The following is a 126,911-nucleotide window of genomic DNA, read 5'->3' as shown; positions in this document are numbered from 1 at the left end:
ACGGTTTTCCCCCATCATCCAAACCCATCAATTTGAGTAAATATTGTCCCCTTGAAAACCGTTACTGAACTGATTTTGGATATTTGTACTTTGATAACCATTAATCTGCCCTTCAATGTTGACCATTTTCTGGATCTTCTCGGGGATTCTTCAAGTCCCGCCAAATTATGTGTGACGTCATTGCGGGCACAGCGCTCCAGCTGCACCGTCCAGGATCCCAGCTTCTGCATGTAAACCTTTATATATATACAGTCAGATGTGATCATATGCTGCTGCTGCTGCTGATAGCCACCTGTCGGTCTCCTGTCCTTTCTGAAAGCCATAAAGATGACATTAGTCATTTAGATAACTTGTGTCCTCAATTACCAGGGGATTACTGAAACTACCATGAATTTAAGAAAATGGTAGAAATGAATCTGAATTTTAAAGCATTACTTTAGATCCCCTCCCTCTAAATGTATCAATAAACATTAGAAAGTGATGCTCCTGACTACCATACAAGTTTAAGAAGATAATATTGGTTTGAAAGAATTCAAAGCTATAAATAAACAGCAACAGGCTCTTTAACCAAGGCACTGTTAGTAACATGTAAACTAGTTGTTCACACTAATCCTAATATTATTACTTAATAATAGCAAATTCGATTTTATTTTTTAAAACATATTGATGTAAATACATACACATATCGATTTGTTGTATAAATATTCAAATCAAAACCTTTATTCACTAATGATTACCAAAAATCGTAGTTCTATCTCCTGTTATCAATGCATTCACATTGCCCGCCATGAACTTCCGGGGAACGATCCTCTTCTACATGAACCACGTGACGATAACCGTTTTTGGACTTGCGTTGTCGTAACTCTTCTATTATATGGCTCTGGACGTAACTATCGCTTTTTACTGACTGACAAAAGGATCCAAAGAGAAGAGGAATTTTAAGTAACTTTAAGTAACTTGTATTATTTACTCATGCAGCTTAAATAGACATGCAATAAAGTATAATGTGCCATATGAATCTAAATTCTTTATGTTAACATCTAAGGCATTGCATATTTAAATGATAGGATCATGCTGTGGAATGTGTAAGACATTTAGATTAAATATTACGGTTTTAGTTAAAGGTGTAGGTAATTTTGGAGAAACCAGCTCGAGTGCGCTAGGATTTGAAAATACACAGCCAGAAGAAATCTGCCACTTCCTTACAAAGCCCCTCCTCCAACATACACGAACGCGCACATGGCCAAGAGAGAACCGCAGTGACGCGTCGTAAAACCCGGAAGTAAACTTCTTCCGGTTCCTTCGTGAAAAACCAATGCAAATTCTCCATAGGATTTTGGAAAATAGCTCGAAATAAAGTCTGTGGTTGACACACATTTAAGAGATGGATCACGTTTTGTTCAGCCGGATAATCTCCACATGTCTATCCTACTTTTATAATTTTTGAATAAAAAATCTAGTCGCCAAAAGCGAAATGCTAACGTTATGCTATAAACGAACTACAAGCCAGTACAGCAGCAGGGTCGAACGACTTCAACGTCACGCCAACTTAAGATCGTTTCAACTGACTTGCACTGAAACTACACTTTGAACATATTAACATTTTAAACTGTATACCCCGTTTATCTAGGCCCTTTTTGTTTTTGTTTTATGTATACCAAGTGTATCAAGGCCCTTTTTGTTGTATGTATACATGTCACACTGTGGGAAACGATATTTCTGGATGTATAACACATGTAGAATTTTTGACAATAAAGCTGACTTTGACTTTCGCGCGCTTGCATATTTTAACAAAGCTTTTCATTTGAGCCACACAGAATTTCACTAGAAGTCATGGCTGTGTCAATGACCAGTCTGATATCGTTTTACAAATATGACAAGAAGAGTGTAGATAGAGGAGAGAACCACTACAAGTCAGGACACGTACAACAGTGCAGCCTCGATGAAGGTGTGCTTACCGGTGTTGTCAGGGCTAGCATGAGGGACACGGTTTATAGAGTGTCGGTGAGTAGTGATAGCAAGAGTACCGTTAACCTAGAGTTAATTTATTCACATTAGTTCCCATCAACAAATCCATTTTATGTGTCACATGAAAACTTTATTAGGCAAGTTTATTTATATAGCACTTTTCAACACAAGGCAATTCAAAGTGCTTTACAAAAAATGAAAGACATTAAGAAAATGGCATTTAAAATCAGTCATTAAAAAGAAAAGCTAATCAAATAAACATTAAAAGAAAAAATACATGGATAAAAGTTACAGTGCAGTTTAAGATGTGAATAGTTCAATTAAAAGCAGCGACAAAAAGAAAAGTCTTTAGTCTGGATTTAAAAGTAGTCAGAGTTGCAGCGGACCTGCAGGTTTCTGGGAGTTTGTTCCAGATATCTGGAGCATAATAACTGAACGCTGCTTCTCCATGTTTAGTTCTGACTCTGGGGACAGAAAGCTGACCAGTCCCTGAAGACCTGAGAGTTCTGGATGGTTCATAATGTAGCAGGCGGTCAGAAATTTATTTTGGGCCTAAACCATTCAAAGCTTTATAAACCAGCAGCAGTATTTAGAAATCTATTCTTTGACACACAGGAAGCCAGTGTAAAGACTTCAGAACAGGAGTGATGTGATCCACTTTCTTAGTGTTAGTGAGGACTCGAGCAGCGGCGTTCTGAATCAGCTGCAGCTTCCTAATAGATGTTTTAGTGAGACCTGTGAAGACACCATTACAGTAGTCGAGTCTACTGAAGATAAAGGCATGGACACGTTTCTCCAAATCCTGCTGTGACATTAGTCTTTTAATCCTAGATATATTCTTTAGGTGATAGTAGGCTGATTTAGTAACTGTTTTAATGTGACTGTTGAAACTCAGGTCAGAGTCCATGACGACACCTAGATTTCTGGCTTTATCTGTTGGTTTGAACATTGCAGACTGAAGCTCAGCGCTAACTTTTATACGTTCCACCTTGGCTCCAAAAACCATTACCTCAGTTTTATCTTTGTTTAATTGGAGAAAGTTCTGACACATCCAGTCATTGATTTGTTCAATGCACTTACTCAGTGTTTGAATTGGAGCATAGTCTCCTGGTGAAATTGTTACGTACATTTGTGTGTCATCCGCATAGCTATGGTAACCTATTTTGTTGTTTTTCATTATCTGAGCCAGTGGTAGCATGTAGATGTTAAAGAGAAGAGGCCCCAAGATTACAAATATTACACACCAGAAAACACAGAAATATATCTATGAAATAAACATACAGTAGGCTATAAACAATTAAAGGGATAATTGGGAAGGCATTACAAATGTAAATATATTTTAAATAATAAAACATTCCCACCACCACAGGTATCTACAGGAGAAGAGGGAATTCTCTCCACAGAATGTGAATGCCCACGTGGAGAATGGAAATGCAGTCATGCGAATGCATTAGAAATCTTTGCCATCCACAATTTCAGCTGCACTGACGTGACACCCCCCGTCAGTGGAAGAAGCCAAAGGCAGCTAAACGTACGCATTCAGTGGAGGGGCTATTTCCTCCAACCAATAACTCACTCAACCCGCTGAAGAGAGCCCACCTCCGAAGATCGTGACTGGCTGAGGGACAGACTCGGGGCAGGTTCTCAGGAATGTCTTGGCTTCTCTCCCCCGAGCCAGAAGAGGAACACTACAGCTTGGAAACACGTACTGTTCCTGAAATGATCAAACCTGTTGGGCATCAGGGACCTGAGGCAATTGTGGCAAGCATGGCATTGTCTGAGGAGCAACAGAGGGCAATGCAGGTGGCTGCCACTGGTCAGTGAACCAACCCAAACTGGCATTTGTTCAGGAAAGGAAGGTTGACTGCCAGCAACTTTGGAGCTGTCCTGAGGTCAAAGCGTGTGACTGCTGCCCTTAGTGCCAGGGTGCTAGGGCAACAACAGGCCCTTGATGGTGTTTTGTCTGTACAGTGGGGGACTATGAATGAATGTGAGGGCGTCAGGGCATTCACCACTGCATCCCAGATGCAGGTCCATGAGTCAGGTTTGTGGCTCTCCCAATCAGGAGTGTTGGGGGCATCTCCAGATGGTCTGGTAGGGTCTCCCGCTGTGCTGGAGGTAAAGTGTCCCTACGGAGCCAGGGACATGACAATTAGTGAAGCATTGCAAATCAAGGGCTTCTGTGTCAGTAAGGAGGGAGACACATTCAGCCTGCGTGAGGAGCATCCTTACTGGCACCAAGCGCAAGGTCAGCTTCACCTCACTGCAAGAAAGAAGAAGAAATTAAAAAATTGTGAATAATTTTTAATTTACATTTACTCGCCTTTGCAATGTTGTGGTTGTTAGAGTGTTAGGTTTCCTGTCAGCTCGTCTGTTGGGAAGTTATAACATATTAGTTTCATGGAAGTCACACCGTCACATATAAGAGCATTAACCCTTGTGTTATGTTCACATTTCGCACCCTTTGGTAATGTTCGGGTCAAATTGACCCGGGACATATTTCAGGGTTTAAAAAATAATACAGAATTAAATTCAACATGCACAATTCCTTATATATATTGTCTTTAACTCATTCCCCAACAATATAAATGAAATATATGATTAGTTTTTGAAAATTGTCTTTGCTAGATCAAATTTAACAATGGAAGTGTCCATCGTTTTTTGTGATACAAATGTAATTTATGTTAACAAAAATACACTGTAATAAAAACTAAGTTTACATTTTGCTCATGCTTTTCTAGGACACATGTAAATGAAACATTTTTTCATTAATGTTTATTATTTTTAATCTGTCACATAATAATCAAAGCCCTGAAGGAAATAAAGCAATTTATCAGCAATTGGAACACAAGAACCACACATCCAAAAGTATTTGGCTGTGAAATATAGAGGTAATGAAACATCCATATAAAATATAGAACATATATAAACACAAAGCAAATAAAAACAATTAACAGTCACTATTCATAAAATACAGTATATCCGAAAAATATATTGATGAAGTGACGCTGCAGAACATCATGTGAGTCAATGGACAAGTCCATTTCGGAAACACATGATGTACAGAACGTCTTCGTGTGTATAGCACAGATGTACTTGTTGCAGTTGCTGCATGTAGTCTTGGAGTCCTTTGAGGGTCCACAGACCTCACAGCTGGCTGTGGGGGTCTTCCTGAAGCTGACTGTGGGGGTCTTCTTGCGGCTGGCTGTGGGGGTCTTCCAGCAGCTGGCTCTGAGTCAAGTTCATCTTCCAATTTGCTGTCAAATTCTGAGTTTACCTCCACATTATCCTCATCTTCAGAAATGTCTTCCTGTTCCACATCACCGTGTTCTTCTTCCACTCACTCTCATCCATTATTAGCTCCAAGGCTCTCTGAGCAGAATATATTTTGGCCATTTTGTTGGTAGATAATTGTAGTTCTGCACTATAATAATAATAATAATAATAATGCATTACATTTTTTATTAGAGCGCTTTTACAGGTGCTCAAAGCGCTTTACAAGTACACATTACACATATTAGACATGTAAGAGTCATTACTGCGGACATTACCCACAGGAGCAAATGCGGGTAAAGTGTCTTGCCCAAGGACACAGTGGCGGCCGAGGCGGGATTCAAACTGGAGTTCACCAACACCGCTTGATCTGATGAGCCTAAACCGCCCCGCTACACTGTTACTACACTGAGGTTATGTCTCTGTTTAGTTCCTCCTCCGGCATGCAGGTGCGAGGGGGGGAAGGGCGAGAAAATGTAAAATGTTTATACATTTCTGGAAGATCTAAAATGTTTATAATGTTCTAGGATAGTTTTGTGTACACACTACAAAGGGTAAAGATCAAGGGAAAACAGGATCAAACAGCTTCACAAAATGTCCTTCACAATAAAGACATACAGTACATAGGCTAAAACAAAACATCTAAAGATATAACCTTGCACTTTGTCTCGTGAACATTTTCACATTTTATTGACATTTTTATAGATGAAAATTGAACTAAAGAAATAAATGGTAGATTAATCCATATTTAAAATAGGTGTCAGCTGCTACACTAATTATAATAGTTATATTTCTTAATTAATTAAGATAAGATATTACTGTATTGATCCCAATTTGGGAAATGTTTGTGTTGCAGCAGCATAACAAGAAAAACAAAATATAAGTTATTATATATACAAAAGTATGTGAGGGATGGAATATTAAATTGAATATAAATGTAAAACGTACATGTGATGTTACGTCCAAGATAAGCGATGGAGCAGAGCGTTCTCTGCCAGCCAGAGGTGATTTGTTATTAGTTCAATATGTCAAACCGATTTCCCTGACTACAATCTTTAGTCACACGGTGAAACGTTATGCTGCTTGTACTAATTAGACTTATCATATAAGCCACACAGGTTTTAATAGGATGTATTCATTATCTTTACTTATGTTGCGGTCTTTTCAGCAGCGCCATCTCTAAAACGGCGATACAGTCACTACCCATCATTTACATTTCACCGTGACATGGACAACAATGTAACGTCAGCTTACCTCATGGCACGAATCCAGACTCTCCTTTGGAAAACATTGGCCGGGAAACGATAGAACGAACACGTTTCATGCAAAGACCTGTGGCTGCAACCCGGAGCAAAGCAACAAACCATTGCGTAGCTAACTAGTAGCGCTAGCTTTAGCTAACGTTAGCTAACGAATCAAACTGCCGAGTAAAATTGGAAAACACTGGTAATTAATTATTCTATCATTTGTAAAACTACGGTGTTAAAAACAAATACAGATTCTAATGGTCAGATATATAGATATACAGATACTAGAGATACTACAGATACTAAAGATAGGCAGGTACTTGCTTTCAAGCAGAACACGGGGGAAAACAAACTTAGCGGGAGTGTTTACGTGTTCGGCGTAATGACGTACAACGGCCTCAACAATTTCTGTAGTCCTATTCAGCCACTCGGTAACAACCATCGTTTTTCAGACACGTAAACTCTTCAAAAATCACCAGTGGGGTCACTGCTGATGTATTTAATGTCTTAGAACAAAACGTGATTTATCTCTTAAATGTGTGTCCACCACGGACCTTATTTCGAGCTATTTTCCAAAACCCTATGGAGAAAATGCATTGCTTTTTGACGAAGGAACCGGAAGTGCTAAAAATGCTAACTTACTTCCGAGTTTTACGACGCGTCACTGCGGTTCGCTATGAGGGCACGAGATAAGTTTGTGCACAGATGGAAGGCTGACAGGCAGGAAGGCCAAAAACATACAAAAAATGGCGAAGCAAATTAAGTTGTTTGACTGTGGGGTAAAAAGTTCGTCCAACCTGTCAACATCTCAAACGAATGTTCAAAGTGATTCAACTGATAAAGTGCAAGATGAACCCGAACGAAAGGCAAAGAGGAAATGTGTAAAGTCTTGGGAGGCAAAATATATATTATGTACATTCTGCTCAGTTTTCCATTCACTTCTGGTAAAAGTTCCTTCAAAATAAGAGTCCCAATGTTATTACTATCAAAATAAAAGTGTAAAATGAAACTTTACCATAGGAAAATATTGGCATACAACGATTATGACTTATATCAAAAGGTAACACATTTTAAATATAGTTGGACATATTAAAGGTAATTTACAGCATTAATAATTAATATCTAATTTTGAACTGTGAATGATTTTCATTTATTTAACATTAGGAATGTATTAGTCTGGCCAATCCAAGACTGCAATGCTGAAGGGCCAATGGATCTATGGTGGGGTCAGCACAAAGGTCAAGAAAACCCACATTTGAAAGGGAGACAACGGATTACCAAGAAACTAGTGACTTGCTCAATTCATTTGTGGATCTGTGAAGAACATGACAACAGCTGCACTACTGGTATTTTGTATACCAGCAATTGAGGGTGGACAAGTTTACTACCACTTAAGTTTCAAATAATTGTGTTAATTACTTATTGTAAAGCATTTGAACATTATTTTGTGCCACATGTTCATTATTAAGTTGATGTATAACTGTATAGTATCTTAATTATTTAAAATATAAGGTGACTAAAAATGGCAACCGTATTTTTACAGTTTTGGCAGCCAAAAGCTGCCAGCCTGGCAACCACTTTTAAAAGTTAGCGTTGAGGCCTGCTACCCCACCTTTAAAGCTGTTTTATTCTGAAAAACCGGAAGTTCACACTCACTCTTAATTTAAAACTTTTATTCTGAAAATTCTTCATCTCCGGTTAGCATTAGTATGTGGCTAATCTTACATTTTTGAGAAAAAGTTAATTTAAGGTGAAAATGACACGTAGTGTTGCACACTAAAACACACTGACTTTAACACTACATTTATTGACGCCGATATGTTATTATTGCTGAATATTAAATGAATGTACATGAATGAGAAGAATATGAGGAGAAAAAAGGCGTGTGGAGTTATACAATAAACACACAACGTCTAAATATTTTTATTTACGCAATATCAGACACAGAAGAACGAGTGAGAGGAATACCCCCCCATCGTCGAAGCAGCCAATGAGAAGAGGAGCCAGGAATCACATATACAGACGCTCCACGGAGAATTGGCCTCTCTCCTTCCTCCTCCCGACACCGCGCCTTGTTTTGACTTCCTCTGTCTGATTCAAAACCACGTTACTTCAATAAATTACCCATTTGAACTTTTCCGGGACTGCATTGTCTCCTTTTAACTTCCTCCTGGGTTCGAGAACAACGATCACGATCTACAAATTGGTGAACTCGAAGATCCAGGAGAGAAAACTGCAGCTTCGAAGGAATTTCTACGAATCCATCAGACACACTGGGCCCAAATAAGACAGAGCCACTTAAATCAAAAATCTTCAATAGTTTACGTAGGAAATATTAGATGTGTGTTTGATGGTGAGTAAACCTCCTGAGAAGAACTGCTTAATTAATGTTAAAAAACTAATTTTGCAACAGATCTAAAACGTTGCGTTGTTTTGAAGCGGACAAGGTGAGTCTGTTTTGTCTCTTTGTTCTTTCATCGGCGCCCGACATTTTTTGTGTGTGTTTTTAAGCCGGAATATATATATTAATGTGTGTTTTTAATTAAGAGTGTTTAAAAGACAGTGAGAGACTGCTTCCTCTGTCTGATTCAAAACCACGTTATTTCAATAAATTACCCATTTCAACTTTTCCGGGACTACATTGTCTCTTTTTAACATCCTCCTGGGTTCGAGAACAATGTGAGAACAATCTACAAATGTTAAGTGTAAAAGCCTTAACTGAATAAGGTTTGTTTCTTTGGGAACACCAGTGTACCTGCAGTGAAGCTGAACGGCAGCTCTGCCAGCCGGGCTCCCTGCTTCATGTGACGGCTCAGTTTGGCACACCAGTGTTTGGCATCTGAGAGGAAACACTCACCACAGAAAAACACTGCCTTACAGCGGGGGCTGCGGAGAGATCAGCAAAGCAGGCAGTTAAAGAAAGAGGGGGAAGAACATAAGGTTCCAGAGCAGAGAAGCGAGCACCATAGGAAGAACCCAGATAACAGAGAGAAGGAGGGGAGAGGATATGAAAACACTGCAAAGCACACTGTAGACTTGTTATCAACACAAAGCATGTGGTAGAAGGCAATATGTAACACTGAGAGGGAAACAATGTGTGGCAGCATAAGAAGAACTTGTCCTGTTCACATGATTCATATGGTATACCCCAAAATGTATATTTTAAAGATAACATTTAACCCTTACTGTAAATGGTTTCTGTATCTTGTAGTCACAGTCATTTGACAGCCTGTGTCAATGTGTAACATGGGTCTAAACTAATTGTAATATCAATGTAATAAAAGTGTAATATTGGTGTAATATGGATGTTATATGTGCGTAATATGGGTGTAATAATGTTGTAATATGGGTGTAATATTGGTGTCATACTGTATGCATGTAATTTGGGTGTAACAATGGTGTAAAAACATTTTAATAACATTCATATAGATGTAATATGGGTTTGATAATAGATCAAATGTATACCCTACATTGGGAATGTATCTTAAGAGTGCTTATATGTGCTTATATGTGCTTGCCCATCTAAGGGTTACGTTAAACTACAGGTAAATCTTATGTCATGCACCTGTTAGGTAAGAACACAGAACTGTACCTGAAATCCTAAAACCACATCTGTACATAGTTATGGGTTATATAATTATAATATTGATCTTAGAACATGAAGTAAAATTCCAGACTTCAAAATGACATTTAAAAATGGCAATAAGTTAACTTAACTGGACTTTCTACTGAATTAATTCCTGCTGAATTTGAAGACAGTATGTGTGGGTAATGAAGTGTATTCCAGATATTCTGACATTCAGCTGGGTAACTGACTCTTTCATTGGCCGGCTGCAGTTCCAGGTTGCCAGGTGACACAGGAATGCTGTTAGCTGCTCCACATGCTGAGCGCCTGCTGAGGGTTAGAAGAAGTCTGAGCACAGAACAGAGGACAGAGCCTCAGGCAGAGTGAGTCTGTACAGGCAGGCAATGACTGACCTGCAGTCAGTGTTGGTGACCTGAGGCTCTGTTCTGATGTAAAGCCTCTGACAGGGGGGAGAAGCAGGACCCCAAGTCTGCTGATAGCTTCACTGTTTCATGGTGGACTCGAATGTTCTACTTTAATTTGCGCAATACAAAATGTCTTGCAATGTTATCCAAAAAACTGATGTTAATGTCATCAGCATTGAACGACTATTGATTCAGTCTGACATGGCTATACCAAGCCTGGGGAAATAGCTGTATTATATGGTAAGTGGTTTAAGATATTAACCCTGATGCTGTCATTGCCAGGGAGAGCAGAGGTTAATATATACACTCAGTATATCTAGACTTTTGGTGCTACAAATTAATTGAAATGGAACAATTGGAAGCCATATCATTGTTTTTTTAAATCTTAAGAGAAAAATGATCTTGCTTAAAGGTGGGGTAGGTAAGTTTGAGAAACCGACTCGAGATACACTTTTTGTTATATTCCATGGAATGCTCTTAACATCCCGATAGCAATGAATATCTGAAGTGCTTTGACAAAAAATCCATAAAAAAATGTCATCTGTGGAAGCCGTACTGTAAAAAGTACAACCTACCTGCCTGTCAGCCTTCCATCTGGGCACAAACTTATCTCGTGCCCTCATTGGTCATGTGCGCGTTCGTGTGTGTTGGAGGAAACTGCTCTGTAAGGAAGTGGCAGATTTGTTCCGGCTGTGTATTTTCAAATTCTAGCGCACTCGAGCTGGTTTCTCCAAAATTACCTACCCCACCTTTAACATACAGTATTTGTGGAGCTAATGTCGAAATCGTTTTGACATTATTGTCAAATTAGGCGCTCTCACCACTCCTGCAGCCGGCTAGGGAAGGAGCGTCTCTTGTAGTTCTGACAGTAGTTTATCTGGGGCCAGCGCAGGCTGACCGCTGAAGGGCCCATCTGGTCTGGGGGCTCACAGATGCGGCTTTCACACCAGCGCTTTTCAGTTTCTAGCTCCGAGCGGGAGCTTTTCTGGTTCAGCTCCGGTTTCCCTTTTCAGCTCCCGCTCTGTGCACACCGCCCACTGGCGCCCCAGAGCTGCCCCTGCTGCGTCATGACGTCACCGTTTACATCTCTGATTTGCTCCCCAACGGCAGCCATTACGGCGCTCTCAACAACAACAACAACTGCGTCGGGTCGATGATCGTGTTGCTTTTAATCACACGAAGCCAGAATAAATTGAATAACGACTTCTCCAACCTTATGCTTTGCTCCAGAGTGCCGTGGTTCATTGTTTATTAATGTGTTTCTGCAGCATTTACCGACCGCTGCAGGGCTGCTCTTCCACGGGAGTTCATTCTCCCGTTAGCTCCCGTTAGCTCACACTGCAGCGGCCGCTCTAAAGTATTCACTGTCCGACTCACACAAGCAGCTGATGCATATCCCCAGTTCCCCTTAGCCTAAGTGAATGTGTGTCAGTCTGAATTGACACTGTTTGGTATCACAACGCTGTTATGAAAGTTTCTCTGGTATAAAACGGGTGATGTTGGCATAGCAACCGAAGCTAAACTGACTACTTGCATCCGATAGCTGCAATAATACAAAACAACACGTCTGCCTCTCTCCACAATGATCGATAACAGTGAACGGATGGTCAAAGTAAGGCACAAATAAACAGAATCACACGAAGCCTGGTTAGTGTTGCCTGACTTTATAAAGTGTGTTTATAGGCACTACTGCTTGTAGGCAGGCATAACAGTGTTCAGGGGAGGTGGGTTTAGTTTCCTGCACGCCTCGACGTAAGAGAGACGTAAGCGACATCACCTCTTAGCTCCAAAGCTCTTGCCTCTGGACCGACAATTTTTTGGAGCTGGAAATGAAGCGGATTCCGGAGCTAAGAGCCGGCGCCGCTGCGGTGTGAACAGGAAAACCCGGCGCTTTTCAGGCTCTAGCTCTGAGCTGGAGCTGAAAAGGCGCTGGTGTGAAAGGGGCATGAGTCTGAGGGCCCGGGGACACAGCTCCTCATCCAGCATCTCCTCTCCCTTTTTGAGCATGTGATCGCGCAGCAGCCTGCAAGTAAACAGAAAGAGTGGGACTCCCAGACAGCTTCTACTGAAGCCTTCCGAGTAAATCGCCAGAACGCCGACACCTCCTCATCTCCATCGCTCCCATGTTTTCTTTTGTGTTGTCATATGTTAGTATCTCTGCGTTTGTGCGCTGGGCTAATGCTAATGCTAATAATGCTAATTCGAGGATAATAAAATGGCGGCTTCACAAAACGTTTGGGAGTTTTACGGGGCGTGGTTTGCAATCCGCCCACCCAATCAGAAATATAGCTCTTTTCTCACAAAAGAGCCGCTCGAACAAGGAGGCGGATCCTATAGGGGCGTTTCCTATAGGGGCGTTTCCTATAGTGAACGACGGGAGCCGGCTCTCGCCCGCGAACGAGCCGTTTTTTGTTTTGTTTTTGCGGAGGGATCTAGACATGAAGGCACATTATGCAATGTGCAATGTGGACATTATCCCGCTTATTACACATGGCCACATTCTCAACAATGTAACGACATGACTCCCAATAATAATTGAAATGCTTTTATGGATTTAGAAAAATATTTTATTGATTTAAAAAATAGTTTTATGTATTGATTTAAATTGACATGCATCCGCTAAGAAAAGTAGTCCGTTGTTACTGTTTGAACTAACGTAACAACGGCAGGAACTGCTTCTATAGTGTTTTTGAGGAGCTTTTTGATTACAGATTTGAAAACATCGTTGCTTGCTTTAAAAGTAGCACAATTCATTATGTCAAACCTTGAAAGATATCCCTGCCCTAATGCCAAAAGTAACTGGCAACTGCATATGTGTCGTCTTAGCTCATTGGTTACTCAACGTAATAACACCAGACGGACCACTAGAAGCTCCACACGTGGCGACCTATCAGTCCCATTTAGGAAGAGTACTTTTGGTCAGTCATCATTCTCGGTCACAGCAATACAAAACTGGAACTCTCTACCCACTCAAATCAAAGACATTACATACACATACCACCTTCACAGCTCACTTAAAAACATGGTTCACTGAGAACTACACCTGCACACACTAGTCTGTGTTAAGTATGGCGTGAGTGTTACATGTTGTGTTACATGTTGTGATCATGGATGTTGCCCCTCGTTTCTGTGATGTGATTGTGATGTGCTATATGTGACATGTACTGTATATAGTAACGTGTGTTGTTTATTGTTCTCTTTTATCCTCTTTCCTCCTTTTTATTTTATTTGATATATTTTCTTATAACTAATGCTGTTGATATATTGTAATTTTAAGGGTGTCTATTACCATCTGGCCGGGGACAACGGCTGGAAATTAGCCATGTCGGCTAAAGCTGCTCCATTTACTGTTTTTGTGACAGTTCATCGATGGGGACTGTCCACGACACTATAAATAAATAAACTAAACTAAACTAAACTATGATGTCTATGTCTGGACCGCTGCGTAAAAAGGAGGGTTTCTGCCCCATTACTTCTCTTCTTACTTCTATAAGAATAATACACGGAGGACGGAGATCTCTTTTTGTCCCCCTCTTCTCCCCGCTGCAGCCTAGCAGCTGATCTCAAAGCACGCTCCCCTCTCCTGCAGGGAGAAAAACTATATTTATATACTTTATATAGGTGGATACAGTAGCCCCTTTTTAAAAATAGTTTTTATAGGTGTTGCCATCTGTTTTGTGTAGCGTGGTTCTACAAGCAAGTCAATGCATTCATTGGGTGGTATCAGAGAGTTACACGGGTCTGTAAATGCAATGAAAACAATTGGCCACAGCAAATAATTTATATTAAACATGTAATTTTTACTTTTGAATACTTCAGTACAAAGGATGTATTGAATCATTTAAGTGATATATGTGTACACATATAAATCATTAGTCAAAACAGGGCTACATTTGATTTAATTAAAAGGTATAATATGTGGTAAACTGAAGAGCCCTTTGGGAGCCGACTCTTCATTTGGCTCTTCTTGGTGAGCCGAGCCAAATGATCCGGCTCAGCAAGAAGAGCCGGAATTCCCATCACTAGAACAATGACTTCTTCTGGGAGGATTTATAAAAGCAGCTGTGTTACATGTTGTGATCATTTTTTAAGTTGCTATTGGATAAAAAAAGTTAGGAAACGCCCCTATAGGATCCGCCCCTATAGGATCCGCCTCCTTGCTGCGGTCTGCAGCCAGACCCATCTCCTCGAAAGTCCCTGCTCTCTAGCGAGGGGGTAAAAAGGTTCGCATGAACTAATTTTAGTACCGGCTCTTTTTGGTGTGAACGCAATCATGAACTAAGTTCGCGTGAACCTTTGTGGGAAAAGTACCGCAGTGTGTATGCGCCTAAGGTTCCACAGTTGTTATTCGGGGTGTATTTGTGATAAATTAGACTTTAAGAAATTCTTAATGCTTTAGTGCATTTCTCATTGTGTTTTGTATTTGTAATTCCTTTTGACCTTGTTTATTTCACTTTGTTCAAATAAAGCATTTTGTGTGCCTATACTTTACCTGGAAGTCCTGTACGTAGATTGTGGCTTGTCATTCTTGTTAGGTACAACAATATCTAGCCCCAGTGGTGCTCTGTGTCTGACTGTGGCTCCAGCAGGAGTTGTGATGCAGTTCTATTTCCCCTATCTACCGGGGGAACTGAGAAAAATGGGATAAAACAAAGCAAAACTCCTCTAATACATTTGATCAGATGTTACAGTTTTTGTGGTTTAATCTTCTGTGTCTTGGAAGAGGGTTCCCACCTCAGTCGTTCTCACTGAGGGTCCTACTATTCTAACATTTCTTACTTGTGATATTGGGCAATATATATTATGTAATATTAATATATGTGGATGAATACAATTGTGCCTGTTGCAGCTTTAACTTTGTCAACACCCTGGGTCGGCGTCATGGGGGTTCATTCGCGGGCCTTGCCCCCCCCAAATGAGTCACTGTGCCCCCCCAACGCAGGGCGGGTAAGCCTTGCCACTTTGTCGTTTTTTTTTTTAATCATATAAGTGAAAACGTTTCCACTAAAAGTTTTTTGTGTGAAATAAATCAGAAATAAAGAATACAAATATAAAACACAGCCTGAGGTGTGCTCACTGCTGCTCTCTGATTGGTGTGTTGCTTGACCAATGACCCCCGACCTTTGTTTTGTTATCATTACGTGGCTGTGTGTTTAGATGAAAGCCCAGTGGCGATCTGTTAATCTGTTACACTGATTTGGATAAAAGCGTCAGCTAAATGCAATGTAATGTAATGTAATGTAGTACAGTAAAGCCATCGAAAATAATATGATATACAAGTAGCCTACTTCTGGGTCTCTGTGTTTCATTCAAGCTCGGCTCTGTGTGTGTGTGGCACGAACGCATTGTGTGAGTGCTCGAGTGGTAACGTGGAATGTTGTTGTTAGCATCTGGTTAGCTAGCTATGCTTTTGCTAACGGATATAAAAAGCTGTTTCTACACAAGGGCCCTTTCTCATTTCATCAAATCCCCCTCCTCGGTCCTCCGGTAGTGACCCGGAAATGAATTTTAGCGCGCCATGTTGTAGGACATCTCATTTCTCTATGGGTCCTCCCCCTCTTTCTTCTATGTCCGATATCGCGTAAAACAGAGGATTTAGACAGGGGCCCTTTCTCATTTCATCAAATCCCCCTCCTCGACTCCTCGACTCCTCGGTCCTCCGGTAGTGACCCGGAAATGAATTTCAGCTCGCCATGTTGAAGGACATCTCATTTCTCTAAATGCACTTCGAGGAGGCTCTCTGGATGAGCTATAACCGAGGATACACTGATGGGTCCTCCACGGTCCTCCACGGCTACTTGGATGCATTTCCGGCAACAGAGATGTTTCAAAGAGTCGTGACCATAGACTGTATATATAAAGGTCGTGACGCACGGCCGGACTTATCTCAGCCAATGACAGCTCTGCATGCATCCCCTGGATATTATTTTAATAACTGCTTTCATCGCAACACGATGTTTACAGAGAGAACAGCTGTGAGGTGCGTGCAGAAAGCAGAGCAGTGTATATATATCACTCAGTATAACAGGCCTCTACAAAGAGTCGATATTTTTCGAAAACCATTTAGTGCTTCACATAATAAAATACACAACGGCTGTAGCCTGTTTTAGGATCTGTATGTGCGTGTGTGTGGTGTAGGTGTGTGTGGTACAGTGTCTAGGTGTGTGTTGTACAGTGTGTGCGTAGATGCAGCGGACAGACAGGTCTCAGTTGGTTTGGTGTCCTCTGCTTACATGTAATACTTTTGGCCCATAATTTATATTCCTCATTGTAGCGACTGTTATGGAAATCTAGGACCCAAACACGGCTGGAGAGTACAAGTCAAAGTGATCAAAATAAATAAATGGTGAATCGAGAAAAGCTGTCTTTTGGTTATTTATTTGAAGCTTCAAATACACGATACAATAATATAATTATGTCACAAGTCGAACAGAGTGTAAGATAGTCTGCGTGAGAGTGAGCAGTACAATGAAAAAGCAGAGGTTATATATGAAAAGAGTGGGAATGTTATAACTCTTGTGTTCACACGGCGAAATTGTTATGAGACACCTTCTGGCCTTGAGCAGATAGCATAACGGTTCTTGTGTGACTGTGTATGAGTCTCCCAGTCGGCCAAAACAGCTGTGACCTTGCAGCACCTGGGAATAAACCTATAAGAGAATATAATAGAATGATAATAGTAAAAGCACAACAAGAAATAAGAAGCATTTGGTTTAAGCATATGAAGGATATAATAAGAACGATATAATAAAAATTTCCACTACACTAATTTCCGTGACTATTTACACTGACTCACGCTATGCTTTCGGGGTAGTACACGATTTTGGGGCTATTTGGAAGTGTAGACAATTTCTTAAATCTGATGGCAAACCAGTACTTAACCATGTGCTGGTTGCAGGCTTACTAGACGCCATTCTGCGCCCATCTGAGGTTGCAGTCTGTAAATGTGCCGCACACGCAAGCAGTACAGACCCAGTTTCCCTAGGAAATGCGTCTGCTGACTCAGCCGCAAAGGCAGCTGCCCTGATTCCTCTCGCACCTCACGCACACTCATTTGTTAAAATCCCTGTCTCCTCCTTCACTGACAAAATGTCATCACTGACTTCCATGCAGCAGCTAGCTACGCCAGTTGAGAAGGCTCAATGGAAGGCTGCTGGGGCTGTTTTTGACCCAAAATCCAGCACCTGGGTTGGCCCAAATTCCAATCCATGTCTTCCCAGACATTTTTTCCCTCATTTCGCTAAGTTGACACATGGGTGGGATCATGTGTCAAAAGGGGGGATGTTAGAGTCTATCAATCAGGAGTGGTTCACAAGGGGGTTCACAGTAACAGCTCAAAAGCACTGTGAAGCATGCTAATCTGCATTATGCAAAATTCTGGTAGACCAGTAAAGGTTACAGGACCCGGAGCACATCCACCTCCTACCAGGCCATTTGAGCACCTAATGCTGGATTTCATTGAGCTTAGCCCATCAGAGGGTAAGAAGCACTGTCTGGTGGTGGTCGACATGTGGTCCAAATGGGTTGAAGCTTTCCCAGTAAAAGCACAGACAGCAAATGCTGTGGCAAAGGCACTACTGAGGGAAATCATTCCTAGATGGGGACTACCAGACAACATGTCTAGTGACAACGGTTCACATTTTGCTAATGAGGCCATTACGCAGATAGGAGAATACATGGGCATGGACATCAGAAAGCATTGTGCTTATCATCCACAGAGTGGGGGTGGGGTGGAAAGAGAGAACGGCACAATCAAAAACAAACTAGCAAAATGCTGTGCAGACACAGGTCTGTCATGGACACAAGCTCTGCCCATTGTGCTGATGTACATGAGGATGCGGAAAAGAACACGGAGTCAACTCAGCCCATTTGAAATCCTTTTTGGGGCTCCTCCACAGATTGGACTCAAGGCTCCAGGATGTCCTCTTCCCTCCACAACTTTGTGTGAGGATGCTATGTTGTCATATTGTGTTAACCTATCATCCACTTTAGCGACTGCCACTGGTCCACTTCACCATCTCCAACCCGGCGACTTCGTGCTGATCAAGGATTTCCGGAGAAAGAGCTGGAAATCCAATCGTTGGCAAGGTCCCTACCAGGTGCTTCTCGTCACCCAGACAGCGGTCAAGGTCGCCGAGAGAGCTACATGGGTCCACGCCAGCCACTGCAAGGTCGTAGTCACAGGAAAGGAGAAACGGTAGAAGGAGATGACAACAAGTGACATGTCCAAGTCACCAACAGCAACAGATGACAACAAGTGACATGTCCAAGTCACCAACAGCAACAGATGACAACAAGTGACGTGTCCGAGTCACCAACAGATGACAACAAGTGACGTGTCCAAGTCACCAACAGAAACAGATGACAACAAGTGACGTGTCCGAGTCACCAACAGATGACAACAAGTGACATGTCCGAGTCACCAACAGAGATGACAACAAGTGACGTGTCCTAGTCACCAACAGAGATGACAACAAGTGACGTGTCCTAGTCACCACCAGCACCACACTTGCACTACATACACCAAAACACACTACACACAAGGTGTCACGAGCGAGTGCCAGCTGAGCGGTTTCATATGCTCTCTGGTTCCTCGTTTGTGTTATCAGTGTGCGGAGTCTGACGGTCCGTGTCACGAAATCGACCGAGAGAATACACTCACACACACCATGGAACATTTCCCCCTCGTGATGAGGGCTCGGCTGGAGAGACGACAACGCAACCGTGAGCAATGTGAATACTACTGGAGAGCCTGGACAATCATAGAATGGTTCCTCTGCATACTTGCCATGATAGTTGTGTTAGGACTAGTCCTATATTTTATGTATCCAGGGTCAGCATACAGCATGTCAGCCAAAATCGAGGTATCTAAGAGGTTCATGGGGAAAGGAGGGCGAACCATAAGGGTCGAGGGGCTGGGGAAAGCAGGGCGAACCACATGGGTCGAGGGGCTGGTCAAGACAGGGATTGGTAACATTACTCTAAGGGATGGGGAAGATAGCACAGTGCAGTTAGACCCGTGCAACTACATGCATTGCCCCGACCCTAAGAAACTGGGGGGGGCAGACGCCTACATTTGCTATGTCGAGAGTGACAGTCACACCGCCACTCACTGCTCGGGGGGCTGGACTTTTGTTTTATGGACCACCGCGCACACCGATTGGGGTTATACCTTATGGGACGACAAAACAAACATCAAAGGGAGATTGTCTATCTCCAAGGTCAATTCATCGAGACCCGTTATCCTGTTGCAACTACAGGCTGCCCAGATATCAGACAAGGGTTATTTTGTTGTCTGTATGTATGTATCCGGCGCCGACCCGTGTGGCACATTTTACATAGACATCGCGCCCAAAACTCAGACCCCGGAAAAGCGTAAGCAACCTTTGACGCCACTGTTGACATCCATAGGTACATCTACATTTAATCTATACATAGGCGACCATAGCAACATTGATGTGGGTCAGACCAGTAATGGGATCACCGGTAACGTCTGGTGGCACACTCTGAGATCATTCTTGCAGGCCGCAGGACAAAATGGGTCATGTTATGCATGCACTCTTTTCCCCCACGACTCATCAATGTCCGTGCCAGTTCGTCCGCGCTCTCTGACCCAGGTTGAACACCTCTGCGCGTTTATGGCTCTGACAAAGCCCATCAAGGGTGAAGACAGCGTAACCGAGTGGCCTTATGCTAGGCAGCTTCCCCCACCATGCAGCAATCGGTCTAACTCCTCTTTGCGTGCATCCACGCTTGACACCACATACGCAAAGTACCAACCCGTCAGCCATGTGCACCCCAGCCATTTGAGAGGGATGAAACACAGCCTATGCATCCAGAGAGTGTACCACAAAACGTCTCTTACACCACCTTATTTTTTCCTAGGCACTACTACTGGTTGTACCCGTATCCTACGGAACACATGCGGTGACGGTGCTTACAAAATCTTGTATTGTCACATATCTGGTGCCCCTGAAAGAATCCTTTCTAACGTAGCATTCCCTGATGTTAAACATATTTCCCTGCAACTGGCCTGGCCCAGTGATGCTGGGTTTAGCGCACCACAAGATTACGTTTGGTTGTGCGGCGACAAGCTCTATCAAGTTCTGGCTCCCCTTTGGATAGGGACATGCACTCTAGTGGATTTGAATCCAGCAGTCACTGTACTCACGTCCTTAATGCACACGACACATCATTACCCAGAGTTCCAACACCCCGACCACCACAAGGTAAAAAGAAATCTGACGTCCGCTGGAGCTAAATTCATGGGTGGCCTGTTCCCATGGTGGGGTACAGTAAACAATGCCCATAAAATAGATACCTTACACGTCCGGCTAGAGAATTTCACTTAGGAGACGACGCAAGGCTTCCAGGCATTGCCCCCATTCATAATAGCCTCTAGGAACATGCTCATGCAGCACCAATTTGCTCTTGACCTTTTGTTCGCCTCAAAGGGTGGCCTGTGTCATGTGATCGGTGACTCCTGTTGCACTTACATTCCCGACGCCACCAAGAACATCACTGACACCGTGCTGCATCTTAACAACCTGTTAGCTGACATGAAAGCTGATGACATATCCAACGCAGGTGGCTGGGACTGGTGGTCCTGGCTTACATCAGGCGGGTGGGAAGCATGGCTGGCTAGGATAGTTACACCCCTGGCGATCATTTTTGGCCTATTAATCAGTTGTACCTGTTTGATTATCCCAATACTGAAGAAGTGCGTTTCCAGCATGGTGTCCTCAGCTTTCGTTCAATATACTACTATTCCATTACACGACAATCCTTTGCGCCACAGTGAGATAGACCAGCTAGAATCAGAAGAGTCTGATTCCGATTTATCAATATAATCATGTGTGTATCTCCTCTCTTATGCTTACATTATATTGGAGTCTGTCCTCCACAAAAACAGCCAGTTTCTATGATATATTTGTGATGTGTTTACTTAAACCAGCGATGGAGTGTATTCATTGATGTGTTATATCAGTCTATCCTGTCATTTGTTTTTTTTATTGATCAAGTATGATCAAAAGGGGAGAATGTAGTGGACATTTTTATTATATCATTCTTATTATATCCTTCATATGCTTAAACCAAATGCTTCTTATTTCTTGTTGTGCTTTTACTATTATCATTCTATTATATTCTCTTATAGGTTTATTCCCAGGCGCTGCAAGGTCACAGCTGTTTTGGCCGACTGGGAGACTCATACACAGTCACACAAGAACCGTTATGCTATCTGCTCAAGGCCAGAAGGTGTCTCATAACAATTTCGCCGTGTGAACACAAGAGTTATAACATTCCCACTCTTTTCATATATAACCTCTGCTTTTTCATTGTACTGCTCACTCTCACGCAGACTATCGTATACTCTATTCGACTTGTGACATAATTATATTATTGTATCGTGTATTTGAAGCTTCAAATAAATAACCAAAAGACAGCTTTTCTCGATTCACCATTTATTTGTTTTGATCACTTTGACTTGTACTCTCCAGCCGTGTTTGGGTCCTAGATTTCCATAACACGACCAGAGGGGAGGGGGAGATATATCCAGTCTCTGATAGTGTTACGTTATTATGAGAGTGCTCTGTTTGATTCTGAAATTGTATATATTTATATATATATATATATATATGTGTGTGTGTGTGTGTGTGTGTGTGTGTGTGTGTGTGTGTGTGTGTCCCCGCATCTGTAGCCTGTTATTGTCTCATTATACCGCACTGTGAATGAATTAAAACTAAATATAGAAGTGGTCATGAACACATGTGTCCATCAGACAGAGGCTGCTGCCTCCTGTCATCATTAATGGACGTCTCATTAAAATGACCGCTCAGAGGAGAGGAGTTCTCATTTCTCTAACCGCCTGCTGCTTCCCCTCCTCTCTCCTCGGTTCCCCTCCTCGGCTCCTCCGCTCGCATCTCCTGTGGGCGGGACTAAGTATCGAGGATAGGAGTCGAGGAGGGGAGTTAGAGAAATGAGAAAGGGCCATAGTGTGTTCAATTTTAGTGTGGTCATTGTTGACAACGGCAACGCCTTTCAATACAGCATTTCAAAGTAAATTTAACCGGAAACTTTTTCAGAATAAAACAGTTTTAAGCTTACTGTGTGTTTAAGCTAGATTACATCATTCAATATTGATTTTAATTTCTTACACAATTCACGACATGAAGAAGGCAGTCTCTGCATAGCATATAGGCTAATGGAGATGCAGTTATTTCCAGCATTCTTTATTTAACATTCATTCAAGTATGTTATGCCTTTTATCTGCTAACGTACAGGAGGAGGAGTGATAAACTGTCTGTCTAGTTGGCTTACATAACAGTTCAAGTTTACAGCCTAAAAAACATGGAGCATTTTTCCCCCTTTTATTCATTTTTATGTCAATTTGCACATTTCATGGTGAAGCTCAGCCTCTCCCCTTAACTCCTAACAGTCATCATCATGTCAACCACAACACAGAGAAATACTGATAGAAATGTGTGTGTAGTTGTTGATACATTGCTGACAGAGGGAACTATATTTGAATACAGATTTAAGAAATATCAGTTTTTGAGCATGTCATAAGCATGTTTTATCTTGACTATATTACAACTAGGGTTGCAAAGGGGCGAAACATTTCCGGTACATTTCCGGAAAGTTTCCATTGGAAGTTAAGCTGGGGAATTTTGGAAATATTCGATGCAAAATTAAATAAAAAAACATGACATTTCAACAGATATTTTTGTAATTTATTTTTTAATTTATTTTAAGTGGAACAGAACAAGTTTCAATTATGTCATTGACTTTGGAGCTCCCCGGAAAGGGAGGGACTGTCGCCTCTCTAGAGTCCAGTAGAGGGCGGAGCCTGTGTAATATATAACTGTTCCTGAGTCTGGTGGTTTTAGTCCTGATGCTGCGGTACCGCCTGCCAGACGGCAGCAGACAGAACAGTATCAGAAAAAGCAGCTTTAACCAGATAATGCCAATATTTGTACTCTCTGTGGGCTGATTTAGATTAATTTAGGTCGATTTGGAAGATTTAAGGTACTCTGGATCATTTGGATTGGACAGATTGCTTGTTTATTTGATAAAGAATTGTCCAGAGTAATAACTTCATCTTGTGCTCTCTATATACAATAGACTAGTCTACTCAAAGAAGTCAAAATCAGCCCAGAGAGATATTGCCACTTTCTGCTTAAAACGGCCCTTTTTGACTGGAAAATCATCAGAAATGGTTTCAGCAGCCACAATACCCACAAAACCACTCCAAAACGCTCCAAATCGAAAATCCACATTTAGGCCATTATGGTAATAATTGGTAATTGACGCAATTTATGCTAATTGTGCCAATTGCCCAACTTATGCACGTTAGCATGCAGCAGTTTCTATTTGCTGGGGACCCTACTATACAGTACATCTCTAGCATAAAATGTTGGGGTACTCCACATTTCCGGGTTCACTATGCTGTAACTAGACATAAGGTGTGGAAAATGATTAATAATATATTACTATTTATATTTTTACTTTTATAACTCTTCTATATAGAACATGGTGCATGGATTTTAATATTTACCTCAGCATAAAAATCCTGTAGCTTTACATATTTGTTGAAACTAGCAGATACAAAACATACAATGTGTAATATAACAAACATAAAATGGTTGATAAAAACACATGATATCCTATGTCATATGACAGTATTTGACTTTTTGAGCATGTGTGTGTGTTTCCTTGACTCGTCCTTCCTCCTCCGGCTGCTGTGGCTCTGCTGCAGCCGGTACGTCCTCCTGGCCTGGACCCGCTCCTGCTCCAGGACCTCGGTGTCGTCCAGGAACTCCAGGCCGGGCAGCTGACTGACCACATACTGCCTGAGGGAGGAGGAGACAACAGTCTGCTATTTAGGTCAATCACAAGTTTAAAAATGAGCTCAGATTACAACGCACGTGCTTGACAGATAAAGAGCAGAACATCCTGCTGCTACGGTTGTGATGTGATTACACTGTAGCATTATCCCTGTAGATATTGAGGGATGATGTGTTTTAAAAACCTATAATGTATTCTTAGTGTGCACATAACATCATGTCCATTACTTTGTTAAATTAGAGTGGACATTATACATTTTGAAATTGAAGATGACAGTGGCTAGTGCTGACGAACTGTTAACTTTAAGGACTGGTTAAAGGACTTAATAGACATGTCAGTAAGAGGGCTGTAAACGTCTTCAGTCCTCTCAGACCTGATTTATGGACCCTGCGACTTAAAGGCTCATTTAGAAAATAGGCATTCTAAATCACGGTGTCAGACATGATATTGATGGATTGTTGTTGCCCTGAGGAATTTTCTTCACAGTGTTATGTTCCCCTCTGTTGGATCAATTTGTTGGTTTAATATTTTCTTGAACTGTATGTTGAAAGGGGGACACTATGGGAGATTGGGACTTTCTATAACTTGATTTCTTTCACACCGAAAATATATAAAAATACCCGTTTAGGAACTTATTTACACACTGTCTATTTGCGTCTCTACGATGTTGCTACATTTGGCGAACGTTAGCATTGGAGCACATTTCATTACATTCCAGAAAACTTTAAAACTAAATCATGATTTCTTATTTATTTTCTTATTCTAAGTGTTCAAAGTTATCTGATGAGATTGATCAATGTGTTGGAAAATGTGTAGAATTTTAAAGTACATATATTTAAAAGCTATATTGTAAAAATGAGTTTAATGTAAGAATAATAAGATTCATTGTGATATCTATTAGCGTAAAGACTTTCCATATTCTCCTGAAGCTCAGCCTGTATTATACTCATGTTGGGCTGTAGTCTTACAGTATATCTTATATTTGGCTTAAGTTGTAAATAAAACAAATGAGACTAAATGTCCAAGTTGATATCAGCTAGATATCTTTTCTTAGACTCCTCGAGCACACTTTTGACAAAACACATCTCTCTCACTGATTAACCACACGGGGGCGCTATAGAACATGTCGGCATGTGACACTTTTGCCCCTTTCACACCAGCGCCTTTTCAGCTCCGGCTCGGAGCTAGAGCCTGAAAAGCGCCAGGTTTTCCAGTTCACACCGGAGCTGTGCCGGCTCTTAGCTCCGGAATCCGCTTCATTTCCAGCTCCAAAAAATTGTCGGTCCAGACGCAAGAGCTTTGGAGCTAAGAGGTGACGTCGCTTACGTCTCTCTTACGTCGAGGCGTGCAGGAAACTAAACCCACCTCCCATGGGTCGACTGTTATGCCTGCCTACAAGCAGTAGTGCTTATAAACACACTTTATAAAGTCAGGCAACACTAACCAGGCTTCGTGTGATTCTGTTTATTTGTGCCTTACTTTGACCATCCGTTCGCTGTTATCGATCATTGTGGAGAGAGGCAGACGTGTTGTTTTGTATTATTGCAGCTATCGGATGCAAGTAGTCAGTTTAGCTTCGGTTGCTATGCTAACATCACCCGTTTTATACCAGAGACACTTTCATAACAGCGTTGTGATACCAAACAGTGTCAATTCAGACTGACACACATTCACTTAGGCTAAGGGGAACTGGGGATATGCATCAGCTGCTTGTGTGAGTCGGACAGTGAATACTTTAGAGCGGCCGCTGCAGTGTGAGCTAACCGGGAGCTAACGGGAGAATAAACTCCCGTGGAAGAGCAGCACTGCAGCGGTCGGTAAATGCTGCAGAAACACATTAATAAACAATGAACCACGGCACTCTGGAGCAAAGCATAAGGTTGGAGAAGTCGTTATTCAATTTATTCTGGCTTCGTGTGATTAAAAGCAACACGATCATCGACCCGACGCTGTTGTTGTTGTTGTGAGCTTCCGTTGGGGAGCAAATCAGCGATGTAAACGGTCACGTCATGACGCAGCAAGGGCAGCTCTGGGGCGCCAGTGGGCGGTGTGCACAGAGCGGGAGCTGAAAAGGGAAACCGGAGCTGAATCAGAAAAGCTCCCGCTCGGAGCTAGAAACTGAAAAGCGCTGGTGTGAAAGCCGCATTTGAAATGCTTTCTGCAGCAGTGCTCTATGTTTGATAGATCTTTTAAAATGAACATGTTAACTGGAGTTGTCTTCCAGCTCCAGAGAAACATCTGTACAGGGCTGGAAGAAGTACCCAGATCCTTTACTTGAGTAAAAGTAAAAATACCATGGTCTTAAAATACTCCACTACAAGTAAAAGTCAACATTTGAGACTTCAAAATGTAATTTCACATCAAAATATATTTAAAGTACTCTTCCTGTTTTAATTCATGTAAGATCATTCCAGTATTGTAGTTTGTAAATGTGGACCAAATGTAGAAAATGCTGTGTAGATTAGTACTACAGTACTGCATTATTACACATCAGCATTTCATGTATTTTTATATGTACAAAGTTACCAGTAAAAAGTATGATATTCTCCTCTTGAAAGAAGTGGAGTGGAAGTATAAACAACCACCGGCCGATCTCAAACCTTCCATTCCTCATTAAAATCTTGGAAAGAGCAGTTGCCGCACAACTGCAACACCACATGTCATACCATGAGCTCTACGAACCCCTTCAGTCTGGCTTCAGACCCCACCACAGCACAGAGACTACCCTCATTAAAATCACAAACGACCTCCTCATCGCATCTGATTCTGGCCTCATCATTCTCATCCTCCTGGACCTCTCTGCAGCCTTCGATACCATATCCCATACCATCCTCCTCAGCCGCCTGTCTGACTACCTTGGCCTCAGTGACACAGCTCTTGCCTGGTTCGAGTCATACATCTCTAACAGGAAACACTTTGTCACCATCAGTGACTGCAGCTCCCCTCCGGCCCCAGTTAACCAAGGTGTACCTCAAGGCTCTGTGCTTGGACCCCTCCTATTCACCATCTACATGCTCCCACTTGGTCAAATCATCCGCCAACATGGTCTCAGCTTTCACTCTTATGCTGATGACACAGAGCTCTATCTCTGCACCAAACCGTCCACTCAGCTCCCCCCTCTATCTCTTGTCAACTGCCTACAGGACATACAAAACTGGATGTCATCAAACATGCTCAGAATCAACAGAAATAAAACAGAGCTCATGATTGTGGCTCCCAAGACGGCCATTGACGGCAGCTCCATCTCCACGTCCACTGAAGTCCGCAACCTGGGAGTCATCCTGGACACCACCCTCTCTTTCCAGGCGCACATCAAATCTGTTACCAAATCCGCCTTCTACCATCTCAAAAACATTGCCAGACTCCGGCCTTCACTCTCCGACTCTGTGGCAGAAACACTTGTACATGCCTTCATCACATCATCACGGCAGCATTGAGCTCCCACCCCTTTTTTTTGTTTTTTAAAGCTACGGACCCAGAATCAGCACTTTAGTAACACGGCTGAAATAGAGGGGTATGAGGCAGGCTACAATGGGAGATCTGTTTGGTATTTTGAGCAAAACACTTCATAGACATGTTTTATATATTTTTATATATATATATCTGAGACCCATAATATATGCCTAAAAACAGCATGAGAGGAAACCTTTAAGTATCATTTTGAATGCAGGACCTTTACTTGTAACAGTATTTCTACACTGTGGTATGTGTACTTTTACTAGAGTATAAGATGTAGGTACTTCTTACAACACTGGTAAAAAAGGGCCTATGCTCACCTGTAGTCTGTGTACTGGGTCAGACTTCCTCCATTGAAATAGCTCGGTGCTGCCTCGTTGTTCATCATGCTGAGGATCCTGTTGGAGAGAGATATGGAATCAGAATGCGACGAGGAATGAAACCTCCCGGTATTGAAACAGGGTTCCACGCTCACTTGATGTTGGGGAACTTCCTCCAGATTTCCTCCACGAATACGGGCAGGTTGTTGATGTTGTTCTTGTTGATGCACACGGTGGTGACGCTGGCCATGAAGGGGAACTTGATGTGGGAGGTGTAGTTGTTGCCGTCCAGGATCAGAGTGCTCAGCTTCTCCAGCTGCCCCAGCAGAGCCGGGTTCCAATACACACTGAATGAAGGACAACACACTCACACTGCGCAGGTTACTACCGTTTAACACAGAGCTGAGCTTGGATGGAGAAAATGGATTACTCCAAAAACTCAAATTGAATTTTTTTAAAGAATATATAAGCCACTGCAAGACATAGCTGGTAGTAGTTCCCACCAGCTATGTCAGTTTGTTCTTACATGGCAAGATTTCATAAATGTGTCTTTAGCCATGGTAGCAGTGTGGCTTTCCATATAAAGTAGCTAGTAACTAAATAAGTGGAAACAATTGAGTAAAATCTAGCCTCTAAATTAAATGTAGTAAGGTAAAAGTATAGAGTAGCATAACATGAAAATACTCAAGTATCTCAAAATTATTAATAATTAATAATTGAGTAAATGTACCTAGTAATATTCCACTACTGTCTTGTGTAAAACTTGTTTTTCTACAAATGATTCCCAGTGAAGCATGATTTCCTGTTAAGCAGAGCGGTGCAGTGACCATTGGTGAGGTCGCAGACAGAGGAGGAACAAAGGAACAGGGAGGGGCTCTCTGGTCTTACAGCCTCTGCTTGTTATAAAAGGATACTCATCCAGCAGGTTGTTGCTCAGGTCCAGCACCTCCAGGGTGTCTGTCTGTGGGAGGATGGCTTCATATGGGATCTCTGTCAGTGCCTGGTAAGCAAAGGAAAGCCACTGGAAGCTGGAGGGGCTGCTCTGGCCTGAGGCGTTAGGATCCATGACAAGAACCCTCAGCAGGGAACCCTCTCCAGTTCCTCTCCTCTCGCTTTGATAGAGATTAGGAGAGTCAGATGATTATGTCACGATAAGACCTAACAACATAACAACATAACAACATAACAATGGATGTTAGTAGAGAGGAATGACTCACAGTCTGATGATACAGAAAGTGAAGATATGTTGGTTTGATGTCATTATTAGATGAGTAGAATAAATGTGAGTAGAACAAATGACAAATGACATATTTTAGTCTAAAGGCTTACAGCATGGTGCATTTACAAATACACTGAACAAAGGGTTAACATAACAATATTACAACATATTCAATGCACTCACATACAATAACACAGCACAGCATTTCATGTGGAATTATCCACATTATCGTACTCCTTACAATATTAAAGGGTCCCCTCCTGCTGATGTTCAGGTGTATATCAGTATGTAGTGTCTCTACTTTAAAGAGTCCTCTCCTGCTGATGTTCAGGTGTATATCAGTATGTAGTGTCTCTACTTTAAAGAGTCCTCTCCTGCTGATGTTCAGGTGTATATCAGTATGTAGTGTCTCTACTTTAAAGAGTCCTCTCCTGCTGATGTTCAGGTGTATATCAGGATGTAGTGTCTCTACTTTAAAGAGTCCTCTCCTGCTGATGTTCAGGTGTATATCAGTATGTAGTGTCTCTACTTTAAAGAGTCCTCTCCTGCTCATGTTCAGGTGTATATCAGTATGTAGTGTCTCTACTTTAAAGAGTCCTCTCCTGCTGATGTTCAGGTGTATATCAGTATGTAGTGTCTCTACTTTAAAGAGTCCTCTCCTGCTAATGTTCAGGTGTATATCAGTATGTAGTGTCTCTACTTTAAAGAGTCCTCTCCTGCTAATGTTCAGGTGTATATCAGTATGTAGTGTCTCTACTTTAAAGAGTCCTCTCCTGCTGATGTTCAGGTGTATATCAGTATGTAGTGTCTCTACTTTAAAGAGTCCTCTCCTGCTGATGCTCAGGTGTATATCAGTATGTAGTGTCTCTACTTTAAAGAGTCCTCTCCTGCTGATGTTCAGGTGTATATCAGTATGTAGTGTCTCTACTTTAAAGAGTCCTCTCCTGCTGATGCTCAGGTGTATATCAGTATGTAGTGTCTCTACTTTAAAGAGTCCTCTCCTGCTGATGTTCAGGTGTATATCAGTATGTAGTGTCTCTACTTTAAAGAGTCCTGAAGGGAAAGAGAATACACCGAAAAGCAAAATAGGGTCATTTTAAGAGATCAGTTAGAAACTATTGGGGGGATTGGCTTGTAAAGAAAATGTTAACATTATATTCCGATCTGAAAAATACTTCTATAGTATTTTTAAAACCGCTTCAGTAATGAAATTTAAAACAAAATGTTTCTTAATTACTTTAATATATTACACATTACATTTACATAATACATTACATGATATATTATAGATGAGTCGTGGGTTTTTCTGAAATAAAATGAATTCTATAACATTTTTTGTGAAAATACTTTTTTACAACAGTAACATAGAATACACTGTAGATACACAGCTGGATTCTGAGCTGTGTATTAGAAGACTGGAAGGGGGGGGGGGGAGACACCAAGCATTCGACGGAGCGGTGACCTCTTAAACTGCAGCCACAGGGTGTGCTACGTCACCTGAAGGCCTCTTTCATCTAAAATGTACTAAGGATTTTACTATGGAGTAAATGCTGGGACTGACATTTAGGTGAATATAAATTAAACTAGGGTTGCACTTTGTATAAAGTAGAGGGTTCACATAACAATATTAAAACATAATAAATGCACTCACACACAATAACACAGCAAAAGATTTCCAAGCAAATAACTGCTGCATGGCATTCAAGAGATGTGGAACCATGTTACAGCTTTCCTTAAAATATTAAAGGGCCCTATTCTGCTCATTTTCAGGTTCATATTAGTATTTTGAGCTTCTTCTGTGACATGTCTCCATGCTTAAAAAAGCTCTTCATTTTTCAATTCAGTATAGTAAAAGTATACATTATTTTAGCCACGGCCCATGCCTTCGACACTGTAGAGTAAGTGAGCTTGCAACTATATTGTTTCTTAACAGCAAACTAATGCATTCCATAAAAAGGTGGTGAATCCTAAAAGTTTCAAAGACTTTCCTCTAACTGGCGTACAAAATGCATCTGTTAGGAACACATTTTGATCAATTACTCAACCATAACATGTTGCCATTATCATAAAATCATAAAATACACAAATATTTCAGTTTGTCCGGGTAGTCTATAAAACACTAACGTTTAAATCTATCCTCAGCATGCACATTCATCACGTACTTTATAAATCTGTTAAGTTGAAGCTTGACTTACCGAGCTGAAGAGGCTGTGCATGCAACCCTCTGAGAGCTGCTCAGAGCACAGATAAAAGGCCCTCTTTCATACTGCCGTGGTAGATCACATGATGGGGATAATCACATTGCTGCTTGTGGTTCACAGGACCAAGTCCACCGGCTCTAAAGAGCATGTTGAATTCTCAAAAAGGGAAAATGCTTTCAACCGTGAAGACATGTCAACATTTAATATTGTTTCACTGTACTTAATGATGGAAGAATTATCATAAACAATGACATACTGTTTGACTGAGAAGTAGCATGGTCTATAATTAAGATATTTTTGGAGTAATGTTCACAATGACACTTACAGATCCGAACAAAGAATTGAGAAAGAAAATGTTACAACACAGATTTTATTTTTCCTGTTAATACTGTAGGGATTGTTTTCAACTGTTTTAAACTGTAACATTAGACCCCTTTTAAAACACATTAATTCAAACGAAAGAAAAATAGAAAATCCACTATAGCTTAATTTATAGAATCAACTATGATTTCATTTTGACATTTATTCAGAGGTTTTTGTCTGGTCACACAATTCAGTAAACACATCTCTGAATAAAATAATGAGGTTTGACATGATCTTTAGAGAAATTAAGAGCTAAAGCTAATCTTCATACTGTCAAATAATATTGAAACAAAGACAGAATTTCACAAAGTGGATGTTTTGTCCATGTCTGTATTCTGTTTTTCTCTGTTCCCACAGCACAAACTTATATTTTGGAGTCAGCAAGTCTGGAAAATAGACTGAATACATTTTAAAAAACGTCTCGTGAGCTTTTCATACGGTTTATAACAATACGTTCAGTGGTTAATTTGAATAGATGCCGTGTAAACAATGTCTCTTAGTGTAGCACTTTACTCATTAAACAGTTATGTCATTAATAATAAAATGATATGAACATTTCCAGGAAAGTTCCCTCCGGTATTGCAGTTTAAATGTCCCGAGGATCAGTCCTTCCCCTTCTGAAACACCACAGTGGCTCATGGCTGTGATGCTGCACACACTGTCGGATCAAGTTCTTTTGGAGCACACGAAGCGATGACCTCTGCCCGTCTTGCAGTCCCTGATCTGCCACTTTGCCCTTCTCCCCACCAGGATGCACTTTTTCTTTCCCTTCATTTTGGACCGAGGAGGGGTCTTTCTCCAGCTGGTGTAGCTGAGCGGCTCTCCCCCCGCCCACTCCCAGCGCCCTCGGCCTTCCCTGTCATTCAGGCCTGAAACAGAAGGACAGAAACAGCCAGTTAGAGGGTTTCAATTATGCTGTGAAAAACTTGAACGTTGACTTTAATTAAATGTATTATGTCAACAGATTCCAAAAATAATACATGTATGTGGAATCTGTTGACATAATATATTTAATTAAAGTCAGCGTTTCAGTTTTTTCAGTGTGCTCTAAAATGAAAAAAACTAGGAGAACGAAAGATTTATGTGTAGCATAGGACTAATCAATATGGAGTATTTCAAATTTCAAAAAACATAATATGTTTGACCAAATACCTCAATAGACAAATGCAGCCTTTAAAACCAGGAAAGTACAACACTTCATTCCACATAATGATATCAGGAACCTATGACAAGTCTTATATCAGGATATATATATATTATTGATATATCGCCCAGCTCTAGTGTAGCATCAAGTGATCGAAAGATACCCACCAATCCAAAATGGTTTCCTTCCTCCAAAGTCCCAAAGCCAGTCCATGTCCAATTTAGAGATAACGCTTGCTAGAGTGCTTTTATATCTGTAATAAAAAATACAAGTGGGAGAGTTGTGTATTCTAAAGGATAGTGCATACAATTCAAATTATATCGTTTTTATGTGTGACAGACAACTTATCGGAAGCATGTATATGCACGCTCTAGGCCTAATTTTCCCTGTGTGTTTTCCATTAGCACACTGATCATACCTCTCCCTGCAGGCCTTGTTGGCTGCGCCCCATGTGACCTTGTGCTCAGTGCTGAGGCTGTAGCAGTGGCCACTGTGAAAGGTCCAGCCCTGAGGACACTTCTGACCACTCATCATCTGTGTGAAAGGGGCAAATATGTTGTCATTTGTAGATAAACATTTAATTCACTTAATTAGGAAATCATTTTTGCGGTCCATCAACATTTTTCAAGCAAAATTGTCAAATGATTCACAAAATGATTTACAAACATTTCATATGGAAAACGGAGATCCACAGGGTTCTATCCTAGATCCACTAGTTTTCAGACATTGACATCATTCATTTGGAGAATTCTTTTTGGATTTTCATCGCTATGCTGACAACACTGAATGATATACTTCTCTATTTCCAAAAGGTTCAAGCAATACTTTAATTGTGATCAAACTTTGCAACTTTATATAAGGAACATAAGTAGAACATAATTGTATAATTTGAAAATATTGTCACGGTCAGACATCTTCTCACCAGAGATACAAAGAAGTGCATTAAAGTGTGTTTCTTCGTTGTGGAGTTTTATTACCTGATCATTTGGTGCCCAGGGTTTCCAGGAGACACCATTGCAGTGAAACAGCTGATTGGTGGTCTGGTTGAAATGCAGGAGTCCAATCAGTTCTGGTACACAGGGCTTGGGTACAGAGTTATCAGCCTGTGAGCCGTACAAAAGTACAGGAACATATGTTTAGTTCTGCTTTGCAATATGTTTTACCACAATCATCAATCCTAAAACTGTGGAAGTACTGAGTAGGACATAGAAAGTATCAAACGAGTTAAGGTCATTATATAGCATATCCCTACATCAATACCAAAGTACATCCAGGAAAAGTGACAAGAAATGACCAAAAATAACAGTGACAATTATGGATGAGACTGAAGCAGTTCTGAAGTTGAGGTAAGGGATTGTAGCTGTTCCTAACATCTGCCTCTTCGTCACAAACAAAATAAGTCATTCAATACTCGTTGCTAAGGGGAAAAAAATCCCTTTCTTTCGAATACTAGAACAGAAATAAGCAACCATGAACACAATATCAAACCAAAGGAATGCAGTGAAACAAACGGCAATTTTAGGATTAAGCAACTCCATGTGGCTTCAAGGCAATTGCTGATTTAAAATGACACATTACCCAAGAGGCAGAAGAAGGGTTATACAAGGCTTGTACTCACTGGTCCTTCAGCTGCTGTTTTTTGAGGTGTAGAGATCTTTGTTTGAGGATCTGATTTGGACTTAGTAAACACAGCTGGCCCCTGCTGCTGTGCTCCTCTGCTAACCACACGGATGTTTGCCGTTCTTCCCTTCCTTGACGGGGTGGTGTCGTCCTCTACTTGCATTTGCATGATGCCATGATACTGTAATAAAAGAGACAGCAGGAATAAAGAAGCCCTATCATTTTTCTCTTTCCTGTAGTCTGTTCTATAGGCTTGTGTGCATGCCCCCTGCCTGAAACCCCTCCATTCGATTCCTTTATTTACTTCAATAACATAGGGACATCACTAAGTAACAATTGCTCTTCTATTGCACTCTGCTAGTGCTCTTAGCTCTCTTAGCAATTGACCAATCACAACAGAGCCGGCCAGCTAACCAAACAGAGCAGACTGGGCTCTGGTTTCAGACAGAGGGTGAAAAGAGGTGCTGCCAGAACCTGAGAATTAGCATTGTATGGTATCTTTAAGACTTTTCTGACTTATACTGTCCGTTATGATGATGTGCTGCTGCGTACCGTGTACACAGTGTCTGTCCCGTTGTGGAACACTGACGATGGGGTAATCTGAAAATGAAACAGTAACAGTTTTAAGCTGGAAAAATTGTGCTGCAACAAAAAGTGAAATGTCTACTTGATACAGTTCCATATAGTTCTGATCTTTAAGAACAGGGGCTTACAGATTTTGGATTGTCCAGAACTTTGAGTTTCTTTCTTGGCCGATCTGCAGCAGGCCTGGATAAACTGTCTCCACGGCCCCAGATGATTGATTCTGTTCCCAGGGGCAGTTTCTCCAGATGAATGGATCCATGCTGGGGGTAGGTGTCTGATCCAATCTCTTTTCCTACCAGAACAGGAGCCTTTGGATGCTGGTTCAGCCAGGTCTGTCCTGTGGCGTTTTAAGTTTTGACAGAGTTTTGTAAGTGTCTTTGGGAAATCCTCAACTCCCTAAGTAGTTATGTTATACAGGACATGAAAAACAGATGAATTCATTTAAATGTGTAATCTAGAATGTTTGTTTGGTAAGAAAGCATGTACAAATTGATAATATCAATTAATGAAATGTCAAAAAGTATCTTGTAAAATCTTGAAAACTAGGTATATTTATTTACCTCTTCCCGAGTCTCTGATTTGGACCTGAGCCTTGTTGATGCTGCCGACCACCGAGCCTTCAGGGGACACCAGCAGCACTTCAAATATCTCCACCGCCTCCTCCAGGTGGTCCTGGATAATCTCAGTTTGCCAGCTCCTCTTTGATACTCCTATAGAGACAGAAACATCACACGTATTGTGCCTGTTGTGTAGTTTTCATTTTGAAGAAGACTTTGAATAACTGACATGAATTATAGTTTTATTTGTAGAAGTAACAGTCTTACATTTGTACACGCATTTTTGCTTATTTGGGCTTTTTCATCCACATCTAGTGCTCTAGTACTAAACATGTCACCTGCTTTGTTAGCTTACTTCTCAAAAGTTGTGATCAGAAGTGATCTTAAGAGGCAAAGAGAGCTTTGTGTACAATGTCGTCATAACGCTACAGTCAGTATTTAAAAACAAAATACATGTCTAGGAATTAAATCTAACCATTCTCCTTCTGTTTACCATGGATGGATACGAGGAGTGTATTGCTATCTGGCTCTCTATGGTATCATATAAAGATCAATATGACATATCATCTCTTCCCATATAGAGTATGACCATCTGTTGTTACAAAAACATTAACATTGATTAAAGCTGCATTATTTCCATTGTAACTGATCAAGTTGCTAGTGTGGGTCAAGCACTATAACACTGGATCCCACACTTCCCACAATGCACATCTGTAGTATCTTTAGCTAGACCCTGCCGGAAAATTCCTGACATATTTCGAGATCAACCCCCCTTGGTGGAAACAAAGGCTTTTGGTTGAAATGTTGTCATCTCCTGAATAACCCTGATGACATCATGAAGTTACATTTCTTAGACTAGTGAGCACTGGTCCGAGGCCACAGAGGGCTTTCTAAAGGATGGCTAGAAGAACTGACCATGTTAAGTCAAATTACTTTATGCATAAATAATAAATCGGGACAAACCTGGATCAAACTGAATGAGGGAAGAGGGGCTTATGAGGAAATCTGTTCCAGCTGTTGCACTCACTTCCTTCACCTACGATAAAGAAACATAACACAGAAAGCGCTCTTAAAGTTTGTAAGAAAAGGACAAGCATCAGTGAGTTAAGAGCAGTGGCTTTCACACCTCGACAGTGATATATGAAGACTCTGCCAGGTTTCCTTTTCGGATGATGTCCAGCGAAAGAGTTCTGTGCTCCTCACTGACAGAGTACTCAGGCTGAGACAGCTCCACCGTGGACCAGCTGAACTTCAGTCTGCAAGGCAATTTCAAGACCAAACAATCAACTGTGAACTCAAGCTCTGGGTAAGAATCAGTGTCACAATGTATTTCTTACATGTGAGGGGGCCCAGTGTTCCCTAGAGGATCGGACACTGTGAACTCCAGGCTGTCTGTGAGGGACTCCCTGTGGGGGTTGATGATGTAGACGATCGTCCTTTTATTCAGCTCCGTCTGAGTGAAGCGATGTGGTACAAAACCACCTGCAAGAGCACAAACAAATACATGTGTTTGTCATTCTAAGCTAAGACGTGGAAATAAGGTATATTTGGCTTCATAAATATAATATTTATTATTGGCTCCTTTCCCTTAGTTAGACAACTCAACTTGTGTTATAAATCGGTCAATATACTTCCACCTTTAATACTATCACCTGGCTTCTATCTCACAACTGTTACTGGTATTTTGTAAATCGTAAATTGTTTCTACTTTTATCTTTAATAGTTTATACATGCTTCGTAATGAATATTAAGCTGTCTTTGGCTCTTTTCTTGCTGTTACAATGTAAATGTCCCCTCTGTGGGACAAATAAAGGTATTCTGATTTGTGTTCTGATTCCTGACCTGTAGTCATGTTTTCTAGGTATCCAAAGTACGGCTGGCGCACGATGCTGACTATCAGCTCGTCGTCTCTGCTGTCTCTGTCCTGGGCCTTCAGCTCACGAGACGACACAAAGATCCCGTGTCGTCCGTCGCCAAGAGGCTCTGCTTTCCAAAGAGGGATCAGCTTCACAACCTCAGGATAGGTATTGTCCAAAGGCTTGATCTGAAATGATATATGGTTTGTCGATGAAATAAAGATTGGTTAACATAAACAGCATAGAAAATAGAGAAGTTTGGACCTAAAATAATGTGTCATAACCTATACGGAAACACAAATTGAACTATGTTTTTTTTTTTAATTGCACCACATCACAACCAACATCACACCTTCTGTCTACTTTTTTCAGATTTACTATCATAGTGTTTTAAATCAAACTTAGAAGTGACAAGGTGCTATTTACAGCATATAAGTATAATGAAAAAGAAAGCTGGCGAACACTTCTCTGACACATGACTTTATAGTCCTAGACAGAACATTAATATAACCTTGTTCAGGTTAACACACCCACTTCACCTTTACGTCACACATTTAGCCTATTTTGGTATTTCTTCCACTTTACTCCAACAAACAATGTACTCTTACTCCACTTCATTTATTTTACAGATTTATTTACCAGTTACTTTGCAGATTTAGCTTATTAAGACACAATGTAATTCAATAAATATATCATCATATACAGTATTGTTATAGGGTAGTGCAACAATGAAGTGATGGATATATTAATGCATCAATAATTATAATACAATAATGAGATATGGTGTTTAACCTGTTAAGCCCTGAGCCTGTTTTTCAGGTCTCAGGCTCGAAAATGACATTCCCAGAACAAATGACCATATCTTCTAAAAGGGTTAAATTAATAATCTTTTTTCTCAAAGTAATGATAAACCTGTGAGTTGGATGTAGAAAAGTCAGAATCAATATAGATGTTTTTTATTTTAAAGAAAATTCAGATTGAACATGGTAAAAAACTGTAAATTATAGTGTCCTTCCAAAACATATTTTGTACTTATAGTGAAAACTAACCTTGGATGATGGGTTAGTAGACTCAAAGCTTTAGGAATCCAAAGTACAACATATAATAAGAACCCTGTATCAAGATTGATGCAAAACAAGTGATATTTGACCTTTTTAGACAGATTTAGAAAAAACACCCTCTTCTGGGGTCATTTGGGTGGATTTTCCTTATCTCTGGCCCCCCTTCTTCGATTTTGACATGTGACACCTCTTTCTGACCGTTAGAGCCAATAGAATCGAAGGGGGATCTCCCCACACACACACATGGCAAAACGAAAAGGTGGGGGCTTCGCGCACAAGTTTTGCTCCAGAGTGAAGCTGTATCTAGGTCTGACATCTCAAAACCGAAAAGCAGATTTATTGCTCATGGATTATCAGAAATCATTCAAAGGGACACAGACACATTGGATTAACCTATGGATTAACTTCAGCATCGTTTTTTATCGTTTTAATGCCATTGAAGACCACTTTTGACCAGACTACCACACAGGTGAGCCATTTTGCCGTCTTTAGCTAACTAGCTCCATATGTTTTGATGTGTGTTCTTGTTATTATCTCCGAGAGTTCGTATAATTGAGTGATAATGAGGGTACCCATCAATTCTGTGTCCCCTCACGATGTGAAACGATGGGTTGGATGTGCAGCAAAGATAAATAATAAGGTTTTGTGAGTGAATTTCGGTGCAGTCATCTGTTAGCATTTTTCACTCGTTGCCAATTCAGAGGCTCAGCATTAGCATTGTGGGTTTTTAAAAAAAATTAAAATGATCAGTTAGATGAGTTTCTTTCCGTTACATGGATATAAAACATTCATAGTTTATTAAATGAACATGTCATCAGACACTGTTTTCTGCAAGATATTGCAGGAGACCCCCGGAACCGGGGTCTTTCGGGTTTAACAGGTTAAATGGACCATTCTGCATAAGAATTACTTTTACTTTTGGTACTTAAATGTATATTTTGATACTAATACTTGTTTTACTTTTGCTTAAAGGGGACCTATCATGCAAAATGCATTTTGTGATGTCTTTTATACGTAAATATGTGTCCCTGTGTGTTCCCTTGCGTTGGGAACTCACGCAGCGTCAGAAAATAAAACCCTCTCTCTTTTCCTCAGTCCCCAAATCTTTTAAAAACGGGTGTACAACTAGCGGATACAGATTCCATCCGAACTGAGGCGTTTCTCTAACAGGCTAAGTATGAGGCATGGCTACAATGGGTGATCTGTTTGGTATTTTGAAAAAAAAACTTCACAGACATGTTTTGTACATGTATGGCCCTACAATATATTTTTCAAATATAGCATGATAGGGCCACTTTAAGTTAGATTTGGAATGCAGGACTTTTACTTGTAAGTCAGTATTCTTACACTGTAGTATCGCTACTTATACTTAAGTAAATGACCTGGGTACATGTTCCATCCCCCTCTGCAATCAGGAATGCAGACTCTCTGGACACCTTCAAAAAACACCATCTGTTCACTCAGGCCTTTGGCCTCAACTAATATGCAGTACCCAGCAACCTGTTCCTGTTTTGTTTTCTTCAGCCTATGTATCTGTATGATTATTATTACTCTTTTTTGTTTTGTTTTGTTACTTCCCATTGTAAAGCGTCCTTGGGTTTCGTGAAAGGCGCTATAGAAATTGAAATTATTATTATTACCTGAATAGTGAAGAACACAGGTTCAGTGTGTAGCCTCCCCCCCAGCAGGAAGCCCCGCCTGGTGGTGTCAGAGGCAGTGAAGGCGAAGCGGTCGATCTGCGATGGCCCCCCGTCGTGTCTATAGGTCACCTCCAGCTCCTGGATGTCCCTCTGGGTGAAGTTTGAACCTGCAGTCAGCGTGGAACCAGCTAGAAGCAGCCTGCCGTACTGTGGAGCCTGAACCAGTTCAAAGGTCAGGGCGTGCGGGGGAGTGTCGGGGTCGGACAGGATCAGGCAGTCTGGACCCAGGATCATGGAGGAGCCTTGTGGAGCGGAGAGGCCTTTGTTTGAGGACAGAGAGGGCAGGATGCGATCCACCATCTCCACCAACATCTCAAATATTCCATTCCGGCTGGTTCTACCGTTACTCACAACGAACCTGCCAAACACACCGCAGACTGACGTTAAATGTGATCACAGTAAGGAATGTTCTCACAGGAAAGCTTTACTAAACAGTTATGTCTGTCTTATAGCTAGTGCAATACTTCAACAAATCTTAGAATCAATGTGCTGCTAATTATTTAGCATATTATTTTATTTTTATTTCAGATTTTTGTCATGAAAGTATACATGACATGTCCATCCACAGCATTGATTACATGATTACTGCAGATGAAAAGACAGTTTGAGTTGTTCATCTTAGGAGCTCTACTAAAGGCTAAGCTGCTCTGTGAATAACTTTTATCTTTACCAGGATTTAGTCTTCAATTCTTAGAAAAGACCAACATTCCAGGAATGTCCCTAGAACCTGGAGCAACTCTTTAACAAGGAAGCTTTGAAATTGGGCCCCTGATGATCTTGTCTGGTGATATGTTCAGTGAAGAATTATGTTAAACTACTTGATTTACTTAGGATTAAATGGTTATGTCTCTTTCCATTTCCATTTTACTCAACTTTCTATTTTAACACGTGTTGTCAGGGGCTCTTCCCAATTATTGGGAGTTGGTAATAAATCCAACTTCTACATACTTTTAGGATTATTTTAAGGGTTTCTTGTGGGACACTGTCAAACAGTGTATTGGAAAATAAAGTATTATATGCAAGCAGTGGTGCAAAGTGGAATATTTCTTGGTGCTACTGCTGCACAGTAGCATTACTGCTAAAATTAAAATAGTAAAATTCCTGCATTTAAAATCTTACTGAAGTAAAAGTACAAAAGTATCAACATTAAAATATACTTAAAGTACCAAAAGTAAAAGTACCCGTCTTTATTCATAATGGCCATTTCAGAATTGTATATAGATTGATTCACTGGGTTACTATTGTGATTTTGAAGTGTTTCTATCACAGCTGGTATATGTAGAGCTAATTTGACTTACATGACATTTGCTGCTGAATATCCTAACCATATGTCAATGTTTATTTAATAATGTATTTATATTTTGTATAAGCTAACAACCTAAATCTAAAAAGTAACTAGTAACAAAAGCTGTCAAATAAATGTAGTGGAGTACAAAGTAAAATATTGGCCTCCAAAATGTAGGGGGTAGAAGTATAAAGCAGCATAAACTGAGAAAACACAGGTAAATTAAAAACTACTACTGTACTTGAGTAAATGTACTTTATTACTATCCACCAATCCATCCAATTATGAATCATAAATGGGAATTCTCAAGCCCAAATAACATCAAATCTATGTTAAATGAGGGAACAATATTGTGAGTTCATAATCTTGTATGTCTTTTCGACTCACTGAAAGCTCTCTCTGGGGGTGGTTGCTCGGTTGTCATGCACGTAAGCCACAAGGTTGGCTGCTACATCCATCTGGCTGAAGGTGGAGATGGCCAGTCCCGGATGTTTGATGTACTCCATGTGTCCGTGAGCAGGAGGGTGGGTGATGATGAACAGAAGCTCCTCTGGCTTCTCTGTGCCGTCTGTGGCTAACAGCACGTCTGTGGTGAGAACCACTCGATCGCCACGGCTCACATTCAAAGGCTTCACAAACATGGCAATATTTCCTGAAATGAAGGTGGAGTTTTATAATGTTACGACTGGAACCCCATCAGTTTTAATTGACAACTTGGCAGAGGACATGGAAACATGATGTGGCCTGGCAGTTTGAAGCTATGGTTGCAGTCGAATTGTCAATTTAGCATAGCAGGGTTCCTAACGGAGTGTCTGCCATGATAATAGCTGTTCGGATTCTCTAGACCAGGGGTCGGCAACCTTTTTGATATGAAGTGCCATTTAAAAAAAAAAGTGTTATCAGCGTGCCAACGATCGAGAATTATCAAGGGGGGGGGGGGGGCGGTTGAGGAGCTTGACGCTCGTCGGGGAGCCTCGCTGCGGGGAAGCAGTGTGTGGACCTGTCAGCGCAACTTACATGATACCGAATTTAACAAACACATTTAAATAATTGGTTTAAACGGCATAATAATAAGGACGATTGTCCGTTCTGTGATTCTCCAGAGCACACATGTTATGATATTAGGGTCATGCAGAGTGAGATGAGATCGCTGTCCCTTTAATGCGACTTTCACACCAGCGCTTTTCCCTTTCTAGCTCCAAGCGGGAGCTTTTTTGGTTCAGCTCCGGTTTCCGCTCCATTTCTGCTCCCGCTCTGTTCACACCGCCCAGAGCTGCCGCTGCTGCGTCATGACGTCAACGTTTACGTGTCTGCTTCATAAAATCCAAACCGCGCGGAAATCCCTCACATCAACAACAACAACAATGGCCGATTGTATTGAAGCGCTGTTCGCTTTGGTTATCCTCTTACGAAACGAAATGGAAGGCATCAGACGACTTTACAAGGGACGACTTTACTTGGAACTTTACAAACATCACATGCCCCTGCCCCCGCCTCAACGTAAGAGAGACGTAAGCGATGCCGCCTCTTAGCTCCGAAGCTCTTGCCTCTAGACCGACAATTTTTTGGAGCTGGAAGTGAACCGGATTCCGGAACTAAGAGGCGGCGCCTCTGCGGTGTGAACAGGAAAAACCGGTACTTTTCAGGCTCCAGCTCCGAGCCGGAGCTGAAAACACGTTGGTGTGAAAAGGGCATAAGAGAGAGAGAGAGGGGTGTGGCTTGTGCATGTGTGTTTGTGGATGGTAGAGCGACAGTGAGTGAACGTGTGTATGTTTCTGGAAGTGAAACGAGGCAGCAGAAAAACCGAGGTCTGTGATGTATTTTGTGAAACAGAAGAACAGCTAAATAAATGCAACGGCCTCCCAAGAAGAGCTCGCCTCTCTCCAGTCATTTAAGCTAAAGTGGGTTTTTGAACCTGAAGCTTGTTGCTTCTGCCCTCCTCCACTACGGTCTGGGAGCCGACATGAAAGTTAAACTCACACATGGCCAGTCCGCCCCTTTGTAGCATATTATTTCGATGAGAGATGAGCAGATCGCCTCTGGGCTTTCACCTAAAGACACAGCCACGCAAAAACTGCGGCATTTGTACAGCTCCGTATGGGTACTGCAGTTTGTGAAGTGCTTTCCTCTGTGGTGAGACGATCAGCACCACGGAGGAAAGCGGCAGAAAGTCACCTGGAGTTACGGCCCCTACACACGGCAGCGTGCGTTGTCGCTTGCCGGTGGGCGTGTCTGAAGCTAGACCAACAACCAATCACATGAATCTCCCACCCCGGACACACAAGCAGCGGTTTGATTGGCTAGAGCTTGTACTGGCATATGATTCGATTGGCTGACTCTTCCGTCGAAGCGTCAAAAGTATAACATTTTTCTACTTTTGCAGCGAGCACCGCGAGAAAAGCTACGCTTTGCTCCCACAATGCAGTTCGGCGAGGCGTGACGTCACCCCATTCAAAGTGAATGGGCTGAAGCGTTGAAGCGGCAACGCATGCCACAACTTGCCGAGGCATCTGCCGCCGCTCAACGGGAGTTTCCACAAGATGCCAGAGTAAGAGAAGGTTTACTGTAGCTGCCACTCGCCTTCCGTGGCAAATGCTGCTATTTAAACTATTTAACGTTTAAAATGTCGCTGTTTTGGCATGACTTTATCGAACTGATCTGCACACAGGACTGATGATCTGTACACAGGGTTGGGTTGTAACGGAATACATGTAACGGCGTTACGTAATCAGAATACAAATACCAAGTAGCCTAACTGTATTCAGCTCGCGTTACATTTGAAAAACAACTAATCCGAATACAGTTACTTTCGTAAACCTGAAGTGAATACATTTTGGAATACATATTGGAATTATTGGTGGAAAAGTTTCCTCACAAAATGTATCCTAATATTCATTACAGGCAGAACTGTGTGCACAGCGCAGCAGCATGTCTGTGAGGCCCCGCCCCCGCACGCAGATGAGAGAGAGATCTCTTTTTAAATATATTGAAAGTTAGAAAGATCAGTCCGATAAAGTCATGCCTAAACAGCGACATTTTACACGATAAATACGGGTTTAAATAGCAGCGTTTGCCACGGAAGGCGAGTGGCAGCTACAGTAAACCTTCTCTTACTCTGGCATCTTGTGGCAACTCCCGTTGAGCAGCGGCAGATGCCTCGGCAAGTTGTGGCATCTGTGGCAAATGCCGGGAGTACTTGCCACAGATACCACAGAGTAGTGGCATCTGTGGCATATGACGGGAGTATTTGCCACTGCCTGCAGATGCCACGAAATGAGCCAGGCCCTTCTGTGCCAGGGGTTGCCGACCCCTGCTCTAGACGATAGGATATTCTAAAGGAGACGCCTTTCCTTTCGCTTAGGAAACACTGAACTCTCCTTTACGAAAGGAACGAATAAAATGCTGCCCCACAATACTTGCAGCAACTTTTACCGTAACAGAACATTTGGCCGTTCACGGAAACAACAGAGAAACGCATCTCATGAAAGTTACGGTGCTTAATAAGCACCGTAACTTGCCAAAGTGCTGTGTTTTGAATGTTCAACACTATGATAATCAAAAGGTAAAATAGAGCGTTACTTTTTTACTGAAATGATCAAATAAAGTCAACATTTCAGTCTTTACTGAGCTGTGTGGGGTTTGTTCAACTTTTTTAAATGTGTTTGAATGGTGATACACACAGTGATAGATGTCAAAGCCTAACAAGTAATACATATATTGCATACATTTGCATTTATTTAAAAATGTAAAACTGTAGTTTCCCCACAGCAGACGCACATTAATAACATCCTCTGGCCGCGGCGCATCATAAATAGCCTACGTCAGATAGTGTCAGTGCAGTTGGATTCTCACAGCACCGCAGTCTCTTTTCCTAAGTGCAGATGAATTCCCCTATCATCCTACCTTAACCCCGTGACGTTCCTCACAGAGGTGAAGGAAAAGTGGTTAGGAACAGATTATTGATAGTTGATAGTTTGACCGCAAGGTATGTCTAATGAAGAATGTAAGGGTGGATTCCTGTACCTTTCTCCAGATCTTTGACAGAGATGTGGAAGTGTTGCAGGGGTGATTGATTCTTCCCATCCAACAAGTAGAAGACAAAGAAGTCCTGTGTGTGAGCGCCGTGCAGGCCGGTGTGCACGTAGCGCAGGAGGTTCATGTCCACCATCTCCTGGCTGCAGTTCCTCACCGCCGTCAGGGTCTCCCAGTCCTCACCTTCCTGAGGCAGGAGCAAACACCTCCCAGGGTCACTACAGAGCAGCATTGTCTAGTAATAAATACTGAAACCTCTCTTGGGAAACTATGACACAAACATAACTTAGAAGTCTGAAGTAGATAATTCCCTGTACAAACATTCTGTGTCCAACTGAACAAAAATTTAAAAATACCAATACAGACCAAACATATTCCACTACAAGTAACATACTTAACAATGTACTTAGAGCAGGGATGGGCAAATGGCGGCCCAGGGGGCGCATTCTCTTTTTGCGGCCCTCTGATTAATTTATAAACAACGTAATTAATAAATGTTGCGGTATTTGGCTGCTATTCGGCAGCGAAATAATCTGTGACGCGGTTGTGTGTATTGTGTTTGTTTCCCAGGAAACACTCACAAGAAACACCGGCTGTTGTTATGCCTGCTGTGACGTTAAGTTACCGCTTTTAATTATGCCGTTACAAGCTTCAAAGTTGTATTTATCATCTGAATTTGGCGAAACAAGTTTAATATTCATGGAATTTGTGTGTGTGTGTGTGTGTGTGTGTGTGTGTGTGTGTTCCAAGTGAATCTGCGGCCCCCTGGTGGCCAGTACATAAATGATGTGGCCCCCACCAGTTGCCCATCTCTGACAGAGTATCAAAAGTAAAAGTACCCATTAAAGGTGGGGTAGGTAAGTTTGAGAAACCAGCTCGAGATCGCTAGAATTTGAAAATCCACAACCGGAGAAAATCTGCCACTTCCTCACAGAGCCCCTCCTCCAACACACACGAACTCGCACATAACCAGTGAGGGCACGAGATAAGTTTGTGCCCCGATGGAAGGCTGACAGGCAGGTAGGCCATCCAGTTATTTTAGCCGGGCCGGCTAAAATTATTGGTCGTGCTTTTTACAGTACTATGGCTTCCACAGATGACATTTTTTTATGGATTTTTTTAAGATATTCATTGCTATCGGGATGTTCAGAGCATTCCATGGAATATAACAAAAAGTGTATCTCGAGCCAGTTTCTGAAACTTACCTACCCCACCTTTAAGCTAAAAAGTTGTTGTGTCTTATATTTATATTGAATAGAGATAAATAATGTTATACAAATAATAAAAAACATAATAATAATGTTAAACGGTTTTTTTTCATTTCTTTAGCTCTTTAGCAGATTTTTACCGATTTATGATACAATTATACACGTGATAATATCATAAATAATCCAGTGCTTCTAAAATGTCACTAGTTATTGCTTCATACTCTTTCTCCAGCTTCTTACACTCAATAGGTCATGTTTGGTTATCACAATAACATTGCAACAAAATGTTAGTTGTGCAATTCTAATATTGTGATAGCCCTAATTCTGACTATAACCTAAACAAATGATGCTACTCTATACTCACCAGCTAGTATAGTCGGTTGCAGTGGGTGGAAAAGATCATTTCCAATAAAGCTAAAATATATATTTGTAATTTTGCTTTAGATTTTAATTTTAATTTTGCTTGTGTAAATTCAATTTCTTTCTCACATTTAACGCGTTATCCTTCAGAGTAAGTGTCAATGTGGAACAATGGCACCAAGGGTTTTACTGGGCACACATGTACATGTTACAGTGTTTCCATGTGTTACGTGCCGTAGTGTGTGTGTGGTCGTGTGTGTGTTTTCCTCTCTCCCTCTGATTGTCCCCAGGTGCAACCTCTCCCCAGGTGATCCTAATCGACAATCAGGACTTCCATATAGGACTGGAGGAGGACGGCAGTGAGGCCCCTTCTTCCTCTCCTTCTCGTCTGGCTGCATGTGTGCAGCGTGTCTCTGTGTGAGACCCAGCCTAGTTGTGTGCTGTCTATTGTAAACTTGTGTTGTAATTTGGCTGGTGAGCCGCCTCACTTATGTTATTATTAAAACCTCACTCCTTCAGCATTGAGTTTCCTCTCCTTTTTCTCTCGTCCAGCTATCTTTTGTGTCGCTACTTCCCTTGGTACCCCTAGATCTACCAGGGAACGTAACATGGGGGCTCGTCCGGGATTTTTGAGACAAAGAGTGAGTATGTGGTTGTTGGTTAGTGTTGATATTGTGTGTGGTGGTGAGCAGTAGTGTATATAGGTGTAGGATTGGCTGTGAAGTGTCTTCCTGTTGAACAGCTTCCTCAGTTTAGACAGGGGAGTGTCTAGCTGGACTGAATCAGTCCTTCCTTCAGGCACTCATTTTTTATTTTGCCTTTTTTATTTTCGGGGTAATCCTGGGTGGGGATTCATTCCCTGTTGGGGGCAGGCGATTCAGGGTTTCGGCCGCTGATGTTTGCCTTTAAAGTCGCCTCGAGCCCGGCACGCTCCAGAAGATAGTTAGGTAAAGTTTGGTAGGCAGGATCTGGGGAAGTTTGTAAATAAATAATAATATTTGTAAGTAGCCGTTGCTATGGGGTCTAAAGTAGATGCCAGGGTAAAAGTACGTATGGCTCGTCTCCAGCTGGAGAGCAGGAAGCAGGAGCTGGAGAGCAGGAAGCAGGAGCTGGAGAGCAGGAAGCAGGAGCTGGAGAGCAGGAAGCAGGAGCTGGAGAGCAGGAAGCAGGAGCTGGAGAGCAGGAAGCAGGAGCTGGAGAGCAGGAAGCAGGAGCTGGAGATCAGGAAGCAGGAGCTGGAGATCAGGAAGCTGGAGGCAGACACTGCTGTCCGGATGCGTCAGCTAGAGCTCCAAGCAGCTGTGGTGGGTGATTCTGCCGTTACACCTTCAGGTTCTGCTGCTGCTTTTGATGCTGGTAGCAACATTCAGCTAGTCCCTGTCTTTCTTGAGTCGGAAGTGGAGATGTTCTTTGGTGCATTTGAGCGCATTGCTGCTGCCCTGCGCTGGCCAGAAGACGTGTGGGCCATACTTGTACAGTGCAAGCTAGTCGGCAAGGCTCAAGCGGCTTGCTCTTCTCTTTCTGTCGAGGATAGTTTGGAGCATGACAAGGTGAAAGGTGCTATTCTCAGGGCATATGAGCTTGTGCCTGAGGCCTACAGGCAGCGTTTTCGCGGCATGAAGAAAGCTGCTGGCCAAACATACGTGGACTTCGCGAGGGAGAAGAAAGTCCTCTTTGACAGGTGGTGTAGAGCGTGTAAAGCGGATGACATCGCTTCAGTATATGAGCTGATGCTGGTAGAGGAGTTTAAAAACTGTGTACCGGAGCGTACGGTAGTCTACCTGAATGAGCAGAGAGTGACTACCCTTCAGCAGGCTGCCACTCTGGCAGACGAGAGTGCGCTGATACACAGGAGAGTTTTTTTCCAGCGGGGCCCTCCTCAGCGGGACCCTCCTCAGTGGGACACTTATCGGAGAGCTCCTGATAATGATGTTCCCTGTGCCAGTGTTCCATTGTTAGGTCCCAGGATAGACAGAGCTTGTTTTTTTTGTCTTGACCCAGGTCACATGATAGCAGCTTGGAAGAGGAAGCAGGCCACCACTATGGCGGATGAGGAAGGGCTTGAGCTATCACACAGTGGTGTTTTGGCTCAGAGCGATTCTCCTCATCGTTTTGGTTTCCGGAAAGCTCGTAACAGGCGTGCCACACATGCTCATTCTGCTTCTCTTCCAGGACCCAAGAAAAAGAAATTGTGTTTATTTTGTCTTGATCCTGGTCATCTAGAGGCAGAGTGTGTAGCTCGGAAGGAGCAGGTGGCAGCTGCTCTGGAAAAGCCAAAAGACCGGCACCCGGTTGCGATGCGACAGAGTGGTGAGTGGCAGTTAAGTTCTGCATCCGTCTCGTCTGGCTGCATGTGTGCAGCCTGTGTGAGACCCAGCCTAGTTGTGTGCTGGCTATTGTAAGCTTGTTTTGTAATTTGGCTGGTGAGCCGCCTCACTTATGTTCTTATTAAAACCTCACTCCTTCAGCATTGAGTTTCCTCTCCTTTTTCTCTCGTCCAGCTATCTTTTGTGCTACTTCCCTTGGTACCCCTAGATCTACCAGGGAACGTAACACCATGACTTCAGTTGGACAGCAATGCACCAACCTTCAGCTGAAGCAGTCCCTGGGTGGGAACACTCTCCAGCATGTACAGGACCTCAGAAGGAGGCGTGTCCTCGTCCTGAGATAACAGAGTGACACTGGAGATGAGCCGGCTCTCTCCTGGCTCAACCTCCAGGCCGTTGTTCCTGAAGGACACATGATGGGATGATTTTCAGTTAATATCAGTGCAGGAAGAAGGACTCAGATTCTTACTTAAGTCAAAGTATTTGTAATACAATGTAGAAATATCCTGTTACAAGTAAAATATATGAGTGCAAAAGTATTAGAACCAAAGTATAGTTAAAGTGCTAAAAGTAAAAGTACTATTATGCAAATTGGCCCTTTTCTTAATAATGTTTATTATGTCACTGGATTATAATTAGTAATGCAAAAATGTGGGTTTTTTCCCGCAGCTAATAAATATGGAGCTAGTTTTGTGACTTATTATTCTTCTATAGGCAACCTAATCCCTAATAGTACATCATAATTCATCAGTTGATTTATATTGTTAATAAATAATATAAACGGGCAAAGTAACTAATGATGTCATATTAAAGTACAATATTTGCCTACAAATTGTAGCTGGCTATCAAGTAGCATAAAAGGGAAATAATCAAGTAAAGTACAGATCATATCAAATGTACTTAAGTTTAGTATAGAGTATATTTACTTAGTAAATGTGCACCACCGGTTAATATTGGTGATTAATAAACAGAAAGTGAAATGATTCTGACCGGACGACGTGAGGCTCCTCATCGTTGAGCGGCAGCACCATCACCACCACTCGTCTCTGGAGCTGGTGCCTGCCATCCGTCAGCTGGAGGGTGAAACTGTCCTCCATGTTCTCTGAGTCGTCGTGCATGTACATCAAATCCATACCTGCATGCAAATGATACAACAGATGTATTTGTCTTTTAGAAATATGCTATAGTATATTTAGAGTTAAATTATAGTATTATCCGACAAGCTTTGTTTAATTTAATTAATTGTATGTGAATGTCCCCTCTGTGTGAAGAAATGTTGACTCTGATTTATTTCCTGCCATTATAGCATGCTATGAATCATAAATAAGTGGAGAATGGTTGATGTAATAAAAAACTAATCAAAGGCACATCTATTATCTTGGTGGTGACACCAGATTCCAGGAACTTGTATAAATTGTTATTCATCACAACTTATTATGTTGCCCTCATCTTTAAGCTGCACAAGGCTTATAAAAAAAGAAGGTTTTGTTTTATTTTTCCAAAATCTCTGATCCTAGTTCGTAGCCCTCCAGAGCCGCATGAGCTAACATGACAGCAAAGCCAAAGAGCCCTTTAATGTTTTCAATATATGCTGTCCCAAGCGATCCATGTGTACATGTACGCTAAGTAGTAATACAGTAGTTCCTAAATGAAACTGCTCACTACAAGGTCAGTGCATTTTCGTGAATAGCTGGGTTATGATTTTTGGAAAAATGTATTGTTTGGCACACATCACAAGACAAGTACTGCCTAGTTCAATTATATTTAAAATAAGGCAGGCATAGCTATGGACACTATCCCAACACTTGGAAACTCACACCACAACAAACTAGAGTGATAAATGGCACTACATGTAAGTCAGAAAAATGTTGTCCCTTAAATGTCTGAGAGCTGAGGTTTCCATTAGGAACTAAAATGCTTTCTTTTCCCACAAGACAAGTATTCAGCATTAGTATTTATTACTTAAACCGAGACCACAACTACACTGAAACAATTTGTAACCCAAAGTCAGAGGTGGAAGAAGCAACACAGAATATTCACTGAAGTAAAAGTATCAATACTGCAGTGTAAAAATACTCAGTTACGAGTAAAGGTTGTGTATTCAAAATTGTACTCAAGTAAAAATGTATTAGCATAGAAAAATACTTCAAGTACCAAAAGTAAAAGTATGCGTTATGCAAAGTGGCTTTTCTAAGCAGCAGATATTTTCTTATTATTTGTATTCATTGTATTATAGTTATTGATGCATTCAAACTGGGATTCTTTTTTACAAATAAGGCCTGCTTCTCCACAAGTGCGAGGAAACGGCTTGTAGCTGCCACATTTTTGCCGCTCTTGGACTACAGGGATGTTGTGTACATGAACGCCTCAGCTCACTCCCTTCATCTGCTGGACGCTGTCTACCATGGCGCTCTGAGGTTCATAGCCAACTGTAAACCCCTCACACACCACTGCACGCTGTACTCTTTAGTCAACTGGACATCATTATCAATGCGCAGATCACTGCACTGGTACAAACTCATCTATACCACTATGCTTGGATTGCTGCCCCTCTACATATCCACTTACATATCACACAACCAGTACAGCTATAGACTACCATTTCAAAATGACATCACTGTCCGTCCCCTCAGTACGCACACGGTGCTTGGGAAAAAAGCCATATCATACTCTGCCCCCTCCACCTGGAACACACTTCAGCAGGAACTTAAGCTGACCAGTTTGATACCCATCACGGATTTTAAACTCATTTTAAAAAAGCTGGAGAAATCGTCTGTGGGTGTTTGCACCTGCTATATCTGACTACTGTATATGGATTTCAATGACTACTTTTTTACGATGTTGTATTTTAGTGTTGCCTCTGTGTTAGGCTAAATAAAATGAGGCTAAATAAAATAAAAATGCCTCTCTGAAGAACCAGCACCTTACCGTGGTAGAGAGGTTTGTGTGCCCTGATGAACCTGGGGGCTGTGTTGTCTGGAACCTTGTGTTCCTGGTAGGGTCTCCCATGGCAAATTGGTCTCAGGCAAGGGGCCAGACTAAGATTGGTTCAAAAGACCTCATGAAAGACGACACAGGAAGTGAGGATACCCGGCCCGGAGGAAGCCCGGGGTCCCCTTCTGGAGCCAGGCCCAGAAGGAGGACTCGTCGGCGAGCGTCTGGTGGCCGGGCTTGCCACGGAGCCCGGCCGGGCCCAGCCCGAAAAGGCAACGTGGGCAACACCTCCGCTTCTCCGTCCCGCGGGCCCACCACCTACGGGAAACATAGATGGGGTCGGGTGCGCTGCCAGACGGGTGGCAGTGAAAGCGGAGGGTCTCGACGGACCAGACCCGGGCGGCAGAAGCTGGCTTTGGGGACGTGGAACGTCACCTCTCTGGGGGGGAAGGAGCCGGAGCTTGTGCGGGAGGTGGAGCGGTACCAGTTGGATCTGGTTGGGCTCACCTCTACGCACAGCGTCGGCTCTGGAACCTTACTTCTGGATAGGGGTTGGACTCTATTCTTCTCCGGAGTTGCTCAAGGTGTGAGGCGCCGGGCGGGTGTGGGGATACTCACAAGTCCCCGGTTAGGTGCTTCGTTGTTGGAGTTTACCCCAGTGGACGAGAGGGTCGCCTCCCTACGCCTGCGGGTTATGGGGGGGAAAACTCTGACTGTTGTGTGTGCTTATGCACCCAACAGCAGTTCAGAGTATTCGGCCTTCTTGGAGACCCTGGAAAGAGTCCTGTATGGGGCTCCTGAAGGGGACTCCTTAGTCTTGCTGGGAGACTTCAACGCACATGTGGGCAATGATGGAGACACTTGGAGGGGCGTGATTGGGAGGAACGGCCCCCCTGATCTGAACCGGAGTGGTGGTTTGTTCCTGGACTTCTGTGCTAGTCATGGATTGGCCATAACAAACACCATGTTCGAACATAAGGATGCTCATAAGTGTACGTGGTACCAGAGCACCCTAGGCAGAAGGTCCATGATCGATTCGTTATCGTATCATCGGACCTGAGGCCGTATGTTTTGGACACTCGGGTAAAGAGAGGGGCGGAGTTGTCAACTGATCACCATCTGGTGGTGAGTTGGGTCGAGTGGCGGGGGAAGCCTCTGGATAGACCTGGTAAGCCCAAACGTGTAGTTCGGGTGAACTGGGAACGTCTGGAGGAGGCCCAAGTTCAGGAGGCCTTCAACTCACACCTCCGGTGGAGCTTTTCGGGCATTCCTGTGGAGGTTGGGGACATTGAACCAGAGTGGTCGGTGTTCAAAGCCTCTATTGCCGAAGCCGCGGCGGGGAGCTGTGGTCTCAAGGTCCTAGGTGCCTCAAGGGGCGGTAACCCTCGAACCTCCTGGTGGACACCGGTGGTCAGGGAAGCCGTCCGACTGAAGAAGGAGGCCTTCAGGGATTTGTTATCCCGGGGGGCTCCCGAGGAAGTTGCAAGGTACCGACAGGCCCGAAGGGCAGCAGCCTCATCCGTGGCCGAGGCAAAGCAGCGGGTGTGGGAGAAGTTCGGAGAAGACATGGAGAAGGACTTTCGGGCGGCACCAAAGTTGTTCTGGAAAACTGTCCGACACCTCAGGAGGGGGAAGCAGGGAACCATCCAAGCTGTGTACAGTAAGGATGGGACGTTGTTGACCTCAACTGATGGAGTGTTGGGGCGTTGGAAGGAACACTTTGAGGAACTCCTGAACCCGACAACTCCGCCCTCTATGTTAGAGGCAGAGCTGGAGTATGACGGGGGATCAACACCAATCTCCCGGGGGGAGGTCACTGAGGTCGTCAAACAACTCCACAGTGGCAAAGCCCCGGGGGTGGATGAGATCCGCCCGGAAATGCTGAAGGCTCTGGGTGTTGAGGGACTGTCATGGTTGACACGTCTCATCAACGTTGCGTGGAAGTCGGAAACAGTACCGAAGGAGTGGCAGACCGGGGTGGTGGTTCCCCTTTTTAAAAAGGGGGATCAGAGGGTGTGTGCCAATTACAGACGCATCACACTACTCAGCCTCCCCGGGAAAGTTTACTCCAAGGTACTCGAAAGGAGGGTCAGGCCGATTGTCGAACCTCAGATTGAGGAGGAACAATGCGGATTCCGTCCTGGTCGTGGAACAATGGCTCAGCAGGATCACACTTTACCGAGTGTGAAGCGGCTGGGATGAGGATCAGCACCTCCAAATCTGAGGCCATGGTTCCCAGCAGGAAACCGATGGACTGTCCACCCCAAGTAGGGAATGAGTCCTTACCCCAAGTGAAGGAGTTCAAGTATCTCGGGGTCTTGTTCTCGAGTGAGGGAACAATGGAGCGTGAGATGGGCCGGAGAATCGGAGCAGCGGGAGCGGTACTGCAGTCGCGGTACTGCAGTCGCTTTACCGCACCGCTGTGACGAAAAGGGAGCTGAGCCAGAAGGCAAAGCTCTCTGTCTACCGGGCCATTTTCGTTCCTACCCTCACCTATGGTCATGAAGGATGGGTCATGACCGAAAGAACGAGATCGCGGATACAAGCGTCCGAGATGGGTTTCCTCCGCCGGGTGGCTGGTGTCTCCCTTAGGGATAAGGTGAGAAGTTCGGTCATCAGGGAGGGACTCGGAGTTGAGCCGCTCCTCCTTCGGGTCGAAAGGAGCCAGTTGAGGTGGTTCGGGCACCTAGTTAGGATGCCACCTGGGCGCCTCCCTAGGGAGGTGTTCCAGGCACGTCCAGCTGGGAAGAGACCAAGGGGTAGACCGAGGACCAGGTGGAGGGATTATATCTCTTCGCTGGCCTGGGAGCGCCTTGGGACCCCCAGTCAGAGCTGGTTGATGTCGCCAGGGAAAAGAAAGTTTGGGGCTCTCTGCTGGAACTGCTACCCCCGCGACCCGACCACGGATAAGCGGGAGAAGATGGATGGATGGTTGGATGGAAAATAAAAATGTGTTCATCACTGTAATGTTGCACTTGGTAAAAGTGGGCCTTATTTGAATTATTTCCAATAAACCCCATTTTATCCTGTATTGCTTTACCTATAATAATATATAGTAATGTGTGTCGATTTGTATTTATAACCTAAGTTAAAAGTAACTAGTAACTAAAGCTGTAAAAGAAATGCAAAGTTACAGAACGTTTCCAAAAATTACAACATTTACTAAATGTAGCTTAAACCTAGACCACATTTAAACTGAAACAATTTGTAACTCATAGCATTTTAATGTCAATGTTAATTTGAGTCTTATGGGTGAGACTAGGCAATAGAATTGACATGTGAAAAGTACCATTAGAGAGATCTGTCATTGAGAAGTCGACCACCGGGGACTGATGAGCGGCCTCTTGTCTCTTGTAGATCTTCCTCTCACTGCTGAGGGTGATGATGCTGCCGTGGTGGGGGGGTTTGACCACACTGAAGAGCAGAATGTCCTGAGGAACGTCCAGATCCAACGCATGTAGAACTGACACGTCCAACTGCTTCATTTCTCCTTCTCGTACCTCAACAGAGAAGGACATAATCAAACACTGGACCACATGCTGAGAACAGATGGGCTTTGTCTTCTGTAACTTACTGTGATGTTCCGAGCCACAAACTGTGGGATCTCATCGTTGGTGGGGTTGATGATGATGTAGAAGGGGACGTGGGCAGAGCTGTGTTTTCCGTCTGATATACAGAGCAGGAACTGGTCGGCTGTGGGCTCCATCCTCTGATGCCTGGACTGGACGTAGTTAATATGGCCGTCCAGGATATCTTGGTAGGAAAAGGAAGCTGGGGAGAAGGAAGTTAGAACTTAGTCAGAAAAAAGTCAAGTCAGAGTCAACTTCTCTCTCATATATATATATATATATATATATATATATATATACAGATATATACATATACACACATTAAGAGGTATACAATTGAAAAAGAAGGCACAACAGTAAATATATAAAAATAGCAGTCAACACACTAAATTGGAACGGATATGGGTGTAAGTCAAGTAGACTTCTAATTGGATGAATATATGACAATAGCACAAATATACAATAAGTTCAGTAGTTCTGTAGTGCAAATAACTGTCCATAGCAGCGTGCTGGATGTGTGTGAAAAACATGTGATACTCAATGTGTTTCACCCATTTGAGGATCATTGACTGTATGATAATGCATACCTATGCTTATGCCTGTGTTGCTTTTCTCAAAGCCAGGACTAGGCAGGACATTTTCAATGTAGCCAAACTGGGGGGGGGAAATCAGACTGAGCACCAGTTGGTCCAGAACAGTGTCCACGTCAGAGGCCTTCAGATGAGAAGCAGTGATAGGGGAAGACCCCCCCTCATCTACAGAAAAGATGTCTCCTGTAAACAAAAAGGACAAATCATGCTAAACCAGGGGTTTCCAAATCTATTTCATCGGGGGCCACATTAGCATTATGACGACGAATTCTGGCTGCCTTCATTGTAAAGTCAGCATACTTGGCTCTGTGTATGGAGCTGATGTGCTGTAATAGATTGTATCCCAGCACACTGCCTGGAGTCTGCATTAAATGATTGGCCATAATTGTAAGCATAATACTTGTGTATTGGTGGTAGGCCAACTACAATTATTTTAAGCTTTAAATAATGTTTCTATCAATGCATTTAAGGCCAAGTAATTCCTGCTTTACAATAGTGAATTGTGCCTTAAAATTGTGGTCTAAAATTATATTTTGTGTGTGTGTTTCAATTTGGTTTAATGCAATTAAAATGACTAAACTAGGCCGATTAACATGTGAACAAAGATTTGACTGCTGAATTGAAGTCTAATATTCAAATATATTTAAGCTCTGTTTTGGCCCTTGCCCATGTTTGAGGAATATTGGGATTTGTTACCAAAACATGGAGCTAAAAGAGGAATCAAAACTGCTTGTCCCCCTTTACAAGCTAGTCATTTTATCCACTGTTAACATGATGGCTCGCCTACATGATTAACATGATGGCTCGCCTACATTATTAACATGATGGCTCGCCTACATGATTAACATGATGGCTCGCCTACATGATTAACATGATGGCTCGCCTACATGATTAACATGATGGCTCGCCTACATTATTAACATGATGGCTCGCCAACATGATTAACATGATGGCTCGCCTACATGATTAACATGATGGCTCGCCTACATGATTAACATGATGGCTCGCCTACATGATTAACATGATGGCTCGCCTACATGATTAACATGATGGCTCGCCAACATGATTAACATGATGGCTCGCCTACATTATTAACATGATGGCTCGCCTACATGATTAACATGATGGCTCGCCAACATGATTAACATGATGGCTCGCCTACATGATTAACATGATGGCTCGCCAACATGATTAACATGATGGCTCGCCTACATTATTAACATGATGGCTCGCCTACATTATTAACATGATGGCTCGCCAACATGATTAACATGATGGCTCGCCAACATGATTAACATGATGGCTCGCCTACATTATTAACATGATGGCTCGCCTACATGATTAACATGATGGCTCGCCTACATGATTAACATGATGGCTCGCCTACATGATTAACATGATGGCTCGCCTACATGATTAACATGATGGCTCGCCTACATGATTAACATGATGGCTCGCCTACATGATTAACATGATGGCTCGCCTACATGATTAACATGATGGCTCGCCTACATGATTAACATGATGGCTCGCCAACATGATTAACATGATGGCTCGCCTACATGATTAACATGATGGCTCGCCAACATGATTAACATGATGGCTCGCCTACATTATTAACATGATGGCTCGCCTACATTATTAACATGATGGCTCGCCAACATGATTAACATGATGGCTCGCCAACATGATTAACATGATGGCTCGCCTACATTATTAACATGATGGCTCGCCTACATTATTAACATGATGGCTCGCCTACATTATTAACATGATGGCTCGCCAACATGATTAACATGATGGCTCGCCAACATTATTAACATGATGGCTCGCCTACATTATTAACATGATGGCTCGCTTACATTATTAACATGATGGCTCGCCTACATGATTAACATGATGGCTCGCTTACATTATTAACATGATGGCTCGCCTACATGATTAACATGATGGCTCGCCTACATGATTAACATGATGGCTCGCCTACATGATTAACATGATGGCTCGCCTACATGATTAACATGATGGCTCGCCTACATTATTAACATGATGGCTCGCCACTGAAACGGCTGACTTTTAGACATTTTGCTGTAGTCGGTTCACATACAGTATGTCACACCAAATATTTGTTCAATGAAATAAACAGCTGTTAACAAATATTCATGGTATTGTTTTTTCAAAACAACTTGCTTAATAACATATTTACCCATTTCACTGAGTTAGAAATAGCCAGTGGTGGATAGTCACAAAGTACATTTACTCAAGTACAGTACTTAAATACAATTTCGAGGTACTTTGGCATTACCTAGGTATTCTCAGTTTTTGCTACTTTATACTTCCACTATACTACATTTTACAAGCTAATATTGCACTTTGTACTCCACTACTATAATTTGACAACTTTAAGATCATTAGCTTATACATATTTTAAATAATTTGTTAAATGAACATTGACATATAATGATAGGTTAAGATATCCAGCAGCAGTATATAAAGTAAATCCAATTTGCTTGACATTTAATAGCTGCGATAGGAACACAGCAATGATCACAATAGTAACCCAGTGACTCTATATATATATACGATTCTGAAATCAGCAGTTACACATAAGGAGTACTTTAAGCCGATACTTTTGTACTTTACTTAAGTTTGATGTTGAATGCAGGACTTTTACTTAACAGAGTACTTCAAATGTAGAGGTAAAAAACCTGAGTATCTTCCACCACTGGAAAAGGCCCACCTGTTGTCAGAGAAGGTGTTTGGCTGTCGACTGGAAACACGGTGACCTTGAGATCGTACACAGGCAGACTGGGTCGCAGCTGAGGCAAGTCTCTGGTCATGGGGGGGGGTTCTGCGGCGCAACATGGATGAGAGGTCTCTGTTTCTCCGTCAGAAACAACAAAGGTGATGGTGTCATGCCGAGGAGTGAGTCCAATCTCCAGTCCTGAAACAACGATCACATCAAGAACATTTAGAGACAGTACCTATTGTTCTGTATGGGGTTATACATGTACATTTATATTTACTGTATTTGTCTCCACATGCTCTTTCAAAAATTATTGTCCAGCTATGAATGTTAAAAATGACCTCAATAATACAGTAAAATGAAATGATACTGAAGAAGAACGAAAAAAAGATACGCTCCTGTTCAGCATAATGAAAAATCACCAGCAGTTTAAAAAACATTTCAGCATTTACTGTAAAGTGATGTTTCCTCTGTGTACTTTATACCAAGAATACAACACAAAAATGACTTCACCCTATAAAGATAGTTAAATAATATAACAGCAAACGTTCTCCTCCATATGAGCTTACTGTAAAAATACTCAATTTCAAGTAAAAGTACTGCATGGAGAATGGTACTTAAGTAAAAGTATTTAAGGACGATTAATCAAATGTACTCAAAAGTATTAGGAGTAAAAGTACTCAATAGGGGATTTCACACTAAGTACTTTTCCCAGGAATAGTTCCCGGAACTTAGTTCCCCGGAAATCTTTAGTTCCGCAACTATCTAGTAGATCGCGTTCACACCGGAATAGAGTGAGAAGAATTTTCTAATCATAAATCTATCGATTTGAACATTATAAAAGTAGGGTAGACATGTGGAGTTTATCCGACTGAACAAAACGTGATCCGTCTCTTAAATGTGTGTCAACCACAGATCTTATTTCGAGCTATTTTCAAAAATCCTATAGAGAAATTGCATTGATTTTTTGTCGAGGGAACCGGAAGAAGCTTACTTCCGGGTTTTAGGACGCCTCACTGCACCACTCTAGGTGTTTCTCAATGTCAAGGAAGGACCCTTCAGAGCCACTATTTCAAGGATTCTACGTGATGCTACGTCATCAAGTCCTTTCGAGGATGCACATGTGTATCCTCCGCGGTCTTAAAAGCCCCACAATGCTTTGCGCACGGACCAATTTCCAAAATCTTTGGCGGAAAATGGCTGAATCCAGGCAGTACACATTTAAATGTAAGTTCAGTGGCCAGTGGTGTAGTGGTCGTTGGACGCGGGGGATTGCCGTACCTCCACTTATTTGGAGCCCCGACTTTTTTGAAGCATGATTTTTTTTGAATAGTCTAATAAATATAAAATCATTGCCAGTGTTATCAGTTGCAAGTGTATTTGTTGTAATAATGACAAAAACATAATACATTTCACAGTAATTATAATAACAAATAAAAGCGATTTCCTTAAAAAAGTTTGATTCGTCATCACGCTCGTGACCCCAGCTCGCCACCCGCCAATTTTTCAGCAGCTCTTTCCCTCAAGAACGCAAACGAAACAGCTCTATAATGGCAGGCAAACATTTTTTACTTGACTTCTTTTCTAAAAAGAATATAATTCACGAGAAGAAAAAAAAGCTGTTAGTAGTACTACATCATCAGAAGAGCCGCCTAAAGACGTAGATAATGCTAGCACTAACGTTAACGTTAGCTGCGCTAGCAACGTTCCCCTAGCTAGCTCAAGCTCACCTTTCCCAGAGGAATGGACGGAGGAGATGTGGCGGAGGAAACAAGATACCCGTGGATAGACTGCAAAGCTGGGAAACTGGGCTGCAAAGTTTGTTCATCCATTACGGATGTATCAGTCTTCAAAACGCAAGGTTCGAGATTGGCAGACGAATGGCGTTCATACACCGTCGCTTACAGTGGAAAAGACAAGAGCGGCATGTTGACGTCCCTCAGAATTTTTTTTTATTAAACATAACGAATCAAATGGACACACTGCTGCACAGCGGATTCAAGACACAAAAAAAGGAAACACTTGAGAAGGTCTGTGACAATATGCAACCCAGTCTCACGGCATTTCGTGTTATAGTCACGATATTTAATCTATTGATTCGTAGGGGTGTTACGGTTCACAAACATTTCGGTTTGGTACGTACCTCGGTTTTTAGGTATGTTGTCGGTATGTTGTCGGTACAGCAGAAAACATTATCACAAAACATAAAATATTTTTTGGGGGGTTTTAATTATTATTAAACTGTGAATAATGTATTGACTCAAATAAATACAAAATATAATAAAATAAACATTAAGGTGCAGCATTTCGATGAACTGAAATAATCTGTGCTTGAACTGTACTGTATAGTACACACCTAAGCAGCCAGCTTGACATCAGGACTTGCTTGTCATTGTCATGTTTTTTTAAAGAAAGATGAACTTGTCCACATTGCTTGCCGAAAGGGCAGATCAGCTGGCACTAACAATGTCTCCTGCTCTGGAGAACTATGGGCTCAGAACAGTCTCATAATACACACATGCACACAGAAGGATTCAAACTTGTATTTCCGGATCCACACTTGTGTTTGTCAATGCACACACAAATGTGTTCCGTTTCATATACATGTAAATAAAATCCAATTACAGAAAAAGGTTTTACATATGTATTTTTGATCCTCACATATTTGTTTTCCGTTTAAAACCTCTGAACCTGCAAACACAAACAGCTTTCTGTGCACGGATCGCTGTGCATTCGTGTGTGGGTTTTTTGAGACTCCCCTGACGGTCAGCCCAGAGCCATTTAATAGAAGAGTTACGACATCTCCGTTCACTCCAATGGACCACCTTTTTACAGCAATGGCGGATCGTGGAGCCTCTCAATCGTTCCCCGGAAGTTAGCGCCAAGGCTGGCAGAGCTGTGGAGTTGCTGCATAATACACCGTTCGTGACGGACTTTTAAAGGTAAGAAGAAGTTTAAAGATTTATATTGCGGATATTATCAGTACATCTGATTCAAATGAACATGTGTATTAAAGGATGTCAGTGGATTATCCCTAAATTAGTAGATTTAAGGAACGTTTACAGATAACAGATTAAGCTAGCATACCGAAGCAAGTTAGCAACACACGTTGAACAGCCTTTTAATTGTAAATTCCGTTCTCTTAATGTCATTTCGTCCAACATGTTGAATTAGAGAAGAGGGGCTTCTAAACGGGATTGCATGCGGGGGTGGAGGGAGTTAAATATTAGATAAATATAACTTTGGTGCGTGTAAGAGTGAGTGTTTTTAGCAGAGCCATATTGTGTCCTTATGATTATGTATAATGTTGCAGCCCAGCTGATTCTGGACTGATGGCAAAGGGAGAGGGACTTAAGTGAGAGTGAAAACACAAGGTACGTTTAATACTACTGTTTTATATAAGTAAACACGTTATCTCCCCAAGGCAATAGGTGTGCTATATAGGTGTGTATAACCCTTTCTCCTGTCTGTTGCTCCCTCTCTCAGCACAAGAACCAGAGGGGGGTTCAATGGAGCCTGAATACCTGCACTGAGACCCTCACCCTGCACCCTGAGTCTCAACTCTCAGTGTTTTTCAAGCCTTTCCCTGTTTTTTTGTATTAAACAAAACATTAAGCTTTCCCAATGGTGTGGTTTTCGTTTTGTGAAAAAGTGCAAATGCAGTGTTTGTATATAAATCACATATTTTGTTGCTGTTGGTCGTGAAATTGCTCCTGCTGACATGAGCCAGCCATTTTTTCCTCCGCTCTGTGTCAGTGGGGAAGCCGTACATTCGTACTCCTTTCTCTGAGCGATTTGAGCATCCCCAGGCAGCACAGCAAACCATGGTGGCGACTAGGAGGCAGCACAACACACCAGGACAACACGGAGGAAAAGGCACCGACAAACTGCATGATATGCTATTCAATGTTTATTGAATTCCATGTATTTGTAATGGATGTTCCTAAAGCAACACATTTAACATCATCATCATCATCATCATCATCATCATCATATCCTGTCGGTCTCCTGTCCTTTCTGAAAGCCATAAAGACGACATTAGTCATTTAGATAACTTGTGTCCTCAATTACCAGGGGATTACTGAAACTACCATGAATTTAAGAAAATGGTAGAAATGAATCCAATCTGAATTTTAAAGCATTACTTTAGATCCCCTCCCTCTAAATGTATCAATAAACATTAGAAAGTGATGCTCCTGACTACCATACAAGTTTAAGAAGATAATATTGGTTTGAAAGAATTCAAAGCTATAAATAAACAGCAACAGGCTCTTTAACCAAGGCACTGTTAGTAACATGTAAACTAGTTGTTCACACTAATCCTAATATTATTACTTAATATTAGCAAATTCGATTTTATTTTTGAAAACATATTGATGTAAATACATACACATATCGATTTGTTGTATAAATATTGCAAATCAAAACCTTTATTCACTAATGATTACCAAAAATCGTAGTTCTATCTCCTGTTATCAATGCATTCACATTGCCCGCCATGAACTTCCGGGGAACGATCCTCGTCTACATGAACCACGTGACGATAACCGTTTTTGGACTTCCGGTGTCGTAACTCTTCTATTAAATAGCTCTGGGTCAGCCGATTCGTACTTGTAATTTTTTCTATCTATAGCCAATCAGATGTCTCCTCCATTCTAAGCCAATCACATGAGCGCGCCCCCACGAGGGTATGATTTCTTGCGTTCATGACGTAGCGCTTCATGTACGCATTTTGCGCAGTCCGGTCAGCTCGCTAAACAGAGGGCGGAGCATCAGGTGATTATGGAGAGCAGCGTGTCTCCGTCAGACTCAGCAGCTGATCTGATCTCTCTCTCGCGTCCGGTTATACTTCACTCGCGTTTATGTCCATATCGATTAGATCCAGGGCTGAAGTCGAATAGTCCATTTAGCTTAGGAACCTTCCTAAAGGAGTGAAATGACCCGGAAGTCCCTCAGTGGCAGCCATGATAAGTGCCGTTCGAATTCTCTCGAGTGATGAGAATGATAGGAAAGGAGGTTTCAAACTTCCTTTATAGCCTCCTTTAGCTTAGGAACCACTGGACCTCCCTAACCGACAGGAGAAGCGAAAATGCTGCCCCACAATGCCTTGCAGCCGCAGCATTTGCCGTCACTCAACAGTCGGCCGTTCACGGAAACAACCGATTATGACCGAGAAATGATATCATGAACTTTACGGTGCTTATTAAGCTTTTTAAAACATATGTGGTAAATTGCCAAAGTGCTTTGTTTTGAACGTTCATCAGTATTATGATCAAAAAGAGAAATATGAACGTTAGTTTTCACTGAAATGATCAAATAAAGTCAACATTTCAGTCTTTACTGAGCTGTGTGGAGTTTGTTCAACTTCTAAAAGATGTTTGAATGGTGATATACACAGTGATAGATGTTAAGGACTAACGTTTATAATAAATACATCTGTATTGATTTAAGATCTTTAGTTCATCAATCATACGTATTGGGATCATTTGTATTAATGTGGACCGGAGGGAGAGGGTGACGAGCAGAAGTTTCACTTTCCTTTTTTATTTCAATTCCAACTTTGGTCCTGAAGAATATGTTTCTCTGTTGTCCACGTTCATAAAGCAAAGCAGCAGCATCAGAGCACGGTGCAGAGTCTCTAGATGAGTCCCTCGTTCTTATTAAACATCCATGTTGTAGTCCGCTGTATAGAAAACTGTGGTTTCCATGGTTTCCCCACAACAGCAGACGCACACAATGACGTCCGCTGGCGCATCATAAACACGTCGGATAGTGAAAGTGCAGTCGATTCTCTAAAGTACCGCAGTCTCTTCTCCTAAGTCCTTTTGAATTCTCCTATCCACTATCCCTTAACCCCGTGACGTTTCACTCAGAGGTCAAGGAATAGACGATAGGGTTAGAACTTAGGAGCTGATTTTTAAACTATCTGACTGCAGCCCAGCTCTCCTAATCGGCCTTTATAGAGAGCACCGATCAAACTATTAAGAGTGAATATCGGCCGATATTGACCGGCGGGGCTCCCCCCCGTTGACAGGTCACTGTCTAGCACTGGCTTCGTAGTGCACTGATCGATTAGGCTAAGCTAACCTGTAGCTGCTCCCTCCACACTCACAACAACTTCATACAGACATATAAAGCAGCTGTATTCGCCACACAGGAAACACACATTTAAAACTGGTTTGCCTGCCGTTTTTGTGTAACAAGCATTCATCAATGGTTCGGAAAGTGGCGCTGTACCTTAATAATATAAAGGCTTGTATTTGCGTGCATTTCCTGTTCGGAAAGTGGCGCTGTACTGAGAGTGGAGGGTGTCCTGAGATTAGCGCCTGCAGGCAGGCTCCATGGAGCTGTCAGCTCCGGACTGCGCAAAATGCGTACATGAAGCGCTACGTCATGAACGCAAGAAATCATACCCTCGTGGGGGCGCGCTCATGTGATTGGCTTAGAATGGAGGAGACATCTGATTGGCTATAGATAGAAAAAATTACAAGTACGAATCGGCTGACCGTCAGGGGAGTCTCAAAAAACCCACACACAAATGCACAGCGATCCGTGCACAGAAAGCTGTTTGTGTTTGCAGGTTCAGAGGATTTAAACGGAAAACAAATATGTGAGGATCAAAAATACACATGTAAAACTTTTTTCTGTATTTGGATTTTATTTACATGTATATGAAACGGAACACATTTGTGTGTGAATTGAAAAACACAAGTGTGGATCCGGAAATACAAGTTTGAATCCTTTTGCGGATCATGAAATACAAGTGTGAATCTTCTGTGCGCATGTGTGTATTATGAGACTGTTCTGAGCCCATAGAGAACACCCTCTCGCTAGGGACAGAGGATGAGTCAACGAGTCTGGGATGTAAAACTACATTGATTGTGTACCTTAAATGTGAAACGGACAAGAGCTGTGGACCACATTTTATGTTTCTGGATTTGATTAAACTTCAAGACCAGAGAGCCGACACAATTACGCAGCACTTGTTGAAATGCCTCCAAGGAAAAGGTTTCGATGACGCTTACTTGAAGAAGCATTTAATTTAATTTGCAAGTGATGGAGCGAGCGTCATGTTGGGACGGAAATCAGGGGTAGCCAAACAGCTTTCTGAACTGTACCCTAATAGTCACCTGGCATTGCCTAAATCATCGTTTGGAGCTGGCTGTGGGGGACACGGTGTCTGACGTGAGTGGTGTGAACCATTTCCAGGCGTTTATGGACCAATGATACACTGTGTACAGCAGATCACCCTTACCTGCTGAGTTGCATCAACAAATAAGAAAAATAGGCCGTGTGTTAAGCACGAGATGGGTGGCCAGTTCTTATCGCACAGTATCCGCTGTTTGGAACAACTTTGAGTGACTGTGTGCACACTTTAGCTTTGTGATGACAGATGAGAAACGATCAGCAAACGTTAGAAAGCTGTATCAAGGTCTGTTAAAGCGGCTGACTTCAAAGCAGTTTCTTTTAGATTTAGCGCTTATGTGTGATACACTGAATGAGTTAGCCCTGTTGTCAGAATGTTTGCAAAAGCGCACAACATCAGTAGCCTACGCCGACAAACTGATCCACCGGAGCATTCGTTTTATCAATGGACTGGGGGAGCGACCTGGGACCAAGGTCCTTGCGAGTGATGTGTCGGTCGCCAACAAGCCGATTCTTTTGAACGGCTCTTTGGTACGAACGAGGGGAACCGAGTCGTACTTGGTGAGAGCCGTTCTTGTTATCGTTCAATTGTTGGTCCGCACTCACTGCCTGCCAAAATTCACTCGCCTTTTAAAAAGCTTCATTTTGTTCCCCAAACGTATTCTGTGAAGACCCGCCCCTACTCTGATTGGTAGGTTTCAGCAGGAGGAGTGAGATGGGGTGGGTCTTAACGGAATACGCAAGAGAGAGAAGTCATATCAAGTGGTACAGGACAGGTGGACGACGTGTTTTTCGGATGGAAAATGAGCCAAACGCGAAAGCGCAGCAGCATTTGGATGCACTTCAACCAAAACCCAGGCAGTGATAAAGCGCACCATTTGTAAAGGTAAAATATCCTTTAAAGCAGGGTCAACCAATAATCTCCGCCAAAAAAAGAGCACCGGGTCATTTGAAAAAACGTGCATTTGCATACCAACATTGAGAGACAGAGAGAGAGAGAGAGAGAGAGAGAGAGAGAGAGAGAGAGAGAGAGAGAGAGAGAGAGAGAGAGAGAGAGAGAGAGAGAGAGAGAGAGAGAGAGAGAGAGAGAGAGAGAGGGCGCCAGATCTGGGGGGGCGCTGCGCTGGCAGTTCTGGGTTAGGGTTGTTATTAGCATCTGGTGCTAGCTGCTCTAACGGATATAAGAAGAAGATGTTTCTACAATGATGTGGAGGGAGAGTCCTCTCCAGTCAGACTGAGAGGCTGATAACTACAGCTCAGTGAGGTAAAGGACTGAGTGTTTAGATAGTTCACTTTAGTCTAAGTTCAAACGGTTTGGTCACAATTTATGTAAACACATATTTCCAAGGCACTCCTTTATAATTATTGGGATAAACAGGTTTGAAATCATTCCAATGTATACTATAGGACAGTAACCAAAAATATCCTTTAAAACTGGAGAGATAAAAAAAAATGCATAAATAAATGTTAAGGTAAAATAAGATATGAATTAACAACACAAATAAAATAAGTTACATTCATTTGTTATTGGCTATGGTAGGTTATTGGTTGTGTTCACATACTTATTTGATTACACCCACTCTCTCTTGTCAAAGATGACAACAGAGACTTTCGACCCAAAACCAACTGTTATTCGCAGCAGCTAATCGCAGACTAAACCAGAGAGAAAGTAGTAGGCCTACATCATCAGCTACCATGTCTGACAGAGAGGAAGACAGTGAGGAGAACAGTCAGGAGGGTAGTGATGACAGCTTGTAGGATTACTGGTCGTGCTAATGTTGTCTTGTGTTCATCTCTGCATGTGTGTTCTGTGTTCACCTCTGTGTGTGTGTTCTGTGTTCACCTCTGTGTGTGTGTTCTGTGTTCACCTCTGTGTGTGTGTTCTGTGTTCACCTCTGTGTGTGTGTTCTGTGTTCACCTCTGTGTGTGTGTTCTGTGTTCACCTCTGTGTGTGTGTTCTGTGTTCACCTCTGTGTGTGTGTTCTGTGTTCACCTCTGTGTGTGTGTTCTGTGTTCACCTCTGTGTGTGTGTTCTGTGTTCACCTCTGCATGTGTGTTCAGTGCCGTGTGTCTGGCAAATAAAGTCAAGACCACCTCAAAAGTTACGGTTTATTTCATTTTAAGGATGAGCACCAAGCAACATCTCCAGGTGCTCCTTTGAGAACCAGGGCAAAAAAGTTATGTGCACCCCTGCCTATAAGTCCCTGAGGGAGGATTAGGCAAATGAAGCCGCTGACGTCACTTCTTCTTCTTCTGCTTTGGGTTTACTGGCAGGCCGCAAACCACTTCACGGCATATACTGCTGCCCGAAGTCCCCGGCCGGAAGTCCCCGGATTTAGAAGCGCCGACACCTCCTCATCACTCCACTGCTCCCATGTTTTATTTTGTGTCGCCATAAGTTAGTTTCTCTCCGTTGGTGCGCTGGGCTAATGCTAATGCAAGCAAATAAAATGGCGGCGTCACCAAAACTTTTCGGAGTTTTACAGGGCGTGGTTTGCAATTCACCCAGCCAATCAGAAATTGGAACCTTTTCCTCTCTAGTAAAAAAAGTACCACCTCTCTAGCAGGGACTGAAAAGGGGTGAAAAGGATCCCGAAAAAAAGTTCTAGTTCCAGATATTTTTGGTGTGAACGCAAAATCCCAGGAACTATCGAAACTATTCCTGGGAAAAGTACTCAAGTGTGAAAGCGCCTAATTGCAAACAAACTCTAAAGTAATTTTTATTTATTTTAAAGCAAATGCAGAAAATCTTCACATTCAAGAAGCAAAATTACTTCCAATTACTTTTCTGCCAAACAACTCAGGATTTAGTGAATTAAATATAATTTTGAATGGTTTCATCTATACCAGATTTTAAGGGATTTGTGTGTAAGAATAAAGCAACTAAAATAAATGTAGTGGAGTAAAAAGTACAACTTTTGACTACAAAATGTAGTGGATTAGAAGTGTAAAGTAGTATAAAATGAAAATACTCAGATAAAGTACAAGTACCTGAAATGTGCGGCAGTAATACTGTAAATTGGTCCAAAGAAAAGCTATAAGCACTTTAGCGTTCACCCACCTGTGTGTCTGTAGCTGATGACCCCTGCAGTGATGTCTGCCTGTAGGAAGCGGTCCACCACCACAGAGCTCCGGAGAACCACACCATGGTACGGCTGTCGGGCGATCAGGAAGGCCAGGCCGCTGTTGTCACTGTCTGCATCAGCAGCGTAGATATACTCAGCTGTGATGACCACTTCCTGTCCCTCTGCACAGCTGAGAACAGGTTTCAAACCAGCAACCAACACTGGGACTTCATCATTGATAGGCATCACCTGCAGATGACATGCAAGGCAGTTTAGTTAATCAATGAATGTTTCAGTTTTCACTGACGTTTTTCTTACTGTAAAGCAGAACACAGAATTTAAGGTCAAAAAGCTTGTCCAGTTCTATTACCTTCACTTGCAGGATAAAACTGACCGAGTTGGTGCCATCTGTTGCAGTGAATTCAATGTTGTCCTCTAACGTTTCTGAGCCATCGTGCTTGTACCTGATTGACATATGAGAGACAACATTAAGACTTGCTAAGTGATTAAATAAACTGAATGCTTGATGTAAGAATTTAAATAGGCAAGGCAAGGCAAAGCAAGTTTATTTATGTAGCACTTTTCTGTACGCGTCAATTCAAAGTGCTTTACAAAACAAATTAAAAGACTTTTTAGGAATACATACAGTAAAAACACATTATATAATGGCATTTTACAACAGGCATTACAAAGCAAAGATAATAAAATAATTAAAATAAACACCACAGGTATACAATACATGTTTAAAAGGCATACTGTAGTTCGAATATGATCATCTCAATTAAAAGCAGCGGCAAAGAGATATGTTTTTAGTCTCGATTTAAAAATAGTAAGCGTTTCTGCGGACGTGCATGATTTGGGTAGTTTGTTCCAGATTGTCGGGGCATAATAGCTAAATGCTGCCTCTCCATGTTTTGTTGTTACTCTCAGAACCGATAGCAGACCCGTCCCAGAAGACCTGAGGCACCTTGATGGCTCGTAATTATGTTCCTACATAATAATTCAACAATATACTTTGGTCCTAAACCATGTAATGATTTAAAAACTAGCAATAGTACTTTAACATCAATTCTTTGGCCGACTGGAAGCCAGTGTAGAGATTTCAGAACCGGACTGATGTGATCCACTCTTTTAGTGTTAGTGAGGACACGTGCAGCAGCGTTCTGGATCAGCTGCAGTTTTCTGATGGATTTGTTTGTGAGCCCTGTGAATACACTATTGCATTAGTCGAGTCTACTGAAAATAACAGCATGGACAAACTTTTCTAAGTCCTGTTGTGACATTAGTTTTTTAATCCTCGATATATTCTTCAGGTGATAATAAGCAGACCTAATGACTGTTGTAATGTGGCTGTTGAAATTCAGGCCTGAGTCCATCACTACACCCAAATGTCTGGCTTTATTAGTGGTTTTGTAGTCTGCCGACTGAAGCTCTGCGATTACTTTTAATCGGTCCTTCTTTGCTCCAAAAACAATAATCTCTGTTTTTTTTTGGTTCAGTTGGAGAAAGTTCTGAGTCATCCAGTCAGTGATGTGCTCAATGCACTTGCTCAGTGTTCTAATCGGAGAATAGTCTCCTGGTGTGATTTTAAAATAAATCTGGGTGTCGTCTGCATAGATGTGATAGCTTAGATCGCTCTTTTTAATCATTTCAGCCAGAGGTAGCATATAAATATTAAAAAGCAAAGGTCCTAAGATGGAGCCTTGAGGAACCCCGCATGACATATTTGTCAAAGTTGATGTGTAGTTGCCTATTAAGAGAAAGTGTGTTCTGTCCTTCAAGTAGGTACTAAACCAATTTAGAGCTGTTGATGAAACTCTCACCCAGTTTTCTAGACGGTCTAGCAATATGTTGTGGTCAACAGTATCAAAGGCAGCGCTGAGATCTAATAATACCAAAACTGATATGCTGCCACTGTCTGTGTTTAAATGAATGTCATTTAAGACCTTTACAAGTGCAGTTTCAGTGCTGTGGTTAGGTCTAAAGTTCGACTGAAACATATCAAAACCATCATTTAAAAACATGAAATAACTCAACTGTTGAAAAACAACTTTTTCAATAAATTTGCTTAAAAAAGGAAGGTTTGATATTGGCCTGTAATTATTCATTACGGTTGTGTCCAAGTTATGCTTTTTTAGGAGCGTTTTAATTACTGCAGTTTTCAGGGCCTGTGGAAATACACCTGATTGAAGAGACTTGTTTACTATGTGTAGTATATCTGAGGCCATGCAGGGAAAAACTGTTTTGAAAAATCCTGTCGGAATAATATCGAGGCTACAGGAGGAGGATTTCATGTTGATGTTGAATAATGTCTTCCAGGTCTTTAGCATTTATCAGACGGAATTGTGTCATGATGTCTGGATTGACTTTAGGTGGACACAGGGACAAAACATTGGCTGTACTTGATGCAGAGGCACTGACTGCCTGTCTAATTTGCATGATTTTGTCAGTGAAGAAGGAGGCAAAATCATTGCAGGCCCTGGTGGATTAGTACGAATGCTATTCCACTATAGTTCTTCGAATCGTCAAATCAACCAACACTTTGGCTCTCAATAACTTCCGCATAATTTCAGCTACAGAAACCATTCAAATATCAAACTATTTAGCATGTTCAGCAATCGATGGGAAACTTTCAACTTTTTCAAAATATGTCATACTTTTTGAAATATTCAGCTTTTTGAACTCTTTTTTTAACATGGAAGTCAATGGGAGGAACCTTCAAATCCTCTTTTACCTACACCTTGCGCCAAATGCTTCTCCTTCCACATACTTTCAGCTAGAGACTTCATTCCAACTTTAAAATGATCACCTTCGCACGCATTTTCTGCAGGAAATGCATTTTCTAGTTAAATGAATGTTCTACACAGCTTTGGTATTTCATTGCTGTTGCATGGGTAACGTATAAGCTAGCAGTTTCCTATTTAACATACTTAAAGTGTTCAATTTAAAAGTACTTTTTTAATTATTTTTGAATAAATTAAAGCAAAAGCAGCAAATGACATAGTGACATATTTTTGAACAAAATACTTCTTAATTTCATAAATGTTCTGTTAACCCACTTATGGTTTTAGTTGTTTAAATATAATGTTGGATCGTTTTATTTATACCAAATAATCATATATTATATGTTGCAAAACAACATATTTACTTTGTAAAAATTTGAAATTCTAAATGTAGTAGAGGAGAAGAATAAAATAGTATACAATGAAAATACTCAAGTACCTCAAATGTAAATTTGAGTACAGTACTTGAGTACATGTAGTTAGTTACTCTTCAACACTGAAGCTGATGAATGGAAGTCCAATATTCACCAGTCTTTTAGTTCTGTCAGTTTGATTGCTAACACATTAGAGATGATAGCCTTTAACTTGAATATACATGAAGGCTCTGTTTGTACTGCCATCTAGGGGTCAGAGCTTTCTCACAATTGATTCTGATGGGGGTGAGATACAACTTGGCAAATGCAATCCATCAGTCATGTGTACATTTTAGTGTTCAGTTTATTTTTGACACAGTGTCAGAGATGTGTTGCAGCCCTGAGAGTCAAGTCACAAAGTCATACCAGTTTTCTCCATGTGTTTAGTAAAAAAAGTGTGTTACTATAATCTTTCTATGTTCCTTTTTCCAGGTTTAATTATATGGCGAAAAATGGTCTGCCCGATTTAGAAATTGAGGTAGTGGAGCTTTTGTGGAGGAAAAACCCTTTATCTATATTTGCTACTTCCCACACTTCTTTGCTAAACTTGGGACAATTCCTTATTAAGAAGATGTGTTGTTAGTTTCACTCTATGTGCACCAACAGTATGACCTTCAACTCAGATGAACTGAGAACATCCTGATACGGCCTCCCTAACTTCCAAAATGCTCCTTTTATTATCACCAAGCTTTACCCCTCCCTTTCTCCTGTGTTTAAATATCCAACCCAAACTCTTCGTCTTTCACTCTGCAGACTGTATGCTCTCTGTATGACTGACTGAGCTTTCTTGCAAGAAATACAAAACGACAAAGACAGCTGAATGGTTTGATTCTCTATCCACATTTGATAAATAAATTCCCGCCACAGTTACCTATGATTTTCCATGTGTAATCTGTTTTTCCCCTATAGGCAAAAAACCCGTTTTTGATCAGTTTGTATAACAAGATTGATTTCCCACTTGAATGTCAGTGCTTCCAAAGAGAGGAGTGTATACAACTCTATGTATGTGTTGTCAAGGTGTTTCCATTGTTGCGTTGTGAATCCCACATGAAATGAACAAACAAATGATGTCTGACCTCACTTTAAGGCTCTTCACATGTTGCACAGTGAAAGCGCTGCCTAGCTTTAGTGGGAGGCCCCCCAGCTGCAGAGCTCCATGCTGCGGGTCCCTCTGAAGCACCACCTGCAGGGCTTCCTCCAAAGAGTCCACGTCTGACAGCCGCAGATGTTCAGGCCCGATCCAGCCACCCCCTCCCTCATCTACTGTCAGAGAGTTGGTAATAACCTACAACAGAACGTATCCACACTTTTTCTAGATATTCAAACATATCGACGTAAGAAATGAGGAACACATACAATACATTGAATATTCGTCCTCACCTGTGGCGGCTGGTTGTCCACTGGCAGCACAGTGATGTTAAAGCAGATCCCAGTGACTGTTTTGCCCAGGTGGTTGGTGACAGAGAGAACAAATTGTACATACTGAGGGTAAGAGCCAATATCCATGACTGGAGGCATGTAGGCCACTTTCATGAAGTTCACTGCATGCTGGAAAAAACATAAAAATAAAGATTTATTTGGATGAGTCTCACTAAATGTACCTATAATGTATTCGTAAACAAATAACTAAAATGTGTACCTGTGTGAAGAGCCTCAGCACTGGTGCGTTGGAGTCTTTGGAGAACTTGGGTATACTGTCGACTAAAAACAACCTCCCAGCATCAGGACTGCTGCTCATGAAGACAACAGAATGTAAATTACATAAAAGGTTTTCACGCTGGTTTCCCTTGTAATTTTCAGAAGGTGAGGACATACTAACCTGTGAGGACCAGTGAAGAAAGGCGGAGTTGTAACCGTAAAAGTGAGCTCACTGTCTGGAGACTCCTGGTCTACAAAGTGCAGCTGTTGCCGTGTTATATGGACCACTTCTGTTTCTTTGATCACAAGACAGCGACTGGAACCAGGAACCTCTTTGGGTGGTTGGTCTGGAACAGGCTCGATGTGCACCATCACCACCTGCACCGCATGAAACCATAATAGATCACTGGATCCGAAATCAATCAATACTGTAATGTAATTTAATAGTAATACTACAAATCCAAGACCAAAGCTGTTTTTTCCAATGGATCTTTTCATTACCTCTTTTTTAGCCATGCTAGTGTTATAATAGTAGGGTCAAGCAAAGTAAGGGCGCCTATCCATTCAAGAGAGAGAGAGGGTGGTACATGTGTGGCGAGAGTATATACAGTATATGGAAGTGAACGGGACTAGCAGAAGCTATCAATCTGTAAATAAAGTTAGCTAAATTGCAAATAAATACATTGCCTCCGAAGATAAAGCTTGACTGTCTGCCTCATTGAGTGTGTTATTGAACCCCTGGACGACTATCCCCACCAGTGTTGTAAGAAGTACTTGATATCTTATACTTAAGTAAAAGTTATACTATATACTAAAAGTACTTGTTATATTGGTTAAAGATAAAATAACTTCAATTACTTATACTGCCAGGTTCCTCCATCAATAATAGTATCATAATGGATTAGTTGATTACATTTTTTTATTAATGATAACTAATCTTGTCAAATAAATGTAAGTGAGTAAAAAATACAATATTTGCTGCTAAAATGTAGTGGTACAAAGTAGCATACATTGAACATACTTAAGTAAAGTACAAGTATCTCATAAATGTACTTAAGTACAGTACTGCAGTATTTGTACTTAGTTACTTTCCAGCACTGTCTGTTACCCACTTGAGGCTCTGACAGGTTGGGGGGGTCATGGAAATCTGACAGCACCACCTCAAAGGAGTCATCAAACACCTCGTTTCCTAGGTGACGATAGTAAACCATGGACTGAGACAGGTCTTTCTGCAGAAAGTGGCTGACAGGATAACCTGGGTTAAAAACAATGAAACATGACCCGGTTAGGAAACAGAAACAAACCCCATGTAGGATAAATAGTGAAACAATCCATCTTCTGACCTGTGAGACCTGTTGGGGGCATCTTCATGACTTCTCCTGCCTGTGGGGGACGGGTGATGTTAAACAGGATGTAGTCGTCACTAGAGTCCATGTCTGAGGCCTGGAGGGTGGAGCCTCTGAGCAGAGCCAGCTGGCCCTCAGACACCTCCAGCAGCATGTTGGTGATGAGGAACGGAGGGCTGTCGTCCTTCGGCAGGATCTTGATCGGGAACTTGTGTCGAGTCTGATGGAGGCCGTCAGTGATGCGGAAGATGATGAAGTCTTTGGTGGAGTCGCTGTCATCGTGGTGATAGCGAACCACGCCCGCTTTGAGGTCATTGACAGTGAACATGAAGCCCTTTCCCCCTGGATTTTAAATGAAACAACCAAATAAAAGTACTTGATGGTTTTCCACTACTTATTTGTACAATCGACTCCCGTCTTTAAACCGTAAACCTTGTCACTTTTGTTGAGCAGTTGAGCACTGAGCAGGATTGTATAAAGTGGAATGTGCAATACAGCTGACTTTTCTGGATCCTTCTGGAGCGGTGGGCACTGTCATAGGTGAATGACATAAACATGTTGGTTTCGCGAAAGTTTAAGTTAAACAGACAAAATATTCTCTCCCCTTTTCTCCTGATCCATCTACACTGAACAAAAATATAAATGCAACACTTTTGTTTTTGCTCCCATTTCTCATGAGATGAACTCAAAGATCTAAAACATTGTATGTGTTGCATTTATATTTTTGTTCAGTGTATATAAAATCCTGTCTGAAAATGAATTAATGTGATTTGGCCACTTTGTGATGTCACTTATGGCGCGTTTCCACTGCAGCGGGTAGCTCGCTTTAAGCGTGCCGAGTCGTGCGGGGCCCGTTTTTGGTTGCGTTTCCACTTGGCCTAGTACCGGCTAGCGGGTCCTAATTCACAGTTTTTCTGGCCCCATAACATCGTGGTTCGTTTCTAAATGATGCCGAAGTAACAACACACTGATACCGGTTAGTGAAAACCATGAATTAATGCTTTGACAAGTCTGCAGACAGACGGCAGGCGAACAACCCTTTTAAAATGCGTGTTTTCTAAATGGAGCTTGGCTAAGCTAACGTTGTATATGCTCCGACCGTCCACACTCACAGCAACGGCCTATACAGACATAAATAAACCAGCGACTGTATTCTCCACGACACAGGCAGTCTGTGGTTTGTACTTGTTTCACTTCTGTCTAGTTTCTGAACAGATATGAGGAGCTGTGAGCTCTGAGTGCTAAGAGCTAACGGCTGTGTTGTTTTTCTGGGGCGCTCATTGAAGATGACGTCACGGCTCCGCCTACACTGCGTTACTATAGTAACTACCCCAGTTCCTAAACTGTAATGGAAGCGCAGCATTAAAGTGAGCCGGGCCTAATAAGGCCTAACCCAACCGAGCGAGGCCTGCAGTGGGAACGCGCCATAAGTGTTTTGGGTTGTGTAACCACCAGCTAATAACCAACCAAGGTAACACTAGAGCACCATTGTGTTATTTGTAACCAAAGATCTCTCAGAGGGGCGTGGCCAGCAGCAGCTCATTAGCATGTCAAGCTGCAGACACAGAATCAGCACTATTGGAACAGAGCTGAAACAAAGGGGTTTATGGCATACTACATTACATTACATATCGTTTAGCTGACGCTGTTTTCCAAAGTGACTTACAATAAGTGAAAAAACAATAAAGAAACAAACACCGAACAACAAGGAAAGTACAGATATAATAATCGAATTGAATCACTTCAAGCAAGATCATACCATATTAAGTGCTGGTGAATCAGTTATGAGACCTGAATAAACTCAACAAGTGCTTCTTCTTTTTTTCTTTCAGCAATAACTTAATTGCCAAGGTGCACTAAATAGATGTGTTTCAGTTTGCAACGGAAGATATGCAGAGTTTCTGCTGTCCTGATGTCAATGGAGAGCTCACTCCAACATGTAGGAGCCAGCATAGCAAACAGGCGTGTTTTTGAGGGTACCTGGGTCCCACTCGCAGTGATGGAGTCGCAAGCCGATTGGCTCACGCAGCTTCATGCTACAAAGCATGATCTGTTGGGTATTTGGTCAAATAAAGGGGCACTCAGAAATGTCCTTGTTGTTCTGACTTTGAATCCTCAAGCTTTATTGCACTTATTGTAAGTTGCTTTGGACAACAGCGTCAGCTAAATGCAATGTTATGTAATGTATTTCAAGCCACACACTTTAGAGATGTTGTGCGTATATCTGAGACCTACAATATAGTGTTGAAAAAGAGTATAATAAGGGACCTTTAAATGCTGTGAAAAGACTGGATATGACTTGGTTCATTAACAATATAATCATGCCATTGTTCAAACCTTGTCAATGTTATCTTATCGTTAAAGGCACCGTGCCTGCTGATGCATCAACTCATATTATATTGACAAATCTGCATCATACACAGACAGATTCTCAGAGGAATGTACTTTAACTTTGATCTGTGTCCACTGGCAGTCGTGTTCATACCTCTGACAGTGAGCCGTCCGTGCTGCAGGCCGTCCACAGTGATGATACGAACAGCATTTATGTTATCGTTGTCCACAATCTGGAACTGCTCCCACATGATTGGTCGAGACTGACCCTCCAACAGACTGAGGCCTATAAAAAAGAAACAACTTAATTTCTTCAAAGCATTTGAAAGACCTTTGTGTGTTTTTAAGGTGACGATGCTAACATACCCATGTTCCAGGACACTCTGGGTGCATTCGTATCTGCATTCCTAACAGACATGTGAACCGTCATTGATAGGCTCTTCTCAAAGAAGAAATCATGAACCTCCAATTCCACCTATATGGGAGGAGTACAACGATTTTCAGAAACCGTTGACTAAACCAAACTACATTTTCTATAAGAAAGGTAAATTCTACCTCGTAATTCCTGCGCTGGGTATGAGAGGAATTGGGAGGTTGATACCCAATGAGCATGTCGTTGAGATCGAGCCATGTGAAGGAGGAGATTGGGCGAGTGTGATCCGACAGATGGGTGATGAAACCGTCCACAGGCGGTTTGGTGATGTTGAAAACTAGAAGCTGTTGGGGAGTTTCCTCGTCCTCAGAGTCGAGAGTAGCAGTGGAGAGCGGAGTGAGGATGAACTGATCCACCTCCAGGATAAACATGGACATGAAGGACGGCTTGGGAGGCTGGTTGGGCGTCGCACCAACAACCCGGACTGGAATCCAGGCCTGTTCAGACTTCACAAAGAAAGCAAAACAACCAGAACTTATAACACATATTTCTTATGCAGGGTCTTTAGTGTCAACAATTGAAAAGCTTCGGCTAAATACTATAAAGCTATGGGCATAAAAAAGATCAAACAGAAAGTTAAAGTTTGTTACAAGTGATTAAAGTAATTTGTGCTGACATTCAACCAGAGATACTCAAAAGTAGCAATACTAAAGTGTAACAAATCTACTTAAGTAGAAGCAAAATAATCAAATAATCAAAATATACTCTAAGTACTCAAAGTAGAAGTACTCGTTATGTAGAAAGGCACATTCAAACATCAGGTATATAATATTAATTATTTTGTTATTAAGTGACTGGTGCAATAATGTGTTAATGATTTTAATGTTGTACTTGAGAAAGGTGGGGATTATTGAGATGAATGTATACACTACCATTATGCTCAATCTAAAATAACATAATGCATGGGTCAATTTATATTTTGTATCAACCTTAATCTGCAAAGTTACTAATAACTAAATATCTCAAATAAATCCAGTGCAGTAGAAAGTACAACATTTGCCAAAAATATTTAGTGAAGAACGGTACTCAAGTAAAGTACAACTACCTCAGTTGTTTTACTTACGTAAAGTGCTTGAGTAAATGTACTTGGTTACATTACACCACTGCATTCAACACATGTTTGAAGCAAAAATGTGACACTGTAAACCCAAAATATTGCTTTTGCCTAATAAGATCTGAAAACATACACTCATGTAAAGTGCAAGTACAGGTAGTAAAGTACAAAATGGTAGTACTAAAGAAAGGAAAGTTGTTTTATCAAAACAAAAAGCCAAACTACCTGATATATGCTGCCGCTCCTGAGGTCCTTCAGGTCCAGCCTGATTGCGATGTAGTCCACGTCTGGAGATGGAGGGTCTGTGTGCTGATACCTCAGCCCCATCATCAGGAAGTCATCACATGGAATTTTTGTGAATTTGACCAGCTTCAGACCCTTCAGGCAGTCCTCAGATTTACACATTGCTCTGGCTTTATTTTCTGAAAACACAATCCAAGAGGATTCTTATTCTTCTTTTATCTTCACTTATCACAGCCAATTCACCAAAGGCTCACTCAACTGATTCCATGCTTACCCAAAGGGATAAACCAAACTTTCCAAACCAAGCTATCTTTTTATCAGTGGCTGCATATCATTACTTTCTTTATTCTATTGCATTTTGTATGCATCTTATTCTTCTCAGACAAACGTCCATACTTGAGCATCTTACTCGCTTTACAGTTTACAAATACAATAGGTGTGTCATCAAATCAAGTTTTATTTATATAGCACATTTTTGGTCGAGCCAAAGTGCTGTACAAGCAATAAAAACACTTTACTACAATAGCAAACAGAAGACAACAAATTACAACAGCAAAAATAAAAATCACACACAGGGAACAACAAGTCCTCCAACTCATACGACCAAATATGCCGATTGTTCAGGCGCTTAATACGTCCTGCTCCCGTTGAATGCAAACGTTACAGATGGTCGTTTATTCACAAATAATCCTCTCTGTAAAATCCTAAATTGTAGGATAGTTTGGCCATTAAAACGCTTTATGATTAGATTTCTAGCGAGAAGTGTATTTTGTACTTTTAGAATCCACGTCCAGTCGATATGTAGGATATATAGTTTGATAGATATTACGAAGATGATTTGAGGTATGCGGCAGCCTCCATGTAAAGTTATGGGTCGAAAACAGTATTTCCGGTCTCGACGTTTTCATAATAAAACCAATAATCAAATGAACATTTGATATTCATTACTAAAGGTACAGCCAACTCATCACAGCGCACACAACCTATTACCGCCGCAGATGGACCAAAAAAGGGAGCGTTTAAAAAAAAAAAAAAAGGCGGGTCCGCTCAGAGAAACGATAACAACGAAACATGGAGGAACAGAAGTCTGCGTTTAAATCGGGCGTGTGTGTGTGCGTGCGTGTGCGCGTGTATGTGCGTGCGTGTAGAAGTGTGTGTGGTGAAAACACATCAGCCTACGGTCGCTCTGCCTTTCTAATGATTCTGAAGGTAAACACAGTGAAGGCGGTGCGTGAAAGGCACCGCACGCTCGTCTTCTCAGAGGCTGAGTCAACCCTCCCGCTGCCTCCTGGTGCTGCAGAGATTTCATGAAGTGAAGGAGGAGGTTTTCCTTCTATAAAACAGCTGTGGGCAGATACTGTGAGAGTCACAGACATGAATACATAGATCAAGGCAGACTGGTGCACACACTCTGCTGTTTTGCCAATGCGGTGGTTAAACAAATATAGCTCTACACCCCTGGCCGAAATGTCCTTAAAATGAAGTCCGAGTTCGACATTTTAATTCATTACCTTTCCAACTCCTCAGGTTCATGGTAGGCAATGCATTAGCTTCAAATCGAGAGACTGAAACTGTATTTTCCTTTACCGTTCTGTTTTAATTTCACAATAAAGTTAATAGTCATAATTATGTTTGATATTATTATGTTTTATTAACTACACCACTGTTTTTTTAACCCGCGCCGCCTAGTGGTTAAAGCACGTTATTGCATTTTTTTTGTTGAATAAGTTTTATTTGATTCAAAATATCAAGAAGGTACTGTAGTGATCTCTACAATAAAACAGTTTAGTGCAGGACGTCCAAATATATTAACAGGAGGATGTGCAAAACAGACCAACTAGGCTTTATTTAATCATTAAAGATTACTTTAAGTTAAGGTCTTCTTTTGAATAAGAAAAAAACGTTGGGGTTATCCACAGATAAATATGAAGTCTGACAAAGTACTTAACGTCCAATATATTGCATAGTTTATTTTGGCACTTGACAATCACCTTCCCTGCATTTGAGTCAGGTGTAACTAAAGTCTGATTTAAGGGTTGTTTATATTTCACATCATTAATCAGAATCTGCAAAGTAACTAAAATACATGTAGTGGAGTAAAAATACCAGGTTAACCTCTGACTTGTAGTGGAGTAGAACAAAGTAGTATGCTGCTGTAACAAATAAAATTCCCAACTTGGGATCAATAAAGTATCTTATCTTATCTTATCTTAAGATGATCGATGGCTACTGCCATATTTGCACAATTGGCATCTGAACCTTGACAAGTGCATGTTTCAGGCTTATCAATGAACAACAGGAGGGGTCACAGACATAAGACCAGCTGTTAAATAAAGCTCTTCTGACCTTAGGTGTCATGTGGGTATATTAATTCACTCATTTAATAATTATATGTTTTAAATTTGATAACACCACTGTGTAACCTCCAGGTTACACAGTTTAATATTGGCAACTTCTAATTGTGGGACATACAAAAACGTGCCATAGAACATGTTGTGAAACACACAACAGCCATCCATTATCCATTCCATTTCAAAGAGCTGTTGACGCTCAGCGTAACCTTGTCGCACTGCCACTTCAACATCCAATCACAGGGCTTGATGATTAATCACGGGGTTTGTAAAGCAAGGCGGATGTTGTAGTCCCAAACGATAGCTGGGGATTCTGGGTAGTGTAGTGTTTTTGGAAACTATAGTGTCTAAACTCCTAAAAAACTATTTGTTTCTCTGAATTGAAGGTTAAAAACACAAAAGCATTGTACACAATTTAAACCAATCAATATTGTGTAATTAACAAGGATAAACTGATGTTTTTTAGTGCATGAGTAATGCAGATATCACTGTGTAATCATTTGACAGTGAGGGGAATATATCCGGTTTTATTATGAAAACGTAGAGACCGGAAAAACTAACTTTACATGGAAGCTGCCGCATATACACGTTATCCTGGCGAGACCTCAAATCATCTTCGTAATATATCAAACTATAGATCCTACACATCCGCTGGACGTGGATTCTAAAAGTACAATATACACTTCTCGCTAGAAATCTAATCAAAAAGCATTTTAATGGCCAAACTATTCTACAATTTAGGATTTTCCAGAGAGGGTTATTTGTGAATAAACGGGAGCATGTTGTTTCTTACACGACCACTAGAGGTGCTACACTTTAAAACGTGGCTATGGGTCGTAATCTAAGGTGCTTAAAAAATCGACCTATTTGGTCGTTTTTGTAGGAGGACAGGCTGACAGGGAAATGTCATGAGTCGTGCTCCGCTCTGACTAAAAGGCCAGGGAGAAGAAGTGAAGTTTAAGTGTAGATTTAAAAACCCCTAGGGTCTGGGCCGACCTCACATGGAGGGGCAGAGTGTTCCAGAGCCAGAGCCAGGGCCAGCTGCTGCGAAGGCTGCATGCTGCCCTCGGGTTTTGAGCCTGGTCTTGGGCACTACCAGCAGCAGCTGGTCAGCAGACCTTAAAGCTCTGGCTGGGGTGAAGCGATGGAGGAGTTCTGCTAAATAAGCCGGAGCCAGCCCATTTAGGGCTTTAAAAACAAATAAAAGGAGTTTAAAATCAATTCGGAACCGAATTGGAAGCCAGTCTAATTGACGCCTGGTCCATACCCACATACAGTAATCCAGTCTCAAGGTAACAAAGGCGTTAATAACCCTTTCCAGGTCTTTAAAAGATAAAAACGACTTGGTCTTGGCCAATAGTCGTATTTTAAAAAAGCAGGTCTTGACTACGCTGCTGACCTGCTTATCAAATCGAAAAGTGCTGGTGAAGGTCACTCCAAGGTTCATGACAGAGGGGAGGATGTTTTTATTGAGGGAGCCCAGAATTGCAACCGGGGAGTCATGTCACTAACATATGGACTGAACACATTTTAACTAGGATATTTAATATAAACAGGGCGTCATAATAATATAATAGAAGTTAAAGTCACATATGATTTTGCAGATAGGGGATTTATTGTTTGATTTTCTACATCTACAGGATAATGCTTAGTTTATTGTTACAACAAATTAGGACTTAAAGTACAAATAATACATGATAACACCCTTACTAAGCAGCTATTATTTCTGAATCAAATACAACTAAAGCATTTGTAAACTATTACTCTTACTGCATTTGTTTTAAATTGCATTGCATATGATATTAGGGTAATCCAAAAATAATGGAAAGTAATCAGGTTACATTACTTTTATATTTTGTCAGATTAGGTTAGATGATTTGACATTGAAATTGTTCTGTAACAGATTGCATTATTAATGTAACCCCCCTAAACCTGCTGGAAAACTAACCTGTTTGATAAATGCACGTTTTGTTCAGTCGGATAATCTCCACATGTCTACTTTTTTAAATCTAATCTGATATATGATCGATAGATTTATGATTCGAAAATTATTTTACAATATTCCAAGATCCTATGGAGAAATCCCATTGCTTTTTTGTCGAGGGAACCCATGCGCAGCTTACTTCCGGGTCGGCCTACAAAAATACTCATCACTGCACCACTCTATTAACCAGCTGTTATGTCTGAATCAAGTTCATTTTTTGTTTGTGAAATTTCTTTCTATCGATGGATGAAGTGAATATGTTACCTAGCTGCTGGCGGAGGTGGATGAAGCTCTCCGGCTCGTCCCCTCTTACAGTAGCTCTCTCTGGCTCTCCGGTCACCAGCTGTCCGTGGGCTGGCAGGTGGGTGTCATAGTTACTCATATGGACAGTACACTCCAGGCTGGACCTCTTCTCATAGTGGAAGGACACCACATTGCCGTCCACAGCATCAGAGAGGCTGTAGAACTCAGGAACCTCCAATAACTTTGGCCCCAGCTTTATGATGCTGCAATCAGGTTCAATAATGTCCACATGGAGAGAAAACACCTCCATGTATGTCTCTGTCTCTGTGAACCTGGTCAAAATAAAAACACATGGTCAGGAACATGAAAGAAAGATATATAATATATGATAATATGTTTCCCATTTGAAGGACATCCTACCTGTACAGGCGCAGCTTCACATCGTCCTCCTTTAACAATGGACAGCCATTATGGACATACTTCACCTCATCAGCCAGATAGTGGCAATCAAATACCTGCACAGATAAAGGGAGACATTTTAATGTAATGAGTAACTCCACTACTATTATATGCAAACTTACATGGCTTAGCTAAATTAACTGTTTACATTTCACGAAATATTGTAGATAGTGATGGAATGTAACTATGTACATGTACAATATGGAGGTACTTGTAAATTCTGCTACTTTATACTTTTACATAACTACAATTAGGAGGAATTGTTTTTACTTTTTACTCCACTAAATCCTTTTTACAAATGTAGTTACAAGTCAGAATAAAAAATCAACCAATAAATCATTATGTTTTATTATAGGTTAAGCTACCCAGCAGTATATCAAGTAATTTAAATAATCCACACCTTGACCAAGTTCATTGACATTAATGCATTCATTATTATAATTTGTACTTGAAGTATATTTTGATGCCACAACTTTTGTTTTGAATACAGGACCTTTAATTGTAACAGAGTATGTTCACAATGTAGTATTGCTAGGTCTGAGTACTTGTGTGTAACTCTGATATGCTTATTTTTGATTAGAATTACATATTTACCACATGGTAACATTAAATACCACTTCATCTGCCAAGGAACAATTAAATAGCAACACAGATATTAAAGTAATAATGTATTACAGGTCAGTCATTTTGAAATACTCCCTCTATACTCCGTAACCTTTTATAACGTTTTCTTTCTGTACTTACTGAGAAAATAGAGACAGTGTTAACTAATTTAATTCAATATAATTTAAAATAGTTAATTGCAATCAATTGCTACGTAGCATAACATAAACAGTCTTCTAGTCAGAACACATTAGGTCCAAAGAACATGAAACGTGTACAGAGAGCCTAGCATTGCTTAAACCAGGGGTGTCAAACTCAATTTCATCGAGGGCCACATCAGCATTATGGTTGCACTCAAAGGGCCGGTTGTAACTTTAAGACTTTATAAATATACATATATAAATATTTAATATACATAAAATTACATTATATTACATGATTGCCTCTGCATTGGATTATTATCCGATAGGGTAATAACTTCATAATTAACTACGTCTGAAAGTAGAAGTCTGGGGCAAATAATTGCAAGTCTCTTCAGTGGGAACGTCACAAAATGATTTAAAAAGAAAAGCCAAATTCTGAAAAAAAAGTCAAAATTAAAAAATAAAAGTATGTGAGCTTTAGATAACAGTTCTGCAGCTCCAGACGGAGGCAATAAGGAGGAAAATATAATATGAAATACCTTGATATCAAAGCTGTCTAAAAAGTGACGTTTTGAAAAAAAAGAACAATTCTGAGAAAAAGTCTAATTTGAGATGCGTTGTGGGACATGTAGTTTATGGGCAACGTGCTTCTGTAAATCGCCATGTAACCGTATAACAAACATATTATATTCTTTGCACGCTCTTGTGGGGCCACAGAAAATGAAGTAACGGCCGGATTTGGCCCCCGGGCCTTGAGTTTGACACCCCTGGCTTAAACCATTAGGCTTTATACCTAAGAGACCTAGATTATCAACTTCTAAATGTAGAATCTGATGATTTTTCTTTAATGACTATATTTAATGAATAACTTGTTGTTGAATAACCTCTGTGTTAGAGGGGGCCTGTTCCACCTGCTACCAGGTCCATAAGGCAGTTATAATGTATTCACATGGTTGATAGTGGCTATAGTAAATATGACCGGAGCAAAGTCAAGGCAGTAGTTCAAAACTCAACACATTGATACCATTAAGTGTAACAAACGTAGTTCATTCAATTCAAACCATCTTATCCTAACCAAGCTTTTTGTTGTTTTTTATAACAAAAGAAATAAAATGAAAAAAGGTAGGCTATTTAAAACTGGGATCGTCTTGTTTTCACGAAATGCAGGTAGGTTTGCTGATTGCATTTCAAAACAGCTGGTCAATGAAATGTATAATATATTGCCAATGGAGCATGCAGTACCACCGAGCACTGAGCCCTTGTTATCATCACCAAAGGACTAATCATATATGTCATGCTTTCCTACATGTTCGCAGTTTAACAGTGCTGTGAAGCATGCCTTCATCCTGATTTTACTACCTAGTAAATGGCCTGGAACTAACTGTTTTTATTGTGAACATTTCTTTCCATTACCTGAGGCATGAGTGTTCCAACTCGTTGAGTTATGGGCTCATTTAACACCACCTCCACTTTGCAAGCATCCTTCTGACGGGGGATATGGAACTGCAGGTCACCGTCCTGGAGGAAGGCCGACTGACCTCGTTTCACCTTTAAACCTTTATTGACTTTCACAAGGGAACTGTGCGAGGACCAGGTCAATCCCAGCAGAAGAACTGGAAGCCAGGTCCAGGCCAGTGGTAGACCCCGTGAACCCATCGCTGTCCGTCACGTTCCAGGAGTAGCTCCAAACTGAAGCTTTCCCAAACACACAGTTAAGTCAACCACGGCGTATTTCTCTTAAGAGGAAGCTTAATTTCCCTTTGGCTTAACCAGTTCACATGATCGGTCAGAAGCTGTAAAGAAATGAAAAGAGTTTCAGTCAAAGGCATCTTTAATTTGTATGAAAAACATCTATTTGACTCTCGATCCTTTTTTAGGTGGAGAGAATAACATTTCTTAAAGCAAATAATAAATAAAACAAAAACAACATTTGAGGGAGCATGTACAAATCGTATGTATTTCATTTAATACATTAAAACACAAGATTCAGTGGTAAGTGACGATTAAAATATAATGGAATCATTTGCAGGAAAGCTATCGGACATTATGTATAGTTTTAATAATGTCTCATTTATAGTTATCCCTTTGGGGTAAACAGACTTGTAGGCATGAATGACTTTTTATATAATATGTTTTGGGACGTGATAGTAAGATCTCTGATGTTCCACTATTCTGTTAAAACTGCACACATTGTATTGTGGTCCCTTGAGGACGGCCAAGCAAGCAACATTTACATTTGATCCCCTCATAGAGCTAATATGGCTCACAGAAACAACTCATCATGATCATTTGTTGGTGTCCACATGAACATGTGATCTCCACCGAGTCCTGCTGGTTGCCATCTTTGACTCCAATATGTAACTGAGCAGCGAGTTGGTTGATCACAGCTTTGATGCTGCTGCCTGCTGCTGGAAACCAGTTGTAACCGTTTGCAGGCCTTAAACCAAACAATGAGCTAACAGAGGCTAAAGTTCTGCTTAGCGGATAGCGGAGTGTTGGATTAAGAAGTGATGCCTTTAAAAGTGCATTAGCCATATCAAACATCAGTTTTCCATCACAAAGACCATGTTCTATTTGATAAGCCAAGACCACAGGAAAAAAAGGAGTTACAAAAAACGAAGGATAAATGCGCACCAATAAAAACATGTACAGGAACACACTGCTGGTTTATGATAACAACCCTGAATGTAAAGTTGTTACTGCCAGCTGTAGGCATGTTCCACATCTCTGTGTACACCGTGTGGCTGGTTTATGTGCTCTGCTTGCCAGGAAATATGTTCATTACGGACAAGCGCTGGCCTTTCCCCGAGGCCAACACGCTCCCTCTAGTAATGACACCATGTTTCTCAATGACCTTTGACATTAATAAACAGTCTCCCAAAGCCTTTCAATAAAGAACACTGACATTCTCTGCTGCATCATCATTAAAAGCAGAATGGGACAAACATCCTGTAAAATCCTCTTTAAACATTATTATTATTATTACAACCTGAGGGTGCCTTTAATTGTTACAATTATACATTTTCATTCTATTTTCTGTTTTGCTGTCGGCTCCAAGTACTGTTTTTCTCTTTTCTTCACAGCTATCAATAAAGTTCCATCTTATCTCACCCTGAATCCCGGTGAGGATGCATGGTGTTTTGTCTTTGAAAAAAAGCTTCAGATGTCATTCGGCTACATTCTTTCAACACTTCCGCCTACTCCAGACCGCACACAGAAAGCACCTTGAACAGGAACCGCCTTATAACCAGTCTCTGCTGGGGGACATGTTATAGCTTGTCCCCATGAACAATGCTAGTCTTTAGAGAACCGGAAATATCATGTTCTCGGAGCTGAGTGTAAAACAGGACTTTAAATGCTGACAACCGCCTTTCAAATAGTAGCAAAAAGTGGCCTTTCCACACATCCAGTGGCAAAGGGCACTAAAAGCATATATTGGGATTTGTCCAACTGTTTATCGGCTCTCACTTGGTCTGCCTGCGGTCTGTTGATGGGCTGCTAGCGTACAGTGGATTCATCTGAGCTGTTTTTGTGCTGAATCAAAAGAGGCAACCTGCAAGTTTTGCATTTTTGCAAAAAGTATTTGAAGAATCCTCTTTTGGCCTGTGTTTAATAGATCATTTTTATGAGATAATTATCGTACAATTTTCAACAAAGGGAGGTTTTTGACAAAAGTTTTATTTTTTGTGTCAAAGGTTCTGGTTTGGTCCTTTCCTGGTAAAACGTGATACATAAAGCAGCTCCATAAAGAAAGGATTTTGGTGTGGAAGAACTTGGAGACCCGAAGTGTTTGACTAATTTTGTAATGCATTGTTTTGGACACAGAATGATAAGCCACGTTTTAATTACTGAAACACAGTAAAAAAGTAAATCTGAAGGACCAGTTCGAGAAAAATGTCATCTAAAAAAGCGTGTTTTGAGACAGATTTGAAAGAAGAAACCGAGGAAGCCTGAATCCAAAGGGTATCCTCTGAAACCCGTAACCTATAATTACCAACAGACTGCTGCCGGAAGATCTGAGGCTGCATTCAGGTAAGACGTTAGTGAGTCAGTGACATAATCACGGACAAGATCAAATGTGTAAAAAGTAGTCGTGAAGTCTGAAACGCAGGGGAGCCAGTGGAGAGATGCTAACATAGGCAAATGTAGAGCAAACCAAAGTCCAGCTGAGATTTGAGCAGATAACACCTCTGCAGCATTGTGTCCCACTAGAACTCACTGATAACAAACTATCAGTGTAAGGTCACAAAGGCCCCCCCAATCTGTCCTGCTAAAGACTGATGTGAGTGGCAGTGGGGGGGCTGCAGACGATGGGGGTGCTGGGAAAGGTCCTCGTGTTAAGCTGCCCGGAGGACTCGGAGGCTCCTCTCCATGTTTGCAGCTGATCCCTTCCTGTTTGGTCAGGGCTTCATGTTACAGTCGCAATAGAGTCTGTCAACAAACCAGGGAAGCCGTCCTATTTCCTGACATGTTGGGTGATGTGGATCAGCCAGACAGAAGGGGACCACCACCACCAGGTTGGGTTAACCTCACGTCAGGGGTGAGATGTTTTCTGACATGTCGTTCAGGAGGAGGCTCAGCATCTGCTCAGTGTCTAATGACAGACCACATTACATACCATAACAACATGCACTCCCTAACCCAGACCTAAAGAAAACATCAGGGCTGGGGGGTACGGCACCACCCTCTCCCGCTGATTCACACACACTGAAACATTGACTTTAATTACATGTACTATGTCATAATTTCACATACTGTATGAGTTTTTTCAAACCAATAATATTTTGTATTTCAGCTTAATGTTATTGCTTTCAACCAACCTAATACAGTTGTGTGAGATTTGCTCCCATAATACATTTAATTAAAGTCAATGTTTTTTCAGTGCAGATTCCACAGATTTCAAAAGGAGATCTTCTCGTACTGGGAATTTTTTTTTCTGTGGCACGACATGGAATCTACCAAGGTCTGGTTACAGAAGCATTAAGACAGAAAGGGCTAAATCATTTCATTACAATGGAGTTGATACGACCAGTGCATCAGTTCACTTTCCCCAAACATTTACTTGCCAAACTCAAGACAAAAAATTGACCACCACTGAAGAAACAAAATATATGCTTCTGTGTCTTCCACCAAGCGCAAGCGTAAATCCAAAGTTGCGAAGGTCAAATAACACCTCATAAATCCATCCTCATAACCCGACCATAACCCGGCAGAACTATATCCTGCCTATCCCAACACACACACTGTCAGTGAACACACACACAGCTGTGAGGGAATGTGATGTGAGTGGCTTTCCTCCACAGCTGGGAATGTCTGTTATATCCATTCACAGCTTCTTCTTCTAATCTTAATAATGACAGGGTCCTTGGCAGCCAGCAATTTTCAAAGAAAGACGGACCATCTGGGAAGAAGAAGTCATTCTGCTGAAAACACGAGAGGATAGCATTTGGCTGCCGTCCAGACGCAGAGTGAGAGACAGAAACCTCGGGAGGCTCCCACATACTCCCTCACTTCCAGAAACCAGAGCTGTGATGTGATACATGTTTAGTGCACATGGTACAGTTAGAGAAGCAAAAGAGCACGCATGTGCATTTTCAAAACGTTTTTCACTTTAAATCACTGATGATTGAGACCACATTTCTTTACAAACAAATGTCTTGCTGCATTCATTAAATACCAAGCAGATGAGTCTGATTAAAGTCATTAAGAAAAAATACATGGGAACAAAAGAAAATGACAAGGAAACGTTTTTCATAAACAACAGAAGTCCCCAGCAGAGATCTGCACATATATTTAGACATGTCCTTACCTGATCTCTTACATCTGGCACTTCTTCTTCTTCTTCTTCTTCTTCTTCACTACCTGTCCGCTCTCCTCTGCTTCACACTGCAACTCCCTCATTGACAGACTGTTGCTCGCTCCTCAGGGACAAACTCCACCCACAGCAGGATGAGATGAGTGAGGGGTTGTACTTCCTCCTCTTGTTGCTACTGCTGTGGGATCAGTAATCGGAGCGGAAAAACCTAAAGACAAACACCGGGCCAGATCAAAGTCTTGTCCGAAGTGCCTGGTGGTTTAAAGAACAGCTTTGTCATTATTGAACAGAAAAGGGGCAAAGGTAAAAGCCACCACAGTGCTCTAATGGAAGGAAAACCCCAAAGGACAGATAATGGACCTCATGTACTTTATAAAAGGATTCATAAGTCTTCACAAAGTGGTGGAAATCTAAAGGTGGTATAAAAAAAGGGTTTTGCACCAGAAGACAGGAAAAAAGAAGATGTTATGTCCTCTATGCTCTAAAGTCTTTTAACTTTTATTTTAGGCGGACCAGAGTCCGGTTGTTTAGTTCACATCAGAGGTCTCGGACTAGGTTCACACCAACCCAAACGAACCGCACCAAGCGGTTAAACGCACCAGGGTTCAATTCAACCGAACTAAACAAGGCTGGTGGGATGAACTAGAACGGAGAGTCAGGTCGCATTCACACCTAATAGTCGCTTCTCTGGTGCGCACCAGACGACAGTTTGTTACATTGTTTCATTTTTCAGAAGGTTCGGTTTGCGTTCACACGGCAAAACTCAAATGGACTATAAACTTTGAACACAAGTCATGTGCTCGGAAATGCTGTTCAACCATTGGTCAGACATTAAGGGGGTAAAAACGCAAATCCCGGCAATTTCTACCGGAGCCTCCGCCATGGAGCATCGGCACTTTCAGCAGGTTATTCTCATGCAGCTGTTAATCTGGAGATCAACAGACTTAGTTCACTTCAGAGGTCTCGGACTGCGAGACTCACAATACAGGACACATATGTGTCCTGTATTGTGAGGGGAAATGCCAACGCATAACTGGATACAGTTTTGAACTGAACCTGAGTTTCCAACAGGATATATGTTCAGCTGGCAGAGGGTGTGGCCTCTGGGTGTTCACACGTCACAGAACCCAGGAAGTAAACAATGGAAAATGAGAAATCTCCAGTGAGGCGTTTTGGGGCAACATAGACAGGTCTTTTCTGTGTTAGAGTTTTACTCGTTACAGGGTGTACTTTGAGGGGTTGTGGCTCTGCAGACCGTTTACATGCATGAAAACCTTCATAACACACAAGGGGACGGGTAATAACCGGAAAAGCATGACATGGGACCTTTAACAACCTATTAATGTGTCATACCCACTTAACGGGAAGAAACTCAGCTATCAGACAATATTAATTTTCAGCTAAACAAAACACAAGGGTAATACAAGGGTAACACCAAGCTTAAATTTGCACTAACTATCTGCACATACTAGATATCATATGAATGCTGATATTTCATAGATTCCATTGGTATAAGTATCATCACTGTGCGACCAAAACTCACGGCAGCGAAATCCAGGAAAGACAACACACAACTTCACTTTAAGGGGCCAAAATGGCAAATACGTCTTACCTTTGCTGTTTTCTGATCAAAAGTTGTGTTCAAGGGCATTAAAACGCATATGAACGCTGCTGAAGATTAATCCAATGTCTCTGTGTCACTTTGAAAAGATGTATGATAATCCATGATAACATGTATGGCAATAAACATATTTGTCATATAGAGTGTAACCGAGCTTCCGGTTTTGGGCAAGCTGCGTGCGCATCATTCTAACTCATCAATGGTAATGTTTAAATGGATTTAGGAACTTCCCATCGATTCTATTGGCTCTAACGGTTACAGATGTAGCGCTTAATTTCAGACAGTTTGAAAACCCGAGGGCCGTGATTGGTACGTGATCTGCCCTCGCTCAAGGGAAAACCTCCAGCTTGACTTGAGACCTCCCCCGTGATGAATAAATGTAATTATTATGAAGCCAGCTGCAATGGATCATTGATCCACCAGGGGGTGCAGTGGGGTTCCACACTGGAGCTCATGTGAAATAAAGTCAGATACAGTACGCTGGATGTACAGCGGAACTTTGTTAAGATCCATATGTCACGGATATCATACTCTGTGCTAAATAAGAGACATGTAATCATTTACAAAACATCACCATGTTGTTATTTAACAAAATAATGTTGTTTAGTCGAAAAAAACGAACGGGAGGAAATGCAGCCCGGCTCTCGATTTTTAATCCTAATTTAATCATCATCTTCACCACGATCATTTATGTTTATGTTCGCCGAATTGACATGAAATCACTGACACATATGAATATACTGTATTCAACTTCATTAAAACGTTATTAACGTGCCTAAACTCAGTAATTCACTAAAAATATTTATATTTTAATGGAGCCTCGTGGGCAGATTTAAAAAATAGTTGTATGCAGTGGCGTTTCTATATGTACAAAGTGGTGAGGCACAACAAACTTAGATGTCTATATATAAGCTTCTGCAGTGTAGTGAGGTTCATGGCTGGTGAGGCACTGGCACTGACTCTTCAGGTTTACAAATATTATATTTTGACCTAAATCAAAATATAATATTATTTTTAAAAGCCTCTTTAGTCTGATGCTTCAATTAATTTTAAACAGACAGTTCAACAGAAGGATAGCCAAAAAATGTAATTTTATCATTTAAATATTGAATTGTTCTCTCTTAGTAAGATCCCATTTTCAATACAATTGTGGTCTTACCTTGACTTGAAGATGAAGTCCATTTGCCTATCCTTCTGGACAAAAATCTCTATTACTTGTTTGTAAAAGTCCTCCTTATCTTCTTGTAGTTTCAAAATTCTATCATAAATCTAAATGATGGCTTTATTATTCGAAAATTATAAAAGTAGGGTAGACATGTGGATATTATCCGGCTGAACAAAACGTACATTTATCTAACAGCTACGTTTCCCACAGATCTTATTTTGAGCTATTTTCTAAAATCCTATGGAGAAATCTCATTGCCTTTCAATCAATCAATCAATGTTTATTTATATATCCCAATATCACAAATGTTACATTTGTCTCAGTGGTCTTCACAGTGTGTACAGAATATCAGTATGACAATACGACACCCTCTGTCCTTAGACCCTCACATCGTACAAGGAAAAACTTCCGAAGAAAACCCAGTTTAAAGGGAAAAATGGGAGAAACCTCAGGGAGAGCAACAGAGGAGGGATCCCTCTCCCAGGACGGACAGACGTGCAATAGATGCCGTGTGTAAATTGAAAAGATAATACATTTGCAACATAGGTAGTCCAAATGTTTGGAAATGCATGTGTGTATAATAGGAAGATGAATCCACGAGGATATCCATCCAGGACCGATGATCCAGGACCACAGCCACGACTCGCGATCCAGCGCTCGCGATCCAGGACACAGGACCGCAGGATCATCCATGACTCCGGATCCCGGCGTATATAGACACCAAAAAGAAAGAAATGTGGGGAAGCTGGGTTAATCGGAACATGAGAGTACACAGGTATAGACAGAGAGAAGGAAGAAGTAAGATGTCCCCCGACACACTAAGCCTATATCAGCAAAACTAGGGGCTGAATCTAATCAGCCCTAACTATAAGCTTTATCAAAAAGGAAGGTCTTAAGCGCACTCTTAAAAACGGATAGGGTGTCTGCCGCCCGAACACAAACTGGAAGCTGATTCCACAAATGTGGAGCTTGATAAGAAAAGGCTCTGGCTCCCATTGTACTTTTAGAGATTCTAGGAACAACCAACAACCGTGCATTCTTGGAACGCAATGCCCTAGTAGGACAGTAGGGTATAATGAGTTATTTAAGGTAAGATGGCGCCTGCCCATTAAGGGCTTTGTAGGCGAGAAGAAGAATTTTAAATTCTATCCTGTGTTCTATAGGGAGCCAGTGTAAGGCAGCCAGAACAGGAGTAATGTGGTCCCTTTTCCTAACTCTGGTTAGTACACGAGCTGCAGCATTTTGAATCAGCTGAAGCGACTTGACTGACTTCTTGGTACTCCCTGATAATAAAGAGTTACAATAATCCAGCCTAGAAGTAACAAATGCATGGACTAGTTTCTCTGCATCGTTTTGAGGCAAGATATGCCTGATTTTTGCAATGTTACGTAGATGGAAGTAGGCGGTCCTTGAAATTGATTTTATGTGGGCGTTAAAGGATAAATCCTGATCAAATATAACACCAAGATTCCTTACAGTCTCACTGGAGGCCAAATTAATGCCATCCATAGTTAGTATATCTTTAGATAATTTGTTTCGTAGATTCTTCGGGCCAAGTACAATAACTTCAGTTTTGGTCGTGTTTAACATCAAAAAGTTTAAGGTCATCCACGTTTTTAAGTCCTTAAGGCAGTCTTGAATTTTATTTAGATGATTAATTTCATCAGGCTTGATTGATAAATATAGTTGAGTATCATCCGCATAACAATGAAAGTTTACAGAATGATTCCTTATAATATTGCCTAACGGAAGCATATATAATGTGAACAAAATAGGTCCGAGCACTGAGCCCTGTGGCACTCCATGGCTAACTTTGGTTTGCGTGGAAGATTCATCGTTAACACGTACAAACTGAGAGCGTTCAGATAGATAGGACCTAAACCAGCCTAAAGCAGTTCCCTGTATGCCAACTAAGTGCTCTAGTCTTTGCAATAGGATATCATGGCCGATAGTATCAAATGCAGCACTGAGATCGAGCAAAACAAGAATAGAGACAAGTCCCTTGTCTGAGGCTATTAGAATGTCATTTGTGACTTTAACCAGAGCTGTCTCTGTGCTATGATGTGTTCTAAAGCCAGACTGAAAATCTTCAAATAAATCATTGTTTTTTAAGTAATCACACAACTGTTTTGCGACCGCTTTCTCAAGAATCTTTGAGAGGAACGGAAGATTAGAAAAGGTCTATAGTTGGCTAAAACCTCTGGATCGAGGTTGTGCTTTTTAAGAAGCGGTTTTATCACTGCTACTTTGAATGATTGTGGAATATAGCCTGATAATAAAGACATATTCATAATATTTAATAAAGAAGTGCTAATTAATGGAAAAACTTCCTTCAACAGCTTAGTTGGAATTGGGTCTAACATGCACGTTGATGGTTTAGAAGAGAGAATCGTTGAATGTAATTGTTCAAGGTTTATGGCTGAAAAGCATTCTAGTTTACTATCTAGTGTAATATTAGAACTTACGTTTCCGGGAGCTGTTGATAACACTATACTGGTCAAAGGCAAGAGGTCATTAATTTTGTTTCTAAGAGTAACAATTTTATCGTTAAAAAAGCACATAAAATCATTACTACTGAGTGCTATGGGAATAGAAGGCTCAATGGAGCTGTGGCTCTCTGTCAGCCTGGCTACAGTGCTGAAAAGAAATCTTGCATTATTCTTATTCTCATCTATTAATGAAGAGTAGTAGGCTGCTCTCGCTTTACGCAGTGCTTTCTTATATTCATTGAGAGTAATATGCCAAATTAAACGAGATTCTTCAAGTTTAGTGGAACGCCATATCCTTTCAAGTTGTCTAGACTTTTGCTTTATTTTTGCGGGTTTCGGCATTATGCCATGGAGCTAATCTATGTTGTTTTATTTTCTTCTTTTTCAAAGGAGCAACAGAGTCTAATTTTATTCGCAGCGCATCTATAGCACTATCAACAACATGATCAATTTGGGGTGGTGTACATTTTGTATAAGTTTCCTCCCCTACATGCAGACATGCTATCGAGTTAAGTATTGGTGGAATATCTTCCTTAAATGTGGCTATAGCACTAACAGATAGGTTTCTGCTGCAAGAGCTTTTGACTAATGCTTTGTAGTCTCGTAATAGTACTTCAAAAGTTACTAAGAAATGGTCGGATAAAGCAGGATTATGCGGTTCGACTAATAGTTGCTCAATTTCAATACCATAAGTCAGAACAAGGTCGAGAGTGTGATTATAGCAGTGGGTTGGTTTATTTACACTCTGACAGAAACCAACAGAATCTAATATAGAGTTAAATGCAACAGTAAGGCTATTTTTATCATCGTCAACATGAATATTAAAGTCATCTACGATAATTACTTTGTCTGTTTTAAGAACCAAAGTTGATAACAACTCAGAGAATTCTGAGAAGAAGTCTGAATAAGGACCTGGTGCACGATACACTGTAACAAATAAGATTGGCTGCAAAGTTTTCCAGGTCGGATGCGTAAGACTAAAAATGAGGCTTTCAAAGGAGGTATAATTTAATTTTGGTTTAGTATTGATAAGTAAACTTGAGTCAAAGATTGCTGCAACTCCACCTCCTCGGCCCGTGCCTCGAGCAATATGAGTGTTGATATGGCTGGGTGGAGTGGCCTCATTTATGCTGACATATTCTTCATGTCTCAACCAAGTTTCAGTGAGACAGCATATATCAATATTATAATCTGATATTAAATCATTTACCAATATTGCTCCTTTTTGTGGAGGGAAGCCATCCATGAGGGAAGCCATGCGCAGCTTACTTCCTAGTTTTAGGACGCGTCACTGCAGCTCTCTCTCCTCCTCTTCACCTGCTCTTCACACACCACACTTTTCGCGGCACACGTACTTACAGCCAATCAACTCTGAATTATGTGAGATGACGTATGGTGGGGATGGCAGCTCAGTGCCCCTATGGTCATTATTTTTTGCCACACACATTAAATAGGAAAATACTCTGAGCATGTGCAGTGTAGTTTTAACAGTCACCGTTCACTTTAGACAGTGAGAGGGAGGGGCAGGATCGGGTTTTGTCCCACATGGCTCGAAACAAACAGCTCAATAGGCACACATTGTATACACTAATTAGAAGAACACATACTAAAACAGCATTGTACAGACGAATCAGATGATTAAACATGATCTTAAAATATATTTTATATATATTTTAATTTATTTTTTGCATTTTGTTGTAATCATTATTTTAATACTTTCTGCTGACACTAGGTGGGGCTGTGCTCTAACAGCAGCTCTCAGTTGTGTGTTTACACCATAGACTGTATATATAAATGGACGTAGGGTCCGTGACGTCACCCATAGGATTCTGCAGAGTTGCCGTGAAGCCCTTAGTAGGCGGAGTCGGCCACTAACGGCTCGACAGCGACGTCAGAGTCTAACTCCCGCCTTCTCCCGCCTGCTCCAAATAAGGGCAAAGAGGCGGTGCTGAGGCGGAGCCGAGGTTGGACAGGGCGGGACCTGCTGCCACCGAGCGTGACGTTCCAGACCTAGCTCAGGCTAAGAAGCTAAGCTAACATGCTCTATTCAGTATTAAGCTAACAACCTATGCTAACAACCCAGCTTGAGGTCACTGCTCCTCGTTCCCGGCATATTCTGAAGGTAAGATACCCTGTAACTTTACAAAACTTGTTCTTTTGATTTAAATGTTCTTGAACCTACACTATACAATTGTTTTTTAAGTGCTTCACCGTTTTTCAAATATAAATGTCATTTGTAACTAAACTCTGTAAACTAGCAGAGATATGGCCAGTGTTGCGTGAATTAAATGTGATTAATGAAATATGACTGTAGAAAAAGAAAGGTGCTTTTATATTGATTAAACCATTTTTATTTATTTCAGCATTAAGAAAAATGAAGATGGCAACCTCCTCCACGCCAAACTGCACAACCTGTAAGTTGATGGTCCTGGCTTACTTTACATGACTTCAGATGGTTGACATTACACACAAACATACTATACATATACATGTGTGCACAATTGTAGATAAACAGCACACAGTATATAAATATATATATATATATATATATAAACTGTGTGCTGTTAATCTGTTTTTTGAGGTTTTGCTCTCTTGTTACTTTTAACCATACAGGTGTGATTTCATAGTTATTTTGCATGTTATTGTCAAAGGAACAAAATGAGAAACCCTTTATAATTGATTTGATATTCCTCATGATCTGAAGCATTTGTTGCTCTCATTTATTTTCCTCCCATAGTGACTGTATGGATAATCGGAGACAGCTATGTCCGGCATGGAGCCCAGAGAGCTACAGAGACCATCGGCAGCAACCTTGGCCTCGACCTGAGGGTGTACTGGTTCGGTTGGGGTGGACTGCGCTGGAGAGGTGTCCTCCCTTTCTTTTCCTACTCCCTGCGAGGAAGAGCAGTCCCGGATGTCCTCCTCATCCACTGTGGCGGCAATGACTTGGGGGATGTGCCCAGTGTTCAGTTGCTGAACCAGATGAAGGAGGACCTGCACCAGCTTCACCATCGGCACCCTGGCATGAAGATCATGCTCTCCCAGATGAACCAGAGGTGCCGGTGGAGGGCTGGTGCAAATCCTGTCAAAATGGACAAGGCCCGGAAGTTTGTTAACAGTGTTATGGCTACTTTTGTTCATAGCCTAAATGGTGCCATTGTTGACCACTCCAACATTAGACATGACAGTCCTGGGCTGTTTTTGCGAGATGGAGTTCATTTCACCCCTAGGGGAAATGATATTTTTTGTAAAGTCACTAGCCAATTGCCTGAAAGACCACCTCCAAAGACTGTGAACTGCTAAAATGTCAGTATCACTGTTTTTGGATTTGGCCTTTAGAGTATGTATTCTAAGGCCCTTGCTAAGCCCAGACTGTCATGGCTAATGTTGAGTTAGATATTACATCTGTAGCCATAACACTGTTAACATGGCTGCTCTTCCTCTTCCCCACATCCCACCCCCCCCTCTTCCCCCAATGGACTCTGCAGCTCTCCAGGCCCATGCTGGGCATGGCTGTCTGTCAAACCTTTTATTTTGTATTTGTTATGATGTTTTTTGTTATTTTATTTGTTAAAATAATTATGTATTTATGTAAATATTGAAAATAAATTCCATTCATATTTTCACTTCTTTTGTCTACTGCTTACTGAAAATGTTAGCTATCACATCCAAATGGGACTATCAAATGAAAGGATAAGCTTACCATACAATACAGAAAACATTACACATTAAGGCTCAAATCTTTTCCCAAGCCGGAGCAGTCTGAAAAGAGTCCCAAGTTTAAAAACACAAAATCTTGACAATGAATACTACACTGTCATTTGTCAGTGACAATGCAAACAACAGGAAGGTCTCCCCTAGTCCCATGTATGTTGGCATCAATGTCATAAGCCTACCATAGAATGTAATTATGAAGTGCAATACCCACAATCCCTACAGGGTCGTACCGTCACAGAAGATAATACCTTTTAGAGAGTTTCTAAATTGTTCAGTATGCAGATAAATATTTGTTTTACAATAGAACATTTTTTCTCTATAAATGTTCCCACATGTTGTGAGCATCTACTTTAAATCTTTTGTCAACAAATAAAAAACATCTTAATTTCCTTTAGGACAACATTTTGTTCATAACACCACTACATTAACAATAAGCATAGGAAAATGATAACTGTCAACATTTAAGATTGTGCTTTTACTCTTTATTTAATCAGATCTATTTACATTGAAAATGTGATAAATACACAAGCCACATTGAAAGTTACATCTTGCATTTTATGAAAAGTAAAGGTTTCGAATCATTGTATGACTTAAAGGGATAGTGGAAATCCGCGAATGTTGGGTTTAACTTATGTATTTTTATTAAAAATAAGCATAATAAACCATTTTTTTTAATTTCATGCGCCTAGTTTCATTTTATTTTCAATTTTACTGCTCCCGACCACGCCCTCTCAATGAAACGAAATACTTCGGGAATCTTCGGGTGATGACGAAAACAAAGGAAGACGGGCACAAACATTGGACGAGGCACGAGTATTTTATTATGTTTTCTGGCTGATTTAATGCATCATTAGCCTGTACCATTGTGTACAACGCCATTTCTTGCCTGTCGATTAGGCGACCGGAGGCCTCGTCATCCGATAATCCGGTACACAGTGTCGAATGTGTACACTACAGTCATCATATAGACATGATAGACTAACAGTACTGTGAGTACAGCCTACACTTGACAGGCAGCCTGGCTAGCCTAGGATTAGGACCATACTACGTCAAAAGACCGATTGGCTCTAGCTGTATATCATGCTAGTATACAATTCATTTAAATGTATTCATGTAATTAATGCCCATAAGGCTGTTACATATACAATAATAAATGTGACAAGATAATTTATGTGAACCTGACCCTGGTATGTTATGAAATGTACCCTACATGCAGTCATCCTCGGGCATAGCCATAGGCCTACAGTGCATGCATGCCAACTTTTGCAATATATAATATAGCGCCTAGCGTGAGCTATGCCTAGGGACCTACCAGTCAAGATTATTTGTGCGTAGGGGTGCATCATCTGGCGCCTGGTCCTGGTCATCCTCGCCATTGCCCATGCCGTGAACTAACTCCATCACCTCGGGCTCGAACAAATAAGGACGTAATGGTCCATCGTCTGGCTCAATATTCTCACCATCGTCGCTTACTGAACCGGATTCAGATTCAGTTCCTAAAACTACATTTTCGCAGGAAAGCCGTGAGGATGTTTCTGACTCGCTATCATCACTGGATACCTCGTACAATCCTTCTTCTTTGTCTGGTATATTTGCCCTTCCACGTTCATTCTGCATAGACGCCATGGTTTGTTATTGTTTCGTCTTCCTGAGTTTTCCTCACTTCCGGTTTGGCTGACTCGATCATTTCGTTTCTAAAAAAGTTCGGGGAAGCTGCAATAAAGTGCTTCTAACATGCGTAAGGCAATTATTATATTTTTTTAATCAGGTGAGATTGTTTTGGTACGTAATTATGCTTGTATATAAGTTAAAACGAAACTATTTGGGGTTCAATTTCCACTATCCCTTTAAGTACACTACAAAATAAATTAAAGATGTGCAACAACTGTATCAGTAATTAAAATGATATAACTTATGTACAGGGTTGGGAGGGCTACTTGCCAAAAACACAACCAGTAACTTCATGTGAGTATCAAGATATAAAAGTAATGTAACCTGATAACTTTCTTTTTGTTTTGGATTACTTCAAATGTAATGCAAATAAACACAGGAGAGAAGAAATATGAATATGATTTTTTTACTTAAAATGTATAATATAATACCATAAAGCAGATTCAGGCAGTAGGTGTAGAGATTCACAATGAAAGTATTATCCTCCAGAACAGTACGGCTTCCAGAGAAGAGGTACCATTTGATCATTTTACAACAACCACTATCTGCTCTTTTTAGGTTTTGAATAAGATTGTAATCCTGAGTTTCCCTATTATTAAAAAAAGTAAAACTAATCCGATTACATCTTTTCCTATGTAACTAAGGATTACACTTTCATTTTTTTCTATACGATCTTGATTCGTGTTCGATGTAATCCATTACTATCTAAGCCAATACAAGTCATAACTTTTGGAAAATTGTCTCAAGTTATAAATTATGCCTTCAATCTCTTTCACGTGGAGAAGACATCCCATTGGCCGAGGCGTTGCATCTTCCCTCAAGCGTCCTACATGAAAGAAAGATCACATGTTAGAAATGTGTGCACAAACTATTCAGTATGACCCGTCTTAGTTTAAAGCCCAAGTGTAAGAGTGAACAGAGGCGGAGTCTGCCTGTTTTCCAATTTGTTTTGTTTGTTGGCTGCTGCTGCCCAAACCAACACCCTCCTCACAAGCATTGACTGTTGGAATGTCATTATGCTCCACATGTGGAACAACAAAGGCTTCTTCAGGCGTGCCTTGTATCATAATGATATTGCTCTGATCAGCAGCAAGACTGTTTTCACCACTACTATGGTCTACATCTGCAACCTCCTCATTGCTATTAACAGTCGAACTAGGAGTGTCACTTACCTCGTCATTGTTACTCACCCTGCTTCTCCTTCCAGGCTGTTGTTCTTTGCCATTGGTGAAATAGAAAATGGTGGGCACTGCAGTGTTTTTCAGGCATCTCCTTCCCTAATAAAACAAAAACACATAAAATAACTTTTTGAGGTCTGTAGATATTCAACTTTCTTTTGAATAATGTTGTTTTAAATGTAAGAGTGCATTATAAAAGACAATAGAGGGCCAACATGTTAACTATGCAGTTAATCCATTCAACAATTACGTGTTTCCAAGATTCAGATTCAAAGGATTTATGTCATAGCACATAGGCTACAGTGTGGGAATGGCAATGAAAATCATCTGTCCCGAGCTCCTCCAACAATGCAACAGTTATATAAGACATAAAACAATAAAAGAAATTCAAAATTAAATTAAGAATAATAAATTAGTGCAGGCAGAAATCTATATACACGTAAATATAATAAGACATATGCAAGAACAGAATGTAAAGATAAATATTGTATAGTCAAATTAAATTAAATCATTTTTACAGTGATAGCTGTTAAGATAAATAAGTTATAAGATGACAACAGATGAATGAATGTTGCTATTAAAATAATGTAAAAAAAAGGTAATATAATTCATCTGTTTTTAACATAGAGTATGTGGGGGGAAATGGCAATTCTCTATCTATGATAAAGAGTCTTTGCATAAATTGAAGAGAAATGTGATGGTTTGCAAACAAATCGATTTCTATTTTTCTTTACTTAACTGGCAAAATCTTAATTTGGCCTTTAATAAAAAGAACATTACTCATCACTGATGTGCAAGCTGTGCCATAACAATTATTTAGCATTGTATAATGTATAACATGTATTTAATTAGTAACAACAATTTACACTCACAAATGGAACCAAGTTATTTTTAAAAAAGGATCTGTACCCATGAGTCCGTGCTGAAGGGATGACTCTCAAAGTGTGCACTGCACAGGCGAGAAGAAACGTTGGGGGTCCATGTATTCCTCCGGATGTTCAGCACCCACTGGTCCAGCCTGTCTGGATCACCGAAAGGAAACCTTTATTCAAAAATACATGAAAACCGACCCAAAGACAACAGGAGGGTTAATGCCATATTCACTTAGTAACGCATGAACAACTTTTACAAATATTTCTATATAGTCTGTGTTGGTAAATGTAATCTAGGTTGCACATTTCCTGCTGAAATACATGCATGGGCCTACCAAGTTACTGCGTGGCACTTTGGTTTTGATAAAACAGTGTAGTTCCACTATATAAACGTTACATTCATAATCAAACGAGATAATATGCAAGATAAATAGCTATTTGTTGTTATTCTTAATGCTTGTCATTCACACGTTAATAAAATAAAATAAGTACCGATACATAGCAGAACAATTGTGGCGATGTTCAGCTTAATAAGCCTTGTTCAACATCATTTCTTTAGCTAATACTATAGCGGGCTGCAGGCGAACCAAGTCCGCGTTTCGCTGCATTCCTTGATCTCCAGTTATAACGCCGGGCTCCGCCGCTGGCCGAAGCTAACGGAGCCGCAAAGGGCTGGCTACGGCTCCGGTTAGCTTCGGCGGCGGACTCCGGCGGCCACCACTGGGATAATTGGGTCCCCTTTTAACATTTGCTCCCATTTAGCATTATGGGCGTCATAGCCATAGACTATAAAAGTCTTACCCAAGGCTGAATCATAAACTAAACTGTATATATATATACACATGCATAAAGGGTTACGTCCTTAGCTAGCTACATAACAAGCTAAGCTAACAAGCACACAAACACCTGCTAACGGGGTTAACATGTATAATATTATCATTTTACTCACCGAAAAAAGCTGTGAGTAGACTTCTTGGAAGTTCTGTTAGTACATTCAAGCGCACAGCACGACATATTAATTGTCTGGTATATCACCACGAACACGGCTAAAGCTAAAGGGTCAAGTACAGTACTATGACTAACTAACGTTGTAGCCTCTATGGTTGTAGCCTAGCAGAATGGACAAGTTGCTGTTAGCTGACAGTGAGGCACGTATCTGTCAATCAAAGTGACCACGCCCTAATGTATGCACAAACTTTAAGACCTAATATAAATAAAAGGGTCGCGTTAGAAAACAATTCACTCACAGATCCATAATCATGAAGGTGGAATCTAACTATATCGATAATAAAATGTATGGAGCCAGGGAGAGAAACATGTTTTTTTCCGCTGTAAAGTTGGGCATTTTAACATGGGGGTCTATGGAAATTGCTCCTTTCTGCAGCCATCGCCTATCGGCCAATATATGAACTGCAGTGTGTGGCACTTCCGTATTGGCTTCCCGGCTCTTCCCCAGAGTTTGCCACTTGGTTTACACACCTAATGGCCCATCAACCACAGATCTCTCCCCCACTCCCCCCTGATCTTTCTTCTCCAGCAGCTTTCTTCTCCAGCAGCTAAATTAACTGTAGGTTACTCTGAGTGACAAGATTTATTTATTGTGGCTTTTATGTTTTTAGGTATAAAATGTTATATAATTCAGGCTTATAATTCACCCTTCTCTAAAAGCCTTCAACAATGACAATATGCATAGTAATTTAATAAATCCTTCCAACACACATTGTAAAAAATAGCCTACTGTAAGTTAAGAAATCATTCCAATATGTACATCTTCTTATGTAACAATAATAACATTATAAATAGTGACATAGCTGAACATGGTATTGCACATTTAGCTTTGAGTGTTACTGACCTGAGATGTTTTTATTACATGAATTAAGGTGACAGAGTCTTTTTAACATAGACAGAGCACAACTGAAGCATGACATCTGAAACGATGTAACAACATAATAGACCTTTGGGGATGCAGCTTGGGATGTGAGGAGTGAGGGATATGTCCATCGCACGCATGCGCAGTTCGAGTACCTAATAACAACAAAGTCACCTGTGACCCACGTGACTACGGCTACATAGGCCGGCGTCACTAGTGGATCGGCTGTATGCTGTACGCTGACAGGTTTGTGTCAGCTTGTTGCTGGTGATGGCTGTGTCCCCGCACCCTCTCCCAGCTAAGTTGTCCTGATTGCTGTCTTATTTATTGTTTGGCTTACGGCCCGTCCACACAGCGGCGTGCGTTGACGCTTCACCATTCACTTTGAATGGGGTGCCGAAATGCATCGTGGGAAGCGACGTGGAGCGTAGCTGGCGTGGCTCGCTGCAAAAGTTGAGTAATGTTCAACTTTTGACGCCTCGGCAGAAGCGTCAGCCAATCGAATCATATGCCAGTACAAGCTCTAGCCAATCAAACCGCTGCTTGTGTGTCAGGGGCGGGAGATTCATGTGATTGGTTGTTGGTCGAGTTTCAGACACGCCCGCCGGCAAGCGTCAGCGCACGCCGCTGTGTGGACGGGCCGTTACACTTTCTGGTGACGACAGTGTTCCCGCTTCCTCTCCCATAAAGTTGCCCTTATTATGCTCTTTTGAAAGTTCTGCATGTGGCGTTGTGCCCGAGCTATCATTAGCATTTGAGTCCCAGCTTTAGCTGCGTCTCTCATTCAGTTTAGTATGGAAAGCCCAGTGTGCCATATTTTGCCCGATTTTTGTTTAGATGCAGAGAGTAATGTAAGTACTGTCCATAGTTACTACTGTAACTACGGTCCTAGGCCATGTAAGCACTGGCCATGGTTACTACTGTGACCATGGCCTACGGTTTTATGCGGGCTGTTCTATTCCATAGAAGCTAATTATCTGGTCTTAACATTGTGTTTTGACTTGGTTGCTTGATTGTTAGCATCAGCCGCTTGGCTAACACCTTGCATGTACTGTTAAGCTTCATTATTTAACTCAGCCGGTGAGGGCAGTGCTCTCGCTCCTGCTCCTGGTAACGTATGGTTTTGATTGCAGTAGCGCTATATCGTGGTATTTACTGCTCCTACTAGACTCTAGTCTACTACTACTGTACTAGGATGATATGCAGAGACCACTCTTCACTGTGTGTGCTGTGTGCTCTGCATGTGTGTCCATTAAAGAGGATTTCATCCTCCCAATATTATATTATCAAGGGTGCAGCCGTTGGCTGACACTTTTAGGCACCGGCCACAGTTACTACTGTAACTACGGTTCTAAGCCGTGTAAGTACTGGTCATAATTACTACTGTAACTACGGTTCCAGGCCGTGTAAGTACTGGCCACAGTTACTACTGTAACTACGGCTCTGAGCCGCGTAAGTACTGGCCATAGTTACTACTGTAACTATGGTTCTATGCTGTGGAAGTACTGGCAATAGTTACTACTGTAACTACGGGTCTAAGCCGTGTAAATACTGGCCATAGTTACTACTGTAACTACGGGTCTATGCTATGTAAGCACTGGCCATGGTTACTGCTGTAACTACGGCTCTGTGCTGTTCTCTTCTTTAGAAGCTAGTTGTCTGGTCTTAAACATTTGTGTTTTACTTGATCTCGCTTGATTGTTAGCAGCAGCCGCTTGGCTAACGTCTTGCGTGTACTGTTACGGCCCGTCCACACTACAGCTTCGACAGTCTGCCCATTCACTTTGAATGGGGTGACGTCACTTTTCTCCGAACTGCATTGTGGGAAGCAGAGTGGAGCTTTCCTGGCGTTTCAGGCTGCAAAAGTTGAGCAATGTTCAACTTTTGAAGCTTCGGAAGCTTTCGGTGGAAGCGTCAGCCAATCAAATCATATGCCAGTACAAGCTCTAGCCAATCAAACCGCTGCTTGTGTGTCAGGGGCGGGATATTCATGTGATTGGGTGTTGGTGGAGCTTCAGACACGCTCAGCTCCAAGCCTTTTTTGAAGCTGTAGTGTGGACGGGCCGTAAAGCTTCATTATTAACTCAGCTGGTGAAGGCAGTGCTCTCGCTCCCACTCCCGGTAACGTATTGTTTTGATTGTTAGCAGCAGCCGCTTGGCTAACATCTTGCATGTTTTATTAAAGCTTCTTTATTTAGACTCAGCTGGTGAAGGCAGTGCTCTCGCTCCCGCTCCCGGTAAATGTTTTGTTTTGATTGTTAGCAGCAGCCGCTTGGCTAACATCTTGCATGTTTTGTTACAGCTTCTTTATTTAAACTCAGCTGGTGAAGGCAGTGCTCTCGCTCCCGCTCCCTGTAACGTATTGCTCTGATTGTTAGCAGCGGCCGCTTGGCTAACATCTGGCGTGTTCTGTTGAGCTTCGTTGTTTAACTCATCCAGTGAAGGCAGTGTTTTTCGACCCCGCTCCTGGTAGACGTGCTGCTTGATTCTTAGCAGCAGCCGCCTGGCTAAGCTGCCCCGTTAAGCTTCTTCATTTAATCCAGCTAGGTGAAGGCAGTGCTCTCGCTCCCGCTCCGTCTGCCGGTAACGTGGGTGTAGTTACATCCCTTTTTTTTTTTTCTACGAGTAGGAGCATTGCTCTACTCTTTCCGGTCAGCAGGTAGCTGGAGAAGGCTGTGTTCTCGCGCCCACTCCCGGCTACGCTGCATCCGGCTACCTATAGACTGGCTTATTCATGTAGCGCCTGTATGGCTTCTCTTGAGCCCGAGGACGGCCATGACCGCTGCCCCCCTCTGCCTTGGCCTCAAGCATTTGAGGGAGGGTCTCACGCAAAGCGCCTGCATGAGCTGTAGATTCATACCTCAGGCGCTCAGAGTGGCTAGAGTCGCAGAGGTGGCACCTCTCCTCGTCACAACTTCCTCCAGCTCAGTCTGACCGTTCCCGGCGACTTGATGGAGGGATGGCTATGGGTTCACCCCCCAGGTAGAGGGCTAGAAACAGGCTGTCCTCTAAGGTTAGCTGCCGTCATGGAGCAGACGAAGTCGCTCCTGTTGGCCCTTCAGCCAGGGGCCGGTGCGGAGGCTACTAGCTTGCCGTCTGGCCCTCCTTCGGTTGCCACACCTCTACTTGAGGATGCCATGTCGCTAGCGGCTCCGGACAAACCTCTTCTATGGAGGGGGGCCGGGGCCCCGCTCATCCAGAGGAGGCTTCTCACTCCTCTGCTCAGAGCTCTCTGCAGGGCACGGAGGACGCCTTCATGGCGGCCATTATTCGTGCAGCCCTGGTACGCTTGCAGCTTCAGGGTCCGCAGGCCGACTCGGCTCAGGCTAGCGCCTTTTTCAGGCATAACCCTGCCCCTTTTCACTCCCACTGTTCCTCCTTCAGAGGAGTACCTGAGGGAGCTCCATGCAGGCTGGAGAGACACCAGGGCCCTTTCCCACTCTGCTGCCAGGCAGGATCCGGCGAGGGTGGGGCTGGGTCGCTTGCCATCCATTGAGCCTGCCATCGCCTCCCCGATTCGGGCTCCTGATGCCAGGTGCCCTCGGCCTCAGTGCAGGGTCACAAACGAGCTGCTCTGTAGGGCCTACGACACAGCGGCACACAAACTCCCTCTCCCATCTGATACTGGCTTTCTCTACCTCTCTGCAGCAGGCGCCGGCTGAGCCTTCTTTGCTGGGCCTCAGTGATGCATCACTGTAAGCCTTTGCCCTAATGTCTAGGGAATGGGAACGAGTTATGTCCTTATTGGTGCAGACTCGTCACCAGGTCTGGCCTACGACGTCGTCGGCTGCTTTCCCAGCAGCAGCTCAATTACGGGGATGTCTGTACTTCCGACCCTTGTGTGGTTGTCACCTTAACCCATGGGTATGAACCCGCAGTTCCGGCCCCTAGCCTTCGGCCGGGCCAAAATGACAGTCGTCAGCGATCCGGCAGAGGCCCTAGCTCTGGCCCAAGAGTTGTCCGTCCTTCTGTCCAAGGACGCAATCGAGCCAGTAGACCCTCTGCTTAGCCCAGGGGGTTCTACTCGGCGTACTTTCTCGTGAGCAAGAAAGTCGGCGGATTTCGCCTGATCTTGGACCTCAGAGGAATCAACAGATTCCTGAAGGTGCTGCCACTCTATATGCTGACCACAGCACATGCACAGCCGTGGAATTGAGCGATGCCTACTTCCACGTGGGCCGGGCAACATGGTGCCTTATATTCAGTTCCTTCTGCCCAATGGCTGAGGCAGGCTGCCTCAGCCATTGGGCCCTTGGGCCCGCTGGCGTTGCGCCCCATGCAGATGTGGCTGAACAGCCTTCACTTGGACGCCAAGTGGCACAGGCGCAAGGAAGTCAGGGTGTCGTAGCGTTGCCTCCACTCTCGGTCACACTGGAGGGGCAGGGCCTATCTCCTGATGGGCGTGCCCATGGGTGCCATCTCATCCTGCCAGGAGACCGTCACAATAGGTGCAGGTCTCTCAGGGTGGGGTGCAGTACGGCAAGGCAGGACCAGTAGGATCAGTAGTCTGCCCAGGAGGGTGCACGCCATGCCAACGTGCTAGAGCTTCGGGCTGTGCAGCTTGCACTCACGCACTTTCTACCCCTACTGGGGGGCAAGAATGTGCGTGTTCCTTGGGACAGCAGGTACGCTGTTGCCCAGACAGCAGTCCCTTCTAGACAGTGGGCATTCTCACTCCACTCTGAATTTTTGTGGCTGCTATTTCTGCCCGACATATTCGGGTCGACGGTGCCACGGCGGGGTGCCACAGGTCGGTGTCCCTCTTCCTGAGAGGGGCTTTACGGCAGCATCCCCCTAGCACCCCGAGGGCTCCGGCTTGGGACCTGCCCCTGCTGCCGGGGCAGCAGGGGCATCTCCTGTGTCATGTCATCTCCTCCCTTCGAGCCCATGGCCCAGGTGGAGCTTAAGTGGCTGTCCTTAAAGGCAGCATTTCTGCTTTCCACAACCTCAGGGAAACGAGTTGGAGAGCTACATGCCCTCTCCGTGAGCGATACATGCCTGAGGTGGAACTCCGATGGCTCGGGTGTTGCCCTCTGGCCGAACGTGGCGTTCCTGCCCAAGGTGATTCCACTAGCCTACTCCAATCGGCCTATCCAGCTGGCGCGCTTTAACGTCCCACAGGAGAACGGCACGCCTGAGTTGCTGTGCCCTGTGCGTGCCCTAGAGGCGTATATTGGTGCTACGGCCCATATACGACAGTCAGAGCAGCTCTTCATTTGCCATAGCGGCACGAGAAAGGGCTGTGCTCTCTCCAAGCAGCGGCTGTCCCACTGGGTTGTGGATACAATCTCACATGCCTGTGGGGCCAGTGGCCACCCCCCACCATCAGGGGTGAGATGTCACTCTACAAGGAGCATCTCAACGTCTTGGGCTGCCCTGAGAGGGGTATCCATGGAGACCATCTGCGCTGCGACGTCGTGGGCATCGTCTGGCACATTCTCCAGGGACCTACCGGGTCAATGTCGCCACTCCCCATTCTTTGGGCGTGGTCCTGTTGCCGAGCTCCACTGCTTCCAGCTAGGTAAGCAACTGTTAGGATTCTTCATGACATGGTTGGTATAGTCATCCAGTGCTAAAAGCACCGCCTCTGGCGGTCAGTAGGGACGAAATAGAACGATAGTTACGGCTGTAACTACGGTTCTATGAGTCCTGGATGACCGCCAGAGTTTCCGGTCACTCAGAATTATTGTGTGCTCGCGAGAAGATTCTGAGAACCGATCCACTAGTGACGCCGGCTTATGTAGCCGTAGTCACGTGGGTCACAGGTGACTTTGTTGTTATTAGGTACTCGAACTGCGCATGCGTGCGATGAACATATCCAGTGCTAAAAGCACCGCCTCTGGCGGTCATCCGGGACTAGAACCGTAGTTACAGCCATAACTATCGATATAGTCATTTGTTCTGGGAATGTCATTTTCGAGCCTGAGGCCTGAAAAACAGGCTCAGGGCTTAACACATCCGCCCTGTTTAAAAGGGCAGGGCTTGTGGGCCTTCTGTACATTCACACCTGCACAAACAGACAGTCCCCCAGCACCACACGCTGCCCCTTTGTAGCAAGTCATTGTCATTAGCCCCGCCCACGTGTTCTTGGTTACAGAGCCTCTGAAGTCAGACTCTACTTTTTCTTTGTAGTGTCTCTTTGCACTGCTCATGGTTCTCAGGAGCACGTACCTAGACTTCCTGTACTCGTCCAAATCTCCTAGTCTGTGCTTTCAGTTTGGCACGGAATTCGCCGTTTAACCAGGGCTTCTGGTTCGGGAATGTTCTTACAGTAATCTTCGGTACTACTTCATTGATGTATTTCCCAATTTAGCAAATGGTCTTTTACTTTACAAATGACTTTTACTTGGTGCAATTGTAGATTATTAGGAGTTCATCTCAATTCAGTTTAAACAGATGAAATGTTATGTGGAAAAAAAGGTATGAATGTATTTTATGTGGATACATTGTTATGCTATAATATAAATAATATATATAATATAATAGATAGATGAACTCAGACGATTGCTAACAAACATCAGGTAGGATTTTCTGTGAAATGGCAAGATGGGTGGGAAGGGGGAGAGACGGGGTGGCATGGGAATGGAATTCCCTATATTTTTTCTTTCTTTCTTTGTCTTTTCTTTTTCTTTTGTATTGTCTATATTGTCTATATAATTTGTATCTGTATAAGTCCCTTTTGTGAGGGCAAAAAAAAACAATAAAAAGTTGGTCACAAAAAAACAAATGACTTTTACTTGTAACAGAACATTCCTACACTCTGGTACTTCTAAGTTTACTCAAGCACAAGATCTGCGTACTTTGTCCACCTCTGAACAAGCATCACACATGATATTGAGACTGCACTGTCTTACCTTATTGTTTGTGTCACTTGGAGTCTTAGCAGTCCTTGCATCAGCCCAGTGCCTCAGTACAGTACATGTTTGTCAAAAGAAAGTCACATTCCTCAGCTTCAATGGGACTGCTTCACTAAGTCCTGACAGCCCCTGTGGTTCCTGCTTACCCATTAGTGCACGGACTGTTACAGCTGACTGCAGGAGGAGGTTTCAGCAGCTCTTAAACAGAAGACAAGTGCCGATGCAAGATCATTGCAGAGTAGTAGTTATTCATTTGAAACCAAGATGTTCAGAGGCTTTTTTGGGGGATTTTTTGATGTAATGCTGGCAGGCCTCCTGCTGTGCTCGGCCACAGGCCTGCTGATGGTGGATCAGCGCAGAGATGCAGAGGAAGACCAGGAGCGCAACAAAGCCATCTTAGAAATGCTACACATTAATAAAGTGTCTGCAAGCCATCAGGCCAAGCCACATCCTTACATGAGGGAGATATATCAGCGTTTGGACTCACTGGAGGTTCAGGACTTTGCGAGTTCAGATGGAACGCTGGTGCAGAGTTTTCGGAGTGTTGTTGGTAAGGATTCAAAATTAATTATCCTCTTGTCTTAAATATTTTAACCTTGAAGTTTTCCTTCAGCTTAACACCTGCTGAGACATCACTATTTCGGTTTTAGCAAGATGTGCAACATCTTTAAAGCTTAAAGGTGGGGTAGGTAAGTTAGGGAAACCGGCTCGAGATACACTTTTTGTTATATTCCATGGAATGCTCTTAACATCCCGATAGCAATGAATATCTTAAGTGCTTTGACAAAAAATCCATTAAAAAATATCATCTGTGGAAGGCAAGGCAAGGCAAGGCAAGTTTATTTATATAGCACCTTTTAACACAAGGCAATTCAAAGTGCTTTACAAAAAACGAAAGACATTAAGAAAATGACATTAAAAAGAAAAGATAATAAAATAAACATTAAAAGAAAAAATACATGGATAAAAGTTACAGTGCAGTTTAAGATGTGAATAGTTCAATTAAAAGCAGCGGCAAAAAGAAAAGTCTTTAGTCTGGATTTAAAAGTAGTCAGAGTTGCAGCGGACCTGCAGGTTTCTGGGAGTTTGTTCCAGATATCTGGAGCATAATAACTAAATGCTGCTTTTCCATGTTTAGTTCTGACTATGGGGACAGAAAGCTGACCAGTCCCTGAAGACCTGAGAGATCTGGATGGTTCATAATGTAGCAGGCGGTCAGAAATGTATTTTGGGCCTAAACCATTCAAAGCTTTATAAACCAACAGGCAGTATTTTGAAATCTATTCTTTGACACACAGGAAGCCAGTGTAAAGACTTCAGAACAGGAGTGATGTGATCCACTTTCTTAGTGTTAGTGAGGACTCGAGCAGCGGCGTTCTGAATCAGCTGCAGTTTCCTAATAGATGTTTTAGTGAGACCTGTGAAGACACCATTACAGTAGTCGAGTCTACTGAAGATAAAAGCATGGACAAGTTTTTCCAAAACCTGCTGTGACATTAGTCTTTTAATCCTAGATATGTTCTTTAGGTGATAGTAGGCTGATTTATTAACTGTTTTAATGTGACTGTTGAAGCTCAGGTCAGAGTCCATAACTACACCTAGATTTCTGGCTTTATCTGTTGTTTTGAACATTGCAGGCTGAAGCTCAGCGCTAACTTTTATACGTTCTGCCTTGGCTCCAAAAACCATTACCTCAGTTTTATCTTTGTTTAATTGGAGAAAGTTCTGACACCTTCTGACAAGTTCTGGCCCTGATGAACCTGGGGGCTGTGTTGTCTGGAACCTTGTGTTCCTGGTAGGGTCTCCCATGGCAAATTGGTCTCAGGCAAGGGGCCAGACTAAGATTGGTTCAAAATACCTCATGAAAGACGACACAGGAAGTGAGGATACCCGGCCCGGAGGAAGCCCCGGGTCCCCTTCTGGAGCCAGGCCCAGAAGGAGGACTCGTCAGCGAGCGTCTGGTGGCCGGGCTTGCCACGGAGTCCGGCCGGGCACAGCCCGAAAAGGCAACGTGGGCAACACCTCCGCTTCTCCGTCCACCACCTACGGGAAACATCGATGGGGTCGGGTGCGCTGCCAGGAGGGTGAAAGCAGTGAAAGCGGAGGCTCTCGACGGACCAGACCCGGGCGGCAGAAGCTGGCTTTGGGGACGTGGAACGTCACCTCTCTGGGGGGGAAGGAGCCGGAGCTTGTGCGGGAGGTGGAGCGGTACCAGTTGGATCTGGTTGGGCTCACCTCTACGCACAGCGTCGGCTCTGGAACCTTACTTCTGGATAGGGGTTGGACTCTATTCTTCTCCGGAGTTGCTCAAGGTGTGAGGCGCCGGGTGGGTGTGGGGATACTCACAAGTCCCCGGTTAGGTGCTTCGTTGTTGGAGTTTACCCCAGTGGACGAGAGGGTCGCCTCCCTACGCCTGCGGGTTATGGGGGGGAAAACTCTGACTGTTGTGTGTGCTTATGCACCCAACAGCAGTTCAGAGTATTCGGCCTTCTTGGAGACCCTGGAAAGAGTCCTTTATGGGGCTCCTGAAGGAGACTCCTTAGTCTTGCTGGGAGACTTCAACGCACATGTGGGCAATGATGGAGACACTTGGAGCAGCGTGATTGGGAGGAACGGCCCCCCTGATCTGAACCGGAGTGGTGGTTTGTTACTGGACTTCTGTGCTAGTCATGGATTGGCCATAACAAACACCATGTTCGAACATAAGGATGCTCATAAGTGTACGTGGTACCAGAGCACCCTAGGCAGAAGGTCCATGATCGATTTCGTTATCGTATCATCGGACCTGAGGCCGTATGTTTTGGACACTCGGGTAAAGAGAGGGGCGGAGTTGTCAACTGATCACCATCTGGTGGTGAGTTGGGTCGAGTGGCGGGGGAAGCCTCTGGATAGACCTGGTAAGCCCAAACGTGTAGTTCGGGTGAACTGGGAACGTCTGGAGGAGGCCCAAGTTCAGGAGGCCTTCAACTCACACCTCCGGCGGAGCTTTTCGGGCATTCCTGTGGAGGTTGGGGACATTGAACCAGAGTGGTCGGTGTTCAAAGCCTCTATTGCCGAAGCCGCGGCGGGGAGCTGTGGTCTCAAGGTCCTAGGTGCCTCAAGGGGACGGTAACCCTCGAACCTCCTGGTGGACACCGGTGGTCAGGGAAGCCGTCCGACTGAAGAAGGAGGCCTTCAGGGATTTGTTATCCCGGGGGACTCCCGAGGCAGTTGCAAGGTACCGACAGGCCCGAAGGGCAGCAGCCTCATCCGTGGCCGAGGCAAAGCAGCGGGTGTGGGAGAAGTTCGGAGAAGACATGGAGAAGGACTTTCGGGCGGCACCAAAGTTGTTCTGGAAAATTGTCCGACACCTCAGGAGGGGGAAGCAGGGAACCATCCAAGCTGTGTACAGTAAGGATGGGACGTTGTTGACCTCAACTGATGGAGTGTTGGGGCGTTGGAAGGAACACTTTGAGGAACTCCTGAACCCGACAACTCCGCCCTCTATGTTAGAAGCAGAGCTGGAGTATGACGGGGGATCAACGCCAATCTCCCGGGGGGAGGTCACTGAGGTCGTCAAACAACTCCACAGTGGCAAAGCCCCGGGGGTGGATGAGATCCGCCCGGAAATGCTGAAGGCTCTGGGTGTTGAGGGACTGTCATGGTTGACACGTCTCATCAACGTTGCGTGGAAGTCGGAAACAGTACCGAAGGAGTGGCAGACCGGGGTGGTGGTCCCCCTTTTCAAAAAGGGGGATCAGAGGGTGTGTGCCAATTACAGAGACATCACACTACTCAGCCTCCCCGGGAAAGTTTACTCCAAGGTACTCGAAAGGAGGGTCAGGCCGATTGTCGAACCTCAGATTGAGGAAGAACAATGCGGATTCCGTCCTGGTCGTGGAACGACGGATCAGCTTTTCACTCTCGCAAGGATCCTGGAGGGGGCCTGGGAGTACGCTTATCCGGTCTACATGTGTTTTGTAGACTTGGAGAAGGCGTATGACCGGGTTCCCAGGGAGTTACTGTGGGAGGTGCTGCGGGAGTATGGGGTGAGGGGGTCTCTACTCAGGGCCATCCAATCTCTGTACTCCCAAAGCGAGAGCTGTGTCCGGGTCCTCGGCAGTAAGTCGGACCCATTTCCGGTGAGGGTTGGCCTCCGCCAGGGCTGCGCTTTGTCACCAATCCTGTTTGTAATATACATGGATCGGATTTCGAGGCGTAGTCGTGGGGGGGGGGGGTCTGCAGTTCGGTGGACTAAGGATTGCACCACTGCTTTTTGCAGATGATGTGGTTCTGATGGCTTCATCGGTCTGCGACCTTCAGCACTCACTGGATCGGTTCGCAACCGAGTGTGAAGCGGCTGGGATGAGGATCAGCACCTCCAAATCTGAGGCCATGGTTCTCAGCAGGAAACCGATGGACTGTCCACTCCAAGTAGGGAATGAGTCCTTACCACAAGTGAAGGAGTTCAAGTATCTCGGGGTCTTGTTCTCGAGTGAGGGATCAATGGAGCGTGAGATGGGCCAGAGAATCGGAGCAGCGGGAGCGGTACTGCAGTCGCTTTACCGCACCGTTGTGACGAAAAGGGAGCTGAGCCGGAAGGCAAAGCTCTCTGTCTACCGGGCCATTTTCGTTCCTACCCTCACCTATGGTCATGAAGGATGGGTCATGACCGAAAGAACGAGATCGCGGATACAAGCGGCCGAGATGGGTTTCCTCCGCCGGGTGGCTGGTGTCTCCCTTAGAGATAAGGTGAGAAGTTCGGTCATCAGGGAGGGACTCGGAGTTGAGCCGCTCCTCCTTCGCGTCGAAAGAAGCCAGTTGAGGTGGTTCGGGCACCTAGTTAGGATGCCACCTGGGCGCCTCCCTAGGGAGGTGTTCCAGGCACGTCCAGCTGGGAAGAGACCAAGGGGTAGACCTAGGACCAGGTGGAGGGATTATATCTCTTCGCTGGCCTGGGAGCGCCTTGGGATCCCCCAGTCAGAGCTGGTTGATGTCGCCAAGGAAAAGAAAGTTTGGGGCTCTCTGCTGGAACTGCTACCCCCGCGACCCGACCACGGATAAGCGGGAGAAGATGGATGGATGGAAGTTCTGACACATCCAGTCATTGATTTGTTCAATGCACTTACTCAGTGTTTGAATTGGAGCATAGTCTCCTGGTGAAATTGTTACGTACATTTGTGTCATCCGCATAGCTATGGTAACTTATTTTGTTGTTTTTCATTATCTGAGCCAGTGGTAGCATGTAGATGTTAAAGAGAAGAGGCCCCAATATGGAGCCTTGAGGAACCCATATCATATTTGTCAACTCAGATGTGTATTTACTTATAGAAACAAAGTTTTTTTTCTGCCCTTTAAGTAGGATTCAAACCCATTTAGAACTGTTTCCGAAAGTCCCACCTAGTTTTCCAGTCGGTCTAGTAATATGTTGTGGTCAACAGTGTCAAACGCAGCACTGAGATCTAATAATACTAACACTGAAGTTCTGCCACTGTCTGTGTTTAAGTGGATGTCATTGAAGACCTTTACAAGAACAGTCTCAGTGCTGTGGTTTGGACGAAAGCCTGACTGGAACACATCGAAACAGTTATTTCAACGCAAGAAATTACTCAACTGTTGAAAAACAACTTTTTCAATGATTTTACCTAGAAATGGCAGGTTTGATATGGGCCTGTAATTGTTCATTACTGAAGAATTTAGATTATTCTTTTTTAAGAGCGGTTTAATGACTGCAGTTTTCAGGGCCTGTGGAAAAATACCTGAGTGAAGAGATTTGTTTACTATATGAAGTAGATCTGAGGCCATGCAATGAAAAACATCTTTGAAAAATCCTGTTGGAATAATATCAAGGCAGCAGGAGGAGGATATCAGAAATTGAATAATGTCCTCTAGGTTTTTATCATTAATCTTATGGAATTATGTCATGGTGTTTGAATTGATATTAGGTGGACATAGGGGCAACACATTTGCTGTACCTGATGCAGAGGCACTGACTGCTTGTCTGATTTTCTGAATTTTGTCAGTGAAGAAGGAGGCAAAATCATTGCACGACCCGGTGGATAGAAATTCAGAGGCTACTGACACTGGGGGATTAGTTAGTCTGTCAACGGTAGCAAACACGGCACGTGCGTTGTTTTTGTTTTTGGTAATGATGTCAGAGAAGAAAGACTGTCGTGCGTTTTTAAATTCCAAATTATAAAAGCCAAGTCTCTCTTTATAGATTTCAAAGTGAACCTGGAGATTTGTTTTTCGCCACCTATGTTCAGCTTTTCGACAATCTCTTTTTTCTGCTTTCATGGTCATGGCCTTTCTCCATGGAGATATTTTCGTCCCAGTCACTTCCTTTACCTTAGTTGGAGCAATGGCATCTATAAATGTTTCTGAACCAGCCCAACTCATGGAAAAGCGCCCATCTGGCAACACTGAGCGTGAGAGCAGTCTGGACTCTGGAACGTCATAACCATAGACCGGTGTTTCTCAAAGTGTGGTCCGGACCACTAGGGGGGCGCTCGCGGACCACCGGTGGTCCGCGAGCGCCCCCCTAGTGGTCCGTGAGTATATTTGTAACATTGGGCAGAGTCACGAGCTCTGAGGATGTAAGACGTGTTTCTCCGTTGCTCCTGAGAATGTGACTTAATTTCATAAATCCTGCACAATTTTGGTCTTTTATTGTTGAAATGAAATAGAACATAAACTAAGGATTCGTCGTACGTGACTTTTGTTAACCAAAACAACCGAAATGTCTTCTGCTCGCCAAACATCCGAAGCACAGAGAGGAGTCCGCAGCAAAACCTTGCCTTTGCCTGACCCGGCCAACGCTACTCGAGGGGTGACTGAAGCTAACGCACTCGACGCCGAACTTTTACAAAGTATGATGGACTCCCTGAAAGCCGACATTTTTGGCAAAGTTGACTCTTTATCTTCCAGCCTACGCTCCGAGATTACCTCTGTCCGAAAAGAACTAAAAGAGTCAATAGGACCATTACAAGCTAAAGTCGATCAACACGGGCAAACTGTGAAACTTTGAACGAGCTGCTACGGACCATAGCGGCCGGGTAACGGAGCTGGAAGCTACAGTTAGCAGGCTAACGGCTCAGGCTAAACATGTTGATGATTGGTGCGAGGACCTGGAGGGGAGATCCAGAAGGAATAATATTCGGCTGGTGGGCATATCGGAGGGATTGGAGGGACCTCGTCCTACTGAGTTTATCACCAAACTACTTCAGGAAATACTTCGCCTGGATGAAAAGCCCCTGCTAGATCGAGCCCATCGTACACTACGGGACAGGCCCAGAGAGGGAGATGCACCCCGACCATTCGTCGTAAGAGTTCATTACTTTCACATTCGCAATGAGATCCTACGTCGGGCCGGGGAACTGTCTCCCCTCCTCTGTCAGGGTAAGAGGATTTCTATCTTTGCTGACTACACCTCCACCGTTGCTAAAAAGCGAGCTGCTTTTGGAACTGTCAAGCGTCAGCTGCACTCATGTCCAGGCATTACGTTTGGACTTCTCTACCCAGCGGTACTCCGAATCACGCTGCCGAGCGGAGACACACATCGGTTTGAAGACCCTACAGCTGCAAATGACTTTGTCAATACAAAACTCAAGAAAGCAGTCACTCCAAATGCTGTGTGACGGAGCAGAGCCGGCTCCTTGTCACACTTTTTTTGTTTGTTCATGACAACTTGGACTGCATCTCCCAGTAAGTCATTGTAGCTTTCCATGATAATTAGTCACTGACAACATGTCTAAACGTGTGACGAACGTATTAATGTTGTGTTTATTTCGTGCATGTTTACTCTTGTTTTACCCAGTCACCTTTCTCTTTGGGTAGCTTTAGGCTGTGTTAGTAGTAGCCTAGGATGGTAGTAGCTACGACGGAGCGTTTAGCAATTCCTATAAGGTTTGATCGCCGTGTCTCGCATGGGGAGGCACTTCTGCCAAGGTGGGAGGGAGTAACGTGGTTCTTTTACCACAAAGGGTTGTTCTATATTGTGTGTTTTTGGTTGTTTCTTTTTTGTTTTTTTCGTGTCGGCTTGGTCTATCAACATTGTACATGTTGAAATGCTGTTATTCGTTATACCTCATTCTGCTAATATGTTATATTATGCTTCACTCTTTGCCTCTTAAGATGCTTCTATGGTTTCACCTAAATTAATACAACAAGATGGAGAGGGGCTTACATTTTGTACCTGGAACTGTAGGGGCCTTAACAATCCTGTTAAGCGCAGCAAAGTGTTGCACCATCTCAAGCACCTGGGTGCACAGATAATTTTTCTACAAGAAACTCATCTTAGGGTCTCTGATCAGAGCAGATTAAAGGCCAGTTGGATTGGCCATACCTACCACTCTTCTTTCACGGGGAAATCTAGGGGAGTAGCTATTTTATTGCACAAGTCAATTCCTTTTGTGTGTTCAAATGTGACGGCAGACCAAAACGGGAGGTACTTAATTGTTAGTAGTAAAATGAATTCTACTCCAGTGCTTCTTGTCAATGTATATGGACCAAACTGGGATGACGATGGGTTTTTTACACATTTGTTTCCCATTCTACCAGATATATCCTCACATTTCCTTATTTTGGGAGGGGATTTCAACTGTTGGCTGGATCCTCAACTGGACCGATTATCGACCCGAAATTGTAAGCCGTCTAGGTCTGCTAAGGCAATTCAATCCTTTAAAAAACAATTTGCCATTTCTGACCCCTGGCGTTTTTTTAATCCCTCTGGAAAGGAATATTCATTTTTCTCAAATGTCCACCACACTTTTACTCGTATAGATTATTTTCTCGTAGACAATAGAATTCTTCCTTCTGTTAAATCAATTTCCCATAATGCGATAGTCATATCTGACCATGCCCCAGTCACTATGAGGATACATTTCACAGGGTCTGATAAAAACCGTGCTCCATGGCGTTTCAATAACCGTTTACTTTCAAATGAAGACTTTGTGGAATTTGTTTCCGGACAAATAGATCTCTTTCTTAGTATAAACAAAACTCCTGATGTGTCCGCGTCACTGTTGTGGGAGACCTTAAAGGCATACATCAGAGGTGAAATAATTTCTTACAGCGGCTATGAGAGGAAAGTGAGGAGGGAAAGACTTAATAATTTAACGAAACGTATTGCACAGCTGGACGCAATTTATTCTGCTTCTCCTTCTCCAGATTTATACAAGGAGTGCCACTCCTTACAAACTGAGTTTGAGATCTTAGCTACGGATCACACAACAGAAATGTTACTGAAATGTAGACATACATAAGTATGAACATGAACATGGGGATAAGGCTAGTAGATTGCTAGCCTATCAACTGCGACAGACATCGTCGTCTCACCAAATTCCCCAGATTAGGACCTCTTCAGGCTCGACGATTGATCCTAAGAAAATCAATGATGAGTTTAAAGATTTTTACGTATCGTTGTATACTTCTGAAAAAAACACATCCGACTCTTCACACTTGGATAGTTTCTTTAACTCACTCCATATACCCACCGTTCACCCTGACTTTGTTGACGATTTGGAAAGAAATATTACTATTGAGGAACTGGCTACTGCAGCCAAGTCCATGCAATGTGGCAAGTGTCCAGGACCAGATGGCTACACTGCTGAATTCTCTCAGGCATTTTTACATAAATTGGCTCCTATTTTAATTGACATGTTTAATGACTCATTTGAATCTCTTAAATTACCCCAGACTCTCACTCAGGCCTTGATTTCCCTCATTTTGAAAAAGAATAAGGACCCTTTGTCCTGTGCCTCGTTTCGTCCTATAAGCTTGCTGAATGTAGACTTCAAACTACTGTCTAAACTCTTAGCTTTGCGCCTTGAGTCGACACTTCCCTCTGTTATCTCCCCTGATCAAACAGGTTTCATTAAAAATAGACACTCTTTTTTTAATTTAAGACGGTTGTTTAATACAATTTATAACCCATCTTCTTCTAGTGCTCCAGAAGCATTAATATCCCTGGACGCAGAGAAGACTTTTGACCGTGGAGTGGGGCTATCTCTTCTACTCCTTAGACAAATTTGGCTTTGGGAAAAAGTTTACGACCTGGATTAAACTGCTTTACTCCTCGCCTCAGGCCTCCGTTAGAACCAATAACAATCAATCGGAATATTTCCCTCTTCATAGGTCCACCACACAGGGTTGCCCTTTGAGTCCTTTGCTTTTCGCCCTCGCGATTGAGCCCCTGGCCATTGTGCTTCGCTCTAACCCCCTCATTACTGGGATAACCAGAAATGGCGCAGAACAGAGAGTCTCTCTTTATGCGGACGACCTTCTTATGTATCTCTCGAACTTGTCTGTTTCAATCCCTGCTACACTTGCCACGCTGGACTCATTTGGTTTCATATCAAGATATAAACTTAATCTTGGTAAAAGTGAATTATTTCCTCTAAACTCAACCGCACGTAAATGTCCTTTACATAACTTCCCATTTAAAGTATCTCTGCAAAGCTTTACATATCTTGGAATACAAGTTACTAGCACATTTAAAAGTCTCTTTAAGGCCAATTTTACACCCTGTTGCAACAAGACTTTGAACGCTGGTCACTAATCCCTTTAAATTTGGCCGCGAGGATCAACTCAGTAAAAATGAATACTCTCCCTAAATCTGTTTCAGTGTATGCCTATTTTTCTTCCTCAAGCGTTTTTTCAGAAAAGTTGATAGCTCAATTTTGGAGTTTATTTGGAACAAAAAGAAACCAAGACTTCGTAAAGACTTTTTACAAAGGCCAAAGCCTCTTGGAGGAATGGCCTTGCCAAACTTTAGATTTGACTATTGGGCTTCCAACCTAAGAATCTTACAGTATTGGCTTAGGTCCAATACACTTCATCCTCACCCCGCTTCTAACAAGATGGAAATCACCAACACCACCTTCCCACACTATGTGGATAAGGGACATTTTTATTAATTTGCAGCTTGAAAAAATCCGTTACACATTGAGAGGCTCCTCCGGGAAGTTCCGGAGTGGCCTTTCTTTGCCTATGCAGGGAGGATGACCTTCCCGGATATTCCGGAATAAGACCCGAATATGTATGTGTGTATTTGTATGTATCTTTCTTTTTTTTTGTATTATTATTTTATATGTATACTGTATGTATGTGTATGTATATGTGAAACATTTTAAATGTATTTGTACTATTACCTGAAGAGAATGAGGTTATGTGTTTGTTTGTGTTTTGTTGTGTGACCAAGCCCACTGTTTTTGTTTTTGGTCTTGTTGTAATGTTTCATATGTTATGTGATCTGCACAACTGTAATGTGACACTGTCAATCACAACCGCTCTGTCATCTCTGTTTAATTTGTGTACGAAAATCAATAAACAAAGTTTAAAAAATATATATATATATTGATAACATTGCACATTTTAAATATATTTAAGTTTTCCACACTCTCGCGGGAATATCGCCGCAATGGAGCGAGCTTAATATAGCCCAGCGCAACACCTTCATTACACATGTTTCCACTTGTTTGTACCATTTTCAGGCGATTTGTAATCTGTTTTAGAAAAATGATATGATTTTGGATATTTGTGGAGTTAGGTGGTCCGCGAGTGTTTTTTTATTGGTTAAGTGGTCTTTGGTATGAAAACGTTTGAGAAACACTGCATATATAAATGGACATAGGGTCCGTGACATCACCCATAGGATTCTGCAGAGTTGCCAAGAAGCCCTTAGTATGCGGAGTCGGACACTAACGGCTCGACAGTGACGTCAGAGTTCAACTCCCGCCTTCTCCAAATAAGGGCAAAGAGGCGGGACTTGCTGCCACCGAGCTGGAAGTTCCAGAGCTAGCTGAAGCTACCAAGCTAAGCTAACATGCTCCTCATCTGCACACTGCCGTCGCATTTTACGTTTCTAAGGTAAGCGGACATGAAACTATTCAGCAAAACTATAAATAATAATCTAAGTTATTGAGTTTTTAGCATAATATTTCAGAATCTTAAAATCCCTTAACGTTTGTATGCAATTGTGCTAAATTCAACACTGGAATCAAGCAAATATGAATATGTTTGCATGACATTAGTTATTTATATTTTGATATCACTTAATTATACGTTTAATACATTTAAGTCAAGCTAAAGTAGCTGATGGTGTGATGGTAGCTAGTTAGTGCTCTTACCTGTGAGGCCTCCTCCAAACAGCATAATAACCAGACTGTATCATTCAAACTAAGTACCAGTTCTAGATCCTTGACTTTAGACAAACAATTCAAGAGACAAAATGTATTTAAAGACCAATATTTATTTGAATGTGCCTCTTAACCTGAGATATTAGTTATACAGTAATAGTATTTACAATCTAAAAAAACTGAGCAACTCAACAGTCAACTTTATATTTCTTATTGCCTAAAGCATTTATTATTTTCATTTTCCCCCTCTCATATTCAGTGTGGACGGATTGAGACAGCGTGGTGTCCAGAGAGCTGCAGAGACTTCAGGGAGAAACCTCCGTGTGATGGACGTCCTGTCTGTTGGTTTGGAGAGGACTGAGGGTCTTTCATCAGCGAGGAGGACCAGGCCTGATGGAGGAGCCCATGCTGGGCAAAGCTGATACCAACTGCACAGGCCTAGTCTGTCATATGTGCTTTTTATTCAAAACATGTTTGATTAACTTTTGGTTCACATTTCAATAAATTGTATTTGTATTTTCACTCCTTTTGTCCATTATTCTTACTGAAAATGTTAGATTCCACATTCACATCGGACTGAAGATTGGCCCCATTTATGTGTGACGTTGCAAACTCTGCAGTACAAGGCACAAGTGTTGTGAAGCTCATAAAGTGAGGCAAATAGAAATAATCAGCTGATGGAGTGTAGATGTGGAAATAGGTGCATTCGATCAGCTGACTGTTTTCACAATAAAAGTGTAGTTTCTTAGTGAATGTCCTGTACTGGTCTTAAAATCTCATAACATCAGCTTTTAATGTTCCTCTTGGATGTTCTTCTTGACCCTCAGAGAAGGAGAACATGTCGTGTCTTTCAGGCATGTCCTTTCCTAACAAAAATTACAGGAAACATAAAACATATTATTGCAGAACAAGTGTGTTATTTATGAAAGCGGTGTGTTTGTGTGTTTAGGGGCTGTAGATATAATTATTTTGTAATTGTAATGGTTTTTTTTATTTCAACAGTGAGCTAGAAAGACGATCAGATTATGAATGAACAGTATGAAGTTCAATATTGAAATATATTTTATTATCAAAATAATATTTAACTGTTATCAAAACATAGTGCAACTGTAGAAGCTTGCTCTGTTGTCTCACTGAAAGAATAACTTACCACGTTTTTTACAGACAATATTGAGAGATAAATAGTAGCAGTTCTCACTATGTGTTAAATATCTTTGTCTTAAATACATTACATTAGAAAGCTGACAAAATCATAGTGCTTGTTAACATCTAAATGTGACTTTTTGCATGGAAAAACCCCTCAACTTAACTGATGTGTAGGTGATCTAGTATTTAGTAGTGTTTAATGGAATGTATATCAGTGTATTCAAGTCAATACTTCATTCATTTAAACCAATATCTTTCTTGATTCTTTGTACAGTATGAAAAAAGAGTCTTTGTACCTGTGCTGAAGTTCACTGCTGTGAGGAGTCCAGTTCTGTCTCTCACTCTCTGGTCCAGCCTGTCTGCATCACCTGGACAGCTTAAACAAACAGATATATATATATATATATATATATGTAAAGTACCATGTGTACAAACAATATAACTGATTATCTTCTGTTGAACATGTTGGATTGTGTATTGTCCGAGTCAGGGTCCTTTTTATTTTACTGTAACTTTGGAAGTTGTGTTACCAATGCTTACTGTTTATTTGATACCCATTTGGTAATGCAATTAATAAAAACAACAAGGTTTGTCTTCGTTCTTCAGATGACTATGACGTTAACGTGGAAGCTCAATAATGAACTCCAGCTCAACCAACCATATTGTAATATCTAAGTAATCATCTTGAAATATGACATTAATA

At 42.2% G+C, this 126,911-nt stretch overlaps 3 protein-coding genes and 1 long non-coding RNA gene across 4 annotated transcripts in view; 2 read left to right on the top strand and 2 right to left on the bottom strand.

The window, feature by feature from the left end:
• Positions 1 to 23,259: 23,259 nt before the first annotated feature.
• Positions 23,260 to 31,565, bottom strand: LOC117463789 (leucine-rich melanocyte differentiation-associated protein). The gene is made up of 5 exons (XM_034106236.1): positions 31,514 to 31,565; positions 29,014 to 29,211; positions 28,255 to 28,446; positions 28,100 to 28,177; positions 23,260 to 24,328 (listed from the first exon to the last, which is right to left on the bottom strand). Exons 2-5 carry the CDS (start codon positions 29,163 to 29,165, stop codon positions 24,148 to 24,150), a joined length of 603 nt encoding a protein of 200 aa, XP_033962127.1. The 5' UTR covers positions 29,166 to 29,211; positions 31,514 to 31,565; the 3' UTR covers positions 23,260 to 24,147.
• Positions 31,566 to 32,548: 983 nt separating this feature from the next.
• On the bottom strand, positions 32,549 to 91,576 carry frem1a (Fras1 related extracellular matrix 1a). Its single transcript, XM_034106235.2, has 37 exons — positions 91,501 to 91,576; positions 87,105 to 87,484; positions 84,907 to 85,001; positions 84,508 to 84,818; positions 79,891 to 80,087; positions 78,734 to 79,057; positions 78,545 to 78,653; positions 78,333 to 78,464; positions 75,845 to 76,189; positions 75,614 to 75,756; positions 74,683 to 74,879; positions 74,503 to 74,593; positions 74,244 to 74,411; positions 73,940 to 74,148; positions 70,038 to 70,131; positions 69,664 to 69,916; positions 59,451 to 59,654; positions 56,708 to 56,893; positions 56,126 to 56,322; positions 55,841 to 56,051; positions 50,608 to 50,752; positions 49,878 to 50,019; positions 45,714 to 45,909; positions 42,078 to 42,342; positions 40,346 to 40,763; positions 37,631 to 37,832; positions 37,126 to 37,270; positions 36,915 to 37,044; positions 36,752 to 36,824; positions 35,792 to 35,941; positions 35,360 to 35,568; positions 35,199 to 35,246; positions 34,645 to 34,827; positions 34,004 to 34,129; positions 33,445 to 33,560; positions 33,194 to 33,279; positions 32,549 to 32,751 (listed from the first exon to the last, which is right to left on the bottom strand). Exons 2-37 carry the CDS (start codon positions 87,345 to 87,347, stop codon positions 32,549 to 32,551), a joined length of 6,546 nt encoding a protein of 2,181 aa, XP_033962126.1. The 5' UTR covers positions 87,348 to 87,484; positions 91,501 to 91,576.
• On the top strand, positions 62,259 to 63,076 carry LOC139435699 (uncharacterized). Its single transcript, XR_011644913.1, has 3 exons — positions 62,259 to 62,398; positions 62,770 to 62,830; positions 62,943 to 63,076. It is a non-coding gene; the product is annotated as an uncharacterized lncRNA (long non-coding RNA).
• A 21,528-nt stretch (positions 91,577 to 113,104) lies between the features above and the next one.
• LOC117463991 (uncharacterized) overlaps positions 113,105 to 126,911 on the top strand; it is a 16,180-nt gene continuing 2,373 nt past the window's right edge. Inside the window, exon 1 of the mRNA XM_034106521.1 lies at positions 113,105 to 113,496. Coding sequence (XP_033962412.1) covers positions 113,211 to 113,496 — 286 coding nt within the window. The 5' untranslated portion in view covers positions 113,105 to 113,210. The remainder of the gene's footprint in view (positions 113,497 to 126,911) is intronic.

The sequence above is a fragment of the Pseudochaenichthys georgianus genome, chromosome 18 (genome assembly GCF_902827115.2).
Source record: "Pseudochaenichthys georgianus chromosome 18, fPseGeo1.2, whole genome shotgun sequence".
Classification (NCBI taxonomy): domain Eukaryota; kingdom Metazoa; phylum Chordata; class Actinopteri; order Perciformes; family Channichthyidae; genus Pseudochaenichthys; species Pseudochaenichthys georgianus.
The sequence above is the reverse complement of the archived record's forward strand: the minus strand, read 5'-3'. Positions and strand labels throughout refer to the sequence as shown.

Excerpts from the sequence above, each read along its gene's own strand:
- frem1a (XM_034106235.2), bottom strand. The coding sequence starts at position 87,347 with ATGGGTTCACGGGGTCTACCACTGGCCTGGACCTGGCTTCCAGTTCTT. Across the intron at positions 74,149-74,243 it reads TGGACAACCAGCCGCCACAG|GTTATTACCAACTCTCTGAC; the intron begins GTGAGGACGAAT and ends GTTCTGTTGTAG. Across the intron at positions 37,833-40,345 it reads CTGTGTTCTTCACTATTCAG|ATCAAGCCTTTGGACAATAC; the intron begins GTAATAATAATA and ends ATATCATTTCAG.
- LOC117463789 (XM_034106236.1), bottom strand. The coding sequence starts at position 29,165 with ATGGATCCTAACGCCTCAGGCCAGAGCAGCCCCTCCAGCTTCCAGTGG. Across the intron at positions 28,178-28,254 it reads AGGAAGTTCCCCAACATCAA|GATCCTCAGCATGATGAACA; the intron begins GTGAGCGTGGAA and ends TCTCTCCAACAG. Across the intron at positions 24,329-28,099 it reads ACCCAGTACACAGACTACAG|GCAGTATGTGGTCAGTCAGC; the intron begins GTGAGCATAGGC and ends CTCCTCCCTCAG.